We start from the raw sequence: 143,530 nt of genomic DNA on the forward strand, positions 1-143,530 counted from the left end.
GTGGAGAAGGCTGTGGGCCTGCAACATGGGCACCACCCCATTCTCCTCTCCCTGGGGTACCTGGCATTTATGTACTTTTTCTCCCCAGCCCCTGACTATCCCACCTTCCCCTGCAAATTCAGCCAACCAACCAATCAACCAACCAGTCCAACCAACCAACTAACTAAGCATTCTGCTCTAAGGAAATTTAATGGGTTATTTTGGGAGGTCTAGAAGTTATTTTGGAAGGCACTGGTATTCCAGAGCCAAGCCCTGTGCAGTTTGACATTTAGCGACCCCTCCCCGGATCCTGGGATCCTGGTCCTGGGATCCTGAGCTGTTGTTTGCACCAGTGCCATCACCGGAAGTGAGATCTACCAGCTATCGGCCCCTTTCCCAGGCAGCTTCTATTACCTGCTCGAATAAATGAGTGGACAGTCAGGGACTGCCAGACACTTAAACTGGCAATGTGAAGGAGAACATAGGAAAACACTCAGAAAGAAATGCAGAGGAAATGAGCATAGGGGCTGACGTGCCAGCCGTGGAGGTGGGCCACTCCGATCTCCTTCCATGGGAGCCTGCAGCTCATGGGCAGCTCTGGCTGGGTGCCTTCAGGCACCGCCCTGCTTCTGAGTCAAGGTCACATGCTCCGCCAGCAGCCCCCAGCCAAAGATGGAGAACAGCAGTGGTACAAGGGCCACCCCTACCCAGCAGTGTGTGACTTCTCTGAGGATGTGGTTGCACCAGAGCTCCCTGATGGGCTGGCGGAGGCTCTTCCTACCATCACAGTCCTCCTTCCTCTCTCTCCTTACATAGGTGTCACACCTGCATCAACATCTAAAGATGTTGTTCTTGCTTTTGTTTGCAGAGGACCCAAGAATCGGGTTTAGGAGCGGGATTTTCCACTGCCTGGTTGGCAAGGGAGACTCTATCCTAAGTGGTGTAGGGCTATGGATAGTCCCTGGCACAAGATAGTGGCCCAGCAGTAACAATTTTAATGGTGGTGACTTGGACAAATGTCCCACTCAAGAGGGAAAGCCCTGACGAGTGTGATGATTCGATCTTTTGAAACATACAGAGGCAGCAGTGCACATGAGGATAGTGAAAATGGCTGGCTATTACTGCATTGCATTTAATTCTGCATTCACTTCCCAGATATGTAATTGGGGTCAATATATTTGGCCGTGAGTTCAGCACCCATGCTGGATCCTTGGAGTATGGAGTAAGAGCAATTGTGATGAGGAAGACCAAGCAGAGCGCTCTGAAGTTCCACTCCCCACCCACCATGACAGTGAATCACAATTCTACACTCTGGAAGGGAGGAGGATGGATCAGGGTCAGCCTTGAAGATTTTAAGAGTGCAGGATTGGTGGTCAGACCCACCACATCACATAGCTGGGTGTGCCTGGGGCAGTCCATTTTCACATGGAAATGGCACAGCTGGGATGGAGCCTGAACAGGACCAGAGGACACAAATGAGCTATACAAGCAGTGGTCCCAGACGACCACATCCCCTGCCACCCTGGGCCAGTGCCCTCCCCCGGCTAGGACCAACAGCCCTGTGAGTGGGTCTGATAGGCTCTGCCAGAGAAGAAAGAAAAAGTTGAAGCCTGGTTTACAGATGGTTCAGCTCAGAATCTGGAGGCAGGCTGGAAAGGCTCCTTCTCCCTTTGATCTTAATCATCACAGGCTTTTCTGCCAACACATCTCATTCTCTCTCACTCTGTCTTGTCTGCTTTGCAGATGACCCAACTCTCCTTCCCTCCCCCCACACATACACACAACCAGCAAGAACAACAATAAAAAAGAAATCAAACAAATCCTCAAACCCCATCTGACTGAGCAACTTAGATGAATTTTGTAAAAAGATGATTTATGAAGCATGAATAGAGGGCTGTGAGAATAGAACAGTCACCACAAGAAGGTACAGCGAAATTAAAAGTGTGGGAAAAATATTAGCACAAGTGTTGGAAGATAAGTAGGAGAAATCTTCCAGAAAATAGTACATAAAGACCAAGAAATAAAGAATACAGGAGAAAAGCCACAAAGGCTCAAGCCGGAAGCTCTGATGTTTGACTATCCGCAGTTTGAGAGATGACAATGGAGGGGCAGCCGCGCTCTCTCCCTGACGTGGCACTCGCACTTCCCTGCTCCTCTCCCAGATCTCTCTCCAGGAAGGGCCCTGGGACCCTTCTGGTGGGTAAACGTTGAAAGGTTACTGGGCAGGGGCAGCCCCGTCTTTCTTCCTCTTCAGAGGGAACTGCCTCCTACTAGGAGCATTTTCTACTCTGTCCACCTGTCAGGAGGTCTGCTGTTTCCCCAGTGCCACTGAAACTGGGTGGATGGGTCAGTCCAGTTCTGGATCTGTGTGATTTCTGGATCTGTCTCATTTCTGGAACTGTGACATTTCTGGAGCTGTGCAATTTCGGGAGCTGTCTTATTTCTGGAGTTGTGTCATTTCTGGAGCTATCTCTTTTCTGGAGCTGTCTTGTTTCTGAAGCTGCCCAGTTTCTAGAGCTGTGCGGTTTCTGGAGCTGCCCTGTTTCTGGAGCTGTCTCATTTCTGGAGTTGTGCCATTTCTTAAGCTGTCGTGTTTCTGGAGCTGTGTCATTTCTGGAGCTGTCTTGTTTCTGGAGCTGTCTCATTTGGCTTTTGCCATGAGGCACATCCTCCAACTTGTTCTCCCCCAGTAACATAGGTGATGTTTTCTGTCTCCCAGCTGGCACTTCCTTGTTTTTCAATTTGTTCTTAATTTGTCCTCCCATGCCTCAAAAAGACAACAAGCAAGACCAGGGAGAATGGAGGGGAAGACATTCCCAATGACAGAAAGAGAATGTGACAAAGATCACTCATGAAGAAATAAATACTAGGCTTCCCAGAAACTTCACCAGTAGCACTGGATGCTAGAAGCCAATGGAGTGAGTTCTAAAGGAAAAGGACTTTAGTTTATGACACCCTTAAACTATTGCTCAAGTGTGAGGGAATAACAAAGATGTTTTCACGCACGGAAGAGCTAAGCAAGTTTACCTCTCATGCATCTTCCCATGGGAGGTGAATGGAGGACATTCTCCCAAAAGAGAAGAGACTAAATCAAGAAAGAGCCAGACCTGACTTTTAGCAGTTGGTGCATTTAATTGTAAGAGCACCATATTCTCTGCAAGGATGGTGGCAGTGGGGCACAGGCTGGAGGGAAGGGCTGAGAGGAAGTCTCTGGGAAAGGAGGAAAGAGTAAAAGAGATAAGGCAATTGAGATCCTGGAGGGTCTTGAAAAGAGGTAAGGCAATTAGCAGAGTGCAAAAAGGACTCACATCCAGAGACAATTTCTTTTAAGTTGCGTTGTTGGCCTTCCAGAGAAGGAAATGCAACACCAGCACTCTACTCAGCTGTGCGGTGACACACATTTACATTGTGTGTGATATCTCTGTGTAGTGGTGACAGGTTTTTAACATTTAGATTCAATTTTTGAATAATTTACTCCATATGGAAACAGCGTTGAATGTTAATATGACAAAATTTTTAAAAATAATAAAATAAGAGCAATGATTCCACAGAGTAGAGTGGTGGAAGGTGCTGAGTAGGGGCAGAGGGAAGATGAGGGCATCATGTCTTGTTATAACATGCGATTCAAGAGGCATAGCAAGAGTTAGTGGTTGGCTGTTTTAGGCCCTTTCTTTTTCTTTTCTTTTTCTTTTTTTTTTGAGTCAGGCTCTTGCTCTGTCATCCAAGCTGGAGTGCAGTTGTCCAATCAAGGCTTACTGCAGCCTTGACCTCCTGGGCTCAAGAGATCCTCCCACTTTGGCCTCCCAAAGTTCTGGAATTACAGTGTGAGCCACCTTGCCTGGCCACCCTTTCAATCTATTAATGCAAGTCATTCAGTTCTGGGAAGTTTTCTTGTGTTATTTCTTTCATAATTTCTTCTCTCCATTTTGAGGCTTCTGGGATAGATCAGTCCTTTAATGGTCTTATCTTTTCCCCTCCATTGTAAATTCCTTTTATTTTTGTTCCACCTTCTTGGAGATTTTCTCAACATTATTGTCTATTCTTTTTGCATTTTTTTTTTTTTTTTTTGATATGGAGTCTTGCTCTGTTACCCAGACTGGAGTGCAGTGGAGTGATCTGGGCTCACTGCAACCTCTGCCTCCCAGGTTCAAACAATTCTCCCTGCCTCAGCCTCCTAAGTAGCTGGGATTACAGGCTCCCACCACCACACCTGGCTAACTTTTGTATTTTCGAGTCGAGACAGGGTTTTGCCATTTTGGCCAGGCTGGTCTTGAATTCCTGACCTCAGGTGATCCCCCCGCCTTGGCTTCCCAAAGTGCTGGGGTTACAGGTGTGAGCCACCATGCCTGGCCTATTTTTTTGGTTTTGATCCTCGTATTTTTAACTAAAGTGGCAGTTAAATATTCTGCCTTAAAAAAAATTAAAATGACATCTTGCTCTTGTTTTAAGAATGCATTATTTTTTCTTTCTTTGAGGTTATAAAATATAGTGGTTTTTGAGGGTTTATTCTGCTCTCTTTATTGCTCACTTTAACTCCTCCCCCTCCCCATTTGTTGATTGTCTTTGGTCTTTGACTTCTATGGCAGGTACATATGTAAATTTGGGGCCTCAGGATGATGATGGGAGGGTTTCTAAACATGGGTAACTCGGGCTTTACTGCAGGGTGACCTGCAGGCCAGCTGGCTTGTTCATTAGGAACCCCCAGTGGTCAATCTCTGTGGCTGTTTTCTGTGGAGCACTTTGGTTTCTGTAGAAAAGGACTCTCTGACTGCCAGCTGGGTTGGGGCAAGGGCTACTGGTGGTCTGGGTGAGGCGGCAGGACTGGGAATTTCCATGCTCGGCATGCACAATTTCCTTGCCTGCTAGGTTTCAGTCCAGCCACTCTTTTCTCCCAGTGTGCCTGTAAGTTTGGTTCCTTTGGTTCACTTTCCTCAGAGAACAAACCTCCTGTCTCAGCAGGAGTGGGTGGGTGTGGAACCCAGGCCAGAGGGCTCCTTGTACAGATGTTTACACCATGTGCTATTTCCAGCAACCCCCGTTCCTCGCCGCCTGGGTGGAGGATCCACAGGCTACAGTACCTGTTACCTGCAGTTCCCAAGCCTTCCTGGATTTGCTTCTCATTGTTCTCTCTTCCACCGGCCTTAAGTCCCACCCTCTCTGGCCCTGCTGTAAATTTCCCATTCATTTACCTGCTTCCTGCTTTCATGTTGTGAATTGGGGTTATAAATATCGTTTGCATCCCTATTTCCCTGTTCTCCTTGCTAAAACATGCTTTTTGAGAAAAGTTGGGAGTGGGAAAGCTTCTACTCCAGTATCTTAAAACTAGGACTCCCCGGTGTATTTTTTAAATTAGAAATTTAAAAATAAAATGTAACAGGGCGTTCATTCTCTGCACTCATGCCTGCTTTGAAAGGGTTTGTCATGCAGCCTGGCCCCAAAGTTTAAGTACAGCAGCTCCTTTCTTCCTCAAATCCAGGCACGAAGTGGTCTGCGGGGCTGTGGGGCTGTCTCCCCGGGGTGCGGGAACAGTTAGATCTGAGAGGCTTAGCGTGGATGGGGAGGGACCTTGATGGGTGCACATTGTGGATGGGTGGTTGGCAGACACCATCTGGAGCTGGCAGCCTGCAAGTCACTCTGGCGATGACTGATGCCTTAACAAGCTCTCCTGGACGGGCGCAGCATCCACCGGGCTCCCGGGTCCCCAAAAGCTGTTCTGTGGAGTGGCCTTTCTCTGGTCCACTGACCGTGGCTGACTCTGGGGCTGCCCACAGAAATGGCCATGCTCAGGTGCTTAGGTCACCCCCAGCCAGTGCCGCTTCTCTGACCCTCCCCATATCCCAGTTGAGCTCCTGTCCTCACTGGGCAAGGTGCCATGGGACCCCTTCTAAGGGTGACACCGTCTCTTAGTTTCCTGTGGCTGCCGTAACAAATCACCACGAACTTGACTGCTTAGAACAACAGAAATGTATTTTCTCACAGTTTTAAAGTCCAAAAGTGTGAGATCCAGGTGTGGGCAGGGCTGTGCTCCCTCCAGAGGCTCTGGAGGAGAATCCTTCCTGCCTCTTCTGGCTCTGGTGGCTCTGGTGTTCCTTGGCCCCAATTTCTCCATTTTCACAGGGCCTTCCCCTCCTGCTCCCCTTGCAAGTCCTCTCTCTTCCCGCTCTGTGAGGACACTATTTGTGGATTTAGGGCCCACCCAGGCAGTCCAGGATAATCTCATCTCAACTGGTTTTTTTTTTTTTTTGAGATAAAGTCTCACTTTATTGCCTAGGCTGGTGCAGTGGCATGATCTTGGCTCACTGCAACCTCCTCCTCCCAGGTTCAAGTGAATCTCGTGCCTCAGCCTCCCAAGTAGCTGGGATTACAGGCGTGTGCCACCACGCTCGGCTAGTTATTTGTGTTTTTAGTAGAGACGGGGTTTTACCTTGTTGGCCAGGCTGGTCTCAAACTCCTGACCTCAGGTGATCCACCCACCGTGGCCTCCCAAAGTGCTGGTATTACCGGCGTGAGCCACCGCACCTGGCCTTAAAATTCTTAATTACACCTACAAAGACCCATTTTCCAAATATGGCCATATTCTAAGATTCAGGGGTTAGAACATGGATGTACCTTTCTGGGGTCACCATTCAACGCATGGCACCCTCTAAACTCCTGACACATCCTCCTTTCGGCCTAATCCCTGTGGAGGGCGTTTTCTGCAGAGTCTCACTGATGACTGTGAGGGAGACAGTCACCTTGCTGGATCTCCAGGGGCCCATTCTGCTCCTGGGCACTCACAGGTGGGATAGTCAATGGTATGAAGGGGTGGCTTCTTCATTTGCATTCATTTAGCAGATGTTTACCCTCCATGTGGCACAGAGCAGGTACAGAGTGGTGGAGCAGCTTCTCTTCAAGGTGTATTGTTTTTCCCGTAGGATGGTGCTGCTGCCTGAATCCATCTTCGGGCTCATAAACCCTCTGCTGGACCCTACACTGGTCTTGGTCCCTCCTGGGGCTGGTCTTCCTCTGGGGTTGACCAGCTGTGTGGCATGGCCACACTCCCCTCACCCCATGAACGACTCTTTAAATACCCAGTCCCTGGTGACAAAACAAGAATTCAATGCCCCTCCTGGGTGAGCATTTCAACAGGGCAGAGCTGTACTCCAAAGAAGAGGCCAGCATGATAATTTTCAGCGGTGTGTGAAGTGAGACGGGATCATTTTGGAGGGGTGGGGGGTGGGTATGTACTACTGAAGTTGAGGTAATAAAAATACACACGAACCCTTAAAAGGAATAGTAAAAATAAATGAGCAAAGACAGAGCAGAAACTAGATAAAGGAAAGGGGTTGGGGGAGAGTGTACCAGAAACACTGTATTTGTCCTCAAAAGTGCTAACATTTTCTGTTTGGAGCCTGTTGCCTAGTGAAATTCCACAACCGGGGCGTCATTCCTGCTGCGTGCAGGCTTCTCCAGAAGCCTCATGAGACCAAGGGCTTCTACTATTTTAATATATGGGTCAATGGAAAACAGTTGGAAATCTGGTAGTTGGTTAAAATTTCACTGGCCAGGCCCTTGTTTAAATAGACACATTTATAATTCAGTTAATGCTCTAGTAAAATTACACCAAGAGGTAGCTAGAAAATTTAAGGATTTTTTTTTTTTTTTTTTTTTTTTTTTTTAAATTTTGGATGAGAGGAGAAGAGGAGGGGTCAGAAATGTCCAGCTGGGAAGGCACTGAAAGACCCTGTGGCTCACCCCTCCCTTGTTGGTGAGCCAGGGGACAGAACTGAGACCTGTCCTCAGGTCTTCTGGCTCCAGCTCCTGTCCCACTTCCCTGGCAGAGGTCGCGACTCTGCAAATGTGTTTTGCTTCAGAGAAAAAATTTGCTCCGACATTTAAAAATTCAAGTCTCACAAAAAAGGTGGAATTTCTAGCTCCTCTGAAAATGTTGGAAGTTCTACTGGCTGTGACGCTGTCCCTGTAAGAGAGGGCCAGCACAGCCATGTGGAAGCCAGGGGACCACCGCCCGCCTGCCCTGGGGCCCCGTGGGATTCGAGTCCTGTGGTGGCAGAGGAAAGTTGCTCACCCTTAGTTCAGCTGCACCTCACCCAGCAAAGACGGCCCCTATAGGTCCTAAAGGGGTGAGGGATGCAGCCAGGGAAGCTTCTTGCAGACTCTCAGGTCTCTGAAGTCATTGTTGACTCCCAGGGGCCTGACCCCCATGTGCACGCCTTCGTTTATTATCTCCCAGGGTGATGTGGCAGCACACCGGGCATGAGGAAGGAGGGTTCGGGAGTATCCCTGAATATGGCCATTACTGGCATTGTGAGCCCCTCCCACCACTTCCTGCCACCCTACTCGCTTTCTAGCCGCACGGAAATGTTTGTGGTTCTCTGCATCCACTACACAGTTCCAGGGCCCACGTCGTGGCTCTGACAGTCCCCTCGGCTGGGATGTCCTGCCCCCGCATGGCTGCTCCGTTTGAATAACTCCTACACATCCTTCCAGACCCAGATCAAGTGTCTTCTTCTCCAGGAAGTCTTTTATGACCCCAGCTGACCAGACTGAATTAGACCTTCGGGGCGGAGCTGGGGAAAGGGTGGGGGGTGGTGGGGGAGGGGAGCTAGCAGTTTCAATAAGCACCCCCAGGTGGCTCTGACAGGCAGCCAGGCTTGCCAGCACTGCTCTGTTCAAAGCATCCTACAAAGGCCGTGCTTATTTATTTACTTTTGTAAGCTTCATCAGTTCTTCCAATTTTCACCCTGAAAATGATCCTTCAACCTCAGCCTCTGGGTAAGACACCCCGAAATGGACATGCCTAATGTGAAACATAGGTGCTTGATTGAGTTGGGCTATGATCGTCTGCAGAAGGTTGAGTAAAAGGGTGTCCAGTGTCTTATTTGTAGCTCAGAGAGACAACCTGCTGGCTACAGTGGTGAGAACTGATGTCTCCTCCAGGTGCTTTTGATGGGCCAGGTATGTTCCAATTCCTTTAAGTGTTATGCACACGTGCACTCTGCACTGCACCCTTATGTGCAAGTGTGACTATTATCCTTATTTTACAGAGAAAGACAGTGAGACCTGGGGAGGTTGAGTACTTGGCGCCAGGTTACTCATCACACCTGATTTGATCCAGACCCTTTGGCTTACACATGTCTTAGGTCTGGCTCCCTGGAAACAGTGCCTGAGCAAATCCTCAGTGCAAGTGACTGATCAAGGGATGCCCATGCTGTGGGAGAAGATAGTACAGGAGGGAGGGGAGCAGGAGAGGTTGGGGAGAAAGTGGGGCAAGGGGTGTGCAGGGGAAGTGCAGCTGAGCCGGCTCTCATGGAGCTCAGGAGTATTCACTGGGTTTGCCCCATAGTGCTTGGCACCCTTGCCTCTGCCAGTCTTTGGCTTTGGGCCTTCCCTGGAGGGGGACATACTTCTTGGGACCTCTGGGGAGGGGCTGCTGTTGCTCAGGAATGGTTCTCCAGGGAAGGCTACCTGTGCAAGTGCTTAGTAGCACCTGCAGCAGCTGGGAGATGGGCTGTCCCATGGACAAAGAATCCTAGGGGCTGGAGGGGGAGTAACCAATGATATGGCTGTCACAGCCCTCATCCTTAGCTATGATACAGAGTGCAGAGCTGTAAGCCATCCCAGCAGCTCTCAGCCTGGCCCAGACAATTCTTGAAAGGGAATGTTCCTGGGCTTTTTTCCCCCTGTGATCCAGAATCTCCACTATGGTTGCCATCAATAGACACGATTACCAGGCACCTCTCTCTGGCAGTACCTGGATGGGCTTCCTTCCTTGGGAGTCTGAAGGTGGCAAAAGGGTGCAGAGGATATCCTGAGAGTTCAAAGTCCTTTGCCTACATTGAGAGTCACACACAGGCGTCTGTGTTCTGCACCTTTAGCCCGTGGCACAGTCTGGCACATGGTAGCTCTCAGGGACAGCTTAGTGGCATGAATGAATGAGTGAAGCAATGATGCCATCAACCTTATTACCACCAAGTTCCTGGACATGCTGCTCTCCAGAAGGCCTACTGGGCAAACTCAAGGCCTCGTTATCTTTTCCTTCACCATCTCTCTAAGAAACAGGCTTGCAGCCCACTCGCCACCCCTCCCAGAGTTTGGTTGGCAGATTTGATGCAAGTCTTGGGTGTCTGTGCAAGTGATCATGTGTGTTTCCTGGGGATGCAGACTGCCAACGTGCAGGTGAGAAGCCACGGGGTAGTTCTTCAATGCCCAGTGACCCTACTCCGGGCTGGAGAGGTGAGTCAGGGAGACAACGAGGTAGGGATGCTCATGCATGGTTACTGTTACTGTTTATAGCTTCTCAGCCATTCGTGGCTGCAGCCAGTGGAAAAAGGACTTCACTATTGCTTATAAACCATGAATCAGTGGCCGCCTTTGCTAACAGCTTCCTTGGTGAGTATCTCATTCACTTTGCCCCTGAGGGAGGATTGGGGGGTAGCTGGAACAAGGTGCGTCTGTGCCATTTCCTGTGAATGGTTGCCTGGCAGTCGTCTGCTCATCAACCCCAATGCAGCGCTCTGACCCCTCCTGGTCTGTGGCTGAGGTGGGTGGGTGGGAGGTGAGCCTGGCTCCTCTGCTCGCCTGCCTTCCTACTTACTCACTGCCATGTCATCTACCCGGGCCTGTCCCCGCCCACTTGCCGATGGCATCCTGGACCTGGGACAGCCTGGCAGGGAGCCCATGTTTCCGTTCCTCCCTTTCCCTTCCCCAGAACCTTGTTTATCTACCCCAGAGAGCCAGTATTCCCTCCTACAGGGGCTCATCCTCCCGCAGTGCTGTGGTCAGCAGGGGGCTGAACATAGAAAGGGGAAAGCTTATGTCCTGTCTGCGAGAGGCACATGGTCTTATCACAGTGTGCACAAGTGATGACACAGGGGTCGGGCACACTCCTGCTGGCAGCCCTGTTGCAGGAGGGCATCACTCTGTCTGGGGTGTCAAGGACGGCTGCACAGCGGAAGTGACTGTTAAGTGTCTAGGTGGAGAAGAGGGAGAGGATGTTCCAGGCAAAGATAACAGTATGAATGGCTGTGAAGTTCCAAAGCTCTTTATTTGTTACATGTGCTAAAACATTCTGAGGCCTTCAAGTCTCTTCTACTTACTCCTCTCAACCAATCTCCATGATAACCTGGGAGGCCAGAAAGATGAGGACATTATTGTCATTTCACCACTGAGAAATTGGAGGTCAGATGGAGTAGCCAACAATCCACATCCTCTCCTTCAGACCAGTGACAGACCCCAGCCTGCAGTGTGCCCCCAACTTCTCCATTGCTGGGTCAATGCACAAGATGCATGATTTCATTTCATTTTATTCCATTTCACTTCATCTCATCTCACTTTATTCCCCTTGCTTCCTGCTCCCCAGCTCTAGGCAACTACTGACCTTTCTGTCTTTACAGGTTTGCCTATTCAAACATTGCATAGGAATGGAATTATAGAACACATGATATTTTGTGACTGACTTCTTTCACTTGGCATGTTTCTGAGGTTCATCCATGTTGTAGCATGTATCAATACTTCATTCTTTTTAATAGATGATTAATAATCCATTGCATGGATATAACACATTTTGTTCATTCATCACTTGGTGGACATTTGGGTTGTTTCTACTTTTTGCCTATTATGAATAATGCTGCTAAAATAAACATTTTTTTTTTTGTTTTGCTTTTGTGTGGACATTTGTCTTCAATCCTTTTGAGTGTATACCTAGGAGTGGAATTGTTGGGTCATAGGATAGCTCTATGTTGATCCTTTGGAGGAACTGCCAGAATGTTTTTTGAGGTGACTGCACCATTTTACATTCCCACTAGCAGTGTGTGGGAGTTCCACTTTCTCTGTATTCTCATTAATACTTGTAATCTAAGTCATCCTAGTGAATTGGAAGTGGTAGTTCTTTGTGGTTTTGATTTGCCGTTCTCTGATGACTGGTGACATTGGGCATCTTTTCATACACTTTTTGGCCATTTGTATATCTCCTTTGGAGAAATGTCTGTTTAGGCACTTTGCCCATTTTACAAATTGGGTTTTTTTTTTTTTTTGGGTTGTGAGAACTCATGATATATTCTAGATACAAATCTCTCATGAGATATGTGATTTGCAAATATTTTTTCCCATTCTGTAGGGTGTCTTTTCACTTTCTTAAAAGTGTCTTTTGAAACACAATAGTTTTAAAATTTGATGAAATCCAATTTTTCTATTTTTACATTTGTTGCTTTTTTTGTGTGTCATATCTAAAAAAAAAAATCCATTGGCTAATCTAAGGTTGTGAAGATTTACCCCTATATTTATTTCTAGGAGTTTTATAGTTTTAGTTCTTATGGCTAGGTTTTTTTTGTTTTTTGTTGTTTTCTTTGACAGGATCTTGCCTCATGGTCCAGGCTGGAGTGCAGTGGTGTGATCACAGTGCAGCTTCAACCTCCTGGGCTCCAGCTCCTCCCACCTCAGCCTCCTGAGTAGCTGAAACCACAGGTGTGTGCTACCATGCATGGCTAATTTTTTAAAGTCTTTTGTAGAGATGTGGTCTCACTATGTTGCCCAGGCTGGTCTCGAACTTTTGGGCTCAAGTGATCCTCCCACCTTGGCCCCCAAAAGTATTAGGATTGTAGAAATGAGCCACTGCATCAAGCCACATTTAGGTCTTGGATTCATTTTGAGTTAATTTTTGTATATGATGTGAGGTAGGGATCAAAGTTCATTCTTTTGGATGTGGATATCTAGTTTTCCCAAGAATGATTGAAAAAACAACTGTCTCCTTTGGAGTTGTTTTAGTGCCCTTGTTGAACATAAATGTAAAGGTTTACTTATCAATTAAACATAAATGTAAGAGTCTATTGCTGGGACTTGTTGGATTCGTTAATCTATATGTCTATCCTTATGTAAGTCCCATATGCTCTTAATTCCTGTTGGTTTGTAGTAAGTTTTGGAATCAGAAAGAGTGAGTCCTTCAGCTCTATTCTACTTTTACATGATATTCTGGGTACCCTGCAAATTTTAGAATAGGTTTGTCAAGTTCTACAAATAAGTTAGCTCTTTTTTTCCTTGTTATAGGTCCAAATTTCTGACATCCTGATCATCTTAAACCCAAGGAATAAGCTCAGAATGGCAATGGAAGAAGTGTTAAGAATGTCAGATGCCAGGTCAGGTGCAGTGGCTCATGCCTGTAATCCCAGCACTTTGGGTGGCTCAGGGGGGTGGATCACTTGAGCTCAAGAGTTTGAGACCAGTCTGGTCAACATGATGAAACCCCATCTCTACTAAAAATACAAAAAAATTAGCTGGGTGTGGTGACCCATCCCTGTAGTCCCAGCTACTTGAGAGGCTGAGGCAGGGGAATCACTTGAATCCAGGAAGTGTAGGCTGCAGTGAGCCGAGATTGGCCCACTGCACTCCAGCCTGGGTGACAGAGTGAGATTTTGTCTAAAAAAAAAAAAAGTCAGATGCTATAGAGACAGAGGCATGGGAAGCATAGTGAAGAGGTGAGGGAGTGGTGCAAGGTGAGGGACTCCAATGAGCATGGGCCCCGCCTCCTGTTTGGGTGCCTCCTTTCTGGGTCGTAAGTGGATTCAGGGCACCAACAATCCCAAGAGTCCCATAGGGCTGCTCAGCAGGCTTTGCAAAAAATTCTCACCAAGCTAGGGACACGTTTGGGTTCATTTGGGGCTAATAGGATAAAAGAATTTTGCCCTCAACCCTGTCTTTATTCTGCCTGTAACTTTCAAATCTGAAACTTGAGTTTCATATGTATTTAGTATCTTGGAGACTTGTGATCTCAAGCAACTGTATAGAAGCTTCAACTGTTTGCATCTTGGATATGGGCTGAGGGCTGGAAAGCCAACAAGGACAAAAGGGCCAAAGAAGCCTATTTCTTTCCCCATGAACATTGGAGGGATGTGACTCAGTGTCACTTAGGTGATGTGCATGACATGAGGGAAAAACCAAGGCTGATTTACAATATGGAAGAAGCCTCATTATAGTGTGTCTTCTACCAAAGATCAAAATAGTTAAAAAAAAAAAAAAAAAAAAAAAGTAAAAGCATTTCGAGGCTGAAAATAGGCAGAATAGGGAAAAAGTCAAGGTTCTCCTCAGGAAGTTTGTGGTTAAGGGTTAGAAAGTATGCAGCAGCCCACATGGAGAACCACAGAAAGATTAGAAGGTCATCAAGAGAGCCGGGACTGGCAGGGCTGGGAGCTGGAGGCTGAGGCTCTGCAGTGGATCTGCAGCTAGACCTTCCTGTGCCAGTCATGATCTCTTCTTGCCTCAGTTTCCTCATCTGTAAGATGAAGATTTGCACTAGATGCTCTCTAAGGAGGCTTTCAATGATGAAATTTTTGAATTCTGTGGATTGACACATTTTGGTGTGACATGAAGCTCTCCTGTTGCACCAGTGATTCAAAGAGACTCATGGGAAAGAGGAGGCTCAGGACACTCATCAGACAGAAGACTGAGTAGAGAACTCAGCACTTGCTTCCTTTGCCACCTGCCAACATCCAATCGAATTGTGAGGAGAAATGGTTTTTGTTGGCAAAGCATTTGTTCAATGCTAGGAATTGAGGAAGTCTGATTTTCTCCAGCTCCTTTACAGAATAATCCCAGTAAATGCCCTGATATTTTAAGAGGAGGGAGAGGGATGGAGAGTTGAGAAAGAGTTATGAATGGAGGAAGGATGCACAATGACTGTTTGGGGCTGTGGGGCTCTCTGCCCAGGCCCATCTGAATCTCAAGGACCTTTATGACTGAACTCTAGGTCTATTCGAAGTCTATCTTCATCTTCCCTGCTTGGGAGTTTGTGCAGGGCTCAGCTGTCTGGGTTCAAATCTCAGTTTTATCACTTATTAGAACAGTGAGCTTGGTGAGATTTCTTAACTGCTCCAAGCCTCATTTTCCTCATCTGCAGAAGTCAATGGTGAGGTTATGTCTCATGGTGTTTGGTGAGGTTAGAGAAGGCAAAGCACGTGATGTCCCCAGCATTGAGCCTGCACTCAGTGCTAGTCATTGCCACTTGAGGGAGATGGTGGGGGCCCCCACAGAATGCATAGAGCCTATAGCTGATGAGGCTTCCTGACCTTGGGGCCACTTTCTAGAGAGTGGGGCTCCTCCATGATAATGAGTCAGGGAGGCACCTGGTGGCAGAGAAGTAGTTGGCATTGTTGGGTAGTGAAGAACACCAGCACCAAAACCGAACCTCAAACCAGAAACAAGACCCGAAACTCAGCTGTCCTGCCATTAACCAAGCAGATCAGAGGGGACAGAACTGCATCTTTTGAAGAGACTTGCAGCCATGCAGGAACTTTAGGGACTGGGATGGATAGCCACCTTGGAGGAGATGAGGGTAGGACTTCATATCAAAGAGTTGAACCGAAGCCATCCCAGAATGACTGAGGGGCCACTGTGCTGCTCTACACGACCTTTCACAGCCAGAGTAGAGACACTACTGGAACCCAGTGGTAAGGCGTGTGGGAGGGGCTGCTTGGCACAACCTCATAGACATCTGGAAGAACAAGTGAGGGGACTGACATTAACACTAATGAGGCATGAATTGGGGGTTTTCAGCTGCTGAGTCCCAACTCCCTTGGAGCTATGTAATGTCCATATCTGAGAAGTGGGAGTGAACAACAATGATTCCTTGGCCTGCCCACCATTCAGGACTCATAAAGCTCATCCCTAATGTCCATCTTCAGAAGAATGAGGGCCAGTGAGACATGACCTGGCCTCACATCTCTGAAGGGTGGTTCTTGGAGCAAGCATGGCCTTGCCCTCCTCCCCTTCCACAGGGATGGCTGTGACTTTTGTATACTCTGGCTCATTTCTGTTTTGAACTTGTTAAATTTTATCAACAGCTACCTACAGAAGATTTGTTCATTATACCTTTTCTTGGCCACCATATTTTTTTAATGGTAAGTTAAATCAAAAGAAGTCTTAAATGGTATTGTGATATGTAGACTCTTTGGAAAGTTATTATGAAGTAGAGTGTCAGGTGATATGTGAAAAACCTGGTAGAATCATTTCTTTCTTGCCCTCTCTTCCTTCCTTTCCTTCCTCTCTCTCTCTCTTTCTCTTTTTCTTTCTCTCTCTCTTTCTTTCTTCTTTTAGATGGAGTTCCGTTCTTGTTGCCTATGCTGGAGTGCAATGGCACGATCTCTGCTCACTGCAACCTCAGCCTCCCAGGTTCAAGTGATTCTACTGCCTCGGGCTCCCAAGTAGCTGGGATTGCAGGCATGTGCCACTACATCTGGCCAATAATGTTTGTTTTTTAGTAGAGACGGGGTTTCACCAAGTTGGTCAGGCTGGTCTCGAACACCTGACCTCAGGTGATCCACCTGCCTTGGCCTCTCAAAGTGCTGGGATTACAGGGATGAGCCACTGCGCCGGGCCCAAGTAGAATCATTTCTTTTAGAAAATAAGGGCTTTTACTAGACTTTTAGATTTAACTAGAAGTTTCAAAGAGCTCAATCCAGATCTTGGGGTGCAGATTAAAAGTGAAGAGTAGAATTAGACCTTAAGAGGCACAAGACTGAATGTATTTTAGGAAAAGAGAGGATGTGGAAAGAGAAGATCCTTATATTTTAGGAAACTGTCTTCCACCATCTTTGCAGTACACAACTGTTGCCATGGTACTACTAACCTCATCTGTTAGTGAGCTCTGCTGTGATAACAAACAACTCCCAAATCTCAATGACTTTGAACACTGAACATTTCTTTCTTCCTTATGTTACACAAAAAGTGGCTATGGATTCCAGCCAACAGCTGGGCTGGTGCAGCTGGACTCCAGGAATCCAGTATTCTGGAAAAACAGCTCCTATTTTGTATGTGCTCATTTTGTAGCATGTAGAAAGGAGAGTTAGGGAGTCACAGAAATTTGTAATGCGTTTCTCATATATCACATTTTCTCAAGTTCCATTGGGTCAAGCTAGTCACACAGTCAAGGCTAGCAGTGCGATGAAGAATTAAAATCAGGGCTGGGCGTGGTGGCTCATGCCTGTAATCCCAGCACTTTGGGAGGCTGAGGCAGGTTGGAAGGTGGGTCACCTGAGCTCAGGAGTTCGAGACCAGCCTGACCAACATGGAGAAACCCCATCTCAACTGAAAATACAAAATTAGCCGGGCATAGTGGCACATGCCTGTAATCCCAGCTACTTGGGAGGCTAACGCACGAGAATCGCTTGAATCTGGGAGATGGAGGTTGCAATGAGCCAAGATCGCGCCATTGCACTGCAGCTTGGGCAACAAGAGTGAAACTCTGTCTCAAAAAAAAAAAAAAAAAAAAAAAGAGACTTAAAATCTGCATAAAGGTGGGTTTGGTAAATCAATGGTGATTAGAGGGAATGTATAATCTTCTACCAGGCAGGAGCCGCATATTAGAGGAACAATCATACCCTCCACCACACCCAGCAGGTTGTCCTCTCTTTCCTGTAAACAGGGGGGAAAAGCCACAGATACTGGAAATTTCAGATTGGCTTCGCATGGTGAATGGGACGCTCACCAGACTGCATCCCTACAATTAATATAGTGCCTACTCTGTAAAAGGTGTGTTGAAAGAGTTAAAGAATCATGGAACACAGACACAGTGGAGATGATCATGCGTCCTGTTCTTTAGTAGTTGTTTTATTTGTACTGTCTCAGATTTTAAAACACAAAAGCTGCAGTTAATTTCATTCACAAAATATGGTACGTCTGGTGAGCAAGTCTCCAAATTATCTTTTGGATTTCTTTCCTAAGCAGGAAAATTTCCCGGGAACACAGAGTGGCTGTTCATTTAGGATTAATGAAAAGCAGATATTTATAGTTTAGTCTTCAGAACCTTCCCTAACTAAGCCCCGTGTCTTAAAAGAATGATGAAAAACACCTTTGGAAGGCATATTGGCATGGCACAGCTAAAACTTCCAGTACATGTAAGTACCAGGAATGACCTGTGAACAGCATGGGTCTCCTTGGCAGGCAGTTCTAGTCCATAGGCAGTGTCCCAAGCCACTCCACAGTCTCTTCAAATTACCAAGGATGGGATTTGCTTATCAGTTTGTGATGAGGTTGGAGTTGTTTCAGAAAACACAATCTATCTGTTTTACTTATGACTAAGGGACTCAGTAGAATAAGAACAGATGAGAAAAAGGCATTTTAAAAGAAAGTTCTTCTTGCTTTGGCTTCCTATAGGGCAAATCCTTAAAACCGAGACATCAAGACAGAAAAATATGCCTTGGAGACTGCACACAATTTCCTTCTACTGCTGTTTTGAAGGGTATGGTGGATTTCAAGAACGTGCCAATCCTTTGCTTTTTTTTCTTTCTGTATTAAAATGGTAAAAAGGACATGTGTATATAAATTTATGTCAGAAAATTTTAAACTTTAAGCCCAAAATTCTATCTCTCCAAATTGTAAAGTAGTGTTTGGGAACAAATAAACTCGATGCTGTTGCTAGGACCCTTTCCCCCAATTTCCACCCTTTGATCATCTTCAGAAATTTTGAAAATGAATTATTTGACAGGGAGCTACATTGTAAAAAATTTTTGTCTTGATTTTCTCTTTCTTTTCAAAAGGGATTTAAAAAATAAACCACAATCCAGCAACCCTCTGTCTTTCCTGAAGCCACTTTCAATTCTTTTCACTCTTTCTTCTGTCATTTTCCTCCCTGTGAAATGCTTATCCTGCTCATCTCAGCTTCTCCAGTTATAAATATCTCTGACTTCCTTCTATGGGAATGCGCATTTCCTTGTCTTATGTCAGCCATTCCTCTCTCCCTGATAATTGTATCACAAATGTTGTTTAAAGAATTCTTCAGTGTTTACATGATCACGAGCGCTAAAACGACCTCTTCTTTGGTTTGTTTGCTTGTGTGTGTGTGTGTATATATATATATAGAGAGAGAGAGAGACAGAGAGAGTGAAAGGGAGAGAGAGACTTCCAGCCTCCAGAACAGTAAGAAAATAAGTTTCTATTGTTCTAGGTGACCCTGTTTATAGCACGTTGTTAACAGCAGTCCTAGCAAACTAACACAGAGATTGTGTGTGCCCACTGCTGCCCAGGATGCTGGCCAATGGGGCGGGGGCTCGGTGGGAAGTACTTTCCTGAACCCCCTCCACTTCCGGGGAAGCACTTTCCCGAACCCCCTCCACTTCCGGGGAAGCACTTTCCTGAACCCCCCTCCACTTCTGCGCCTGCTGTAGGTCTCCCTAGGCCCTGTTCTGTGCTTGTTGTCCCCGGGTCTGGAGCTTCTCTGGTTTAATTGTTCTTGAAATTAATCCCAGGGTGAGGAGGGAAGAGTGGTCAACGTGGGGTGGGGACCTAGGGACTTAAGTCCTCCCTACTGAAACTCCCAACTCATCCCTGTGTTTTCAGCCTCAGTTCAGTCTTGGATAATAACGGGAGCCTCCAGTTCCTGAGCGATCTGTTATCACTGCAGATCGGATTTCCAGTTTAGGCGTTCTTCAGGGATTCCTTCCAGGTGGAAGTGAGGGCGCCCTCTCCTGGCGTCCCCAGCATCCGCCCGTCCCTTCCCGGCCGGCCCCTTAACCCCGGTTCTCCACAAGTCTGCAATGAGATCCTTGAGGTCCACGCCTGCTTCATCTTGGCATCACCTCCACTTCCTAGGGCAGGGCTTCCCCACACAATAGCCCCTCAGTCACATTTGTTGAATAAGTGAAGGAATGAAGGAGTTGAGATGACTGAAGCTAAAATGAGTAGACATCTGACTTTGTGCCTAAGAGAAAATTCTTCCTAAGGCTAAGATTGTTAAATAAAGGAACTGGTCCACCCATCCTTTACACATGGAAATTTATATTTCAAACTGAAAAAAGCCAAATTGGCACTTTGGTTTCGTCCTATAATTATAAAACCAAACATCTCCTTGCTAAAATTTTTAAATTCCAATCAACTGCAAAAAGTTTCTTGGATCTTCTCACATTTGGGTTTGACATCCTTAAAATTAATCAGCTGAGCATAGTTTATAGCTCACAAAAATCTAGGGAAAATGCTATTTTTTTTTTTTTTTTTTTTTGAGACAGAGTCTTGCTCTGTTGCCCAGGCTGGAGTGCAGTGGTGCAATCTGGGCTCACTGCAACCTCCACCTCCAGGGTTGAAGGGATTCTCCTGCCTCAGCCCTCCTGAATAGCTGGGATTACAGGTGCGTGCCACCACACCTGGCTAATTTTTTTTTGTATTTTTAGTAGAGAGGGGGTTTCACCACATTGGTCAGGATGGTCTCGAATTCCTGATCTCATGATCTGCCTGCCTCGGCCTCCCAAAGTGCTGGGATTACAGACATGAGCCACTGCGCCTGGCTAGGAAAATGCTATATATTTTAACTGGGCAGTTTTACACCGATTTTTCCTAGAGCCACCTAAAAGCGGGCACATTCTCTTTAATGCAATTTTCTCATCCTCCCCAAATGTCTGGGTTCACATGTCCCCCCAAAATTAATCATTCAAGATGAACATAAAATTGTTTGTTAGACTTTTCTTCACAAGAATGTTTATTTTCGTAAAGTGTTTCCCATACACTCAAAGACTCACTTTAGGATCCCCAGTCCTCGCCCATGTCTCCCTGGGTTGACGCTTTAGGAAACATATTTGATATCTACTTTGTATTTCAGGCTTTTGTGCTACTGAGAGGCAAAGACTTCCCTTCCTGCCTGTTTTACTTATTTATTTATTTATTTTTGAGACCGAGTTTTGCTCTTGTTGCCCAGGCTGGAGTGCAATGGCATGATCTCGGCTCACTGTAACCTCCACCTCCTGGGTTCAAGCAATTCTCTTGCCTCAGCCTCCCGAGAAGCTGGGATTACAGGCTCCTGCCCCTACACCCAGCAAATTTTTGTATTTTTAGCAAAGATGGAGTTTCACCATGTTGGCCAGGCTGGTCTTGAACTCCTGACCTCAGGTGATCCACCCATCTTGGTCTCCCAATCCTGCCTGTTTTGATGAGAAAAGTGTTTTTAAGAAAAGTCAAGGAAAATCTAGAATAGCTACACTTTTACCACAGCAGAAGAAATCGTGGAATTACAGTGGGAATAAGTGTAATGGCTTGACTGATCTGCTAGTCCAGGACTTATTTCAGAAATGTGTCTTCTTTGAACAGATTGTATTAGTGCATCAGGCAGGACTTCTTTGGTTGTAAGTGTTGGGAACTTAACTTGAACTAGTATAGAAAGGATGTCTGGAATCAGGAAGCCGATTGCATTCTCTTTCTCTCCTCTCCACTTCTCTCTGCTTTGCTGTCCTTGGCTGGCTTCCTTCAAATGGTAGCAAATATGGCAGCTCCTGGTATTATCAGAAAGGGCTTGAGACTGGCTGGCTCTAAGATGTAAGCAGGCAGACCTGGGGATGAGCTCACCAACTCTGGATCACCCGGTAGAGGAGATGCCAGAAGGTTCTTCTGGAAGATGGTAGCTCTCATTTGAACCCCTGGTCAAAGTAGGGGATGGGCATTCCTGAAATAAGAGAAGTGTTGGTCTAGACACATGGCCCAACAGCTCTCTGTTCATGGCTGGCACTACGTTTTCCTTCATAGCCTGGTATGTTTTAGTAGCATAAAGTGAAGTGCTATTTGGTTTTACTCTCAAAAATTGCGGAAACAGCATCATTTGTGCAGTAGAATAGAGTAGGAAACATTCACACCAACATGTCCATATGAAGTGCTTAGGGAATGGGGAGGGGCAGCTGGTCCATCCTTGTTCCTGAGCCTGAGTCTGGGTGGGGCTGAATCTAGAGGTGGGAGCTTTGAAATGTGCAAATTGGGGCAGGGAAAGAAATTGAGGCTGGAAATGAGGCAGAGATGAATACAGTTGATGCAGCGCAGATCTCTGGGGGGTTATTGCTGGATGATTCTGGACATTATTGAGCACAGCTACCACTCACTCTGCAGAAGAGAAAACTGAGTTGCAGGAACCTTAGTTGATGTGCCCAAAACCTGTGGTGAGTTAGCAGCAAAGAAGGCACTAGGGCCTCATTCCCAGAGATCTGCTCAACTTTCCACTCTTAAAACAGGCACAGGGATGGAATGAAAAACCCCAGTTGCCCTCTGGCTGTGGGGTCATTGGAAGCCTCAAGTCCTCTTCCTTGGTTGGGCTTCTAATCGTTCTTGTCTTGAAACAGGCCTAGTTGCCTCAGTGGAGCATTTTACTTTACGCTGATTTTGGAATCTCACATACCTCCTCTTCAATAAGATGACACTCCAGCCTCACTGCAACAAGCAAATCTATTAACATGATCACAGATCCATCACCGGGAGCTGGTTGGGAGGGTGAGAAGAGTGGACTTGAGCTAGCCCTCCAGGAATAACTCCCAGGACATCCCAGCAAGAACCCTCTGGTCCATTCTGGGAGATGGGGAAACAGGAGCCTGTACTGGAGAGACTGAACTTAGGAATGCACTGCACAGCTGCAATCCAGGGTTTAGAGGATAAAGATGGAGGCACCCTTCAGCAACTGTCTGGATGCTGGGATGCGGCGTGTGGCAGATGCTGCTGCTGTGGCTGCAACTTCCCTTTGAGTCCCAGAGACTGTGATGGAACCTGGATGCTGAGTCCGCTACACTGTCTGCCACTGCCTCTTAACATTCAGGAAACTGGAGTCTTCATATTGGCTTCTCTATGACTGTGTGTATGTTCAAGTTCCTTCAAGCAGAGCCTGAGATGGGGTGCTGTGCAAGTGATTACTGAGGGAGAGCTCCCAGGGGAAACCTAGAAGGAAGGCAGGAAGGAGGATAAGGGCAGGAGAAGAAGCCAGGCAAGGGGTGGGTTCTGAGAAGTCAGGCTGGTCCCATGGGAGAGCTCTGCAGTGGGAATCCTCTTGCCAAGTTTTTCTGGCCCAGAGGCAATGGACTGGAGTGTTGTATCCCACATTAGACATCATTGGCTGTGGGCCACCCCAAGGGAGATGGGCTATAACCCTGTACTAGTTATCAACTGCTGTGTAACAAATTGTCACAAACTTAGCAACTTACAACAACATGCATTTAATATCTTGGGTCAGGAGTTCGGGCCTGGCTTCGCTGGGTCCTCTGCTGGAGTCTCAGAGGCTAAAACCTCAATTTGGGAGAATACATTTCTTTCTGAAACAGGGAATATTTTCAAAGCTCACATACATGTTGGCAGAAGTCAGGCCCTCGTGGTTGTTGAGTTGGGGTTCCTGCTTCCTTGCTTGTTAGGAGCTGCTCTCAGCTCCCAGAGGCCCCCACATTTCCTTGCCATTGGCCCTCACAGGATGGCAGCTCACTTTGTCAAGACCAGTGTCTTAGTCCATTTGGATGGCTGTAACAAAATGTCATAAACTTGGCTTAAACAACAGAAACTGATTTCTCATGTTTGGGAGTTTGAGAAGCCCAAGATCAAAGTGCCCGCAGATTCAGTGTCTGGAGAGGTCCTGCTTCCTGGCTCATGCACAGCACCTTCCCTCTGTGTCCTCACATGGTAGGAGGATGGAGCGGTCTCTGCATGTCCTCTTTTATAAGGCACTGATCCCATTCATCAGTGGAATGATGATCTTCTCCTCTATGACCTAATAACCTCCCAAAGACCCCATCTCCCAATACCATCACTTTGGGTGTTAGAATTTTAACACATGGATTTTTGGGGGCCCTGACATCCAGACCCCAGCAGTCAGCAAGATAATCTCTCCCTGCCATTTCCTAGGACAGAGTCTTCTGTGATCCCTGGATGACTTCCCGTGACCCAACTGTAACCTAATCCAGGGAGGGACACCATTCATCTTTGTCATGTTCAAAGGCTGGAATCAGGGCTCAGCTTCCATTCGCACTCAAGAGGAGGGGATTACACAAGGGCTTGACTCCTGGGGGTCATCTTAGAATTCCACCCACCCTACACACCCCAATGTCTCCAGAAGAGACAATTCCCAGCATCCATGAACAGTCTCCCAGGAAAGGGCATGGGAGTGAACCACTAGTATTTGACTCTCATATGAAGGGGTTCTTGCAGAGGCACTCATGGGACCTTCCACACTATCCTTGCCCACGGGAGAAAGGCCAGCCAAAGTCACAGAAAATCACCATCCCTCAGGCCACCTTCCAGCCTGAGTATCTGGGTGGGGAAGCCTTATCCCCATCAAGGCCATAGCCACAAGGGAGCTTGGGAAATGGAGTTCTGAACTTGCTAACTTGTATAGTTAAGAAAAAGATATGGGAAGAAAATGGGAAGAGGTGCCAAGGGCCAGTTCAAGCCTGCAGTGAAGGGGAAACAGAATTGAGAGATTCCATGACTTAATGAGGTCCCACTGATGGCCTGGCCTAGATCCAGGACTGGGGCCGTTTAGGGCAGCTCCAACTTTTGAGGTTGTTTTCCTCCTGGGATCGGGTGGCAGAGAGGAACTGGAAATGTAAGTGGAAATCCACATACTGGTGACTAAGGAAGAAAGCTGCCATAGAACTCAAATTCTCTCTTGTTAGCACGAGGGAGGATTACCACGAGTTTCTGGAAGTTTCTAGAGCCATGGGCAGTGCTGAATAGGATCTGGATCATCAATGATTAGGTGCAGCTAAATGTTAAAGATTATGGTTTCCTACTGAATGGGAGCTTTTATGTCTTTAAATCTTGTTCTAAATGATTTCTTGCCCTTGCTATTTAAATACAGCCATCCGTTGGTATCCATGGGGGATTGATTCCAGGATCCTCCATGGAGACCCAAATCCACAGAGGCCCAAATCCCTGAAATAAGGTGGTATAGTATTTGCACATAACCTACGCATATCCTCCTGTGTACTTCAAGGCATCTCTAGATTACTTATAATACCTAACACAGTGTAAATGCCATGTAAACAGTTGTTATACTGTGTCATTTAGAGAATGATGACAAGGAAAAACATCTGTACATGTTCAGTACAGATGCAATCATCCACTTTTGAAAACCATTTTTGAACCACAGTTGGTCAACTCCATGGATGCAGAGCCCATGGATACAAGGTCGACTGTAATAAAAACTTTCAATACCAAGGAATGCATGTGCCTAGTGATTTTGTGAAAAAGAGTGTATTTGTACTTGCAAGAAACCATGGAGTGGAAACACCACTAAACGTGCTTGTTCAGTTAGCTTCAGTTTGCTGAGCTGCTTGGAGCACGGGGCTGTAATCAAAGGTTGTCTTCTTTGCAGCAGACAATGTTCTGGGAGAAATAGTTCTCCCTAATGCTGAACTTGCAGACTCTAACCATGGGGGTGGCAACAAGTATCCCAGGTCTCTGTAGGGGCCTGAGTCCATGCCTGCACTGTGCAGAGAGGATGAGGGCAGAGAACTGGATGCCCCTGGAGGGGTGTGTTATCCTTCTACATGGCATGCAGGCAGCGCGGTTCTATACTCAGAGCCTCTGCTCAGAACCCCATAATTCATGTTCCATCCTTGTTCCCTACCCCAGTGCTCTGCAAGTGAGCCCTTTGGTGCAGTGATGGGTTGGGCCCCTTTATGGGAGAGGAAGGGAGCCCTGGAGCTGCAGAGGGGAGCAGGCATTCTCTCTGGGGGACTGTCTTCTTTCTTCCCTAAGTTGGAGGGAGATAATCCATGGGAAGGAGTTAATGATTTCTTCACTCTTCAAACTTGGTCCAGAAGAATCTCAAAGTCAAAAAGACCCTTTGGGATGTCTCTTGATATTTCACATTAATGGACTTTTCATAAGGACCACCTGATGGGAGAGCAGTGAGAAGTTTGGGGATGGCCAAGGCTGGAGTTGTCATTTGAGCTCTCATACTAATCCAGACCGGACAAAGACAATGTCACTTACTCTCTCAGAAATTTCTTTCTTTATTTCTTTTCTTTCTTCTCCCTCCCTCCCTCCCTCCCTCCCCTCCCCTCCCCTCCCTCCCTCCCTCCCTCCCTCCCTCCCTCCCTCCCTCCCTCCCTCCCTCCTTCCTTCCTTCCTTCCTTCCTTCCTTCCTTCCTTCCTTCCTTCCTTCCTTCCTTCCTTCCTTCCTTCCTTCCTTCCTTCCTCTCTCTCTCTTTCTCTTCTCTTTTCTCTTCCTTTCCTTTCCTTTCCTTTCACTTTCTCTCTTTTCTGGAGTCTCACTCTATTGCCCAGGCTGGAGTGCAGTGGTGCCATCTTGGCTCACTGCAATCTCCACCTCCTGGGTTCAAGCAATTGTCCTGCCTCGGCCTCCCAAATAGCTGGGACTACAAACGCCTGCCAGCACGCCTGGCTAATTTTTATATTTTTAGTAGAGATGGAGTTTCACCATGTTGGCCAGGCTGGTCTCCAACTCCTGACCTTGTGATCTGCCTGCCTCGGTCTCCCAAAGTGCTGGGATTACAGGCGTAAGCCACTGTGCCCAGCCTGTTTCTTTCATCTGTAAAATGGGGCCACAATTTCACCTAATAAAAAAAAAGACATCTTTCTATTTAAAAGGGCTCAGGGTGTTGATGTTTGTGATAAAGGAGAGAATGTGTTTTGAAGTGTTTTGAAATGTACAAAGCTTTCTAGAAACAGAAGTTCTTACTCAAGCATTTTCCTGAAGCTTTGGCAAGATAACCATTTTCATTACCCCTGTCTGTGCCTAGAATGGGCCTATAAGCTCCACAATCAGAATCATTAGATATAGAAACTAAAAGAAATGTAGCCTCCTTTTTTTGCCTTTTCATTGGTGAATAGAGCTTTGGTTAACGGAAAACCAAGACGATTTTAATTGCTGGTTTTTCTATTTGAAAGGGGAGGTTATTAGTAGAAGTCTCAATTCAGAAACTTCAAGAAGAAATGGGAGGGTGTGGTGAGGGTAAGGGGGGGACTGCATTTCCTGTTTTCCTTTCAGATGGTGTTGGAAAACATTGCAGGAAAACCATGGATACCCACGAAGAAATTCCAAAATTTATTCTTTTTGACGCCAAGGGCCCAGCCCAAAAGGTGACGAGTAGGAGTGGTCAATTTTTTTTAAGAGTTGGGGCTTGCGGGAGTCCAGCTAAACGCTTGTAGGGTGAAGACAGAATTCAGAGGGTGACATCAGCCCGAGCGGGGGCCAGAAGAAACAGTGGAGGAGTCTGGTTTCATTTACAGTTTGGGTCAGTTCTGCAGTGAGGAGGGGGAGAGGAGGGGTCAGGGACGGAGGAGGAGGAGGAGGAGGAGGAGCTGGAGGAAGCCCTGACTGGTATCCCTGGCCCCAGTCCAGTTTGGAGCTCAGTCTTCCACCAAAGGCTGTTCAGTTCTCCTGGGCTCCAGCCTCCTGCAAGGACTGCAAGAGTTTTCTTCCACAGGTCTGAGTCTCCACTTCTGTGGTGGAGAAAGGCTGCAAAAAGAAAAAGAGACACAGTGACTGGGAAAAATATGCATCCTCTTCAAACCTAATTGAGTCGAGGAGCCCAGGGACACACACGCCTTCAGGTTTGCTCAGGGGTGAGTGTGATTTCTGTTCTGTTTTTCCAGGTTCGGGGCTAGAAGGAAATGCTCTCAACCTGAAGTGACCGTTTCTAGGTAGCTTTAGTGGCTCTTACGTTCACGCTGTTCGCCAGTTTTCTGTACGTGTTTTAGGTCTCTGGAAGATTCTGCTGATTTTTCTTTCTCACCTTGTGGCAGTGGGGTTTCCTTAACTTGGTTAAGGTTGTGCTTGCCGAAGAGCGTGAGCGCTTTTCCACCGCGCGTCTGTGGCTGCTACGCGCGCCCTGTGCATTCCGGGCGGCAGCGTGTTTTGGCCCATGATTTATTTAAGTTACCACTGCCTTCTAAAACCCATTTGGGATCCGCTTTGTTTGCAGAAGCGTCTTTGCCGAGGACTAGCAGAGCTCCCTGGCGAGCGGCTCTGCTGGGAGATGTTTTCTGAGCTCTCGGGGTGGTGACACTAGGTTAGGGTGCAACAACCTGCATGGGTTTTCAGCCCAGGGCCGCCCACGGGAAGGTGCTGGTGGAGCACATCGGCTGCTTTCACGAGATTGGAGTGACTCTGGTGCCCAGGATGGGGGCCAAGTAAAGGGTCCCTCAGTCATTGCCATCAGGCTTTCGTCTTTTCAGGAACCTGATGTCTCTGTTGGAGACTTTGTCCCTTGGGGTTGCTTAAAGGAGTTGCAGGGGTCAGAGAAGAAGAAGGAATTTGGCATTTGGGCAGCATGCTGAGTGTCTAAGGCAAGGCCCCTGGGGCTGCAGGGCCAGCCCATGCTGCACAGAGGTGAGGCCAGTGCCAAGCTGGGAGGCCCCAAGGGCTGTTCCCTGGCCCGGAGGATGCAGGGTGGGGCTCGAGTCCTCTCTTGCTGAGGATGGAACACGTTCACTGACAGTGGCCAGCCTGTTTGGGGAACCTGTTTCAAGGGGCCTACTATGTTTGAAAATGAATGGGGATTGAAGTATGGGTGGAGTCACTGGGAGGGACTAGGGGGTGGTTGAAGAAAAATCTGCTTCCACAGGAAGCCCCAGGAGCCAGTTTCGTGGCTGGTGCAGACCCCAGGAGCAAACCCCTCTGAGCGCAGGGGAGTCTGCTGCACAGGATGGGGAGGCAGGGCTGTGGCCCCGGCTGACCAGCTTCTCTCCCCACACACAGCTCACCCCGATGAGGACCACAGGGTGCTAGAGCTGCAGGGTGCTCAGAGCTCACAGGGATGGTGGATGATTAACCTGGGATCCCCCAGCTCCCCAGGGTCCCATTCTTAACACTGTAAAACACTGAACCGAAATGGCTTTAAAATTGAAGTTACATTGCTCCTAAGCAAAACTATATTGAAAACTGAGTGGGTGGTCGTTGATGACATTACTGGGACTGCTGAGGTTTTTTTTGGGCTAAAGATAATGGAAGAGATTTTTGGTCAGAAGCCACTGATGTAGTCGTTTCCTGGTTTTCAAAATGAGCAACCAGGGGCTCTGAGATGTGGAATTCCTTGCCTAGGCCACGGTGCGAGTGTCTGAGATGGCAGTGAAATCCTTCCCCATTGCAGGAGAGCAGACAAGCCAGCAACGGAGGATCCCAAATAACTCATATCTAGTTGGGAAAACTACTTGGCGCTCACTGAGACTCTACCAATGAACTGAGAAAGAAGTGAGGTGGACTGTGGGAGGGCGCATCGGCTCTGTGACCGGAATCCGGGGCTGGCCGCCCTGCTCAGGCCACCTCCTGGGGGTGGAGGGCCCTGAGGGAGGGGACTTGGATGCTCTTCTTTCTGAAGTGGACTGTAGCTGAGGATGAAAGCCTGGGGTGGGGAGGCGGGGCTGTTACAGAGATCAGGATCTAGGAACGGCTGCCCGTCTGGACTTCTTTGTTTAGGCGAGGGTTTCTTGTAACCCAGAGGTTTACTTCTCTCCTTTCCTCACTCATGGTCGAGAGAAGCCAGGAAGCAGACACCGAGTGGAGAGGAGGGCTTGGGAAGCAATTCCATGTTGGGGTGAAGTGAGGCTGTCCTGTCTTTTCCTATCCAGGCATTGGAGGGTGTGGCCACAGCACCTTTCTGGGAGGTGGCTGGGGAAGCCTCTAGAATGTTAGCCCTTGGCCCCGCTCTTCCCTTGCTTGGCAGGGATCGTGTTCCACCCCACCATGGTTGTGGCCCACAGGTGAGGAGATGTGTGGCAAATGTCCAAACCTGGGGTCTAAGTGATATTTTTGATACGAGGTAGGCATCTTTCTGAAAAATTGTCTTCACTTTGCACTTCATTTTATTTCTAAAGCATTCAGGACTCAGCAAATTGCACTGACTTTATCATAAGTGCCTTTTGTGATTTCCTATCCTAGAACTTAATACGTCCCCGATGAGAAAGTAGGAAGACGCTCCTCTCTTCAGTTGATTGTTGATTTGTGGTTCCAACGAGGCTGCTCATCCTGACCTTAGTTTCAGGGACGGAACCCATAGACGCGGATGCCTAAAGCCGGCTTGAAAGGAGACCGCCTTCTTTGGAAGCTTTGGAAGCTGGCGGTGACTTTTTGCCAGCGAGGCTTCATTTGTTTCCTTGCTCAGAGTGTTTAGACAACTGGATCAAGCGTAGACTTCATCAGCGGTTGATATCACCTCCCACTTTTATGTGAAATTCCATGTTTAGGATTTAAAATTCACCGGCAAGTCATGAATACTATTGCGTGACACTTCCTTGCAGGCACAGTAGCAGCTTTAGCAAAAATTTTTATTTGAAAGTTCAGTTTTGTCACTGCTCTTTTTGGAAGAAGCTGAAAATCTAGTATCTCTCGGGGGAAGAATCGCAGGTGGTTTCCATCTGACGGGGATGTTGTGTACCAGGCAGCTTTTTCGCCCTGACTTAAGGGAGCAAATTTTCACGGCGTCCTGGCTGCAGCAAGTGGGCAGTAAAAGCACACTGCTGCTACATAAATAGCTGACGATTTGAGAAGGGACCTGACATTTAAAGAAAATCCTATTAGCTCTAGCTAAGGAAATGAAAGCCACAAACCATCCAAATTTTAAAGCAGGGGAGCTTTAAAGGTTCCTGCTAATTCAGACAGCTATGAACTAGACAAGAATGGTTATCTTCATTCTCGCATTTCTAGATACAGCTTCTCTGCTTCCACTGTAAAACTTCGGTGGAATTCAGTGTAAAACTTCAGTGCAAAGAAAGGGCAATCCTACTCTTTAAATAAAAGATGTTGCTTGCCCCCTCTAATGTGTGGTTACGAATGTCTTATTTGCAGGGAGTATTCCACAGGTCCTGATTTTGCAGAGATATTCCCTTTAAGAATTCACTTTGTTAATTTTGAAAAATATAATTTTAATACATTCTGGTCTTATAGTCCATTTTGGGAAGGAGATGAAATTTTGAGGGCTGGGCACTGTAGCTCATCTCCGTAATCCCAGTATTTTGGAAGACTGAGGTGGGTGGATCGCTTGAGCCCAGGAGTTTGAGACAAGCCTGGGCAACATACGAAGACTTTGTCTTTACAAAAATAATTTAAAAAATTAACCAGGCATGGTGGCATGCGCCTGTGATCTCAGCTATGAGGTTGAGCCTGGGAGGTTGAGGCTGCAGTGAACCGTGACTACGCCACTGCACTGCACTTCAGAGCCTGGGCGACAGAAAAAGACCCTGACTCAAAAAAAAAAAAAAAAAGAAAAAAAAAAGAAATTTTGAGTTAGCACGTTCATCCTGGTCTAGCTGTTTTTGAAAAGGCAGTTTGGTTTTCTTTCCTCTAGAGGGAGGTGTATCTCTGCAAGCTCCAGAAAAATCTCTGAAGTGGTGCCTGGAGTCTCCCAGGGTGGGGTTTCAGGGTTTGCAGTGACTCAGGGATGACCATCTCAACAGAGCTTGTGGGCAACTTTAGGACTGACATTTCCATACATGATTATCATTATTATATTTATTGTGGCTGTTCATAATAACTGAAGTGGACACACATTAGAGCTTTGTTTTTCTTCTCTGTGCGGATGTAAGTGTATGGAGATGAAATTGTGCCATCAAAGGAGGCAATCTTTGTTCTCAAACAATTGCATTACAAGGGTATTCAGCAACTAAAATATTTTATAGGAAGCATTTTACCCATATCTAATCACAGAGGTTTAAATGAACAGTCGGGTGCTTGGGAACCAAAGTAAGTTTGCATATTCATGCCATTGTGGATCCCTGTAGAATTACTGGATTTTAGAACTGTGAGGGTGTTCATGACATGTCCTTTGATACTTTCCCCTAATGGACAATGGGTTTTAACATACTTTTAAAAATTCACACAAGCTACAATTGTGAATGTCTCATCTTAAATATTTGTTAATACAAATATAAATTACTGATGCTCAGATTTATGTTTGTTAGCTTGAGATAACCAGTGTTAAGACCCTGAGGGAGATAATTCTAGCTCAGAGCAAAAATAATAATAATTATAAAAACAAAACAAAACAAAACAAAAAAAACCTAACCCTTTAGTTAGTCTTTGTGTTCTCATGTTTACTTAAGTTTAACAAGACCTATTGTGCATCACGGCCTTGAGCGCTGAGGTTCAGGGAGGGGATAAAAATGACCAAGACATAGCCCCCTCTCTTCTGGTTGGCAAACATATAATTTCTGTTTGGCTAATTGAAATATCAAAAAAACTATCACCTTGGTGGATGGTTTCTCCACGCCTTTTATACTTCAGATGAAGACAGAGAGCTCAGAAAGGTATGCCCAGCGACAGGGCCACAGAGCTAGTAGCAGAAGTGTCTGATGTTTCCAATATGCAGACATCTTGGACTCTGGACATTTCAAGGGGGACAAGCCTTTAAGATTGTATTTTAGGGTGCCGTGTGGAGAAAAGTACTCTTGCCATTCCCAGTCTTCCTTGGAGTAACCTCTTTTAAGTTGATTCAGCAGAGGAGTAACTGTTGTTTAAAAAAATCTGGAAAGAAAAAGGAGAGAAGAAAAAAACAAATACGAAAAGTTCTGCCAAACCCTCTCCCAAAGGCAAATTGTTAGTCTTGTAGGGGTCTGGCAGCATTTAGCACAGTGTGATCCTACTGCTCTCCTGAAGTTTAAAACTCATGAAATACAGAGAAACGTTTGAGAATTGTGAGTGACCACGGATAAGTACAATGGGAAATGTTTCTGTAAAACCCCCGGTGTGTACTATACATTAGATTTTCAGGAACCCAGAACATCAGGAATTGGCCACTGGAAGGAAGAGCTCATGGCTCGGTTTAATTTCAAAATTAAAAATTGAACAGCAGCTGGAGTTGACTCAGATCTCAAGGGAAACCATTCCAGGAAACTGGTTTTTCACTTCTGGAATCTTCATTAGTTGATTCAGCAGCCCAGGGCTGGTACCCAGAATTAGTGCCAAGTCAGCTAAACCCACAGCTGGCCCGGCGGTGCACCAGGGTGCTCTGTTTCTAATTGGGGCTGCAGAAAACCCATCACTCCTCAGAGCCCAAGGCAACAGATGGAAGAGAGCAGTTGCAGGACTTTGGCCTGTTTGAGCAACAGACAAGGAGCATTCTTTTACACAAAAGGGAGGCTGGGAGAGATTGGCCGACCATTGCTGACAGAGGCAGTAAGGAAGTAGAATTTCCCAGGTTATTGCAATAAATCCAGCATGGATGATATTTTATCAGATGTTCCAACTTGATTTTTGAAAAGGTTTCTATGTTCAATAATAATTTTCTCTTCTCTACTTGATTATGAATTAGACTAGAAAACAAACAAAATATCTAACTTTTCTTTTTACAATGGGAGCACCTTTCAGCCATTTTAATCATTTACGATGGAGCTTCACAGTTTTGGAAAGGTCAGTAGCACCCAAGTTCATTGCCAAGAAGGAAAGAGACAGGAATAAGTGCCAAGCTCCAATTTGGATCCAGCAGCGTCATGTGGCAAGGGGTTGGAATGGAGTGGGCATTTGTGCAATATTTCTTGAAGCATTTTCTAACGCACCCTCTTCTTTAACGTTGAAATGGAACTAGTCTCTGCCTGATGTTTATAATTAGCAGTGTAAGTGCAGACAAAATCTCGTCTGGCTGCCATATATTTCAGAATGTGGAATGTGTTTTACATTTGCCTGGTGGTGTCTAGCTTTTCAAATCACACCAGATATGGAACTTTCTGCTTCATGGTTATTATCTTGAATGCTAGGAATATGTTTTAAAGTAACTTTTTCAAATATCTGGGCAATTAATCTGGAGTTTCTTAATTGCCTTTGTAATGGGAAGGAGGCCCACCCCTGAGGAGCTTGGCCGAAGGCTGGCCGGAGGGCGGCATGTTCTTACAGGTGCTCTCATTCACAGAGTGGGGCATTGCTAGGGGATGTCCAGGCCCTCTCTTTCTGCATTGCTTTGTTATAATCCACGAGTGGCAGGACAGGTGTTGCTTTGTTAGATTTTACCGGGAAGAGCCGAAGATCTCAAATTGGCTACTCCATATCTAACAAGGACACAGTAGGTGACAAAATACCCCAGTAGGTAACAAAGGAGGTCTAGTTACCCTGCCTGATGAGAAGAGTTTTAAAATGTTGCTATCACAGGAGGCACATTCAGTTTGAGTCAAACAAATCACTGTTCTAGAGTATTTTCATAGAATAGAAATTTGAAGGCCAGTGTGGTGGCTCATGCCTGTAATCCCAGCACTTTGGGAGGCTGGGACAGGAGGATCCCTTGAGCCCAAGAGTTTGAGACCCACCTGGGCAATATAGCGAGACCTTGTTTCTACCAAAATTCAAAAAAAATTAGCCAGGCATGGTGGCACACACCTGTAGTCCTAGCTACTTGGGAGGCTGAGGTGGGAGGATTGCTTGATCTCAGGAAGTTGAGGCTGCAGTAAGCTCTGATCGTGCCACTGTATTCCGACCTGGACAACAGACCTATACTCTGTCTCAAAAAATAAATAAATAAATAAATAAATAAATAAATAAATAAATAAATGAAAAAAGTAAAAAAGAAATATGAAATCCAAGTTGTTAAATAAACAGGACAAAACCAAAATTTGATGTATTTCTTGGAGCTGTTCCAAAACACTTACTTTTGAGGATTCTCCTTTGGGTCTTTCAAACAGCAAGAGCATATTAAATTCCACTCTCCTCCTACCCTAACTGCAGGACTTAATAAATCCTTTCTTAGCTTCCTCCCTGAGGTAAAGAATGGGGACTCCTTTCCCAGGATTCAGGCAAAACGAGAAAGAGTGAGAAAAAGAGAAAGAAATGGGCACTCCTTCTCACAGTCTAGGAACGGGTGTGGCAAAGGCAAGGGTGGATGAGTGCCTCGAATTTACTGAAATTTGACTTTTTATTTCACAGTCAGTGTGCACGGCTCTCCCACTGTGGTCTTTGACTATTTCTAGTGCTCCCATTTTAACCAGGACAATTAGGAACTAACAGAAGTCCCAGAACTTGATAGGAGGGACAGACTGATTTTAAAAAGCAGTGCTTGGAGAAAACCAAAAAAATGGCTTCAAAATGGAGCTCTAGATTTATTTGAGTCTTTGTTTTACAATTATTTCCTTGTATGCATGTGTGTGTCTCTTTCTTAAAAAAGATTTCCAGACATGGAAAATGAAAAAGGTTTTGAGTAGGCTGAATGAAAACTAATTTACAAAATTGCAAGATAGCTTGGGAAATCATATTCATTGGAATATGATTGAACATGATTTCAGGCTGAAGGGCCATGTAGGGCAACCTTTGTAATGAAAGGTATCCTTTTAAATTTCAAAGGGATAGAAACTAGATGGGAAAAGGCACCTCAAATCCTTTTTAGAATGAGGCAGAGTAAACAAAAAAATGAATAATCCTAAATAGAAAGATGAGAATGAAAATGTGATGAATGTCTCTTATTGAATCTGTTGCCTTTAGGACACAGAATCTGGGATGAAGGAACAGACCCCTTCCAGCCCAAGGGTCTCAAGTAGCCAATTCTTAGTCTTTTTCATATTTGAAAGAATGATAGCAGACAGCCGAATTCTACTGACATAGAATCTGTGGTGTGTCACCACCAAGGAAGTCTATTTCTTCCCCAAAAGACATGCGGAGTTTCCTTGAGATCTGGGTCAAATCTGGCACAGCCTCTAGGGTTTCCTGGGGTTCTTCCCATGAGCTTTGGAAATGCTAACTTGGGTTAGGTTTCTGGTTCTACCTTGTTTTATCTAGGTAGCTTTGAACAATCACTTTGGCTTGCTGGGGTTTCAATTTCTCAGCTCTAAAATGGAGGGAAATCAGCCATTGGGCAGTGGGGAGGAGGATGTGAAGTTCTACCCACAAGACAGAAGCCCAGGAAGCGTTACCAGCGCTCTCCTCTCTCCTTCCTCGGGGAGGGTGGTGTCGGCCAGTGAGCGGGGATGGCTGCCTCATTCCTCCTCGTTGAAGTGGGCGGGTGGTCATTTGGGGAGATGGTGTTTGACATCTTGTAATAATCTAAATGAAAAAGTTCTCCAAAATTTGCTGCCAGGGAATTTCGTTTTTTATATAAATGGAGACTCCAGGACATGATAAACAATAGAAGAGAGTTAATTGCAAATGAAAATATCAGCAAATATTCAACAACTGGGCTGGGAGCCCACGAGCCACAAGACCTGCTTCCCGCATGATGGCAGGAAAGTGTGTGGGGCCAAAGGCGTTTTTCCCACCTGGGAATTCAGCTCAGCTGAACCACATGAGTTCTGAGTCATCAGTGGAGCCTGGATAACACATTGTCCTACAGGCATCATCTCCCGTCCTTTTCAGAACTGGAAGGGCTCCTTTCCTTCTCTTCCTTCCCCTCCTCTTCCCTCAATATCTGGATATATTCTGGATAAAATAATTCCTGTGCACAGTGTATTTGTTCCATTACTTTGTGTTCCAATGGGAAGTATCTCCATTGAGGGGGTTACTCTTCTAAAGATTCGTATCTTGAAAATAAAAATCTTTACATATGATTTTCAATGAACTAAAGGTTTGTTTTACTCACAGAATTGTTGAAGTAAGTGAGTGACGTCTTAGAAAGACTTCCCAGATTTTATTTTGTAACTGTTTAGATTGTATTGAGCACTCTGGAAGACGAGAAAGGTAGTTTTGGAATTGCTCCAGAGTGAGCCCACTCAATACTTTCTATGTGACAGAAACAGTGGATTCAAAGGTGTTCACTGTGTGAGGGATGGGAATGGTAAAGAAAACTATTAGCAAAACCTGCTCAAGGCATAATTCATTTGTGCTCTTTGTCAATGCTCCCTGCAGAGGAGTCTTCCCATCCCAGACTCAACAGTGAGGGGACAGCTCTCATCTTATCACATGTCCTATTTTCTCCACCTGGATTACAAAGCTGAATGCTTTACAAAGAGCTTCTCTTGTGTTCTTATTCACAAACAAGATTACCGCTTAAAATCATGCCTCTTGAACATGGATTAAACATTTAAAATAATTGAACTGGATCTTCCTGAAGATTTGCATTAAAATTTTTAATTGAAGCAGTGATGCTTAAACTTTGGGGGGTGAGGAGTGGCACAACTGCCTTTTAGAATCACATACAAACATGGACCCTTATCCCCAGAAAAACCCTCATCCACAGATGCAATTTTGCACTCAACTGTGGGAGGATCATAGACTCCTGGAATCTGTTGATCCCATATTAAAACATTGATCTAGACCAATTACAATAATGCAGTTTGTTTTGGAAAGAACAGGCCATTTTCCTGGAAAGAATCTAGCACGAAGTTTATACCTTTGCTAACAAAAATTGACCCTCCAGTTTGATAGAAAGAATCAAGAATAGCACATATGAAATGTACTTTTATATTATTCTAAAGTGTATATCGTTATTTAATTGAGGTCATACAAAAAATTAGATATTGCAATTTTTTTTTTTTTTTTTTTTTTTTTTTTTTTTTTTTAAGAATCAGGAATGGGTCTAACAGACTGTTGGGAAGAAAGGTAGAGCTTGGTGGAAAGGTCTGGAAGGTTCCCAGGGTTGCATGGGGTTGAGGGATTCCTAGAGAGTGAAGGGGCAAAGATGGGGCTGTAGCACAGTGGGGGTAGGGTCATCCTAAGTGGAGGGAGGAGAATGGGCAGTCCAGCTTGTCAGGGGTCCCTGAGCCCTGCTGTGCTGGGACTATGCTAAAACTTGGGAGCATTGTCAAACCACAGCATAAGCACTGGAGACTGCTCTTCTACATTGTGTTAACATATATCCATGTCCAAAAGGCAGTGACCATTGTAAGGCAAAAAAATCAGGCTGAGCTTCTGCAATGCTGCCATTACCACCAATCATTGCTGTCACTTTGCTGCAGAAAGAAATGTGTTCTGTTGATGGCTGGCCTCCTGAGCATCATTAGAACAGTATTCCTTTCTCACTGTTGATATATTTCCAAGAGACCACTGTATTGACAGGTGGTTCTGTTTTAGCTGCTGAGATCACGCCTTCAAGTTCTCAGAATCTGAATCACAGGGTAGATTTGTTTCAACACAGGTGGTACTTTTTGTTGATTTTTTTTTGGAAATCCAAAGCCACATGGGTCCTGGTGTTCATTGCCTTGTTTATGGCTTCATCTGTCTCCATCTCACCAATTTTTGGCAGGTCAGGCTTAAGGCCCACACTGTGTTCCATCTTCCTCATAGCTGGGCCACACGATTTGGACTACAGCTTCTCCCTCTGGGCCTGACCTCAGTCAGGAGGAATTTCATGGCAAATCCATGGGACTGAGCTTCAGGTTTCCTTTGCACCCACTTAGCTCCTGTCCTTGACTGGCAGTCTCAATAACTCTCTGTGGCTCTCCCTCTACTTTTGCTAAGTGGTCCATCTGGACACTAGTCCGCTGCTCCATTCATGGCAAAGTTACATCACTCATCAGCCAGGCAGACTCTCCTCTGCTGTCAATCTTCAGATGGCAAGGCTGAGAACATTAGATCATCCTCATCCCTGATTTCATTAGCTATATGGGGAAAATGGAATTCCTGTGTGACGCAACAGACAACCATAAAGACTTGCAGAGCCCATGGGGGCACCTGTGAACCTGGGAGGCAGAGCTTGCAGTGAGCTGAGATCCGGCCACTGCACTCCAGCCTGGGAGACAGAGCAAGACTCCATCTCAAAAAAAAAAAAAAAAAAAAAAAAAAAAAGAGAAAGGAAGGTTAAGATAGAGATACAAAAGCTCAGGCCTTGGGTGGAGCCGATTCCAAAGCTCAGAGGATAAAGTCAGGGCAGAAGCCATATTTGCACTGGGTCTGAATGTTAATATTAGATTCTTTCCCACTTTCATGAGACTCTGATCTTCTTTGCCAAACCCTAACATTTTGCATGACATATATTCTTTTCTTCTTTTCTTTCCAAATCTTATTTAGAACTAAGGGCAAACATTGTGTTATTTGAATACAGCGGCATATAGACACACTTTAGGATGTTTAGTTGTGTTATTTTCTCCTCTTAACTCTTAAACTCTATCACATCTCAGAAAAGAGGCTGCAATTACATCATTCCTGTTAAATTGATGGCTACATTTTAGGGGTAGTTACCCATACTTTTAAAACCTGGCAAATGATATTTCCTGTCCTCATTTCTATTTTAATTGTGGTAAAAACCATATAACCTGAAACTTACTATTTTGACTATATTTAAGTGTACAGTACAGCAGTGTTAACTATATGCACCTTGTGGTACAACAGATATCTACAACTTTTTGATCTTGCAAAACAGAAGCTCTATACCTATGGAACAGTAACTACAACTGCCCCCCTCCTCACAGCCCCTGGCCAACACCATTCTAAGTTCTTTTTCTAAGACTTTGGCTACTTTAAATTCTTTTACATAAGTGGAATTACACAGTAATGTATTTGTCTTTTAGTGACTGACTTGTTTCACTCAGCGTAATATCCTCAAGATTCATCCATGTTGTAGTAGATAAAAGGATTTCCTTCTTTTATAAGGCTAATATTCCTTGTATGTGCCATGTATAAGACTTAGTATAATACAGTAGGCTATGCACGTGGCTCACGCCTGTAATCCCAGCACTTAGGAAGGCTAAGGTGGAAGGATCTCTTGAGCCCAGGAGTTCAAGACCAGCCTGGGTGACATGGCAATATCCTGTCTCTACTAAAAATACAATCCTGTCTCTACTAACAATACTACAGCTGGGTGTGGTGGTGTGTGCCTGTAATCCCATTTACTCAGGAGGCTGAGAAGGAAGGATTGCTTGGGCCTGGGAGGTTGAGGCTGCAGTGAGCTGTGATCATGCCACTGCTCTCCAGTCTGGGTGACAGAGTGAGACTCTGTCTCAAAAAAAAAAAAAAAAAAAAAAAGAAAAAGAGAAAAAGAAATAAAGAAAATTACAGCATAAGTGGTGTAATAACAGTGCAAAGTCCTAGGAGAACTGTAGGAATAGCAGTTAATGAATTTAACAAATATTTATTACACACCTACAATGATACAGACAGGTATTTTGCCATACTCTATGCTCAGAGTGTGGCTGAGCTTCAGAATCTTGGAATACTCTTTGTTTGTGATAAAGCAGACTTGGGAATCTATAATCAATTTCATAATTGCAAAATTCCATTGTGTGTGTATATATACATACATACATACATATATATATATATACACACACACACACTTAACCAAGGAAGAAAAAAAACCTGTGCACTAAAAACTATAAAATACTGTGGAAATAAATTAATTTCTTTATTCATCTCATCTATTGATGGACATTAAGTTGTTTCCACCTTTTGGATATTACAAATAATGCTGACATGAACATGGGTGTGCAAATATATCTTTGAGATCCTGTTTTCATTTCTTTTGGATATACCCAAAAGTGGGATAGGCAAATTATATGATAATTCTGTTTTTAGTTTTCTGAGGAACATTTATACAATGGAGGCTATCCTTTCCCTATTGTGTGGCTTTATTGAAGCTCAAAGATCATATATATGAGGTTTTATTTCTGGGCTCTCTATTCTGTTCCATTGGTTCATATGTCTGTCTTTAAGTCAGCATCATATTGTTTTCATTACTGTCATTTTGTAATATCTTTTGAAATTGTAAGTGTGAGGTCTCAAGCTCTGCTATTTTCCACCCCCTCATTATTGCTTGGCTATTTAGGGTCCTTTGAGAGTCCATATGAATTTTAGTATTGTTTTTCTTTTTCTGCAAAAGATGCCATTGGGATTTTGAATCTGTAGATTGCCTTGGGTAGTATGAACATTTTAACAATATTAAGTCTTCAAATCCATGAACATGGGATGCTTTTCCATTTGTTTGTGTCTCTATTAATTTTTTTCAACAGTGTTTTATAGTTTTCAGTGCACAGGTTTTTGCTTCCTTGGTTAAGTTTATTTCTGAGTATTTTATTATTTTTCATGGTATTATAAATGTGATTATTTCTTAATCTCCTTTTTGGATAGTTCGTTGTTAGTGAATAGAAGTGCAAATGATTTTTGTTTATTGATTTTATATACTGCAACTGTGCTGAGTTCATTTATTAGTCCTAATAGTTTTTAAAAATATTTGGAGTATTTAGGATTTCATACATTTAAGATCATGTCATCTATGAACACAGTTAATTATACTTCTTCCTTCCAATTTGGATGCATTTTATTTATTTTTCTTGCCTAATTGCTCTGGTAAGGACTTCCAGTACTATGTTAAATAGGAGTAGTAAGAGAGAACATACTTGCCTTTTTCCTGCTCTGAGAGGGACAGCTTTCAGTTTCTCACCATTGAGTATGATGCTAGCTGTGTGTGTTTAATATATGTTCTTTATGGTATTAAAGTAATTTTCTTCTATTCATAGTTTGTTGAGTGTTTTTATTTCAAATCATGAAAGAGTGTTGAATTTTGTCCAAAGCGTTTTCTGCATTAATTGAGATGATAATGTTTTTCCCCTTCATTCTGTTAATGTGGCATATCACATTGATTGGTTTTCATACATTGAAACATCCTTGCATTCTAGAACTAAATTCCACTTGGTTATAGCGTATAATCCTTTTAATGTGCTGTTGATTTGGTCAGCTGGTATTTTGCTGAGAATTCTTGCATCAGTATTCAACAGGGATATTGGTCTGTATTTTTCTTGTCATGTCTTTGATTTTGGTTTCAGGATAATACTGGCCTTATAAAAATGAGTTTGGAAGTGTTCCTTCCTCTTTAATTTTTTTGAGAACAGTTTGAGAAGGGTTAGTGTTAATTCTTCCTTAAGTGTTTGGTAGAATTTTCCAAGAGTGACATCTGGTCCTGGGCTCTTTTTTTTTTTTTTTTTTTTTTTTTTTTTTTTTTTTGTGGAAGATTTTTGATTACTGATTCAACCCTGTACTAGTTTTAAGTCTGTTCAGAAATTTTTTTTATTGCTTCATGATTCAGTCTTGGTGGATTGTATATTTCAAACAAATATCTATTTTTTTTTCTAGTTTATCCAGTTTCTTGGTGTGTTATTGTCCTCACTTCTTACAGATCTCATGGAGTCTCATCAGTCTTTCCAAAGTCTTGTATAAACAGTTTCACGTGCCTGATTTGCTCTCATTTCCCCTTGCTTTCTTCAAGGAATTGTCAAATTATTCCTGATGCACGGGATATAAAACCAATTTAGAAGCATTTGGGGTTTTAGAATTATAAGATGAAAAAAGTCACATTTCAAAATCTGACATATACTTGATAACCAAAAAGATGTTTTTGATTTTCATTCACACTGATGCTGAATGCCTTTACATGCTGTAATCTGTGAAACAGACTTCTTTTTAACCTTCAAACCCTAACAGTGAAATGATGATGATAACTCCATCTCCCTAGATTATATGTATTTCAGTTTCTTAAATCAAATGGAATTTCTAATTTAACTGTAGCCTACACTATATTATTTCCAATATCAAATAGTACTTCCTGAAACTCAGTGTAAGAAAAAATGACAATATTAACTAGTGTCATGAAAGTTCATGCTGATAATGAGATTGAGTCTGGTCCTTCCCCTGGGCTTCTCTGGGGAAATGTCAATTGTCTACCCATTCTAATTCTCTCACTTGGTGACAGGGAGGCAGCGAGCTCCACCATCAAGGGACATGGGTCCCACTTACAGTTAATGGAGTCTGAGAGAACAGATATTTGCAAGCCCAGTGACCTGGGCTCAGTGGAGGCCTGGGCAGGTGGAGATGCCTTTGGTTGCTGCTTCAGAGGAGTAAGAACTTAGCAAAATTAGATGCATGGAGAGGAATAGTTGATGGAATATGTTTGGGGAATTCTGGGTTAAATCAAGTACAGCAGGTTTCTTTATTTTTCAGAACTGCTATACATTAACGTATATTGTCACTGTTCCAGAAGGAAGCTTGGTATTTAGCACTTTCCAAACTGTGTTGTTCATGGAATGCCTGTTTTTCCCCTTAGAACATCTAATGGAATGGGTGTTCCATGGAATGTGCTTTGGAAAATGCTGATGAAACCTAAGTTGTTGGAGAATGGTGGTTAGAGTTCACTTGCCATCCATTCTGCGTCAGGCATTTACTGAACAACCTGCCACATGCTCCTCACAGAAGGCTGGAAGAGAGGCATGGCTATCATTGCTCTTTGTTGTAGAGGAGGAAATGGAGGCTTTGAGCAAGTATACCACCTGCCTCAGGTAGGGTGTGGTGGATCCAGGATCCAGATTTATCTGATTCCAAGCACCTTATCTTTCCCCAACATCACTGGCTCCTTTTCTGATTCCTAAAATGTCCAAGTTCAGGCTGATGAACTTGATTGAAAAGTTGCTATGGAATCATGGGGTTTTCATGGAGGAATAAAAATGTTCTTCTTATCCTCTCATCTTATGAACCTCAGTGTGGCAGGTGCTATTAAGCACCAAGGTGTCTTTGAATAGTTGTGCACCTTGGCCACTTATTCTCTGCACCCCCATTTTTTCCTATAAGCATGAGGATCAGCATCTACCTCTGAGGATAATGTAAAGATAAATAAGACACATTATGAAAAATTATGAAAAACTGCAATTATTACATAGTAGATGCTGAATAACTTTTGATAACATGGCACCCAAAATGGTGGTTTGATAACATCCTAGCCTACTTGTGTTGCCAATGTCCTTGTTCCCCGGTACTCTTACCCAAACCTCTGCAAAGGGAACCCCTGACCAGAGAGCTCCTAGCTGGGGAACCTCTGCAGTCTGGGTAAGAAGAGTCACTGACATGCACATCCTTGCAAAATGGAAAGGAGCTTCTTGTTCAAATGTTTTAAGAATTCCAAGATAGCAACATCAAAGCATCAAACTGAGCATGGGGCCCTTCAGGGCACAGGGTCCTGTGGGCAGCCCTGGCTGTGGTCTAAGAAAAAGTTAAGGGAAACCGGAATCCTGCATCAAGGAGAGGAGAAAAAGCTGCTGTCTCAGCAAGGGGACTTCAGCCTAGACAGAAAGACCTAGGGTAGCTCTCTGGAGGGGTCTTAAGGGAGACCCCAGCCCCCAAGCTGATCTCTTAGATTGGAGACTGGAGAGTGAAGAGGCTGTCGCAAAATCTTGTGGTAGGAAGAGAAGGTGTTGGCAGGGGAAAGGTCTGATAATGCACCTACTGAGCTCATATCAACATAAACTTGGCTGGTCGGGCATCATGTGTGCGGCCCCCAGAGGCCCGTGGGTGTGGGAGACTGTGCAACAGAGCAGTTAGCCTCCAGGTCTGCCTTCACAGTCTTACTAATTAAATCACCCTGGGCTCATTCCATTGTGAGATTGGAGGTTGGCATATGGCAGATTTTCTGCGGAGGAAAAGTGCTAAATATTAATAGAGAATACGGACAGGGCTTGGCATGGTCCCAGCTGTGTGGTTGGGTTGCGTTTGGTGTGATTTGGGCAAAGCCTGTTCTCTCTATAAACTGAAGCTTTCCTCTGAGGTTCTTTTAAACACGACTTACAAACTTAAGCTGGGTGTCAAAACCTGACACCTTTTGTGCCTATGAGTGCCTTTACTCCTGACCCATTTCCATTCTGCTCTTTGCTTAGGAATATGCTATGTCCAAATTGCTGCCCACGTCACTTTGGGTGGAAAAAAAGGTTTAATTGCATAGCTTTTAGCTGTGGCCAAAGTAATAGTCACTGGATTCAAAAATTCTCATTTATATGTTTAATCAAAACTATCTTTCATAATGGATAAAATTTTCATTCATTTGTAATTTGAGAAAGAAAGAGAGTATTTTCAGATTGTGGAGAAACTACTATGGAATGCCTACTTTCTGAAAATGTAATTGTGTTCTTTGAACTATGTTTAAGAATGTCCAGAGAGGACAGTGAGTAGCGTCATTACATGTGATCTATATTCTGCTAACAGGAAGAGATCTGAGGTCACCTTAGACAGACAGCTCTATTCGCTTCTCATTTACCTATTCTTTACCTCCCTCGCACCATCCCTCCTCTCTTTCTTTCTCTTTTCCTTCCTTCCTTCCTTCCTTCCTTCCTTCCTTCCTTCCTTCCTTCCTTCCTTCCTTCCTTCTTCCTTCCTCCCCTCCCTCCCTCTCTTTCTCCTTCTTTTCCTTCACTTCTTCATTTCTTCCCTTCCTTTAACTTTCTTCTCTTCTCCTTTCTCTTTCTTTCCCTTTCCCTTTTCCTTCCTTCCTTCCTTCCTTCCTTCCTTCCTTCCTTCCTTCCTTCCTTCCTCCCTTCCTTCCTTCCTTTTATGTATGCATATATGTGCACATGTGTGTATCTATATCTATTTTTGTCTGTCTATCTATGGATCAATTGATCATCTATCTATTTATCATCCATCCTTTTGCTGCTGGTTCAAAGAATGAATCAGATACAAAGTCCTCTTGGAAGTCTAAAAAAGACGTGGAAAGCATGGGATTTTGATGGGTTTTGCATAATGAGATCCAAAAACTGATCATTCCCTTTGCCCTATTTTCTCTTTTAGGTTCGTATTTGGTGCTTAGACAAATTCAAAATGAGGAAACATCGGCACTTGCCCTTAGTGGCCGTCTTTTGCCTCTTTCTCTCAGGCTTTCCCACAACTCATGCCCAGCAGCAGCAAGCAGGTAAGAGCCAAAAACGTCCCTGATTTTGTAAAAAGAAATAGCATTCTTTGATTTTAGATCTTAGACATCATACACTGACATGGAGCTTAGATATGTTTTTAAGGTAGCTAAGCCATTTGTTATAGGAGAGTCAGATAGGATAGTTATAGGATTTATAGACCTTTTCAGATACTCTTTATCCAGTGAGAGATGACCTATTTTTATTAAAATTTGGGTTTGGTATCTTGGAATTAGCTTGAAAATGATTTGTTTTTACATTGGATGTGAACGGAAAGTTTGTATCTCAAATGTTTTACCACCTGAAGGGACTTTCCACATTTCTGGCATTGGCTGGTCTCTGAGCACATAAACTAGGGAGAAGTCAATGATTGAAAGTAAAAACTATTTTCCCTGAAAAAAAACAAAGATCACCCTCTCTCTCTAACTCCGGATGCAGAAAGGCATTTCCATCTAGGATCATTGGATCTTTAAGATTTCTGTTTCCCGAAACGAATTAAAAACATGGATTCTAATTAACTCCATCAGGAATTTGATTTCAGGGTTTTAGAAAAGTGGGAAATGCTTCATGCATTGCAAGCTGGAAAGGACTGAGGTGGGTCTCCCTCTCCTTGACCCAGAGAGCTGGGCCTCTGAGGGATTCCTCCTGCAGGCCAGGTTGCTCGTAGATGGGGGGAAGTCTAGTGTCACTTCAATGGAGGAAGAACGTGGGTTGGGGCATCAGGTCAGCCCGAGGTAAGTAGAGTCCAGGAGCAAGCCTGGCTCACAGCTGCAGAAGGTCACCTCCTGGGGCAGGCCACTGACAGCCTGATACCCTGAGCTCCTACCCTTGAGGGAGAACTGGGTTCATATGGAAACGAGATAGATCATGTCTGACATCTCTGAAGACTTTTCTGGCTCTGAAAAATATGCAGTAACTAATTAGAGTACCTTTTGTTCATGCTCAAAAATCTGGAAAAAATAAGTCTTTTCCCTTCTCTACATTTACACAGGTCCTCCTCTCTTAAAGAACATGTATTTATTATATTTATTTTTCTTGCAAATTACCCAAAGCTTTGGGGGTTAGTGAATGGAAAAGAGCAATTTTACTTTTTCTTTTTGTCAAGGCCCAGTTTCACATTCCAAACTAAAGAATGAATTTATAAAATGATAAGACTGTGATAAGACTTCCTTCTGGTTTAATCAGGTGGGTCTTGGGGCTCAAACTGCCACAGGGAATCATGCTTAAATCATGAGTTAAAGACAGCCCAGGAAATTGTTTCCTCAATCTGGAGCATGCTACTGGCCCATTCATGGTGGTCTCTGAGTATGGAACTTGGGCTAGTGACTGGGCACCAGCAGCTCTTGAGTGCATGGGCCCAGGTCCCTGGTTCCCAGGTAAGTGAATCTACCTTCCTGTATTACCAGTGAGGTGCGAAGTGTTTAGTTACAGTATAGTGTAAACCAAATTTGTTTAGGAAGGCTTTGCACTGATAGGAAGTAATTGCTTACATAGTAGAAAAATCTAAACCAATGTCTTTTTTTAAAGATGTCAAAAATGGTGCCGCTGCTGATATAATATTTCTAGTGGATTCCTCTTGGACCATTGGAGAGGAACATTTCCAACTTGTTCGAGAGTTTCTATATGATGTTGTAAAATCCTTAGCTGTGGGAGAAAATGATTTCCATTTTGCTCTGGTCCAGTTCAACGGAAACCCACATACCGAGTTCCTGTTAAATACGTATCGTACTAAACAAGAAGTCCTTTCTCATATTTCCAACATGTCTTATATTGGGGGAACCAATCAGACTGGAAAAGGATTAGAATACGTAATGCAAAACCACCTCACCAAGGCTGCTGGAAGCCGGGCCGGTGACGGAGTCCCTCAGGTTATCGTAGTGTTAACTGATGGACACGCGAAGCATGGCCTTGCTCTGCCCTCAGCGGAACTTAAGTCTGCTGATGTTAACGTGTTTGCAATTGGAGTTGAGGATGCAGATGAAGGAGCATTAAAAGAAATAGCAAGTGAACCAGTCAATATGCATGTGTTCAACCTAGAGAATTTTACCTCACTTCATGACATAGTAGGAAACTTAGTGTCCTATGTGCATTCATCTGTGAGTCCAGAGAGGGCTGGGGACACGGAAACCCTTAAAGACATCACAGGTAATGGCAATGCCACCAAGCTACGCCGTGCCCTGCTGTTCTTGGGAGATGAGCTTGGCAACTGCTGGCCTTAAAGCAACAGCTTGGATGGCGCACGGGCCAGGGAAGAGATGAATGTTCACAGGTTTAAAAACAAAGGTTTAATTTGGAATATTCTTCCGTAGCCTTCTCCCTAAGTAGGGCATTCACCTACATACAAGAAGAGTCTTTTTCTAAACAACTAATATTTTCACTCTAAAAAAACCCACATTCTAATATCATGATCCCAGAAAGCACTCTGCCTTCCTTAGAAAAGAAAGCCTCAGAGTGGTGAGATGTGCATCTGATCAAACCCCTCTATCTGGTGTTGGGATCTGTTTCATTTAAGGAAAGCTCCCTGTTGGACAGTGCATGAACTGAGAGGGGAGCGAGGGCATCTGTTTTTGTGTCCGGTGGACTAGCAGAGAGCTCCTCTCTTCTACTCCATGGAGTTAATTTAAGAGTGTTGGTAGAATCGGAATTGCAAGAAACCTCAGCTATGACCCAGTCTAGATCAATTTGGAAGAAATTGAGTCCTGGATGATTAGTGACAGCCAGAGCTGGAGGCTGTGCATTTGGGCTGTGGGTCTGGTCTTTTTACTTGTCCTCCATGTGGTAATCATGGCTGTGCCCACAGTGACTTTTCTAATTCTAATGGCATTGATGAGAGCCACTCTGGAAGTATTGACAGCACGTGGACATTGCATTGATGTGTCATGTGCTGTTGCGTGTACAGAGACAATTGGCTGACAAGTTATTTAACCAGTTAAGTCCATTAGCTCTCCTTCCAGGGCTAAGTGCCTAAATGGCCAGTGGGAAGGAATTTGACAAGTAAAATTTCAAACTGTACCATATCACAGCAACTGTGATGAGTGCTCAGAGTTTACTCACTAGTGATGGACAGAGCAGAGGGCCCTCCCCTTGTTAGAAAATCAGTCCATGCAGCCATTTGATAGCTGGTAGCAGAGAATTCTGGGTGGAATGAGCAGGAAATGAGAGAGGAATCCAAGGGGAGAGTTGAGCTCCAGAAAGGAGACACACATGTTCTCTGAGATGGAGGGAAGGGATGAGAAAAGGGGCTGTGTTTCCAAGATATTCAGGTGGAAAAGAGGCACACTGAGAGAGAGTTCAAGTTGAGTTGACATCCATCATCTCAATAAAGGAGGGGAGCAGTGGGGCTTGGGGTCTTGGAGGGATTGAAGTTATTTTTGATTAGCTGCTATAGGGATGTGAAGAGGGGTCACAAAACGTTCAGGAAGCAACTGCTGATTTGCAGTGGTGTCCAGTTGCTATCAGAGATTATGAGTCAGTGGGCGTCTCCATTAGTGTGGATCCCTGTCTTTCTGCAGATGTCTCAGGCACTCCCAGGATCAAAAGGGTTCCCAGAACTGGAACTTGCAAAGAGGGAACAATAGAGGACAGAAGAAAATTTTCTCAGTAAGGAAATCCAGAGTGGTAGCTAGTAAATTCCTAAAATAGCCTGCCATGGTGTCCTGGCAGCGTGGGGAGCTAATGAGAACTAGAATGGGCCAGGAGACCTCTGAAGAGCCAGAGGATGAGAGGCCAGGGTTTGGAAGGAGAGCCCTGGAGACAGCTGAGTATGCAAGTCAGAGACACTGCTGGTGTGTAGACAGGGAGACCTCCAAGGGTCAATCTCAGGGCTGGAGGAGTTTCCAGTGGTGCTCAGTGTAGTCCTCAGATGTGTAGGAACTGTAGACAGCCAGCCACTGCAGAAACCAGAGAGGCTGGTGCTCACAAGCGTTGTCCATACAGTCCTTAAAGTCTGGAGATGACCACAGAGCCTGCAGTGTGGATGCAGGCTGAACATGATGTAACTAAATCACATAGGAAGGTTAGAGACTCTTCTGTGTATTTAGTAGGTATAAGGAAGTGGATAATTCTTTGAATCAAAAAAGAATGAGTGGGCAACCACATGGCATAGGGGAACTGATCATAGGAAGCAAGATTTATGAACAGACTTTTCTCCTACACTTTAAAAAATGGTTACTACCAAGACAGCCATTGAGACAGGAGGTAGGAGGTCAGGTGACTGATGGAGAGTCAGTCTCTTGTGAATACACAGGGATGGTGGGGCAGGAAAAAGAGAGTTGAGGCTTGGAGGTGCACATCACTCTATAGGACCACATGGGAGAGACAGCAGAAGAACTGCAAGATTGCAATCAGAATAATGGAGCAGTTGTAGAGAAGCAGTACCAGAGGTCAGTTTTTCATAACAAGGATTCAGAAAGCAGGAGCTGAAGAGAGATGACCCGACATCAGCAGAAAGGAACCAGCTGTCTTGGGCAGGCAGAGCTTGGTGAAGAAGAGGGTTTCAGAACTAGCCAGCCCCAGGGTGTTTTAGCAGTTTGTTCATAAAATGGTTTTCCCAGTGGTGACCCCTGATTTCAGCTTTAACGGGGCTGGCAGTGCTGATGCCCTTACCCAGTGGGTCTACTTCTCAATAGGAAGGAGTGAGAGGCAGTTCAAACACTGAAAAGTGTTCCCTGCTTCCAAATGACAGGCCTCCCCCGGCATTACCACACAGGCATCAGTCCTGCCAAATGACGGGAAAAGGTGGGTGTCCCCAAGAGCACCCCAAACCACTCAGGTTACCAGGAAATGACAAGAGGGTATCTACAATGAACTGCACTGCTTGTTACCATAGTATCAATATCATTAATTCCCTGATCCATCACATTTTGGAGTATAAGGATAATAACAAAGACCTATCAAAAAACAGTGAAAGGGGCTCACGCCTATAATCCCAACACTTTGGGAGGCTGAGGCAGGTGGATCATCTGAAGTCAGGAGTTTGACACCAGCCTGGCCAACATGGTGAAACCCCATCTCTATTGAAAATACAAAAATTAGCCAGGTGTGGTGGTGGGCACCTGTAATCTCAGCTACTTGGGAGGCTGAGGCAGGAGAATCGCTTGAATCCGGGAGGTGGAGGTTGCAGTGAGCCAAGATCATGACACTGCACTCCAGCCTGGGTGACAAGAGTGAAACTCTGTCTAAAACAAACAAACAAACAAACAAACAAACAAACAAACAAACAAACAGTGAAAGGGACCAGTAGAGAAATGGAACATCTTTTATTGACGTTTTGTTATACTCACAAAAATAGCTGAGTTCACCTTTATGTTTAACCATTATGTAATGGATAAACAATGAGATTACCATCATGAATGTTAAATGAAACTACCAACATCGTGTGTTTCCACACAGATGATAAAACCTTTGTTTTTATGCCAAGAAAGCATCTCTGTCTTCTAGTGTCCAAGCCACTGGCAGCACCAGGGCAGAAAATTAATCCGTTCATGTCTCTTTTCTAATTAACATCACTCTGCAATTCCTCCTAGTACCACGTCCCACTGCATGTTCCACGGCAAAAACAGAATAATAATCCTAGGAAGAACAGTACATCTCTGCTTATAGTTTTTGGAAAGGCAGTTAGAAGGGCATTATAGAAATTGCAGTTAATTAGGGCTGCTCTTCTTACTACCTGTGGTAACTTCCCCATAGAGCGTTCTTGATTATAAAACACACATATGTGTAAAATTTGAACAATCACCACAGTTGTCAATGAACTCTACTCAAATAATCAATCTCTAATGGTTGTGTTTTAAAAAATCCCTCTATCATTCTTTAAAAAAATGGATATACCTGAGATACAAAACCTTTATTTTTAAACAAAAGCTAAAGGTGACAGGGAGGATTTTGGTATCAGATTTCTTTTCTCTGTGAAGGATGAAGAATTTTTAAATTTGTAAAATATATCTACAATTTTGTGTTTTGCATAGGAAATAAGAATGTGAACTTGCTTTTCTTAATAAAAGGAGGCATCACATGAGCTAAGAAAGGCATTGTGCCCACACCAGTGAGTTCAGGAAAAGAGCTTCCAGAGATGTTGAAGGAAACTGTGAATTTTCCTTGGACACTGTAAAACTTTTCCATAGAAAATACCATAGAGGCTGTGATACACAAAGCCTAGAAGCAGAAAACCAGACAACTTTAAAGCTTTCAAATTGTGCATAGATCTGATTCCTCGTAACATTAACATTGGTCATCGGTCTGCCTTGCTGTACATAAGCACACGTGGCCCCTGTGTGCCCTTGAGGCTTCAGCTCTCCTAAATAACAAAGCATGCCCTTGTATGTCCCATTATTGTGTGTGTAAGAGGATAATGTTGTTATTCAGTGATGACAAATTATCCAACGTGTTTCTATGACTAGTCACTGTAGATGTTCAGTCTTTTAGAAGAGAATGTTCAAGGATTTTCCCTCAGGGTTCATTTATCTTACTTGCACGATTATAAATTTCAACCCAAAAGTAAGTTACAAATGGAGAAGAAATAGTGTTATCCTGCGACTTAGGGATCATTTTAAAAAACTTGACTGTATTCATCATATTTAATCCTTCTTTTAAATGTTTTGATATGCTGAGGAAGTGGCAAACCCTTCTATGTCCTTTGAGGTCATTGGTTTAGGCCTGGGACATGTTGAGGAATTTTGTGGGATTTGTGGAGCCTCTGTATTATACAATGATGTATGCCATTTCTATGGCTTTCTGTGTAATTCACAACCCCGGGCACCATACCCTCTTGAAGATCCTTCAGGAATTGTATATTTTGGCTGAACAGTGGCAAATGCTTTGGGCTCTAATCAAGGGCCCAGTCTTATATAAAACTTTTGTGTGGCAATCACTAAAAACACAAGATCCAATTACTGTAGCACAACAATTATCCTACTCGTTATATCTTATAAGAAGGATTGTGATAGCAGTGTTGCCTGGTTAATGTATTTCCCTGTGCAAAGAATTAATCTGCAAATATATTGTCAGGAACTTTTGTGTATATTAGGAAGGGAAGAGAGCAGTTCCAACCCTGGCAATCTCTGTTTCAGTTCACACAATGAGAAGAGCTCGGATAAGGATATAATTTCACTAGAGCGAAACTCCTCAATTTGGGAACTCCTCACTCCCAAAGAGAGACAAGCTTTGGATCATTTTCTACAGTGAGAACAGAAACAATTTTATTGGCACAAGGAAACATTAATTTTAAATATAAAATGTTCACTGTCATTGAAAATTCAGAGATCAGAGTAATGGTCTTACCTGTAATATTACCGTCATTTAAAAATGATACCCTGAGTGTATCTTTCTGGAATCCCAGAATATAAATAGATAAGCTCACATATAATCTCTTCTTGTCCCTAACACATACTTAAGTTATCAAAAACATCGACTAGAATAATTGTGCTCTTCCTTGAGTTTAAATCAGCCAAATTTAAACATTCGAACTAAGGCTGTGAAATCTCTGGCCCTGGGTTTTAGATTTCTCGATCCCTATTCCTCCCTTAGGGCTGTTGTACATCCCCGTTCTCAGTATCAGGATGGGAATTCTCTGTTCGCCATTATGGGGGAGAAAACAGGTCTTGGTCAGCTATTTTTCTGTCCTTTGTGTAACCCCAGGCTAATTCTGATTGGGGTTTATTCGATGCTCATGGTCCTTCTAGGTAACTAGTTTAGGATGTCATAAAAACAAGGTTGGATAATTATGTCATGACTGGTTTAATATCATTCTGCTTAACATTGTTCTGCATTAGGTGACTGAATATAGAGGCAATGACAAAATAAATGAACAAAACATCCTGCCCGATCCCAGACCTGCATTTGAGTTTTATACAACTAAACATCATTTGAGAAAAAAAAAAACACAAAAATTTCATCAAAGTGTGTTTTACATGAAAACTTTAAATGTAGTTTGAGTTCTGATTCACAAAGTTGCATGTACAAGGTCATTTTGGCTTTTAAAGAAAAGAAGAAACAATAGTTGCTTAAGGCATCGAGCAACATACTGGGCTGAGGAATCACCAAATCGTGACTGTTTTGTAGCGGTGGATTTGTATAAAAAATTTTTCTAATCATTTGAGAAGGCAGGGGAAATGACCAAAATTTAGAAATCATCTCTAAACTTTTCTTAACCTACTCATTGATTTTCCCTGCTAGGTTTGGTAGTGGACAATTCATGCAACTACATTTCCCAACAAATTTAGTGGAAATTTCTAGAATATGCACCCAAGATTCTCCCCTCAGAAAAGTGAATATGATGTTTGGAAATTTAACTATGAGGATGACACAAATGAAAAATTGCTATAAATGTCCCTTTTTTACACCATGATTCCTACGAGGTTGCCTCTTATCCATTCAGAATGCAGAACTGAAAGAGAATTTCACATTCCTTCATCAACATGTGTTTTGTTTGCCCATATTTCGTGTTTCTTATTGGTTTCCAAAGAAACATGTCAGAACACTGAATAATGCATGTGGTCACTTGTTCTAATGCTTTCACGTTTTTTGCATTTCTTTCTTTTAAAGCACAAGACTCTGCTGATATTATTTTCCTTATTGATGGATCAAACAACACCGGAAGTGTCAATTTCGCAGTCATTCTCGACTTCCTTGTAAATCTCCTTGAGAAACTCCCAATTGGAACTCAGCAGATCCGAGTGGGGGTGGTCCAGTTTAGCGATGAACCCAGAACCATGTTCTCCTTGGACACCTACTCCACCAAGGCCCAGGTTCTGGGTGCAGTGAAAGCCCTCGGGTTTGCTGGTGGGGAGTTGGCCAATATCGGCCTCGCCCTTGATTTCGTGGTGGAGAACCACTTCACCCGGGCAGGGGGCAGCCGTGTGGAGGAAGGGGTTCCCCAGGTGCTGGTCCTCATAAGTGCCGGGCCTTCTAGTGACGAGATTCGCTACGGGGTGGTAGCACTGAAGCAGGCTAGCGTGTTCTCATTCGGCCTCGGAGCCCAGGCCGCCTCCAGGGCAGAGCTTCAGCACATAGCTACCGATGACAACTTGGTGTTTACTGTCCCGGAATTCCATAGCTTTGGGGACCTCCAGGAGAAATTACTGCCGTACATTGTTGGCGTGGCCCAAAGGCACATTGTCTTGAAACCGCCAACCATTGTCACACAAGGTATGTATCCTCTTCTCACCATCTGTGTGGGAGTGGGGTGTTGTGTGTGTTGGTTTTCGTAGACGTAAGGTGGGCACCAGCATGATTCGCCACAGGAGAAGCTGTAAGTACCCACAGTCCAGTCCTTCGCTGATGAGCTGGGTCCTGGATGTCATGTTTGTGATTGTTGCAGTGTGCGGAAAAACTAAAGACCAATGAGTGAGTGAAAGCTCTTCCGAGAGTATGAGTTGCTGAGAAAGTGTGCTTTTAAGACTAATTCAACAAACCTGTTGCTTTGAGCTTATTAAACATCACCATATTAACTACTTATAATCCAGTCTTTCTAAAAATGGGCTTGAGGGGCTCATTACAGTTCTGAGAAAGTTACTCCAGGACCACGGCATTGGGCTCTAAAAGTCAGTGTTAGAAGTGTGCTCATAGACAGTGTCTTTCCAAAAGCAATGGAGTGAGGGTGTCTCCTCAAAGTCCTTTTGTGCTAGGGTGCTGAGAGTTACACTTCTGAAGGTAAGAAATAACAGTGCAATCACTTGAAGGAATATTTATGAAGTTTTTTTTTTTTTTTTTTTTTTTTTTTTTTTTTTTTTGCTGTGCTTGTCAAGTGTAGGAGTGATTCTCTTGAGTGGCAATGTTAGGATACAGGCTCAAATGGAGGGCCTTTGGCAAAACAGCCAATTGGAGTGGTTTAAAAAACAAACAAACAAACAAACAAAACAACCAAGTCACATAACAAATATGTACTTAACAACATAGGAGGTGTGGTGGGGCATCAGGATACATAGCCTCCTCCACCTTTTGAACTGTTTTCTGAGACATCAGTCACTTTTCAGACCTATCAATTTCATTACCTAGGTGAGGCCAATAGGATGCCATTTGGTAAATTAGGGACACAGTGGCCCCCAACAGTTTCCAGAAACACCCAACTCACTTCTGGTGTTGCTTATACACTGGGATGCTCTAACAAGATCAGTCCTTGAATATAAGACCTTGTTCTTCATTGTCCTTCGAGAGTATGGGCTCAATGAAAATTGGTGAATGGATACCGAGGCTCCTATAAGACTCTGATTATCATCTGCAACAAATCATCTAAATTTTCTTGGATAAAATAACACACTGTCACAGCTCTTATATGCTAACTTTATAAGTAAAGTCTGGGTCTACAGGATAAATATTGTAATAAGATACTGCTTCACCCATTGTATCAATTACAATTGATAAAGGGAGGTTTTCCTTTGATAAAGGAGTGACAATAATTTAAAAACAACCCTTTTGGAGACTATACTGTTGTATGAAATTAAGAGTAGAACATTTTAAAGTCTTGATGAAAAACATCACTATCTATTTATTTAAGGAACTGACATCTACTTAATAGTGCCTTGCTAATCATTAGCTCTAGTTGCTGCATTCATGTAAAGACAACATCACCACATTTCCTTGCAAGGGTTACAAAATTCACCCTGAGTTATCTCAAACTTGGTTCAGATGAATTTAAACTGTGGCTCTTGTTGTAATAAAAATTGCAGGTAGAAAGCTCAGGCAATGGCATCTCTACTTAATCTGTACATTGGAACTGTGATCTGGTGATGTAGCAAGAAAAGTGTATGTGAGCCTTGCCTTCTGGAGAAGCCTGTGCCTAGCATTTATTTAAGTTTGAAAGGCCAATTCCGTGTGGCTTAGCTTTTGCTGCATACAGTTTTCCAGCTTTTCCTCTCACTTGATGGGACGACAAAATTGGCCCAAATTCTTCAGATGAGCTAATAGGGAGACTAGAATTTTGAGCATAATGTTCTGAGTGCAAATGGAGATTGAGAAGCAATGGAAACACAGTGTGCAGGACTGCCTGCCCGGTGCCTGGAGCTGCTCACGCTCATTCCATTATGGTGCCGTTGTGTGACTCTGGCAGTTAAGAAAACAGTCAAGTGAACATTTACGACCTGCCGAGGTTTCTCTGAGCTTGCATACTTTTGGTTTGCATCCTGAAGTATAGAAGCCCAGAGATTTCCCTATGTTTTGCAAACACCGAGGATGCGACATGGCTGTAGACGGGAAAGCTGGTCTCTGGTCCTGGGTCTTATGTGTACCTGTCGTGTGATCCTGGGCAGGTCAAACTTATATCAAACTTAAATAAACGCAACCTCTCTGGATTTTGATTTCTTGAATTTATGACAAAGGAGGTGCACCAGATGAAGATATGTCTGTACCAGAAGTTTCAACTTTTTAATGAAAATGGGCAGAACATGATCCTTGTTTCAGTTTTTCCCTATAGCTAAGTAGAGTTTCAACCCCTTGATTACGAACATCATGTTTAATATCAGTGATTAACTTGAAATACTCAACAAATATCCTTGACTATCTGTCATGTGTCAGACACTATGCCAAGCACTGGAGATATGGTGCTGTTTAGTGAGACGATGTGGCTGCTCGTCTATTACAGGATAATGGGGAAAGAGATAATAATATAAACAAGTATCCAGGCAAAATATTCTGAGCATGATAAGTTGCAGTGGGGCACTCAACAGGGCTGTGATAGGAAGACTGGGGAAGAGAATTTTAGATCAGGTGGATGGAAGGCCCTGAGAAGGCATGGGACCCAAGGCAGATGAGCATGTGGAGAGCAGGGGAAGACTGCTCCAGGCAGAAGGAAGAGCAGGAGGGGTGACCCTGCAACACAAAGGTACTTGGTCTCTTCCTAGAACTGTCAGAAAGCAGTGTAGCTGGAGCACACTGGACAGGGAGCCTGACAGGGAGCCAGGTTCAGGCTCCCTGGATGCGTGGAAGCTGGAGAAGCAGCTGCTATAGGGGGATGAGAAGCCACAGGGAGCAGGGCCTGTGGGTTGGGAGCCAATGGCAGAGGCAGGTAGGCTGTGGGTTAGGGGTAGGGGCAGGGGCTCTCCTCTGAGGTCTTCTATTTTCTCAGAGACAGATGAGGAGGCCTTGGCACGGTGGAGGCAGTGGCAGAGGGCTGAGCAGAGAGCACAGCCATGAGACAGTCATTCTGGGGGACAGGACAGTCAACTTCCCATGGAGGCATGGGAGGATGGCAGGCAGGCACAGGTCTCCTGTTGGGGGTCTGGAGTTCTGAGTGTGGCATGCAGGTACCTGGTTGCGTGGTCTTCTCCAGAGATGTCCCCTTCTTGGGTGATGCATGAGGAAGACCGTGGGCCTGATGGAGGCTTTGTCAGGAGAGTCTGATGGAGGCGCAGGGACGAGGCATGGAGGACAACAGAGAGAGGCGCGGGAGGAGGGCTGAAGAGGGTTGTGCCGTATTGGTGAGGAGTAGCAGGACCTTCAAGTTTATCTCCCAATAAGACAGTGAAGTCAGGCCCCACAGACCCACATGAAAGAGAAAAGACAGCTGTGTTTGGGTTGATATTTATGTCAGGTGGAAGGAAGTGCAGATGCGTCCCTGACATGGCTCACGGAAGGGTCACCTGTGAGAATCCCAAGGTTTTTATCATTGGGTCGGAGGAGATTCATGGTGCAGCCCCCAGAGAAATGAAATGATTCTGCAAAGGCTAGGTGACTTGTGTCAGAGTCATGAAGCAAATACAGGAATTCAGTTGTTCTTCCAGTTACTCAGTATTTTTCAGTGTTTATTGTATTTGGCTAAGCATGGTTTTAGGTATATCATCTATTATGAGCTCCCACGACTTGAATAAAAATCAAATGTAAATGACCTCTTACCTAGTCAAAGGGGACCCTGCCACAGAGCCTCTGGGAACCAGAGGTGCATTTCAGGGTTCCCAGAGCTGAATCCATGTTGGGTGCAAGGAGACTAGGCCAGTTGTTTCACCAGATCTGGAAGGTAGTCCTTCCCACTGGCTCATCGGGAGAAGTTTTAGTGATGCAGCGGTAGGAGGAGGGAAAACGTGGGGATGGGGAGGGAAAATGTCGGGGGAGAGGGAAAATGTGGGAGGGGAGGGAAAACGTTGTGGGGGAGGGAAAACGTGGGAGGGGAGGGAAAACGTTGGAGGGAGGGAAAACGTGGGGGAGGGAAAACGTGGAAGGGGAGGGAAAACGTGGTGGGGAGGGAAAACGTGGGGGGGGGGAGGGAAGACGTGGAGGGGGGAGGGAAAACCTGGGAGGGGAGGGGATGATATTTATCTTCTCCCACCCCAAGTGTTGTGCCACTGCTGGTACTTATAAAGAATATATAACTATCTGGGCCAGTTGGTATAGGAGCAAGAAGCTTCTCAGGTCATTGTTATGTGAGTATTTGTCTATTTTTCTGTCATGTGTGATATACATAGTAAATACATGAGTGGTAGATTCATGGTATAGCGTATATGGAATTTATATGTGTCTCTATACGTGTGTGTGTATATCTCTATATATATACATATGTATATTCTCTCTAATGGTTCAAAGGTATAAGAAGTCTTCTAGACATCTAAACATTAGTTTTATCTGCAAAGATATTTTAAGTCAAAATCAAAGGGGTAGCCCAGAGAGACAGCATGTTGTAAATTAAATGAAGAAAGGAAAGCCCAGAATCGATGTTCATAACAGTGACCATGAAATATCGAGGAAAGGTTCAATGATATTCTGCACACATTGTTACACCAGTAGGCAACTGGGTTATTGTATTAAGGACGTTGATGCATAACATATTACCCTTCTCTTAGAACATATACCTCGTCTTGATGCTGCAGGTGAGCACCCAGATGAGGCACTATTGTCCTAAAACGATTTCTTAAGGCATGTATCAGCGATTCTCACCCCAGGTATCATGCTCCCAGCCTCTGGTCCAAACAACTAGAAATGAACTGCATTTCAAAAATGTGTTCTAGGCTTGATGTGGTGGCTCACGCTTGTAATCCCAGCACTTTGGGAGGCCAAGGCAGGTGGATCACTCAAGGTCAGGAGTTTGAGACCAGCCTGACCAGCATGGTGAAAGTCCATTTCTACCAAACCAAACCAAACCAAACAAAACAAAAATTAGCCGGGCATGGTGGTGCGTGCCTGTGATCCCAGCTACTCAGGAGGCTGAGATGGGAGAATCGCTTGAACCCAGGAAGTGGAGGTTGCAGTGAGCTGAGATCGTGCCACTGCACTCCAGCCTGGGTGACAGAGTGAGACTCTGTCCTAAAATAAAAATAAAAATAAAAATAAGTTCTAGAAGGTAGCTCTGATTCTTAGAAAGTTCTTCCTTACCTTCATCCCAAACTTTGTTTCCTTTGTCTGCTTTTACAAAATCAATTTGCCATGCAATCTATCTGATGGTATATAGTAGCGGAGGGCTCTTTTGCAAACAGCTTATCTCAGGTTTAATCATTTATGTTCCTCTACTTCTTGGAATCTCTGTCAGATTTCTGGGTTAGGTGTTGTGGTCTAATAGAGTTCATGGTTCTTGCAATATGGGTGGGGTGCCTACACATGGATACAGCAGTTCACAGTCATTGTGAGACAGTGATCTTATTGAGATGTTTTTGTTTTATGGTTTGCCTTTAAGTTATCACTGTCATAATGTATTACTTAGGACCTTTAAAAACAGGTCTTTTTTTTTTTTCTTTTTTTTTTTTGAGACAAAGTCTCGCTCTGTCACCCAGGCTGGAGTGCAGTGGTATAGTCCCGGTTTACTAGAACCTCCTTCTCCTGGGTTCAGGCGATTCTCGTGCCTCATCCTCCCAAGTAGCTGGGATTACAGGTGTCCACCCCCACGCTCAGCTCATTTTTGTATTTTTAGTAGAGATGGGGTTTCCCCTTGTTGGCCAGGCTGGTCTTGGACCCCTGAACTCAGGTGATCCACCTGCCTCGGCCTCCCAAAGTGCTGAGATTACAGGCGTGAGCCACTGTGCCTGCTCAAAACACAGATCTCTTAAGTGAAAAGTGTTTGCAGCACTTGCTGACTTTGATGCTAATTTCCTTTTTATAAGTTTTGTGTTAAGTAATTCTTTTGCCTGTCAAATGAAGACATGAAATAGAGAACTGAGAAGAACAGGGATGTGCTCTTTCAGCTTGTGCACTTGACAATGAGCATTTTGAAATCAAGACTATGAAGCAAAGGGTTCTCTAAGCAGACATCAGTGGTTTCTTTAATTATTCAAGCAATGGCTTCACTCTGGCCAAGTTGTGTATTTGTGGCAGAAAAGAACTTACTGCATTTTCAGTGATAGCATACAAAACAGGTGGCTACTAAAACTAAATTTGTTTTGTGCAACTATTTTGTAAAAAGTACTGACTGGGCAGGGTGGAAGGGGAGCCAGCAGGTGGGGAGGCAACTGTAACTTATGTGTTCGTTAGGACAAATTCCCTTTGGGGCAGCCCTGTGGTCACATTGGCCTCAGTAAATGGGGGTGTCCTTTAAATGGAGTTAAGCTTTGTAGAAAGTCATTGTTGATTGTGCTTGGTAAGGCCATTCTAATTGCCTTATAATGTTGCCACCTACAGTCATTGAAGTCAACAAGAGAGACATAGTCTTCCTGGTGGATGGCTCATCTGCACTGGGACTGGCCAACTTCAATGCCATCCGAGACTTCGTTGCTAAAGTCATCCAGAGGCTGGAAATTGGACAGGATCTTATCCAGGTGGCAGTGGCCCAGTATGCAGACACTGTGAGGCCCGAATTTTATTTCAATACCCATCCCACAAAAAGGGAAGTCATAACCGCTGTACGGAAAATGAAGCCCCTGGACGGCTCGGCCCTGTACACGGGCTCCGCTCTAGACTTTGTTCGGAACAACCTGTTCACGAGTTCAGCCGGCTACCGTGCTGCCGAGGGGATTCCTAAGCTTTTGGTGCTGATTACAGGTGGTAAGTCCCTAGATGAAATCAGCCAGCCCGCCCAGGAGCTGAAGAGAAGCAGCATAATGGCCTTTGCCATCGGGAACAAGGGCGCCGATCAGGCTGAGCTGGAAGAGATTGCTTTCGACTCCTCCCTGGTGTTCATCCCAGCCGAGTTCCGTGCCGCCCCATTGCAAGGCATGCTGCCTGGCTTGCTGGCACCTCTCAGGACCCTCACTGGAACCCCTGAAGGTATGGTGGGGATGGCTTCAGACACACAGTGGGGTGGTCTCCAGGCAGGACCTTTGAGAACAAAACAAAATGAAGTGTGTTTGTGTTTAGCTAAGAGACCACAAGCGATGAAAACAGCAGCAACAAACACGATTTATTTCAAGTTCCCTTTTGCACTGGATTGAGGATTGTATGGTTTGAAATGCCATACAGTAAAATTTCATTTAATAAGAACCGTATGATTTAAACCGTAGGACCATGGGGCCACCTGTCTTTGAAGCTGCTGGCCGAGGAGGTCACATCTCAGTTCTTATTGCTTGTCAGATCCCTGTGTTCTTCTGTTTCTACTGGTGATTTCTGTCCAGCCTCCTCCCCACCACCGGGATGTAGCCTTCCTTTCCTGAGTTGACCATCTACTTCTAAACAGCCTCAGTCTGAGCTGTTTAGGGCACCGTGTCCTCAGTTTTTAATCCCTCTCTTCTCTCTCATTAAGGGATTACCCTCAATGGGAAAGCATATTGAATGGATAAGTGCGGAGTTCAAACCTAGTGGTTCTTCAAATCCCTCATTTAATATGATTGTCAGTGGAGAGTTATTTTTAAAGATATTATACAGATATATGAGCTAATGAGTTGAAGAAATACAATTCACCATCCTTAATGAAGAGAAGATGAGTATCACAGAATGACGCTTTCCCTCCTTGCAGACTCGATGACTAGAGGATTGGCCGATGCATGACCCATGCTGCCTGGATGCATGCTTTCTCTTCACACTCCCTGGTCTTCTAAATCCATCTCTTTCTCTCTCTCTTCTAAAAATGTTCTTAAAACTTTTAATCAACACTTTCATAGCCAAAGTTCAACTTAACCTAGGATACAATTAGTTGTGAGGTCTAAATTACAGTAGGGCATCAGGGAAGAAATAAAAAAATAAAATTTTAAAGGCACATGCTAAATGTGTTGGGTCAAATATGCTATTTTGAGAATTATACTTTTTATTCTTGATGTGTATAACTTTGGCCAAGTCTAGCAAATTGTCTCTTTCTATTTTACTGTGTATTTATGGTCCCATCATCTCACTTTGGGGGAATTCCCTTGTTGGATGATTACCTAGCAAGACTGTGACTTCCTAATAGAAGAGTCCCAGTAGAGAATGACAAACAGGGAAGTCTGAAGAAGACTTCAATATGAGACCAGACTACTTTTGTTTCTTTTTTTTTTAGCCTTAAGGAACTCATGTTCCCGGGTTAGTGAGGGCTAACTGCTTCTGAGCTATGGATGGAAGACCCTCTGTTAGTGGGTAGAGGTGAGCCCCAGAGGACCTAGCCAGGCACACTTAAACCTGTCTGGGATGAGTGATGTGGAATGATGCAGCACCTTCATAGAACTCATTTTTAGGGAAGGAGTGTTTTGTTTCAAGGATTCTGATCATTTTTGTTGTTTGTAAACATTCTAACTTTGATGTTGCAGCTCTCTTCGAGCCAACTTGGTTTTGTAAACTTGGCTACCAATATGTCTCACAAACACCAGCCACCACCAGAGGAAAATATGCAGCCATCTGCCATATTTTACAAGACGGGCATGCTTTGCCACACTGACTCTCTCTGTGTTCTAAATGTTGGCATGTGTGCACGTGTTGTAGGCACACATGATAAAACTCTCCGTGGTTGTCTATGTCTCACTTTGTTTTCTGTGCTTCACTGCAGTTCACGCAAACAAAAGGGATATCATCTTCCTTTTGGATGGATCAACCAACGTTGGAAAAACCAATTTCCCTTATGTGCGCGACTTTGTAATGAACCTAGTTAACAGCCTTGATGTTGGAAATGACAATATTCGTGTTGGTTTAGTGCAATTTAGTGACACTCCTGTAACGGAGTTCTCTTTAAACACATACCAGACCAAGTCAGATATCCTTGGTCACCTGAGGCAGCTGCAGCTCCAGGGAGGTTCTGGTCTGAACACAGGCTCAGCCCTAAGCTATGTCCATGCCAACCATTTCACGGAAGCTGGCGGCAGCAGGATCCGTGAACACGTGCCGCAGCTCCTGCTTCTGCTCACAGCTGGGCAGTCTGAGGACTCCTATTTGCAAGCTGCCAACGCCTTGACACGCGCGGGCATCCTGACCTTTTGTGTGGGAGCTAGCCAGGCGAGTAAGGCAGAGCTTGAGCAGATTGCTTTTAACCCAAGCCTGGTGTATCTCATGGATGATTTCAGCTCCCTGCCAGCTTTGCCTCAGCAGCTGATTCAGCCCCTAACCACATATGTTAGTGGAGGTGTGGAGGAAGTACCACTCGCCCAGCCAGGTAAACCTCCCCTGTTGCCGGGAACTCCCTCTTCTTCCTCAGGCACCACCCTGGTGGGTAGTTGGCCAGTCTGAACTCAAGAGCATTGTGGACTGTAGAAAGACAATTGTCTCCCTTCCATTGAAATAGTTTGAATGGGGACTTGAGACACTGTACCAGCAAGGTTGGACTCTGTCTAAAGGGTGTTCACGAAGGAAAGTCTAGAACATCCAGCTTATATTCTGTCCATTTTGCCTCACCCTTTATTCAGAAGGATTTTTTTCCTCTAATGACTGTGAGGATTCTGGAGTTCGAATTCAGAGTTGGGGGCCATGGGGTAGAGAGAGACAGAGAGAGACATTTTTCTTACATGAGTATGCCTTGGGATTATTTAAACATTGAAATTGTTATTTTTATATGATTTTTAAATGTTCAACATCTGCTGTATCTAGAAAATTATTTGTTATAAAACAAACAAAGGGTGCATCTTCATGCAATGGTAAAATGGTTTCTAGGGGAAGTCTAACTTATTACTATTACTGCAGATTATTATGGTGGTAAGATATGGTTGTATTAGATCTACCAGTCTGCTAACATCACACAGACGAGTGGCAAGACTAAACCCATTGAAACCTAATCAAAACAGTTCTAAGAATTGTTTGAACTGAGAATGATATTTACATTACACGTTGTGGCACCATAGGGCCTGTCATCTGTGTTTCCTATTGTCTCATTACAACAGATTGGGAAGCACTGACAAACAGCCTGACCCACAGAGCAATAATGGGCACTATTGTGGGTCTTGGCTCGTAACCTCAAATTTAATGATCTGATCATTCAATTACAGCAGATCATGGCAACCCAGTTATCTTTGAGTGGTTGACTCATATCAGCCCCCCCCGCTTTTTTCCTAGAGATTGAGATCAATTTTTTAAGCAAAAGTATATTAAGTGGCATGTTTTCAATACTTTTATTTGTAACAGTTTGAAAATGCTATCTGTTTTCCTGGAGTGATTGCCACCTGATGTAAGAATAGAACCCAGTGGGGCTTTTCCCTGGCTTGCTTTCTTGAAGAAGCATGATGCTAGATGGGATAGGCTGATTTAGTCACTAGTTTTGTGCAAATATGCACTGCTTTGAAATAGGACATTTTCAAGACAAGTGGTATGAATTTGGGTTTTCTCTTCTCTTACTGGCACAGTGGTCATCAGATGAGTTATGCTAACTCCCATTGTCAAATGGTGCTGGGCTGAAGTCACTTTGGTGCCTGTTATGCTCTTGTCCCTCATTGTATCCTAACCTACCTTCATTGCAGAGAGCAAGCGAGACATTCTGTTCCTCTTTGATGGCTCAGCCAATCTTGTGGGCCAGTTCCCTGTTGTCCGTGACTTTCTCTACAAGATTATCGATGAGCTTGATGTGAAGCCAGAAGGGACCCGAATTGCGGTGGCTCAGTACAGTGATGATGTCAAGGTGGAGTCCCGTTTCGATGAGCATCAGAGTAAGGCTGAGATCCTGAATCTCGTGAAGAGAATGAAGATCAAGACAGGCAAAGCCCTCAACCTGGGCTACGCTCTGGACTATGCACAGAGGTACATTTTTGTGAAGTCTGCTGGCAGCCGGATCGAGGATGGAGTGCTTCAGTTCCTGGTGCTGCTGGTTGCGGGAAGGTCATCTGACCGTGTGGATGGGCCAGCAAGTAACCTGAAGCAGAGTGGGGTCGTGCCTTTCATCTTCCAAGCCAAGAATGCGGACCCTGCTGAGTTAGAGCAGATTGTGCTGTCTCCAGCGTTTATCCTGGCTGCGGAGTCGCTTCCCAAGATTGGAGATCTTCAACCACAGATCGTGAATCTCTTAAAATCAGTGCACAATGGAGCGCCAGCACCAGGTACGGTAGAGAAATGCTAGTTGCTTCTGCCACTTTGTTCTCTAATGCATGAGTTGAGGGTAGGCTGCTGGCCACTGGTCCTCAGATAGAAGCCCTCCTTGAGTTTACAGGAAAGGTGGAAAATTAATCACCTGCTGGTTTCAGCAGGAACAAAAGAATATGAGAATTCTTTCCTTACTTTGATTCTCTAGCTGCTCTCGCAGGAGAATCAGGGTGAGTATTTTTAAGGGCATTAGATTATTTCATAGTAAGACATGTTACAAAGATTTAGATATCAGTGGTTAAAATCCTTTTTTAGAAACAGTTTTTACTGTACACATAATAAAAGCCATATCATATGGTTATATTGTTATCAGTCCTTCATTACATTCATTAAAAATTAAAGGATTAATTTTTAATGAATTAATATTAATCCTTAAAGAGGAAGAGGCAGATAAATTTCCATCATAAACTCTGCATTAAAATCCCACAACTGCTAATTCACACTGTCATGACTTTTCATTTAACCACTTTCATTCGGTGATAAAAATGCAGTGAAGAGACTAACTTCCCCTATACGCCTTTTGATGAAAACCGGAGACTCCAGAGCCTCTCCTTTGACTACTGGGCCCATTGGCCATTGGCTTGGGATGGTAACTCTAACATGTGGGTTCCATTTCCTCCCATTAACCCACTTGTGACTTAGAGCAACTCACTTGAAACCTCCCATCGATAAAATGCTAGTGGCTGTGCAGGTGCTGCCATCTCATATCTCTCCTCCCATCCCAAGTTTTTTCTTGAATACACCTTTGAAAGCTAACAATACTCTTCAAGCACTGAAAAGTTCAAAAATAAAAGGGGTCCCTATATTGGTGTATTAGTTTTCCATTGCTGTTACAACAAAGTAACACAAATTTAGTGGCTAAAAACAAAACAGGCCGGGCACAGTGCCTCACACCTATAATCCCAGCACTCTGGGAGGCTGAGGAGGGCCCTTACCTGAGGTCAGGGGTTGGAGACCAGCCTGACCAACATGGTGAAACCCCATCTCTACCAAAAATACAAAAATTAGCTGGGCTTGGTGGCGGGTACCTATAATCCCAGCTACTCTGGAGGCTGAGGCAGGAGAATCACTTGAACCCAGAAGGCAGAGGTTGCAGTGAGCTGAGATTGTGCCACTGCACTCCAGCCTTGACGACAAGAGCAAAACTCTGTTCACACATGCCCCCACTCCCCCCCAAAAAACTTATTATCTGACAGTTTTGAAGATTGGAAATTGGAAACCAGTGTTGCTAAGCTAAAAACAAGGTGTCAACAGGCTGTGTTCTTTCTGCAGGTTCTAAGGGATTCTCCATCTGCTCACCTTTTCCAGCCTCCAGGTGCCGCCTGCATTCCTTGCCTCCTGGCCCCGTCCTCCATCCTCAGTGCCAGCAGTTTGGCACCTTCTCTTCTCTCTGACCTCTGTTTCCATCCTTACATCTTCTCTCTGACTCTGAGCCTCTTCCCCTGTCTTATAAGGACACTTGTGATTGATTCCATTGGGCCCACCTGGCTAATTCCAGGGTCATTCCCCCATCCCCAAATCCTTCACTGAAGCACATCTGCAAAGTCCTTTTCTCAAGTTCAGAGATTTGGACTTGGATATCCTTGGGGTGCTGTTGTACAGCCCACCTCGCTGATATGAAGTTGTTACCATCTCACTGATATGAAGACTGTGTGAGTTACCAGGCTGTTCTCCTCCCAGTTTCAGGCGAAAAGGATGTGGTGTTTCTGCTTGATGGCTCTGAGGGCGTCAGGAGCGGCTTCCCTCTGTTGAAAGAGTTCGTCCAGAGAGTGGTGGAGAGCCTGGAAGTGGGCCAGGACCGGGTCCGCGTGGCCGTGGTGCAGTACAGCGACCGGACCAGGCCCGAGTTCTACCTGAATTCATACATGAACCAGCAGGACGTCATCAACGCCGTCCGCCAGCTGACCCTGCTGGGAGGGCCGATCCCCAACACCGGGGCTGCCCTGGAGTTTGTCCTGAGGAACATCCTGGTCAGCTCTGCGGGAAGCAGGATAACAGAAGGCGTGCCCCAGCTGCTGATCGTCCTCACAGCCGAAAGGTCTGGGGATGATGTGCGGAACCCCTCCGTGATCCTGAAGAGGGGCGGGGCTGTGCCCATCGGCATTGGCATCGGGAACGCTGACATCACAGAGATGCAGACCATCTCCTTCATCCCGGACTTTGCCGTGGCCATTCCCACCTTTCGCCAGCTGGGGACCGTCCAACAGGTCATCTCTGACAGGGTGACGCAGCTCACCCGCGAGGAGCTGAGCAGGCTGCAGCCGGTGTTGCAGCCTCTGCCGAGCCCAGGTACGCAGGGAATTCTTTGCGTCCTCACTCCGTGTCGTTGTCTGGGGCTACTTGTCTGGACTGTGGGCCACAAGGTATTTTCAATTTTGCTTTTCCTGCCATATGAAGTGAAAACTAAAATTACAGGAACATTTAGGAACCCATATGCCCTTTTTGGCCTCGATGGGCAGAAATGGCAGAGGTTCAAGGTGGGAGATGCTAAGATTCATGTTTTAGGGCAAATTAAATTCTCCAAAAGGGACATATATGCAGCTTGGAGTTCAGACTCCTTAATTTTGCATGAAGGCTTCTGTCTGGATATCTGAAGGGAGGGGCCATCTAACTGATAATGCCTGTTCCATATCAGTCCTGAGTTCCCCTGGTAGGTTTGGCAGCAGCCTTCTGTGAGGCAGGAGGAGTCTGACCAGAGACACTCTGCAGGCTGGGACATAGACTCTGAAATATTGGTATCTCCAGAGCTAAGGTGTAAGACGATTTTGACTTTGCTTGGTGCTGAGAAGCAAGTGTCTTAACTGGCAGGAAGACTACTTGGCTCTATGACCATAGTTTGTTCTATTTCCTTCTTCCTGTTCCCTCTTTGTAGGCCTGGTACAATAAACTAAAAAATGGTGGGAGCCCTGGTGCTGAGAAGGAAGGAGGGAAGATATATCCACCTCTCAATAAATGCCCTCCAAGGGCCACTCTCCCGGGGTACTCAGGTGGGGGGGAGCTCACAGTGGCGAAGGAGGCAGATGCGGCCTTGCTCCCTTGTACCCACTCACTCACCTGCCCTTCCAAGAGGAGAGAAAAGAAGGAAAGGTGGGAGGAGCGGAGGAAAGAGTAAAAGCAAGTGAAAGGAAATCACCGCAGGATACAGTGGGTGATGAGGGTGGTGAGGATGACTATTTGGGTGCAACTGAGAGGGACTTGGTTTCTCCTCGCTGGCGTCCGGGGCAGAAAGCAGTGTGGCCCACCAGGTTTCTGTGGGATGCTCCTAAGCATTTGTGATCAGATAAATTTGGGCAACAGTGGGATAAACAAAGTGAAAGAGATGTTCTTTCTCCCTAATTAACGTGCTTTGTGTGTCTCCAACATAAGACAGGAAATGCAACATTTCCAAAATGTATCTGCCTGCAGGAGGCCTCTGTTATGCTTAGCCCCAGGTTGCTGAGAATGGACTTTGGGAATATTGTCACAGTGCGGGTGCAGCTTCTGTCGTCAGGAACGTACATTTCCACAACCCTGTGGCTCTTCGCCCACTCACTCTCCTTCGCTCCAGAACGGCTTCCCTCTTTCCCTCTTCTCCTATTTGGAGGCTTCTCTCACACCTCTCCTGACCCAGCTGACTCTCAGCTGGTAATCTCGAGCCCCATTTCTCCAAGAAAATGCAAGTAAACCTGAAGAGAGCTGTCCCCGGCCACGTCGTCCCACGGTTCCGTGGATGGCCTATCTCCGCTTCCTCTGCTCCCTTTCCTCTCACTGCTCAGTGGCACCATCTGCAGTTCCCTTTCTTGCTCTTGTGCCACCCTTTCTCCACTGTACTGGATGGTTACATCCATGATAACATGCACTGCTTCTTTTCTCATAAATACCCTCTCTGATGCTCTACTTCCCCTGTCAGCAGCACTTGTCTCCTTCTAAAGACTTATCTATACTCTAAAGTTCCTTTCCTCTCATCCTCTCTGAGCCCACCCTCCTTTGTCATTCATCCTTGCTCCTCCCCCAAGTGCTCCAGTTGAGGTCACTCTATCTGACAAGGTCCCTGCCTCCGGTGAAGCCCAGTGGCCGACCCTCAGGTCCCTGAGCAGCACCTGCTGCAGTGCAGTTCCCCTCCTTCCAAAGCACCATCCTCACTAGTCCTGATGCAGCTCTTCTGGTTTCTGCCTCCCTCGGGTTTTTCATCCTTTGCTCCCCTTCTCTCTGACATGTAAACACTGAAACACCCAGGACTCCCACTTCTTGGACTTTTAACAGTGGTGGTTGGTGTTAGGATCCCCTGCCTGTGACTTCATGACAAACTGGGTAGTGGTTCATGAACGCTAAGAATTTGGTGACGATGAAGGTGAAGCCATGCTCACATTTGTTTCGCAGGTGTTGGCGGCAAGAGGGACGTGGTCTTTCTCATCGATGGTTCCCAAAGTGCCGGGCCTGAGTTCCAGCACATTCGCACCCTCATAGAGAGGCTGGTTGACTACCTGGATGTGGGCTTTGACACCACCCGGGTGGCCGTCATCCAGTTCAGCGATGACCCCAAGGTGGAGTTCCTGCTGAACGCCCATTCCAGCAAGGACGAAGTGCAGAACGCGGTGCAGCGGCTGAGGCCCAAGGGAGGGCGGCAGATCAACGTGGGCAGTGCCCTGGAGTATGTGTCCAGGAACATCTTCAAGAGGCCCCTGGGGAGCCGCATCGAAGAGGGCGTCCCACAGTTCCTGGTCCTCATCTCGTCTGGAAAGTCTGACGATGAGGTGGATGACCCGGCGGTGGAACTCAAGCAGTTTGGCGTGGCCCCTTTGACGATTGCCAGAAACGCAGACCAGGAGGAGCTGGTGAAGGTCTCACTGAGCCCCGAATATGTGTTCTCGGTGAGCACCTTCAGGGAGCTGCCTAGCTTGGAGCAGAAACTGCTGACACCCATCACGACCCTGACCTCAGAGCAGATCCAGCAGCTCCTAGCCAGCACTCGCTATCCGCCTCCAGGTAAGATGCGGGTGTCGGAAGTTCTCCTTGGAGTATTTTCCATATGAAAAATAACAGGCTCAAAGGCCATGGTACTCAAAATAAATTAAATTAAAATAAAGGTTGTGTGCCTTTACCTTTATGGTTTTTTACTTTGTGACAGGGTCTGGCTTTGTTGCCCAGGCTGGAGTGCAGTGGCATGATCATAACTCATTGCAACCTCTGCCTTCTGGGCTCAGGTCAACCTCACACTTCAGCCTCCTGAGTAGCTAGGACTACAGGTGCATACCACCATGCCCGGCTAAGTTTTGTATTTTTTGTGGAGATGGGGTTTTGCCATGTTGGCCAGGCTGGTCTCGAGCCCCTGAGCTCAAGTGATCCACCTGCTGCAGCCTCCCAAAGTGCTGGGATTACAGGCATGAGCCACCGCGCCCGGCACCGTTATGTTCTTCATGCCCACCAGCCAGCCCCCACCAGGACACACCTGTGATTGAGCAGGTTGGGTCTATTGCTCACGGAATCCAGGGAGAATGCATACCGTGGCGAAGCATGGGACATCTCCATAGGAGGGTGGCGGGAAGCACTGGGGGGACTTGAGCTAGTGGCAGGTCATTTTGTGGAAAGTTTAAAGAAATGGAACTTTGGCCTGGATTGGATGTTGTCAAGATGCGGAGGTGATTGTGTAGCTGTATCTTAAGTCTCATCTAGAAGCAGGATGGCCCTGGTATAGATTGAGAAGAGCAGTCACTCTTATTAACCAGGATAGGGGGTGTTTTTGTCCTTTTTGTGGTTTGCACCATGTTTTTCTTTTTGTCTGTGTTCAGATAGGGTTACAATGTGTTCTCATTTTCATCTTGCCCCGTCATGATCACACAGTGGACTTGTCTATCGTGGGGGTTCTGTGAGATCATGTGTGCTCTACAGGAGAACCCCAAGGCCATGTGTGCTGGACCAGCTCCCTAATGCGGGGCTGATTCTCTCTTTCTTAGAGTAAACATTTCCATCACAGGAGCTGCTCAGCTTCCACTGTGCTGCATTTACACTGTAAATAGCCCAATTGTGTATGAGGCAAAGGGCAGGTTGAAATGTGTGGAGTGGCAACATACAAGTTTAATAAAATGGCATCTGAGGAGTACCTAAAATTCTAACTAACAGGAAAATGTGGCTCATCTTTCTCAGGATCTTTCGATTAATTTATTGTTAAAAATGCACTAGGCTGGGCGTGGTAGCTCATGCCTGTAATCCCAGCACTTTGGGAGGCTGAGGCAGGCTGTTAACGAGGCCAGGAGTTCGAGACCAGCCTGGCCAGTATGGTGAAACCCCATCTCAACTCGAAATACAAAAATTAGCTGGGCATGGTGGCACACATCTCTAGTCCCAGCTACTTGGGAGGCCGAGGCAGAAGAATCCCTTGAACCTGGGAGGTGGAGGTTGCAGTGAGCTGAGATCATACCACTGTACTCCAGCCTGGGCGATAGAGTGAGACTCTATCTCAAAAAAAAAATATTAAAAAAATGCACTAATGTAAAGAAAATTAGTCAGGGTGGGTGGGGGAAGCTGGGCACGGTGGCTCATGCCTATAATTCCAGCACTTTGGGAGGCTGAGGCAGGAGGATCACTTGGGTCCAGGAGTTCAAGACCAGCCTGGGAAACATAGTGAGACCCCCATCTCAAAAAATAATAAAAAATTTTTTTAAATGAAATTTTAAAAATAATGGCATGGGCATGGTGGTGCATGTCTGTAGTTCCAGCTACTTGGAGGATGAGGAGGGAGGATCACCTGAGTCTGGGGGGTCAAGGCTGCAGTGAGCTGTGATTGTGCAACTGCACTCCAGCCTGGGAGATAGAAAGAGGCCTTGTCTCAGGAAAAAAAAAAAAAAAAAAAGAAAGAAAGAAAAGGAAATAGAAGGAATCATAGTGAAAAATAAAAACTTTGTATAAATGCTAGAGATGTGTGAGCAAAAAGGAAATACGAGGACACAAATGCCTGGGGAGCATATATGTGACCCCTTGGATATAGCACTGTGTTATGTGTGTCCTGCTCCCATGGGCTGAGCCTGGGCAGCATGCTGGGCTGGCGTTGGGCTCCTCAGGGATCTCGCTTGCTGAGTGATAGCTTTCGACAAGGCAAGGACCTATGGCTTCAGCTGTTTCTCTTCTTGTGCAACAAAGATGTAGACCCCAGTGTCCTTGGTCTCTTCTGGTAGCAACAGTTCATGATTCTGTAGATTATGGTAGCCTAGGATTGATTTCTAAAATCTGCTTACATTTTAAAAATCAGTAGTAACCCAGACCACAATGCCAAAATTTAAATAGAGTAAATTCAGAAAGACACGTTTTGGATAACTTCAAATATTTCAAGAAGCAGAAATTGCTTTGGTGTAAAAGGTCCAATTTTTAACAGCTAATTTCAAAAAGCCCAAGATACAAACAACACATGCATCTTGGGATATAATTTTAAGGTTGATTAAGATTATGGTGCAAGGTGCACACCAAACCCAGGTGAGGGCTACTTACACACTGAACGTTTCCCTTTTTCTTCTTTGATCTGCAGCAGTTGAGAGTGATGCTGCAGACATCGTCTTTCTGATCGACAGCTCTGAGGGTGTTAGGCCAGACGGCTTTGCACATATTCGAGACTTTGTTAGCAGGATTGTTCGAAGACTCAACATTGGCCCCAGTAAAGTGAGAGTTGGGGTTGTACAGTTCAGCAATGATGTCTTCCCAGAATTCTACCTGAAGACCTACAGATCCCAGGCCCCGGTGCTGGACGCCATACGGCGCCTGAGGCTCAGAGGGGGGTCCCCACTGAACACTGGCAAGGCTCTCGAATTTGTGGCAAGAAACCTCTTTGTTAAGTCTGCGGGGAGTCGCATAGAAGACGGGGTGCCCCAACACTTGGTCCTGGTCCTGGGTGGAAAATCCCAGGATGACGTGTCCAGGTTTGCCCAGGTGATCCGTTCCTCGGGGATTGTGAGTTTAGGAGTAGGAGACCGGAACATCGACAGAGCAGAGCTGCAGACCATCACCAATGACCCCAGACTGGTCTTCACAGTGCGAGAGTTCAGAGAGCTTCCCAACATAGAAGAAAGAATCATGAACTCATTTGGACCCTCTGCGGCCACGCCTGCACCTCCAGGGGTTGACACCCCTTCTCCTTCACGGCCAGGTACATGCTGTGTGACCCATGACTGCAGAATGTGACATCAACATTTTTTTCTTTAAATTAAAAAAATTCAGTAGTCATTTTTAAATAATTTTCTTCTCTCTGGGTTGTTTCTGCAGATAATATTAGAAATTAAATACTGGAAAAGTAGTTCCATTGAAATTGCAGAAGGAAGCATATTATTGATCTTCCATCACTCCTGAGATTAATCATAGCCCCATTGAAAGGTTCTGTAGTGTTGCACTGAGTTAATTACAAACTCATTGGGTCTCAGAATAGAATGGCATCTTTGAAATCAGCCAGTCCATGCCCCACTGAACATGACTTTGAAGTTGGCCCATGCCCAGTGGCCAGATGCCTACCATAGTCTGGGATCCCTCATTCCTTGGCCTGGTGGGACCATCAGGGAATACCTCCCTGGAAGACTTGCAGCCGTCCGCCTCAACTTCTACCCCGTGCTCCTGGTTCTCACCTTTGGGGCTGCAAGAGCAAAGTGGATCTCTCCACCAGCCCATATTTTTCTTTGCCCCTCCTCCAGGCAATTGCCCTGTAGACATCTGAAGCAAACCATTAGGGTTGGTTCTTCAAGGGGGAGCCATATGCCTGTTTCCCTAGCTCACTGCTCCCCATCAGGCTGCCCATGGCACATCTCACATCCCTCATGCTGTCTCTCATACTTCCTCCTCTCTACTCCAGTCTTAATTGCTTGATTATAATCAAGAGATTACCCTTGACCTCACTGATATTCAGCCAGCTCCCAAAAAGCTCTCAGACCATCCTCCAAAGTTTAATGGGATCTCTTCCTATTTTCCAATCTATTTCTCCCAGTCCTTCCTTGCCTTGCCCCTAACACACCTCTCTTCACTTCCAGGCACTGTTTAAGATTCTTGACCACAAAGGGAGCTTCTAGTGGCATTTCCTAAAACACCTGAGATCACAGATGTCAAAGCCAGGTCCCTACTGAATTCTTGTCACAATGATATTTTGCACGGGATAACTGAAGTTCTCTGTCACTGAGTTTTCACAGAGTGTGACATCAAATAATTTTTCTCCTTTCCTTTTTTAGAGGATTTATCATTCATCTTCTTATATTTAGCATGTTTGGGAGCTGCAAATTCAGGAACTACAGACTAAAGAGGCATGGATTTGAGTTAAGGTTTCACTGTGAATAAATTATTAGGAATGTCTTGTTTCAGTTATTTAATTTTACCTTTGGATCTGGAGACCCAATCTCTTCTTATTTTCACTTGAATCACTTCTAGAGAAGAAGAAAGCAGACATTGTATTCCTGTTGGATGGTTCCATCAACTTCAGAAGGGACAGTTTCCAGGAAGTGCTTCGTTTTGTGTCTGAAATCGTGGACACAGTTTATGAAGATGGTGACTCTATCCAAGTGGGGGTGGTCCAGTACAACTCTGACCCCACTGATGAATTCTTCCTGAAGGACTTCTCCACCAAGAGGCAGATTATCGATGCCATCAACAAAGTGGTCTACAAAGGGGGAAGACATGCCAACACCAAGGTGGGCCTTGAGCACCTGCGGGTGAACCATTTCGTGCCTGAGGCAGGCAGCCGCCTGGACCAGCGGGTCCCTCAGATTGCCTTTGTGATCACGGGAGGAAAGTCGGTGGAAGATGCACAGGATGTGAGCCTGGCCCTCACCCAGAGGGGGGTCAAAGTGTTTGCAGTTGGAGTGAGGAATATCGACTCGGAGGAGGTCGGAAAGATAGCATCCAACAGCGCCACGGCATTCCGTGTGGGCAATGTCCAGGAGCTGTCCGAACTGAGCGAGCAAGTTTTAGAAACTTTGCATGATGCGATGCACGAAACCCTGTGCCCTGGTGTGACTGACGTTGCCAAAGGTAACTCCCATTATATGCATATTTTCCATCCTTTCCTATTGATGTTTGTGCATCTTTAGCTGTCTAGTCCCTGGCGCTGACTTCTGGAGTCCTTAGGCATTTGTTTGCTTCATACATTTACTTATACCTAATGGGACTGGTCCTGACACCCACCTCACCACTACCTAGGGTGTTCCTCCAAGATAAGAGAAGTCTATTGTATTTTGCTTTTGTAAGATTTACTTTTCTCCCCTATTCTTTAGTCCCTCAAACAATTCAGATTTATTGATTCCTGTTTCTATTTATAGATCAAGTATTTGAGATCAGAGTATTTGATTTTCAAGTGCTTTTAATCTAAAGCACAACCTTGGGATGCATCTAAACACTGATGGTGTATTGTCACTCCAAAGTTAATTAACAATACCAAAAAACTCAACTTTAAAAAACAGCTTACCATTTGGCACCTAACAGCCACCCTCATTTCTGTCTGTGAGGGGGTGGATCGAATTGCTTCTCAAAGCTCACACACACAGGATCTCATTTTGCACTTGAGTGCGACGCCCTGGTCCTCTGCCTGGGTTGTCCCTGTTGCTGGTATAAGTAGAGTTCATTTCCTCAGCCCCAGCTGAGAACTCATCATCTGCATTTCTCCTTTCCAGCTTGTAATCTGGATGTGATTCTGGGGTTTGACGGTTCTAGAGACCAGAATGTATTTGTGGCCCAGAAGGGCTTAGAGTCCAAGGTGGACGCCATCTTGAACAGAATCAGCCAGATGCACAGGGTCAGCTGCAGCGGCGGCCGCTCGCCCACCGTGCGTGTGTCAGTGGTGGCCAACACGCCCTCGGGCCCGGTGGAGGCCTTCGACTTTGACGAGTACCAGCCAGAGATGCTCGAGAAGTTCCGGAACATGCGTAGCCAGCACCCCTATGTCCTCACAGCAGACACGCTGAAAGTCTATCAGAACAAGTTCAGACAGTCCTCGCCGGACAGTGTGAAGGTCCGTGGGGCCCCTTGGTTTGGGTGCTCCCTGGGCAATTTCCAGATTTTTACTGGAAAGGAGGAAGCCCCTTCCCCCAAGTTAAATCCTCTTCATGTTTAACTGGGTTGTTAGTGCCTATATGGAAAATTCCTTACTTATTAACTGATCCAATGTCATGTACTGTCTTCGTCATTTTGGTAGTCTTACTTAAGCTCTAAAAAGATCCTAGAAATCAGTAGTTTAACTTGAGTGAGTCGAATTTGTGATTGATTTACGTTTAATTAGAGTCCAGTCAGGTATGTTCTCCACTTTCATTTCTCTGTGTGTATGTGTGCATGCATGCGTGTGTATACATATACGAATATATATTGTGTAGACACACACACCATGTGAGTTTGCTAGGGATCATCATGAAGTACTACAGCCTGGCTTGCAACAGACATTTATTTTCTCACAGTCTTGGAGGCTTGACATCCTCGAGATGTTGGCAGGGCTGTTTCTCTTGAGTCCTCTCTGCTTGGCTTGTAGGCAGGGGTCTTCTCCCTGTGTCTCCACATGACCTTCTCTCTGTGCATGTCTGTGTCCTAATCTCCTCTTCTAAAAGGACATCAGTCATACTAGATTAGGGTCCACGCTAATGACCTCATTAACCTTAATTACCTCTTTAAAGACCCTATCTCCAAATACAGTCCCATTCTTATGGTACTGGGGGTTAGGACTTAACATACAAATTTTGAGGGGACACAATTTAGCCCATGACACATGCACACACATGCACACACATGCACCCCCACACATGCACTCCCACACATGCATGCACACACATGCACCCACACAACCACACATGCACACACACGCACACACACATGCACACAAACATGCATGCACACACATGCATATACAATGCACCCACACACAGGCACACATACACACCCACACACAGGCACACATACACACCCACACACATGCACACACACATGCATGCACACATGCACATTACTTGCAGAAACTACGTCTTAGAAATATGAGAATGAGATAAATTGCTTTTATTGTCATTGCTGCTTGTCTTTTTAAAAAATAAATTAAGCACTCAAATATACTTCTCCATTTTAAGTGTAATATCAAAGGCCTGTGAACATGGGTAATCACTCCTCAACTTGGGCCCTCAGTTTCCTTAAGTGTAAAACGAAGGGTTTGAGACAGCTGATCTCTCAGTTTTCTATTAGCAGTCTGCAACAGTCAGCAGTTTTCTATCAGCAGTCCTTTTTCATCTGCATGGGGTTTGACAGCTCTCTTATCTTCAGGTGGTCATTCATTTTACTGATGGAGCAGATGGAGATCTGGCTGATTTACACAGAGCATCTGAGGACCTCCGCCAAGAAGGTAGGTGCCAAGGCTTTTAATCATGAGAAGTAAACCCTTGTGAGGCAAGGTGTGCTGCTCTGCTGGAGAGAACCTCTCTGCTAAGGCAGTGCCCCGAGGGAGCAGCGTGTCTTGGGAGATTCTTCTTCCCAGCATCATGGCCCTTCATCACCTGCTTGGAGCTGTGGGATGGAGCTAACAAAAATTCCTTCTGTACTTAGACAACTTTACTGCTGTGTTGTGGCTGTTCAGGTAGTAGAATGTTCAGAAAGCATGATGTGTTTGCAAATGATCTTGAAATATTAATTCATTTATCTTCATCATATAAACTAGGAATTAATTACTAACAAAAATACATTGCTCTATTTTTGGTTTGCAGTTATCACAGTTCAACATTTAGTAACAATACACCTAAATAATACAAAGAAAATAATGTAAGCAATGATGTACCAAACATAAGGTGACCGGAAAGCAGCCACGCCTGTTATCAGATGTGATATTTGACTGTTCCCTTGCTTTGGTATTTGGTAGCACTGACTATCAGAAAGTGGATGCCATTACAGAGGCGCAGTTTATCCCAAGAACGTTCTATTTTTTAGCTTACTTTTCCCAAGCAGTGGAGATGAGGCTGCTATTATCTGATTTTAGAGGTGTTAGTATTTCAGTTCTTCCCACAGCATACTCGTATTACAGAGAACTCATGCATGAATATACTTCATGGATGCCACTTCCTATAGTTTTGGTAATAGGTTTAGTTCTTGACATACTGGAAACAATTATTCAGCAGAATCCAAAGTTTCAGTATTTCAACTATTCAGAGTAGCCAATTAACTTGATTAAATATATTCAAGTTAAAAGCTAAATTTTACACTGAAGTTTTCTTTAAAAATGTAGTCAGGAAAAAGGACAATGCAGTTCCCACCAGCCTAGGTGAGCCGTATTAAATGTGTCTTTCTTTGCAGGTGTCCGCGCTTTGATCCTGGTGGGCCTTGAACGAGTGGCCAACTTGGAGCGGCTAATGCATCTGGAGTTTGGGCGAGGGTTCATGTATGACAGGCCCCTGAGGCTTAACTTGCTGGACTTGGATTATGAACTAGCGGAGCAACTTGTGAGTTTTTTATGTCTTTATACACAAACCAGTTTAGATACCACACCTTTTGGCATTTCAAGAGAATGAAGTTAATTATTACCAGGCGAATGGGGGAGGGGTGCCTTGGTGGATAACTAAATTTATTTAATTCACTTGGGGACTGCCTTGTTGCCATAACATGTGTGAATCTGGAAATGGAGATAGCAAATCACTGGAAATCCAGCGAGCTGGAAGGGGGTCCTAGGCGCGCTGAGGTTGTAGCCTTAGCATTTTCTCTGCTCCCTTAGCAATGGCCGCTTTGAACACCATTGCTGGGATGCAGACCATCGAGATGGCCATCCTCAAACAGGAAACTGTGTCAAGAACATCTGAAATCTTGCATGATAAACACAAGAACATGCAGGAAAAGAAAGGCTGTTTCTGGGTGGAGAAGTGCTTTAATTGTCCTCTCTAGTTTCCCTCTGTGTCAATGAAGCTCCCTCTGGGGCTTCTAATCCTGCCCAGGGCCAGCCTCGCTCAGCTGGAGGTGTGACCTCCTGGGTTTAGACCGGGGAGATGAGGGACTGAGCTGCGAACTCAGAGGTTCTTTTTTTTTTTTTTTTTTTTGAGATGGAGTCTCGCTCAGTCGCCCAGGCTGGAGTGCAGTGGCGCGATCTCGGCTCACTGCAAGCTCCGCCTCCCGGGTTCATGCCATTCTCCTGCCTCAGCCTCCTGAGTAGCTGGGACTATAGGCGCCCACCAAGACGCCCGGCTAATTTTTTGTATTTTTAGTAGAGACGGGGTTTCACTGTGTTAGCCAGGATGGTCTCAATCTCCTGACCTCGTGATCTGCCCACTTCGGCCTCCCAAAATGCTGGGATTACAGGCGTGAGCCACCACACCCGGCCTAACTCAGAGGTTCTTTGGTGGTAGCAACAGTGGACTGTGGCTATGAGAATGGGATGAATGGACCCTGCTCCTTCCTTTCTTCCCTACTTCTTTGCAGGGCTAGAATCAGGACTTTTTTTACTGGTGGAGGTAGGTTGAGTTAGCTCACAAATCTGGGACATGGGAGAAAGGGAAAGCTCTTGGAACCTCAGTGGAAGAAAGTGCATGTGCCCACCATTAGTTATCGGATGGAAATGTATTTGGGCACGCTCTTTCCCACATTAGGTCAGGGGCCGGTTGGGATGAGAATGTAGAGTGTGTCTGTGTGACCCGGAGTTGAGAAGCTTGTGGCTCTGAGGCCAGGACCACTTGTGCCTGCTCCCACCAGGGCTGCTCTGGAAGCCTCTTTCTGGGCTGGTACCACATCCCGTGACTCTCACCCTGGTTCCAAGGAAGGGTGGTCATGGATTTCTGTTCTGGAACCCCCTTCAGTCTTGGCCATCTGCCATTTGCTTGGCTTTGCACTTTGGAACTGGAACATATGTAAGCTATAGTTAAGATATGACAATGGAAACTTCTAGAAATAAGGTCCAGCCTGAGGTGACATTGTGCATAAGATCTATCTTACTTTGGTTGTTCTTTACTTTCCCATTGGTGACTTCCCACCCACACCCTGACTGCCAGGAGCTGGGCCCTCCTGATTTTGCTGGTCAGCCATCCAACAAATGTCACCTGGAGGGACTTCACCTTGCACTGTGAAACCCCCATGCATCCGATTTTGACCCTTAAAGCATATTTATGATTTTCTGCTGGGCGTTTCTTGAGATCTGAACATTTGGTTTCTCTTCCTTTTGGTAGGACAACATTGCCGAGAAAGCTTGCTGTGGGGTTCCCTGCAAGTGCTCTGGGCAGAGGGGAGACCGCGGGCCCATCGGCAGCATCGGGCCAAAGGTACGGTGGCTTTACCCTTGCCCACCCCTGAGATGAGCTGTCAGAAGTCTGACATTACTTTGGTGGGGTAATTTCTCTAACAGGAGAATGTGGAGATGAAGGAGGAGACGAGAGACCATTTCTTATGTTAGGAGGAGCTCTGAGGGGCAGATCCGTGTGCTGCTCTGCTGGAGCCTGTCCCAGTGAATTTGGTTCAGGCAGAACCCTCCTTTTGCACGGGATAAGGGGATCTGTGCTTTAACATCTTGGTCCTTCATTTCATAAAATAATGTTAAAGTGAGCTGGCATCCCTGACAGCAGCCTGGCTGGGAATGGCAGCCGGAACTTGTAGCATTTGCTCTGAGTCAGTAGGAACTAACAGGCTTTCTTGGCAGAGCAGGAGCCTTAGAGATCCTGACAGAGAGAATCATGACATGGTGTAGTGAGGGGAAAAGCAGTAACAGGGAAAGCCATGCTGAGTTTTAGTGCTGCTCTGCCAAATGAAGGGGGGACCCAGGGATCCTTACTCTAGAACAAAGAAGACCACGGGATTTAACAAAGGACCTGATTTACTTTGTTTCAGGGTATTCCTGGAGAAGACGGCTACCGAGGCTATCCTGGTGATGAGGGCGGACCCGTAAGTAAAAGTTGTTTTCGTCCCTAAAATTTCACCCCCTCCTTGATCCTTACCCATTGGGATTGCATTGTGGATTTCAGCATTTGTTCAGTTGCTGATGGCTTTCCCTTTGGGAGAAAAATTAATTTCTAATTTTCTTAACAACTTTGCCCAGATGTCTAAGTACAATAATTGAAGTATGACAAATGTGGGCATGAAGGGTGGGATTTGTTCTTACTCTATTTCAGAGGGAGGGATTGATTGGTTTCTGAGCCAGAGGGACACCGAATTTGCACACCCAGTATCTACTAGATTAAGACATGCAAGTAGAGATGGGAGTGAGCTGAGGGGTGAGGACATAGTAGGAAACCTCACCAGGGCTGTAGGAGTTACCCTGTTAAGGGCAGTCCCCAGAGGGAATGTTGCTGGATCAGATCATCAGTGTCCGAGGGTCTTGAGGATGGACAGACCCCAGTAGCAGGGTCCATGGGAGCAATGCCCAGGATAGACGCCTGTCTGGGGAGCTTTGGGATACTAGATCAAGGTCCAGCCCTGGGATAGGGGACAGAGGGGCCCACGAGCAACAGTGCAGTCACCAAGGCCCAGCCGGCAGGGCTTGGCTAGAGAACAGGGAATCAAGCATCACTTGGAGAAGCTGTCAGGCCAGTAGGTCTTCCCAGGATTGAGCGCCCACAGAGACACGGTGCTGGGGGCCACCCACTCTCAGCCTGCAGAGCAGTGCTGTCTGCACTGCTACCCTCCCAGATCTCATTTCCGTCAGCGAACTGCAGGTTCCAGGCCAGGCCTCATTCAGGAGCCCAAGAGGCTCCCTGGCTCACGTAGCCTCGATTGACGTTCCCCATGGTGCAATCTGCTTTCTGCTGCATGCTGTTCACAGTACCTTCACTGCTGCAAGCCCGGCGGAGACAGGGTGATGAAGGGCTCCAGCTTGCAAAATGCCTTTGTCTCTCACAATAGGGTGAGCGAGGTCCACCTGGTGTGAACGGCACTCAAGGTTTCCAGGGCTGCCCGGGCCAGAGAGGAATAAAGGTGAGGCGTGGGTGATGGGCCTGTTCGCGTGGGGAGGGGTCAGGTGACTCGCAGTTTCTCCAGATGCTGCCAGAGAGGGAGGCCACCGGCCCAGGTTTCTTGACCTCAGCATTCAGCAGCCCGTGACCTCTCATCGGAAGGCAGTTCTGAGCGGGGTGGGTTCAGGAGTAGGGGCTGCCGCTGGTGGGGAACCTGAGAGTGGAGAAATAGTTTCCTATGGAATCATGAAGGAGCCAGGAAATGCTCACCAGGAAAGAACATGGGCCAGGGTGGAGGGAAGGCTGGTGCCCACGGGCCCGGCCCTGGACTGTGGGAGCGGCCGGGGAAGGGAGTGGACTGAGAGGACAGCACGGGGGTTGAAGGCTGGTGAACTTGCTTCTCTGTTTGCTAAAGTTTGAAGGCAGGTGCTGAAGGGAAGGGCAGCAAAGTTACAAAGTCAGCTCCTTGCCCTGGGTTTTGGGCCCCCGCCCCCCGCCCCCCTACCCAGGGAGCCAAGACCACCCAAGCATTCAGTTCGAGTTTCAGCTTTAAAACACCGCACGTGGTGGTGAGAGAGCAATCCAAAGGGGTGGGACTCTAATATTAAATTTTCAGACACTGCAGCATTCAAATGGGGTGGAGCGGGGGAACAGCCCTCGGCCTCTTCTGCCCAAGGGACCAGCCCTGTAGGAAGAGCTAATGCTTCCCCTGTCCTCTTGCCTTCCAGGGCTCTCGGGGATTCCCAGGAGAGAAGGTATGCAAGCTTGGTTTTGTTTTATAAATGGAAAACTCTCCCAGCATTTTTCTTTTCTTCCTTTGCCAGAATAGCTTTCTCTACTTACCTGTCTGCCTTATTCCCTCTTAGGGCGAAATAGGAGAAATTGGACTGGATGGTCTAGACGGTGAAGATGTAAGTGATTTTACACTAAGTCCAAACTGCTTTTGGTTCTGAAGATTCCAGAAACTAACAACTCAGTCTGCGATAGAAATTGCAGCAGGTGTGACCTTTAATCCTTGTCTTTGGCAGGGAGACAAAGGATTGCCTGGTTCTTCTGGAGAGAAAGGAAATCCTGGAAGAAGGGTAGGTGTATTTCCACAGTGCTGCTGTTATGGAAAGAATATCAACATTTCATTTAGGGAATAGTTATTTCCTTTCCTCATATATGTCAATCCTGCTTCCTCCAGGCAGCCTTCCCTGACTTCCCCTGTGGGTGCACCCGTGACATCCCCTCTCAGCTCTGACACATTACAGTACATTTTCTCATTTGGAGATCACATCCCATAGGGCAGGGACTGAGTTTGTTTTGTTGTAAATAAATCCCCAGTGCCTGGCACAAAGTGGCTCCCCAATAAATATTCATGGATTTACTAAACGAATAAAAAATATGTGGAAGTGAACTTGCCTTCATGGTGAATGAATAAATTGTAAATATTGTTCCAGTAAAGATTTATGAATTGAAGAATGTGAATTTTAGGGTGAGATAAAAATGGAAACATCTAGTTTTTAGCATTCACTTGTGCTTTTCTTTAGGGTGATAAAGGACCTCGAGGAGCGAAAGGAGAAAGAGGAGACGTTGGGATTCGAGGGGACCCGGTAAAGAAGATTCTTCATTGACGATTTCAGACCTGAGCCTGGGGAAGAGGGTTGTTGGGAATGTGGGATGAAAGGAAGAATTCTACTTTTGAAATTGCTTTAAAACATGTTGATAAAATATGTGCTTTGTCTTTTTCTTGCAATTTTGGGGTTTGGGGAGATGTATTGGTTCTGTTGCTAACCAGATAATCATTTGCAAGTCCTGTTATACAAATATCTGAGAAATTTCCAAAAGTGTGGTATCAGGGCACTTTAAATTTGCTTTTGGAAAAGAGAAGAGTTTGCAGCTTTTCTCATTTTGTGGCTCTGTAAAACCGTTAAGCAAATGAGCGGTACATGCTAGCCTCCTCCTCCAGTCCATCCTGCCTCTGTGGTTAAGGAGAAGCAAGAGTGAGCCTGGGGCGTCGTCCTCCCTGGGGAAGAACCATTGCCCCTGTTTGGGGCTAAGAGTTCTTTGCTGATCCCGTGATTGGATTCTGTAAGAGCTGCATGGATGTTGCCTGGATGGGCTGTGGTCGACGGGCTTGTCCCTCGGAGCCTTGCATGCAGGTCTTTGCTAATATTTCCCTGACCAGTCAGCCCAGTGGCAGCTCCTTTCCTTCCATATGTGGCTCATTTCACTTTCCCATGTCGCTTTCAGGGTAACCCAGGACAAGACAGCCAGCAGAGAGGACCCAAAGGAGAAATCGGCGACCTCGGCCCGATGGTAGGGCGCTGCACATTCCTAGACTCTCCCTGTACTGAGGGCTAGAGAAAGGACATGGTCCTCGGCTCATCGGAAGCCACAGAGGCCAAAGACGTGGCCTTTAACACTGCAGAGTAGCCTAAGATTAGGAACAGAGTCCCCATGAAGGAAGTCTGCGTGGGGAACCTGAGTGACCCTTGCTAAGTGGGGCTTCTCAGCAGAATCTGTGCCTCTTAGATATTTACGGAAGGTGCTTGTTAAGCCAAAGGCTTGTAGAGGTGGGAGTGTACTGAAGTTCAATGCATCTGGCAAAGTGTGCAACTGTCCTGCAGACGGGCTCTTCCTCTGTGAATCGACCCCTTTCCCTGCAATGTCTTGCGCAACATTTCAGAGCTAGACATTCTTCTCTGCAGATGAGAATCTCATGCTAATTTTCCCCCCACCAGGGTGTCCCAGGGAGAGACGGAGTACCTGGAGGACCTGGAGAAACTGGGAAGAATGTGAGTGCCATTAGACCTTTGGGGAGCTCTGCAGCAATCCTTAGTGCCCTAAGATCTGCCCAACATTATGTGGTGCATGGTTACTCCGCAGCTCTTTACTGAGTGAATGTGACAGAATTTCTGAAACGGTTGTTACTCTAATCTGTTTTCATTCTTATAATTTCCTTGGTGCCTCATCTCTTCTCTCTCCCCAATTCTTGCTCTCCCCAAAAACATACTGAAAGATGGTTTTAAAAATAATATCTTTGCTACTTTCAAATATCGGGCCAGGTTTGATCCAACTAAATATTTAAGAAACCCAAATGGAAATCCTAATACTGGGGGAGGGAGGGAATAAAGGGCAAGAAGGCTGAGGGGGTTGTAGATCTGTTGTTTTTGTAATTATCTGTGGGTTTTTTAAGTGAAATAACAAAACTAGATTTATTTCTTTTCTGGTGTATTGCATCTTGCAATTTCAAGACATTTCAGAAATATCTGTAGCAGAATAGTTCCTTGTTTGTCTAATCCTCAGTCTTGTTGAAGAAATGCTAAAGTCAAAGTGATGTGAATGATCTTTCTGAAGTCATCCAAAAGCTTCCAGGGTCTTCCTTGTAGCTGGGAGGTAAGACCCCTGCTCAGGGAGGCAGTGCTGTAGAAGTTGGTAAACCCTCAGAAGAAATTCAGGATGCTGGTGGGTGCCTAGGAGAGGTCTCTGCTCAGAAATGAACAGAGCACAAAGGCTGCAAGCTGGGGCTAGGTGTTGGGAATTGGGCCCTCAGCCACGCCCTGAGGGGCAGTGGCATGTTCAACCCCAGCACTTGGGCCAGTAGAGTACGCTGGGGTGAGGGGCTTTCAAAAGGAGAGACTCACCAAAATCAAATGAAGGACTACGGGCATCATTTTGCTTTGAAAATTCAGAAGAAAATAGAAATTTTGAAAATATCATTTAAAAAAGTTTGAGCACTATTTATTTATTTATTTATTTATTTTTAATAAATGGTAAAGACCTGGATCAACTGCTTGGAAGTGAGCATTATTTTTGAATCATGCTACATAATGAAAAAGAAGCTATATAATGGAAAAGAAGAAATACTCATCAAATGTTACAATGGGCTATTACAACTCAGCGTGTGAGCAGAGCCAAACCTTGTTTTCATGAAATGACTTAAAATTGAGTAGTTCATGCAATTAATTTCAATTCTCCACACAAGGTAGAAACTGGATTTGAATTCGGTTTCAGTCACGGGCTCTTGCAGACTCAGTTCTTCTTTTTGTGGCCTAACGACTTGCTATCCCTTCCCTTAGGACTACAGTGCCAGGCTCAGGCCAAGTTGAAATGTGTCCCTCCCGCTGGGCTTTGGCATGCCTACATCTGCTTTTTAGAGTCTCCGCAGGCGGCCTCTGGCCTGAGCAATGTATCATTGAGTACTGGTGGACTCTCATGGAACTCTAGCATGTCTCTTTTGGGAGGGGCCAGTCCGGATTGTTGCTTTGTAGAGGAGAAGAGTGTCCCCTTCTCTGAAATTCTCCATGGAAGGTGGCCAAGATCTTCCACTGAAGCAGGTGGCACTACAGTGAATAATGGCAAACTGGTCACCGCAGTTTGCTGGTCAATTGGAAGCGGAGAGTGAGGTTCCTAGGTTGATGTAGCAGATGGCTGAGCCTCACAACAGAGCTAGTGGGTCACAGCCTCTGCAACACCAACCTTAACTTTGCAAAGACCGCCCAGGACATTCATAGAGTCCCACCCCAAACCTTTCCACTGCCGAGGAAACAATTTTGAGGTGGAAATTAATGGATTACTTGTGAAGTAAGCCCACATGTTTGAACTAAAGGTCACCTCTGGAGCATCCAGGAAGATGTTGCCAAGTCATGAGCCCTACCTAAGTACACGAGACGTTTAGGTGCACATGTGTGCACTTCAGATACTTTACTTAACCGAGTGTGTGTTGTGTTTGGCCAGGATCACCTGGAGAACTTGGGACTCCCTTCCATTATAATTAACGTATTTCATGACTTCTCACTACAGTTGGGAAGATGGAAGAAAAATAGACAGGTTGACATTCCCTTTTCACATTCCTCATTGGAAACTGTCTGGGATCTTGCAGCCAAAAGGAGTCATTATTTCGCTTGGCAGGTCTGCAGTAATTCTCAAAACTTCCATTGAGTGATTAACAGGAGTAGTAAGGAAGCAAAACTTCACCCGGATGAGGGTGGAGGAAGGGTGTCTGTGTGTGCGAGTTTCCCCAGGGCTGATGAGGCGTGATTTCTGCTTCTTGGCACAATGTGGGTGCTTGGGAAGATTCCCCTGAGTAACCGCAGAATAAGAGGGTGAAGTCTGAAAGAGCTCTAGGCCCCATGCCCAGCAGCCCATGCTCCCCTCACGGTTTGTGGGACTTTTTCTTCCACAGGGTGGCTTTGGCCGAAGGGGACCCCCCGGAGCTAAGGTGAGCCTCATGGAGTGCCCTCAGGAGACTCTCTTCAAACAGCCCAGATGCCGCCCAGTCCAGGAGTGAAAAATACTCTCTCCTGTGAACGCAAAGCTTCGGAGACAGATTCCAATCAATTTAGAAAGTTTGTTTTGCCAAAGTTAAGGACATGCCCGTGACACAGTCTCAGGAGGTCCTGATGACACCTGCTCCAAGTGTTTGGGGCACAGCTTGGTTTTATACATTTTAGGGAGACATGAGACATCAATCAGTATGTGGGAGATGTACACTGGTTTGGTCCAGAAAGGTGGGACAACTCGAGGCATGGGAGGGGGCTTCCAGGTCATAGGTAGATAAGAGACAAAAGGTTGCATTCTTTTGAGTCTCTGATTAGCCTTTTGCTGAATGCACAGTTTACAAGAACAGTCACCTATGCCTTAGTTAGGCTTAGTGAAAAATAGGGCTAAGGAAGCAATTGGATATGCCTTTGTCTCCTGTCAGCAGGAGACTTTCAGTTCTGTCTGTCCTTTGTCCACAAGGAATTTTCCTGCAGGCAGAATGTGAGGAAGGCATGCATCTTAAAAAAAAAAAAAGAAAAGAAAAATCTGACTGGGCACGGTGGCTGACGCCTGTAATCCCAGCACTTTGGGAGACTGAGGCAGGCAGATCACCTGAGGTTGGGAGTTCGAGACTAGCCTGACCAACATGGAGAAACCCCATCTCTACTAAAAATACAAAATAGCCAGGCGTGGTGGTGCATGCGTGTAATCCCAGCTACTCAGGAGCCTGAGGCAAGAGAATTGCTTGAACCCGGGAGGCGGACGTTGAAGTGAGCCGAGATCACGCCATTGCACTCCAGACTGGGCAACAAGAGTGAAACTCCGTCTCCAAAAAAAAAAAAAAAAAAAAAAAAAAAAAAAAAAAAAAAAAAAATTCTTTGTAGCTATCTTATTTAGAACAGAATTGGAGGCAGCTCTGTCTGATGCAGTTCCCAGCTTGACTCTTCCCTTTGGCTTAGTGATTTGGGGGTTCTGAGATTTATTTTTCTTTCTCCTTGGGCTGTCATGGCTCCTGAGCCTCTTTCAGCTATCTCCTTAAACTTAGCCTCCTCTGCAGAGTCTAGAGAAAATGGTGCCCAGTGGGAACTTGGGGTCCAAGTGCAGGAAACATGATTGAGGCAGTAGTGTCTCGGGTGGGCACCTCTTCCAGAACGTGCCCACCTTATCTGGCCATCGGCAACATGCAACTTCCCGGTGTCTCGGTCCTCTGCTTTAGGTCTAAACGATCCTTGTTTCACAAAGCTGTCCGAGGAGAGGTGAGGCAAGAGTGAGGAACAATTGCAGAAGCTCAGGGAGACAGCTGACTCCTGTGTTCAGCGTCCCGTCCTGGGGTTACCACTTTCATCATCTGTTACCTCTGGAAGAACTGAATTTTCCCTGGTTGCTTTCCAAGTCCCTGGCCCAGAAATGACTGTAGAGCAAAGAGCTGATGTTGACAGGAACCTTCCTGACTCCTCCCTGCATCTTCTCTTATTTCAAAGGGCAACAAGGGCGGTCCTGGCCAGCCGGGCTTTGAGGGAGAGCAGGGGACCAGAGGTGCACAGGTGAGTGCTTCCTTGTGTGACTGCATGTCCTTTGATATTTTCACAAATACCCTGGTAAGTTATTTGTAAAAATGATGAGGTGGCATTTATATCACGGAAAGTTAACCATTTTAAAGTGAACAATCCAGTGGCATTTAGTACTTCCACGATGCCGTGCAAACATCGCCTCTGTCTAGGTTCAAAACATAGTCTCGAAGGAGACCTGTACCTAATAGCAGTCGCCCCCCCCCCCCCATTGCCCTCCACCCGGAGTCCCTGGCAAACACTAATCTCTCTCTCTTTATGGATTTGCCTGCTCTGGACATTTTGTATAAACGGAATCATTTGCTAGGCAGCTTTGTGTGTGGGGCTTGACGGAGCATCATGTTCTACACTGAGCTTCATCCACGTTGCAGCATGTAGAAGCACTTCATTCCTTTTCATGGTGGAAGGAGACTCCGTTGTGTGGCTGCAGCACACTTTGTTTATCCACTCATTGGTTGATGGACATTTAGGTTGTTTCCACCTTCTGGCAATTGTGAATGATGCTTCTGTGACGATTCTCCTACATGTTTTTTTTTTTTTTTTTTGAATGCTTGTTGCTTGTATACATTTAAGCTCACTTGCCTATTCACGTTCTGGATTGAGGCAGCTGCCACTGCAGCTGAGACAGGAGAATTGTGGGTTTGGGTGGCCTTTTTTGGCTGGCAGAAGTGAGGCTCTGGGTCCTGTGGGACGGGCAGATGCCCATGCAGAGGCTTCTCACGGAAAGTCACCTCAGTAGCACTCACGTTGGCCTTTTCCTTCCTCAGGGCCCAGCTGGTCCTGCTGGTCCTCCAGGGCTGATAGGAGAACAAGGCATTTCTGGACCTCGGGTAAGCCTGTCCCAAAACCAGGCCCCTCTCTAGCTGAACAGAGGGCACGTTGCCAGGCAGGCTGAGAGTGTTTCGGATGATGCTATTGTAGACAGACCTCCCTTTAGCTCTTCTCTTTGGCAGCACAAACCCCAGATTTAACCTCAGGCCTTGCAGTGACTGGATACTTCACCCCAAGAAAGTAAGAGTTTCCTTTTTTGGTGCTCCAGGGGCCTCTAAGTCTCAGTTCTGCTCCCTCCAAGCGTAGACCCCTGGGTGGAAATCAGGGGATGTGCTTGAGATGGAATCATGGAAAATCTAAATCCCCCAACATGCTTAGATTATGCAAGGTATTTCACCTTTGGTCCCTGGCGATAGCCTCTTGTGCTTGTGTATTTTGTATAGTGAATGCCTCAAGTTCACCCTTGAGTTCAGCACAGAAGATGGTCCTTAAACTTACTGTGACTGCGGATGTTATCATGCATTGTAGCTATCAGCCATGATGAGCAGAGACACATTGTCATTGCTGGGCTAGGATCAGGTGTCATGGAACTACATATTCGAGTTTCCCTCATGTCTGAGATGATATTGAGGGAGGTATCCTATCATTTGTTACCAAAAAATGACTAATAAACTGATAACAAGCTCAATATGTTGCTACATAAATGCACAAAAATATTTTACGGTGGAAGAGGGCAGGAACTTGCTTACAAGTCCTTCTCTAGCTTGAAAGCTGATAAATACATATTTTTAGAGGTTTTTTTAAAAAAATTTACTTACCTTGTAGTTCATTAACAATTTAAGATGGTATAGATGCAGAGCTATTCAAATAGTTATCCAATAGCTCCAGAAACATGTATTGATTTGTGCTTTTTCACCACCTATTTTAAGTTATTTCTGGGCTAGGTAGACTGTACCACATTTTAAGAGTCAATTTCTTCGATCAGTTTATTCATTCACCTAACAGGCTTTAACAAACCCGTATGCACCAGGTGCTCATTGTGAGTGTGTGAAAAGGGAGGCAGGATAAAGTCATGTAAAATCTGGGAGCTTGCTGTCCAGTCAGGAACCTAGAATATGTATATTAATAACTGCAACATGCGTTAATTTGTGAAAACTGGCACTGAGAGGTAATACTCATGTTTTAAATTTGTGCATGCCATTTCTGTGCATGTTTATATTTGAGTCTATACCCCTGTGCTCAGAGCTGAGTGCTTGGGATTTGCAGGCGGGACAGGTCCCATGCCCCTGGCGGGCTATGACCTCCATGCAGGGGAGAGTCAGGTTTCAGAGACAACTTTGCTTGGATGGTTGACCACTTGACTGACACATTCGTCCCCTCCTGCTCCAGGGAAGCGGAGGTGCCGCAGGTGCTCCTGGAGAACGAGGCAGAACCGGTCCCCTGGGAAGAAAGGTTTGTCTTGAGAAATGTAGAGCTTTCCTGAGGACAGGGACCAGCCAGGCACACATGCCCCCTCTCCCTCTTTTGTCAGTCTGTCTGTCCCTCCTCTTCAGTACTACTGATTCCCACTCCAGCCTCCCCTGTTGATTGAGGCTTGGCCAGTGGGATTATTGTCCCCCAACAATTCCCACCATAATCCCCGCTACCATCCCTGCCACCAACCATCCCTGCTCAGAGGGCTGGCTTTCTCCTGGCCACAGTCCTCCATCAGTGGCCAGCTTTTCTGCTCCTCTCTTGCTTGGCTTGTGCCGATAGTGCAGCACCCTCTGAGCCATCAGAGCAGCCAGGCAGTGCTTGGCACAGTTTCAGCATAATATGGAATGAGCAGTCTTTAAACATACGCAGTGTACGCACAGCGGCTCAGCTAATCACATTTAGATCATCCAAGAGCCCCGACCCTGACTGTTCTGGATAACAGCAAGTCCGCTATATGAAGGCTACCTGAGAACCTCCTTTCTATGAGCTTTGAGATAAATTACGATTTGTCACGACCAGTCTGAAAGACTACATGTTTTTTGTGAAAGAAATGAGTTCCTGTGAATCCACGATGGTCTCTGCCTGGAGGGTGTTGCTGGGTTTCATGCTGGGCTCAATGTCCACCGCCTTCTGTGCCTTCTTCTCCCAGCTGTTACTCTCTCTTCTCATCAGCCTGTCCCCCCATGCCACACTGGTGAAAAGGACAAACATAAACCCTCCTGGGTTCTTTTCCAGGAGTTTGCACATGAATGTTGCAATTTAGAAAATCATTTCACTGAAATCTCAAAGGTAAAGTCAGCATGTTGCAGCACCCTTACCTAGAGTAAAAGCAGGGCTTGGCATCACAGTGTAAGCCAGCCTTAGGACACAGGGTCTCAGCCGTGTTTCTCATGTCTAGGGTGAGCCCGGAGAGCCAGGACCAAAAGGAGGAATCGGAAACCGGGGCCCTCGTGGGGAGACGGTAAGGTCACAGCACGCTCGGGGCCAGGTTGTCACTGACTCTTTGCTCGAAGGTGCAGGAAGCCAGGAGAGGGTTCCAAATAAAGATTAGCCTTGCTTCTTGTGTTATTGGGGATATGGCTGGAAATAGTGAACCTTGCTGCTTATCCACGGCAAATTAGCAAGTTTTATTTTATTGGTAGGGTTAGAGAGGTGGTGTGGGCAGTGGGTAGAGACATATTTTCCCCCTGTGTTTTTCCTGATACAAGGGAATGTAGAGGCTAATGAAGCTTAAACCACCTTCATCTGAGGTCCCGCAAATGCTTTGCAAGCATAACTAGATGAAGCTTTTCTGCAAAGAAGTAAATGTCATTTGGGTTAAAATGGAATTGGATTTGATTAGATCTCAATCCAGATGGAAACAATTTCTTTTGAACGAGACATCTTAGGAATAGAAATTATTACCCCAGTTACTCATTTTTCAAATGCTATTTAAAAACGCCCCAACAATTCACCAACAATAATTTTGTAATGTACATTTCTACGTTACAAAAGAATACAGAAATCTACGGTCCATTGTGACTTTTTGCAAAAGGAATCATGACACCTAAACACCATATGAAAGGACCAGGTTGCTCTGACTGTTTTAATCCCAAGCTTTAAAATATTTTTCTTTCTTGCATTTTTTTCTTTTCAACTAACTGAAGTTTAAAAACAAATCTGTTTGTATTACTTTTAATCTCAGAAGCACAGGGAAAAAAATCAGACTTTAAAATCTATTCAAACCATTGAAGGAAATCTCTTCCTGATTCTGTTTCTATTAATTTGGGTCAACAGATCTCTAGTTGTTGATATCTGTTGAAAACTGTAAATTAACTAAGTGGCAAGTTCCTACATATATTAGAGATAGTAATGGACAATTCACAGAAGTTCTTCTGATTCTTTTGAAATAATTAATGAAGTCCAGTTCTGAATGCTCCACATGAGAGAGCAACAGGAACAGATCTGAGCATGCTGGGGGGAGGTGTTGGAAAGGAGGGGGTCTAGGAGTGATGACTTGGAAGGAAGGGAAGGGATATGGGGAGGGGGAATATGACCTGGGCCCGAGAGATGGAGTTCAGTGTTCTTGTTTTGAAGTAGAATCAAAGACTCATGGATGCATAGAATCAACGTCACCATCAAGATTCCTGTCAATTCTAAGATTCTCGGGGTTGACGAGTGTTTGATTTTACATCCAAACAGAATCTTTACCCAAAGCTCCCAGCAGTTCTTTCTATGTTAGTCTGCCAGCGCCATTTTGCTACGGGAGTCCTTTGAGCCTATCACCTACAGAAATGGTCTTGTTCACTCTTGGAGGATAGGACAGGAGCAGGAAGTGTGCCTACTCCTGTACCGTAGTCTGGAAACATTTCAGGAGCTCAAGATCCACTTCTCAGAGCAGCAGTAGTGCAGAGACAGTGGCTATGGCGCACCACGCATGGCGACCTGTAGTCACATCTCTTTTTCACTCTTAGGGAGATGACGGGAGAGACGGAGTTGGCAGTGAAGGACGCAGAGGCAAAAAAGTATGTATCTGCTGAGGATTCTCCAAGAGTCCTTGTTGCCAGGAGGCTCCAAGGACAACTTCTGATGTGTTGTGTTTTAAAAGAATTATTTCTTTAAAAGTTGTCTTTGTATTTGAGTGTTTTCTTTTGATGACTCTGCAGACATTTCTTTCTTTCAAAGTCAATTTATTTTAGATGAATTTAAATTAGAACCGAGTATTCAATAATATATTTATCTTTTATAGGGAGAAAGAGGATTCCCTGGCTACCCAGGACCAAAGGTAAATAATCCCCAGTTGGTTTAAATCTGCATCACGATTCAGCTCTGGTATGTCCACAGACTGAGAGTCAGAATATCTTGGCATTAGGTATGGGTCAACCACTCAGTTAACTGGGTTACCCTGAGAAAGACCCTTCCTCCCCTAAAACACTCTCTCATCTGTCAAGTGGAGGTCACAATACATACTTGTCCTGGTGCTTATGAGATTTAAATAATATATACCACAATCTAAGTACTCTGTAAGCTGTGAAATGCTATAACCTATATGATAGTATCATTACTGATTAAATAAATGAAGACTATCTGCAAATACCACAAATATACTAGTAACCCACTGGAAAAGTGAATCAAACCACTTGGTTTGATTCAACCACTTGGTTGCCCTGGAAAAGTGTGACCCACACGTCCCCTGGATGTCTTGCCCCGCGGACCCTCAGTGAGATCTTCTGTTCCAGAGCTTACTGTGCCACTTCTCGGCTTTCTTCCCAGGGTAACCCGGGCGAGCCTGGGCTAAATGGAACACCAGGACCCAAAGGCATCAGAGGCCGAAGGGTAAGTTTGCCTGGGCCTTGGCTGCAGGTGAGGAATGAGAATGGATGTTTCAACGTGATTAACTGCTGAGGCTTTGACAATTATCCTTCACTTGCACCCTGGCCAGGGATAGCACAGAGTGGAAGGAAGGGACTCCTGAGCCCCAGACCAATGTCCTCAGGGCACCGCCATGGCTATGGTCCATGGCTGTCCTCCTGTAGGTGTATTCCTCTTCCACCAATTCACCTCCAGGGTCGCCAGCCCAGCTCACTCCAGGCACAACACCCACCTACAGTCTCAAGTCTCATTATGGGTGACTGGGAAGTTTGTGCAGTCACTTTGGGCCATGCCCACCCAGACGGTCAGGCAATGGGAGTGAATGAGGCATGGAAACTGCTTCTGAAGCCTCTGGGCTCGTAAGCGAGCCAGGCCAAGGCCACGGGCTTTTCAGCCTATTGGTGCTGAGATTCCTCTTCCTTAAGCTACTTTTGGCCCTGATAGCTCTTTTCTTTTTATTCTTTGTGTGTGTGTGTGTGTGTGTGTGTGTGTGTGTGTGTGTGTGAGAGAGAGAGAGAGAGAGAGAGAGACAAGGTCTCCCTCTGTTGCCAAGGTCTTGCTCTGTCATCTGGGCTGGAGTGCAGTGGCACCATCTTGGCTCACTGCAACCTCCATCTCCTGGGATCAAGCAATCCTCCCACCTCAGCCTCCCAAAGTGCTGAGATTACATGCGTGAGACACCACACCTGGACAGATTACTCTTTTCAATGGATGTTTACACACTCTCCTAAAATGGCAGAGTCTTCAATTAGCAAATTGTGGCCTAGATCTGGGTAAATATTGCTAACAGTTATTTTCAGCCCGAAATGTAGTTTAAAAAGAAACATAATTATCCTATTAATTTGATCAGTGAAGACAGTCAAACCAGATCATTTAATACACCAAAGAGCTTTAAAACATTGGATGATTATCTACACTGAACACATTAGCTAATTCATTGTCTGTTACCTATTCTCCTGGGAGTCCTTAGTAATCATATTAATGGTTCTTGGGAAAGCATCTGTCTTACCTTAGCCTGGTAGAGAACATAATCCCTCCATAGTTGGTCGGGGACTCCCATTGGCTTTGTTGAGGTTTCTTGTCCCTAAACTTGAATTTAAGAGACATTTTAGCTCCCTTAAAGTGAGAGATTTCTTGTGGTGATGGAGTCCCTTGGGCTAGATCACTTTTACCATCCCTTCCAACTATAGGAGCCTTAACCTCTCCACTTTCTGACACAATTGAACAATGTTCGTTCTGCTCCCTCTAGGGAAATTCGGGACCTCCAGGGATAGTTGGACAGAAGGGAGACCCTGGCTACCCAGGACCAGCTGTAAGTATTTATCCAGTTCTGACCCAGCCATCTGCGGCTGGGTGCTTTACACATAGTCCCTGAAAACTTCCCACCACTGCTTTGCTCACAAGAAAGTGTGATCTGTGTGTATTTACTTGGTTGTCAGACCAACTCTCTGACATCATGATGCAGCAAAGAGATTTTCAATTTTAGAGTAACAAGAAACTTAAAAAAAAATAGGTTTCATGGGATCCTGTCATCTAGGGAGTTTTGTAGTTTGCCTTTATAGTTTCCTGGCATAGGTGCATTTGAGGTTTGTATAGAGGAGAAACCAAAGAGGGGAAATCTGAATACCTTTTGCTTGCATCTTGCAGAAGCAGTGCAATTATGCCAGGTCTTGGTTTGGCAGTGCTTCCTTTGGTCTATGAAATCCCCAGGGGAGCTCCTGATTTGTGGTTAAAGCCCACTAGTCATGCCACCACCAGAAGCCAGGAAGGCATCCTCCCACAGCCCTTCCAAATCTCTTTATTGCTAATACCTTTGTTTTCTTATTTGCATTTCTCCCTATATTGTCCCTCAATATTGAAATTAATGAGTTTCAAAAAATAATGGAAAAGATAATTCAGGAGTTGGAAAATCATTCCTAGAAGGAAAGGTTCAGAGCTTAGTTTAGATGAATTAGGGAAAAGAAGGCTGGTCAGGTGGGTCTGACTGCTGTCTTTAAGTAGATGAAGTGTTGGGGGCAGCACATTAAGCCAGTTGCTGCAGAAGACCAAGCAGGCAGAAATGGCCCCCTGGAAAGACAACTAATGGCCCATGAGATGCCTGCTGGACTGTCAGCGTGGTGAGGTTTAGTGATAGGACACTGAACGAAGCCTTGAGTCAGTCCCTAGAGCTCCCCGGGGTGGAATTCAGCTGGGATGCATTAGACAGGGAGGGAACCAGGACAGCTCAATGATCTCTCACTGCCCCTTCGGCAGAGGTGTATCAAGCAAGCGTGTGAGAGGGAGCTCTTTTCTCAAGAGAAGGAGAGTCTAGACCCAAGCTCACTAGTGGGCTTTACATGGATTGGTGGTGAGCTTCCTGGTTTCAGGACCTGAGGCTATTTCAAAAGCCAGATGACCTCCCAGGGAAACACATTTGCTCTGAGAATCTTTTCTCTTTTGTTTTGCAAGAGAAAAAATCAGGTTTATAGGGAGAGGCTGTAAACAATCAAGGTTATCCAGGGGCCCCTTTGTTTTGCTCTGTGTATTTTTTGGAGGTGGGGCGGGGGGAAGGGAGAGCAAAGGCTGTTTTTTCAAATTCCCCATCTACTGTGTCTCTCAGCCTTTCCTTCCTTGGTTTTACAGGGTCCCAAGGGCAACAGAGGTGACTCCATCGATGTAAGTTGCATGTATCCAGAATGACTCATTACCTCATGAGCCTTTGATTTGCTCTCCTTACATATTCTTTCATTTTCTTTTAAAGCAATGTGCCCTCATCCAAAGCATCAAAGATAAATGTCGTAAGTACACGATTTTCTGTTGTCTGACAATGCATATTTTTACATTTGAAATTCTCACATGGTAGAGTAGTCTCTCACCCTTTCTTCTCTTTGTTTCTTTTCTAGCTTGCTGCTATGGTAAGTTGATTTTGGTGACTTTTTCCTAAGGAAAGGAAACCTCCCTTTTGTAGTAAGTACGGTTTGTCTTTAACCCTCCACCCTTCGCTTTCCACAGGGCCCCTGGAGTGCCCCGTCTTCCCGACAGAACTAGCCTTTGCTTTAGACACCTCTGAGGGGGTCAACCAGGACACATTCAGCCGGATGCGAGATGTGGTCTTGAGTATTGTGAATGACCTGACCATTGCTGAGAGCAACTGCCCACGGGGGGCCCGGGTGGCCGTGGTCACCTACAACAACGAGGTGACCACAGAGATCCGGTTTGCTGACTCCAAGAGGAAGTCGGTCCTCCTGGACAAGATTAAGAACCTTCAGGTGGCTCTGACATCCAAACAGCAGAGTCTGGAGACCGCCATGTCATTTGTGGCCAGAAACACATTTAAGCGTGTGCGGAATGGATTCCTAATGAGGAAAGTGGCTGTTTTCTTCAGCAACAGGCCCACAAGAGCATCCCCACAGCTCAGAGAGGCTGTGCTCAAGCTCTCAGATGCGGGGATCACCCCCTTGTTCCTTACGAGCCAGGAAGACCGGCAGCTTGTCAACGCTTTGCAGGTCTGTGCTCTGTTGGTGCTATTGCCGTCTCCCTTTCTTCTGGGGCTCTGAAAAGGTTCTCAGACACGCCCATGCTCCTCAGTGGCTTGTCCCATAGCTCCTACAAGGTCCCCAATGAGTCCATCTGCCTGAGAACTTCTCTTGTGAGGTCTCCAGGACAGCCTCGTGGCCCCAGCACTACAGGGACGCCTACCTGCCTGTAGCACTGCCCCCAGGTTCCTCCTCACAGGTTGACAGCTCTTGCCAGTTAGTGATGCTAGTGTTAGTGACACCCTCTATCTACTAACAAGGTGGTGTGGCTTGTTTGCTTTATTCAACACGTGAGGAGGACCTGGATGTTTGGGTCGGTCCTGTCTCCTCCCAAGATGGCCCCATGTGCACACTCTGAGCTGTGTTTTACTGGATGTGTACTGGGCATTTGCTTCCCATAACTGGCTGGTGAGGTTTGTGTCATCCATCTCACCTCATGGATAGGACGATCCTGCTGTTAGTGAGGTGCTCGTGAGAGGCTAGGACCCTAGTCCATTAGACTCTGAAACCCATGTGCTGATAATACCCATTCCACTCTGTCCCAATCAGCTCTGAAGGTGAATATCCAGGCTGGCCCTGGAGGCCTGCGGTCTCTTAGTAAGGTCCCCAAAATTACGCCAACTCAGCAACCCCGATCTACACCACTGTGCAAAGCTTTCTTCAGCTAGGCCCCAAAGGCAGCCCACAGAGAGGCCAAGCGTCCCTTGTAATTCTATTAAATAACTGGTTTAATTGTGTGTGTGGTTTTTTTTTTTTTTTTAGATGGAGTCTTGCTTTGTCACCCAGGCTGGAGTGCAGTGGCGTGATCTTGGCTCACTGCAACCTCCACCTTCCAGGTTCAGGTGATTCTCCTACCTCAGCCTCCTGAGTAGCTGAGATTACAGGCACTCACCACCATGCCTGGCTAATTTTTGTATTTTTCTTTTTTTTTTTTTTTAGTAGAGACGAGGTTTCACCATGTTGGTCAGGTTGGTCTCAAACTCCTGATCTCGTGATCTGCCTGCCTCGGCCTCCCAAAGTGCTGGGGTTACAGGCATGAGCCACCGCACCCGGCTGACTGGTTTAATTGTTATATCAATTAATATTTATTCAGTGCAGTTCTGGTGATACTGTTCAAGACAGATGGGTGATGGATAGGAAGGAGTCCAGCCAGGAGTCAGGAGGCCTTGGCCTGGTTCCACACTCCCCCCACCCATTTAAAGTAATGTGCACGCCACTTAACTTCCCTGCGTCTCAGATTTGTCACCTGTAAGTTGAGGCTGGGGCAAGATGATTGCTAATGTCTTTCCTTCCACATTGGATATTCATTGGGAATCCAGTGTTGAAGTTGGGCTACAAGCCGTGTGCTCTTGTTAGAGGGGTTCATTCACATAAATCTGTCCTTGTGTGGGCTGAGGGACTCAGAGCCACATGAGTTTCTTAGCATGGTTTCAACAAGTTCAAAAAATTATTTGTTCATTCGTTCATAATGATTCACTCATTCATTCAGACTAGCTATTTGTTAAATGAATAATTACTAATCGTGTGCCAGGTACTGCGATAGACAGGACTCTTTGCATCCACTGGGAGTGATTTTGTTACTTGCTTTAACCACACCTGAAGGGTGGGGAAGGGATGGAGCTCCCATATTGGTGCTAAAAATAATGAAAAGATTAAGTTCCTACTATTTGCCAGAGGATACACCAGGTACTAATATTTATTATCTAATTTAACCCTCCAAATGACACCATTAGGAAGGTATTACCCCCCATTTTACGTCTGAAAAAAGCTGAACCCCATTTGAACGGGATATGAACTCCAGCTCACCCTATTAGAATAAAACCTATGTCTTTCTATTATACTCAGAGTCTAGCCCCACCCCCAAATGAGAAGATATTCCCAATACTGCCCTATTGGGAAGTTAATCTATTTTATTGATGTGGCTTTGATTTACTCCTCTGCCATATTTTCAGATATTACTGATCATGTACGCCCCTACTAAAATTGTTCTTTTGTTTAAACCAGATCAATAACACAGCAGTGGGACATGCGCTTGTCCTGCCTGCGGGGAGAGACCTCACAGACTTCCTGGAGAATGTCCGCATGTGTCACGTTTGCTTGGGTAAGCTGTTTATCTAACAGGAAGATCTGCTCAGCTGCAATTGCAAAACATAATATCCATAGGAGAGTGAGAGAATAATGATGATCTGTAAAAAGAGCTTGAGTTCAGTTGATTCACAAAGCCTCCTATTTACCAGTATAAATACTACTGCAGCAGTTTCTGTATTAAAAATGGACCTCCCAAGACAGAGCTTCTCTTTGATGGGGGATAATTCATTTTTTAGTTAACAAAGGAGGAGGTGGGTTCTGCTTAAGTTTTGACATTAGAATCTAGAATGAAAATATTTGGCACTAGTGACATTCTAGAACATATTTCTTCAAAGAGTGGCAAAGAAGTAAGATAATGTTTCTTTTCTTTTAAAAATGCCAGCACGTGGCATACTACAAAGATTTTATGTTACTGATTTGTTTCATCTACTAAGTATTAGGTGATGGAAACTGAAATCTGGCCATAATCAAATCAAGGCAGCAAGATATAAATTGGTTTTGGTTTTGGTCCTTTCTGCTTCTTCCTTTTTTTTTTTTTTTTTTTTTTTAAGACAGAGTCTCACTCTTATCGCCCAGACTGGAGTGTAGTGGCACAATCTTGGCTCACTGTAACCTCTGCTTCCTGGGTTCAAGTGATTCTCCTGCCTCAGTCTCCCAAGTAGCTGGGACTACAGGCACCGGCCACCACACCCAGCTAATTTTTGTATTTTTAGTACTGACAGGGTTTTACCATGTTGTCCAGGATGATCTCGATCTCTTGACCTCGTGATCCGCCTGCCTCAGCCTCCCAAGGTGCTGGGATTACAGGCGTGAGCCACCGCGCCCAGCCCGCTTTTGATCTTATGGGATCATTGTAATCACCCAAGGCTCCTAGCAGATTGATGAGTTGTATATCCTGGTGTGGGTGTCACAGAATAAATAGGCTGCCATGCTTCTTTCTAGACATCTGCAACATTGACCCATCCTGTGGATTTGGCAGTTGGAGGCCTTCCTTCAGGGACAGGAGAGCGGCAGGGAGCGATGTGGACATCGACATGGCTTTCATCTTAGACAGCGCTGAGACCACCACCCTGTTCCAGTTCAATGAGATGAAGAAGTACATAGCATACCTGGTCAGACAACTGGACATGAGCCCAGACCCCAAGGCCTCCCAGCACTTCGCCAGGGTGGCTGTTGTGCAGCATGCGCCCTATGAGTCCATGGGCAATGCCAGCATGTCGCCTGTGAAGGTGGAATTCTCCCTGACTGACTATGGCTCCAAGGAGAAGCTGGTGGACTTCCTCAGCAGGGGAATGACACAGTTGCAGGGAACCAGGGCCTTGGGCAGTGCCATTGAATATACCATAGAGAATGTCTTTGAAAGTGCTCCAAACCCACGGGACCTGAAAATTGTGGTTCTGATGCTGACGGGCGAGGTGCAGGAGCAGCAACTGGAGGAGGCCCAGAGAGTCATCCTGCAGGCCAAATGCAAGGGCTACTTCTTCGTGGTCCTGGGCATTGGCAGGAAGGTGAACATCAAGGAGGTATACACCTTCGCCAGTGAACCAAACGACGTCTTCTTCAAATTAGTGGACAAGTCCACCGAGCTTAATGAGGAGCCTTTGATGCGCTTTGGGAGGCTGTTGCCATCCTTCATCAGCAGTAAGTCCTGCGTGGCACTGCATGTGCCCTGGCCTGGCTTTATGCTTGGGCTGGGAGGAGTGTGGGAATAGTCATGGAAAAGACAACCGATGTGTTGACTGGAACTGGTTCATTCATTTAACAAACATGTATTGACACCTGCCATATGCCACAAATGCTTTTAGGAGCCAGAGTAAGCAGGGAACATGCAGACAGACTCCTTGTTGTTATTGACTCGTTTATCCCACCACATTTGACTGAGCACCTCCTAGCCATAAGGCACTCTTGGTGTCCTTAACAGTTTACAAGAGGGTGGGCCAGTGGATCAAATGCACATTTATTATGCATGACATAATAGGCTGGCATGTCGCAAGGAAAGTGATTTCTGTTGGGGGCACTGGGGAAAGCTTCTAGAAAGAGTTGCTTTGATCTGGGTTTAGCCGCCAGTCCTGTGCTTGGATACCACTGGGCCTTTGCTCATGGGACTCCCCCTCCCTGGAATGCTCTCCACCGCACTTCAGCAGCAAACCCATATTCATCTTCAAAGCTCATTTCCAATGGCTTCTGCTCGCCGTGGAGGCTCCTGCTCCCAAGGCCTGCTCATGGTTAATCTGGACACCCTACTTAGGGCATCTTTACCTGGCCTGTGGATCATTCGTTTGTGGTCTGTGGTCCCCTAGACTCTTTGAGGAGCTGCAGCCCATTGTAGTTTCCAGAGCCTGTGTATAGTGTGCAGCCTAGGGTCAGCACAGGCAAGGCTTGGAACAAATGAGGGGGATTTATAAAGTATAAATAAACATGTATATACTGAATGTTTATTATTTAAGGGAATATTGAGGTCTATGAAAACAGTATTCACATTTGGTACCCAAAAGACTCAGGGAAAAATGTGAAGCAAAGGTAAGCCAGCAGGTTCACCCATGGGTCACTGTTCCTGTCTTCCTAAGATTAAAAACAGAAGCTTTGTTCAACAAAGCATTGAGAAAATATGAAAGCAGTTGGATTATAATCTGATGTTCAAGAGACTAGAACTTGTCAAACTCTCCTCTTGATTTTTCTTCTAGCCCTGTCTTCTCCCTCACATTGAATAAATATGTTTTTAACTTAATCACCCAAATATTGCCAAATAGAACATATTGGCTTACCATGTTTTATGGATCAAATGCCATCATACTTTATGTTTAAAATCACTGGACATAGTTTGTCTGATGTGGTTAATTCAACAATGATTATGGGCTAAATAAATGTTATGTGATTCATTTAACTCGCTAACAGATTAATTTTAATTTTCATATTATTAGCATGCAGCTCAATTGTTTTCTTTTCTTTTTTTTTCCTTAGGTGAAAATGCTTTTTACTTGTCCCCAGATATCAGGAAACAGTGTGATTGGTTCCAAGGGGACCAACCCACAAAGAATCTTGTGAAGTTTGGTCACAAACAAGTGTAAGTGATTATAATTATTGTCTTAAAAATTATAGTGCTGCAGGGATTGCACAGGTCCTCCAACCAACTCCTGAGTCTATGGGATGAGGACCTTGAAATCCAGCAAATGTGACTTCTCAAAGGTAATGTGGGTCATGCTTCTCAAATAATCTGTTTTATCAGTTAGCTTTTGCCGCATAACAAGCTACTCAAAACTTAGTGGCTTAAAACAACAACCACCTATTTATTTACTTAATTAATTAATGTATTTAGAGACAGAGTCTTGCTGTGTTGCCCAGGCTGGAGTACAGTTGTGCAATCTTGGCTCACTGCAAGTTCTGCCTCCTGGGTTCAAGCAATTCTTGTGCCTCAGCCTTCCGAGTAGCTGGGACTACAGGTGCATGCTGCCATGCCTGGCTAATTTTTGTATTTTTTTCAGTAGAGATGGGGTTTCGCCATGTTGTCCAGGCTGATCTAGAACTCCTGAACTCAAATGATCTGCCTGCCTTAGCCTCCAAAAGTGCTGGGATTATAGGCATGAGCCACTGTGCCTGGCCAACAACCACTTATTTAATTTGTAATTCTGTGGATCAGCAATTTTTGTCTGGGTTCAACTGGGTGGTTCTTCTGTTTTCTACTTGGCTCACTTATATTTGTGGTCAGCTGCTTGTCAGCTATAGAGCTGCTGGTCTAGAATGGTCTCAGCTGGGCTGACTCATCTCTGTTCCATGTGGTCTCTCATTCTCAGCAGGCTAGCCTGGGTTTGTTCACAAGGTGACCTGGCAGGGTTCCCTGAGAGAAGACAGAAGTGTGCAAGGCCCCTTGTGACCTAGGTTAGAACTGGCACACTGTTACTTCTGCCACATTCTATTGGCCAAGGCATGTCCAAAGGCTAACCTAGATTTAAGGGTGGAAAACTAGGCTTGATGGAAGGACTTGTCACATTACATTGTAAAGGGCATGGGCAGAGAGAAGGTAGGTAATTGAGACCGTATGTCCAAACAATCTGCCGTATCTGGTGTGAAATGATTACATAAAAGAAGGATTGAATACATCAAAAAATGGACTCTATGTCTTCTTAAAATTGTTAATGCTGTGATAACATGTAATAATGGTACTAATAGGAAGCCATGCGCATGTTCTACTGTGAAGACTGAGGGGAGGAATGGGAGTGGGCAGGACTGTGACACCCATGCTGATGCTGCTGCTTGGCCCATGTGCCATGGTTCATGCCCTGCTCCATCTCGGGTGCCAACTCTAGGAGCAAAGAGGGCAGTGGGGCCATGTGACAAAGGGCTAGCTGGGGCGGTGTGGCCACAGAAACTGAGCTCCTGTAGTGTGTCAGCAACGTGTGCTCCTTAAGAGAATGTCACAGTGGGTCATGCTTTGGAGAGAAGTGCAGATTCTGCAGATTCTGAACTTCATGCACAGATGAGATATGAATGCAAATGATCCTTGGAAAATTGCTATCTGGCTTACTACTGGCTGACTCTCAGGATGGGGAAAGAGAGCCCATCTCTTCCTACTGCAGACCCTTCTCTCTATCACCACTTAAGTCCTTCAGCTCTTTCCTTTGACCCCAGAAGGAGTGGCTTTAAATCTCAGCATAGCAAGAATAAATATCATTGCTAAGGCAACTAGGACCTGTATCGTGGCACTGGATGCTTCATTTAGCTTGGTAGCCTCTCTTTTTCTAGGCTTTAATGGTTCCTATTATTTCTCTGAAACATTCCCTAAAATTGACTTAACCTTTTTACCTTTTGGAAAACAGAAGGAATGAAGTAACCTAGTATTTGAAGTCTTATGATACTAACTTGAAAATATATTATTACTTCCTAGAACGTGTAGCAAGATATGATTCTAAAATAATACATTTTCTTCTAAGATCAAGAAAGCTACGAAGTGTGGGTCCGTGTTGTTGTGTCTGTTTGATTAGGTTGCTATTCTCTCTAGATATTGGTAATGGATCAGGAAATTGTAAAAAAAAAACCAAAAAACAAAAAAACACATTCACAAAAATTAAGACAAGTAAAAAATACATATATACTCCCAATAATAAGCCCTGGAGCAAAATAGTACATGTTAACTTTATAATTTTCCAGCTCAACATAGCATTTGATTGAGTGGATAGCATTTGATTGAGTGGATATTTTCTTATAATGTAAGTAGCTAACTACTGATTTCATTTAATTTTTGGTGTATGTTTTGGTTGGTTAATTGCTATAATGAGAACATTGTTGGATATTATTTATTATTGTCTCTTATTTTCTCCCTGCCTTTATTTTATAAATTGAAAGATGTTTTTGTAGAACAATATAAGCTTCATTTTTAATGATTCTATTTTTCAATATGCTGTTCCATATCTTTTTTTAGGGGGGCACAGATCCTTAAAAGAAAGAATTTAATATATGCACTACTATACATAATCTATAAAAACTATTGCATGCATTTTGCTAAAACAAATTTAATGTAGTTCGTGGGGTTATGTCTTTGTTTATTTTAGATAGCAGGCAAAAGCAGAGGTAATATTTAATTTGTCTTAACAGAAATGTTCCAAATAATGTTACTTCAAGTCCTACATCCAACCCAGTGACGACCACAAAGCCAGTGACTACAGCGAAAGCAGTGACCACCACAACAAAGCCTGTAACTATTGTAAATCAGCCATCTGTGAAGCCAGCTGCTGCAAAGCCGGCCCCTGCGAAACCAGCCCCTGCAAAACCTGTGGCTGCCAAGCCTGTGGCCACAAAGACGGCCACTGTTAGACCCCCAGTGGTGGTGAAGCCAGCAACAGCAGCGAAGCCTGTAGCAGCAAAGCCAGCAGCTGTAAGACCCCCCGCTGCTGCTGCCGCAAAACCAGTGGTGACCAAGCCTGAGGCCCCTAAGCCACAGGCAGCCAAACCAGCTGCCACCAAGCCAGCCACCACTAAGCCCGTGGGTAAGAAAGCCCTTGCTAGGGCTGTCGTCTTGTGACATCCTCATTTACTGCTCCAGGGTATGTTCCTCAAAGCCTGCATGTAACACACTCAGAATACAGTCCTTGATCTGGGCTTGTACATCTGGATGATGTGTTTTAAGAGGTGTTGGTTAGGGGTTCCAGCCTCTGCCGCCTCCCTTCTCCCATGCCCCATCCTGTGCCCTCAATCCTGTCCTGGGGTAGGGATGGGAAGCTCTCATTCTCTCTGGAATGTCAGTGGGGGCACAGCTTACCTCACCTGGAAATTGAGTTGTCTTAAACTAAAGGGAAAATGTTCCAGGTCAAAATAGGGTTTTAGCCCCTATTTAGGGAGTGAGAAAGACAGAAAGAAAAAGCCTGCAGTTGGTTCTTAGGCAGCAAGGCAGCTGTTTCTGGGCTGGTGTTTGGAGCCGGACTCGCCTACCTTAGAATATGACTTGAAAAGGTCTGGGGGAGCCCTTTGCAACTGCAAACTTTGTCCCTGCCTCATACCCACAGAAAAGGGGCCCTAAGCTGTGTGCTGTGGCAATGTTGGGTGTTCAGTCCGGTAGCCTGAAAAGTGAGAGCCTGGACCATCAGTCATTCCCCAGGGCTGAAATCTATGCGCATACCGACCATGAGAAAAATATTGAAAGTAATGGCAAAACCCACAAGTGCTCTGCATGAACTCAATATATTTCAGACTGAATTAGATACAAAAGGTAGATGACTCTCATGAGACCAAGAGTATGTTATTTTATCGTTTTATTAAAGAAGACACTGGAAGACACTACCGAATGTCACAAGCTGTAAAGGGCGGCCCACGGTAAAACGGAAATTGTCTTCATTTTATGAACAGTGTGAAATAGAGAAAGCAGAATTCCTTTAAAAGAATTTCATGTCATACCCTAACATTTTATGATTTAATACATTTTAAATTATGGGGCTCATTTTGTAGCAAACACAACTTATGATTAGTATGCGGGGCTTGTATTTCCAAAGTATCTTCTTAACAGTGGAGATTTTTAATAGAAAAAAAGATAGTTGATGAATGATGAGATTTTTCATTACTGTGAATTGCACATTTCATGTATGCTGATAGATGATAAAAACAATATTTTTTAGGGGCTTGAACAAGAAATTAGTTCCCCACCTCACCTAAATTTCGAGTCAATTTGTCTGTTAACACATCCCTTTCAGATTTCCTCTCTCGCTCATGCACAACAGTCATGGAGGGTTTTATTTTTTATCTTCACACTCTGATCTATCTTCCAGTTAAGGTGTCCCGAGAAGTCCAGGTGTCTGAGATCACAGAGAACAGCGCTAGACTCCACTGGGAGAGGCCTGAGCCCCCCAGTCCTTATTTTTATGACCTCACCATCACCTCAGCCCATGATCAGTCCCTGATTCTGAAGCAGAACCTCACAGTCACGGACCGCGTCATTGGAGGCCTGCTCGCTGGGCAGATGTACCATGTGTCCGTGGTCTGCTACCTGAGGTCTCAGGTCAGAGCCACCTACCATGGAAGTTTCAGTACAAGTAAGTACATGATAGGTACAAGTCAGTACCTGATTTCTATGTAGAGTTATCAAATAGGACACAAAGGAGACACTTACTTATTGAATCTATTCTGAAATAAACACAAATTAGAAAAAAAAAACCAAAACAACTTAGCCTGGGTGCTTTGGTGGCACCCTAACTTTATAAAACACAGAATGGAAAATGGGATTCCATGTGGGATGCAGTCCTGTGGGTCCTGGGCTACTTTATGGAGGAAGCCAGATCCACGTCACCTGAGCACAGCCCTTTCCAACATTGCACCCGGGAAACATGGCTACGTCTCCGGGCGAGGGCTCCTGGTTGCCCACCACCCTGTCCAGGTTTCCATGTTCAGGAAAACACTAGTCAGTCACTGGCCCCTTAGGGAGTAATGGAGGTGTACCTGAAGTCTCACCGCCCCAGGGCTGTCCATAGCTGAGTCTCCCTGCCCTGATCTCACCATAGGTGGGCTCTGCCTTGGCTGGCTCTTGTCCCCAGGGCTCCCCCATTTCACTGAGGCCTGCATTTGAGTGCTGTCCCAGCTTTTCTTAATTATTCATGGTACCCTCTCTCATCTTTCTAAATTCTTCTGGGTTCCCCCCTCCCATTCTTCTTGACCCCCACTGCTCCAGGAACGTGAAGGGGAAGGCTCCTCTTTTCTTCAGGCCAATGCTATTCAGATTGAGGAACCAGCTTGAGGAAAGGGAATTCCCACCAGTGCCCTGGGTTAGACCCATAGAGATATGAGTCCAAAGACCCAGTCAACCCTAGGTCTCTATTTTCCTGGACAGCAGCAGAAAAGGCTGTGTGGGAGGTGAGAGGATTTGTTCGGAAGTTCAGGGATCCCCTCCAGCCGCTTATTAGCACGTGGATCCAACTTGCAGCCCACAGCATAAGTGGTGGATGTAGAGATGTCTTGGATCTCTGTCTTTCAATCACCACTCCCCCACATAAGACATTAATCACAGCAGGCAACCTTGTATCAGTCACTAAGGATTCCCAAGCCCTCCAGTTTCTGATTTACCTACGAGTTGCATGTATTTTTCTTTTATAGAGAAATCTCAGCCCCCACCTCCACAGCCAGCAAGGTCAGCTTCTAGTTCAACCATCAATCTAATGGTGAGCACAGAACCGTTGGCTCTCACTGAAACAGGTGAGTTGTGAAACTATTAGGTCCATTAATGGCACTAAGAAAATACCCAACCAAAAATGTTAAAGCTTTGGAAGACTTGATTCCAATTTACCTTCTTGGGTTCTAAGTTTTAGCCCAGGCATGACTTCTATGGGGAAAAGGTCCATATCAGCTCTGTGCAGCCCAACATCATCTTATTCTGCAAGATCCCAGGTGTAAATGGAGTCTTACTTTACCTGTGACCAGACTCAGTGAAAAATTGATGAGAGGTGCTTTTGGGGCTATCACTAGAATTCACGTATCTGTTAGTCATTTCTCCCGTGCCTCATACTGGGACTCGAGTTGATCTGTGGTCTGTGATGCTGTGAAGATTGACATTTCATTTACTCAGTGATTTAATCTAAGTTTAAAAACCTGCTTAGAAGAACACAAGACAAATCTGGCTGGAATCCATGAAATGCATGGGTTTGAATCTGACCCACGGGGTGTTCTGGTCCTAACATCCTAAGCACACACCCCAGCTTAGTGTGTGAGTCTGTGATACCCTCTCTCATGTGCTTGAGCCCAGAGTGTGTGCATGGTCTACGCTAAGTTAGTGACTGGTTAGTGTAATTCAGGAACTGACAGCTGTTACTTGCTTTTGTTCTTGGGCAGTGAAACTCTGAGAGGCCTGGAATCTCTCATTCAGCAGAATGTGGACTTGGCTTGTTCATCCGTGAGAAACTGATTATTAAAAGAGTTGATAGGCTTTGTTGAAGAGTGTTCAGCAAAGAATGATGGTACTAACAGAAAAAATGGAGATTCCATGGGAATTTAGATATAATACTGTTTTATAGACCTGAAGCGAAAACTTTCTGCTAACGAGGGGACAGTTCATTATTTTCTGGTGTATCATCTACCGTCAGGAGGAGGACAGCATTTCTCTTCACAATGCTCATTTCTGTAATTGATTTTAAAGGCGTTTGTTGAGTGAGCCTGTTAGGCGACCCCAACATGGTGCTTGAGCTCAAAGACAAGCCACAAAGAACAAAGTAGATTTCCCCCAGAGGTGCGGGTCAGGACAGATTCAACTCTAACCTCAAAGTTGCTGAAATCTGCGTCTGTCATTTCTCACTCAGTGGTTAACTTCACCCTGAATACGGTGTGGGAAATATAAAATGTTTAGCCAGTTTAGTGCTTCATTGAGAGAAAATGACTTGGAGTAAACTAGAGATCAGAGATCAATACTGAGTAAACTAGACAGCAAGATTTGGGGATGTTTTTGATTCTCTTATGTGTGGTCCAGAAGGGACAAGATTGTATAAACAGTGCCTAGTTAATATAAACAACAAAATCTTTAAGCAAGGGTCTGGCTGGGCTGTTTTCTTTTTCTTTTTTTTTTTTAATGTTGAGTTGTGATCGAGTCGCTTTTGATCCAGACCTTTAACACTGAGATCGTCTGTCTACCTGTGATAAAGAGAAAAGAGTTTTTGAAATTGGGGCTTGTGTTTCTTTCAAGGCTACAAGTAGTTGATACAGATGAATCTAAATAAAACCTTTCTCCTTCATACTAATTGGGGCATAACCCTCAGACCCAGGATGTGAAAGTCCTCTCACCATTTCACATGTGTGTGTCTGTGTGTGTATGTGTGTACCCCTCAGACCCAGGATGTGAATGTCCTCTCACCGTTTCCCGTGTGTGTGTGTGTGTGTGTGTGTGTGTATGTGTGTACACGTGCATATGTGTGTTTTCCTGCCCAGAGTGAAGACATAAATTACTTTTTTTTAAAAAAAAGAACAAGGCCCTGCATAATTGATCTCTGATCTCTTAAACTTAATTACTTCATAGTAACAAAACAAGCACTGAACATACCTCGGCCTGATGCGTGTATCAGGTGTACACACAGGCATGCCATTTTTGAGAGCTCTTTTTGAATTATTAGGTTGGTGCGAAAGTAAATCCGGTTTTGCCACTGAAAGTAATGGTGACAACCGGAGTTACTTTTGCACTGACCTAATAAATGGGACATTTACTTAAAAATGTCTAAAATTCAAAATGGATAACCAGAATTAGGAGAGGAATGCTTATCCCCCCACCCCCTACCGACTTCTCTCCCTCCCCTCCTCACAGTCTCCTATAATTGTCGTTTTAACCATTTCCCCTGGGGTGGGGGGAGAATCTTTTAATGGTTTATGTATTTTTGGATATAGAAAAAGGAGTGATAATGAGTCACTCTTTATTAAATAACCTTAAAAAAAATAGTCACTGCATGCTCACTCAGGAGTTACATGTGTATTTTGCATCCATATTCCAATGACCACAATATGCATTATTTCTCCAAATAAACATTTTCTAGACCATTCAGGCAAAACAAAATTTTACAAATATATTTTTTATATTTACATGTGTGCATTTTAATTTCTCTCACTTTCTGCAGCATCTATTAATTAGAAACACTGACAGAGATGGGTCCCTTTCTTAGTATTAAACAGTAGGTGCTATCGTTTGCTGTTTTACTTCTGTGAATAAAAGATGCTGTCTTAAGAACCTGTATTTTTCATAGTTTATCACGTTGGATTCTGGGAACCTGGTGACCTGTGTTTGAATCTGTGAAGGAATTTGTGGGCAGAAACACCCTGAAATGAAAAGGTTCCTGGTCCTGGGCACCTAAGGCAGGGGAAGAGGAGAGGACCAGTGTTACCATCGGTTTTCATTTGCATATGTTAATGTTGGCCCATTTTGACAATAACATTGAATAGACGCTTGTTTATCAGGAATTTGAGTCAGGCATGTAATGCGAGGGCAGTCTGGTTAGGGGATTTTTTGTCCCCCACAAGGTCTGGCCCTGTTTGGTGTGTGGCAGGGAGACTCTCGCCTTTGACATGAAGGTTGATTCTGTTAATAGACCTTGATTCCGTTAATATACCTAGGGCATCATATACTGAGGGCAACCACTCAGGATCCCAGCTTTGCAATATTACATGATTTGATTTTAAATGCTTAATATTTGTATTTTTAAAAAATAAAACCAAATGAACCCCCACCAAAATATCTCACTCTGCTTTTTGCTTTGCTCAGCATCTAAAAGAATTATACTCCAGACACTTTTCTGCCACACATCTGCTGCCTGTAAATGGCACTGAGCAGCAATGGATCTTTCATTCATTACCCTGGCCTCCTGAAAGCATGGGTGTGTTGGGCCTTTCTACCACCTGCTTTGTCGCTGCTGATTTTGACAGTGCTATGTAGTTACTAATTTTGGTTTTAGGCTTTTGTTACTGCCTCCCTCTTCTCTCTTCTCATTTTTAACTAAGGAAGCTTTGGATAGATATTTTCTATGCATATTACTACTAAAGCTAAGACTCTCTGAAGTTTCTAAGCAACAACAACAAAAATCTAAGTTAAAGTTACTTTTTGCAATATTACAAAATGAATCCCAAATTATTGGCTTAATCACATGTGTTAAAGAAGTTTCAATGCAGAAACTAGACAAAATAACTAACAAAATCATCATGTCCTTTATTATTTATTCTTGAAATTAGTAATCTGTAGAACTGATCACATTTTGTCCAAGTAGACATGACTGGGCCAATTGTATACCCCTGAAGGAACCATTATTTTGTGTTTACTAACATTTTACTTATTGATTCTAAGATGCACATTTTTTTTCCATTGGGACACTTCTGAAACTGAAATGTGATTTAGAATTGACAACAACATATCATGGTTTATTGGTAGTATTTTGTGTTACTTAGTGGAATATAAAATAATAGTGCACCATAAAATTAAGATATCTTATATTGGATGAAATACAGTATTTGGTTAGCCATGTTCCATGTGAATATATATCATTGATTAGCATAAAATGGTATATTTGGGGAAAATATCTGACTTTATGTTAATAATAATTTAAAGAACAAACTAATCCCATGGCTGAAGTAAGTTAAATAGCTACAGGGATTTGGGAAATGGTCCTCTCCAGGCTGTCTGTTGTTCATTGCTGTGTAAGGATGTTTTCTGGTTAGTTGCCGGGTGGGGGTTACAATGAGACCAAAGAGATGTTTTTTATCCTGAAGTCTTAAAAAATAGAAGTCTGTTGGTCAAGATCTGAAAGAGTAAAGGGTCCAAAATTTAACCACAGCTACATTCTGTAGCTGTTAAAAATTGACCGGGTGTGATGGCTCACACCTATAATCCCTGCACGTTGTGGGGCCGAGGCAGGAGGATCACTTGAGGTCAGGATTTCGAGACCAGCCTGGCCAACATGGTGAAACCCCGTCTCTACTAAAAACGCAAAAATTAGCTGAGCGTGATGGCTCATGCCTGTAATCCTAGCTACTCTGGAGACTGAGGCAGGAGAATCACTTGAACCTGGGAGGCGGAGGTTGCAGTGAGCTGAGATCATGCCACTGCACTCTAGCCTGGGCAACAGAGTGAGACTCTGTCTCTAAATAAATAAATACATTAAGTAAGTTAAAAATTTAGTAAGTTTCCTTGGTACCCTTTGAACTGACCAATGCTCAAAATGTAGACGGCAGAAAGTGTTTTGGTTCAGGCAAATCATACCTGCATCCAAGGTTTGGAAGCACTTTATACCGTAACAACAATGCCGAGTGAGAAGGTGATTGAATTTTCTTGTTTTAGGCACCATTAAACTGATGAGGAACATGTTGATGATTGCAGTGTAAACACTGCTCAGTCTGCCTTCCTTCAGTTTGCTCAAGGAAGTACTTACATAGTGATTTGGAAATGTCAAAGCTGATGCCTTTAAAAATGCATTGAAACACTATGGGAATCTCAAACTATGAAAAAGACAAGATTTGCCAATCAATATGTTTTCCACTTTGAAGGATACATATTTTTTTGCTGATTATAAAGTTAACAGATATGCATTGTCAAGCATTCAGGACGTATAGAGAGATATGTTACACGATTCTCATTGTGACAGCATTGCTGGCTTTTGATGAAAACCAATAGTGACCCAGTGCACAGCCTTCCTATTTTTTTTTCTATGAATATTATTGCTTGTGGGAAGGTGCCTGCATTGCACAGGTGCATCCACTCCCACAAATATTTATTACAAAAACGGACTGTGGTGCTTAAGGTGCCTCGCACCCCACTGTTTTTGAATGGTTGTTGTTAGGATGTTCTAGGTAGGCACCTGTGGCTTCTGGGAACAGGTGGGATTCCCAGAACAGGGTCTTAACCTAACACTGTGCTTGCCTCCATTTCCTCTCTTCTATTTGGATGCTTTCCTGAAGCCCAATGACCAATAGTAAGGAAGTTTCAGCAGACAGTGGTCTGAGTCAAGCAGCCTTTTACCTCTCTGTTTTCCAAGCAAACTTATGTACATTGTTATTCTAGGTTAGGAAACTGGGGAAGGTTGTGGATACTTTTCAGTCCCTATTGTCTTTTAGGCTCCCATTAGGTTCTCAATAGTAAGGAAGAGCAAATTAAGGAAGACTCAGCCAACCACTCCTCTCAGATAAAGAGAAGGCTCTAGCTTCCTACAGGTTATGCCTGGGGGGCAAACTTATTTCAGAGGGAAAAGATGAACAACCATTGCATCCAAAGACAGGTGGTTTGAGGGAAAAGTCCAGGTTAAGTTCAACGAGGGCAAGCCATCTCCCTTTGTACTCCAGGACATGTAAATTATTCTTCTTCTTCTTCTTCTTCTTCTTCTTCTTCTTCTTCTTCTTCTTCTTCTTCTTCTTCTTCTTCTTCTTCTTCTTCTTCTTCTTCTTCTTCTTCTTCTTCTTCTTTCTTCTTCTTCTTCTTCTTCTTTCTTCTTCTTTCTTCTTCTTTTTTTTTTTTTTTGCTTAAAACAGTTGCTTTAACATATACATTCATAGCTGAGGAGAGTCCAGTCAAAACGATGGGTCTCAGAAGTCAAGATGATGTGGAGTTTGCATTAGAAGGCTTCTTAAGAACATAAAATCCCCCATTTTCATACTTCAGAAGTGGAGAAGTCCAGGTTTTTGTCTCTGAATAGTGTTGGGTTCTCACTTCACTAATATATTTCTCTCGGTTTTCCAAATATCTGCTTGTCCACAGTAACAGTGTCCTTATTTTCCACTAGTAAATCTTAGAGTCTCAGCAGTGACTCTCACTGAAATAAGGGCAGAAAACGCCAGTGCCATGGTGTGGAACTAGAGGGTTAGGGTGGAGATCCAAGGAAGCTGGAGAAGCCCATCAGACAGGGAGTGGAGCACGCTGCTGCGAGGCCGTCTGCGGGCTGGGTGTCCGAGGGTCTGGGCAGACCTCTCGTGACTGGTTCAGCAGAGCCCAGGGGACTGGGAACTGAACAGCTAAACACAGATGGTCAGGACTGAAGTGCACCTGAAACAAATAAAATAGAGCAAATAGGGTCCATCGACCAACACTCTGGGAAGGAAGGAAGAATAGAGAGATCATCTGACACGGGCCTCACTCTATCAGGGAACCCACCGGTAAATGAGGAACAAGTTTTGATGGTTAAATAACCTTTGGCTTGTCAGTTCCCTCCAGGGCCTTCCTTGAAAGCCAGGCATTTTCCTTCAGTTACTGGCATATTTGAGAGAAAGAAGGCTGTTTTTGTAAATTGTCTTCATTTTATTCTGACTTCCTGGAGTCCTCAAAGGCTCTCTGGGGAACTGTTGGCTTTCTGGGCCCGGAGAGGGTCTGCGACTAGGAGGTGTTGTAACTGTGGAACCACCAGCCACCAGCCTGGCATTGGGTGACAGCAGCAACCAGGAAATGTTTTAGACCAATTCTGAGCCTCAGTCCTATGCACCTTTGAGTCTGGTCCATCCTGAGTGATCCAAGCTATGATTATCCACTGAAGACTTAGGTTTTCTTTGTCCTTTTCGGTATCTATCTGAAGCACAGCTGCTCACCACCTCCGCAGCTGTGAGCAGCCTGCCTCGCTGGGGACAAAGGAGGTGGAGAAGTAGCCCTTTGTGGGGAGAGCTGGATAATTCCTGCCTGTTAGCTCCTCACAGGAACATGCAGAATTATTGGCTCCAGGGAGTTTCGGAGAAAGAAGGTTTACGTTTTCAAACTTAGAGATAACAGTTGACATCAATGCTTCTCTTTCCCAGAACAATCTGGAGTTTGCCAGAAAACTCTGTAAACAGGAGTCGTGCTGTGTGTGAACTGTAAACTTTTCTCTCCAGGCGTCGAGGGGACCTTCGCTTTACTTTGCAGCTGGGCTACATCAGACGTGTGCATTTGAAACGTAAACTTCCTTAACTGGAAAAAGAATGCTTCTCTTCTTCAAAATAGCTCTGCTCTGTGACATTTTTGCCGTCATGAATTTTACATCGGTGCTAGCTCTTCGTTTTACGCGTTTCATTTGGCAGGTCACAAAGGCCCTTGGCTACCACACATGCATGCGCACACACGCACACACACTCACAAAGGATTTTCTTTTGTGCTTTACCTTTAATTTTCAGTCTACTTGGCTTGTAATGAAAGGTAGAACCTTATTTTTGATCTATATTCCAACAGAATCAAATTTCCTTTTTGCCAAGAAATATAAAACCCTGAGGTTTTAAAATTCGGTTTCTTTTCTGGGGATTTAACATGGAAGGATTTGGAGGGCAAATGGCCCAGTGATTGGAAAGGAGAAAAACAATTCATTTCATTTAAAATTATTCAATAACCATTGCCAACATTTGGGATTCTGAGTGCTGTTTATGAAGCCCTTTCATTGATACAATTTCATCTATCTCTCACAATGCTGTAAGTGATTCCTATGTCCATATGGCAGCGAGGAAATGGAAATTTGAGCAGGTTTAGGGAGTTTTCACCTGGAAGGAAGCTCTTCCTTTTTCTCCTTCTACCCACAGTAGGTTCATCAAACTATCAACCCCGGCACTGGGAGCAGAGTAACACACATGTTCTCATTAATGTCCTTTTCTCATGTTGTTATTAAAGATATATGCAAGTTGCCAAAAGACGAAGGAACTTGCAGGGATTTCATATTAAAATGGTACTATGATCCAAACACCAAAAGCTGTGCAAGATTCTGGTATGGAGGTTGTGGCGGAAACGAAAACAAATTTGGATCACAGACAGAATGTGAAAAGGTTTGCGCTCCTGGTGAGTGATTCTTCCTTGTGTTTACGGCTTTTGCAAATAAGAGAAGAGATTCAGGGCAATAAGTCACCTTGAAAAATAGTAGAAGTGCAATTATAATACATATGAAAAAGAAGATAAATTGTATCCTCAGATAAGTAAGAGGTTCAAATACAACCCATGGCATTTCTTTTTGAATTCCTATGTTGGGTTTCTAAAAACATACTTGTCCCTCGTCATTCTTCAGAAATGTTATTAAGTTGCTGTTATTTGTAAAATATTGCACCAAAAATGATTCCTGCGAAAATAATATGATGAACAACTACAGATAACACCAAAGATCAATAACCCCCACAAATTTATCTTTAAATAACTTTGCTTCCCATAAATAACAATGTTGTCACTGGGGCCATCCAGTATCTCCATTGTATTGCACAGTTCAACTGGTAATAAAATAAACACTTTGAACAGACCCTGGGGTCAGTGCCAGAATGGGGAGAGTTCCGTTCGTATAAAGGCCTGGTACATGGTGCAGGGCAAAAGAATGGAATCAGATTTCACAGACATCCCCAGCCCCAGGCCAAGAAGGTCACAGAGGACCACTGATGGTACTGAGTAGAAAAGTGAGACAGGTGATGGAAACCAGAGGCTGCGGGACTGTGTCATGATAATGACAGTGCCCTTTTGGGTCAGTAATGTGGCTTTTCCTCTCCTCTCTTGACTCCTCACCTCACCCCACCCCACCCACCCCCTCTCTCGACGCTCAGTGCTTGCCAAACCTGGAGTCATCAATGCGATGGGAACCTAAGCGTGGCTGGCCAACATCATATACCTCTTGAAGAAGAAGGAGTCAGCCGTCGCCAACTCGTCTCTGCAGAAGCTCCGGGTGTAGATTCCCTTGCACTGTATCATTTCATGCTTTGATTTACACTCGAACCGAGGAGGGAACATCCTGCTGCATGACCTATCAGTATGGTGCTAATGTGTCTGTGGACCCTCGCTCTCCGTCTCCAGGCAGTTCTCTCGAATACTTTGAATGTTGTGTAACAGTTAGCCACTGCTGGTGTTTATGTGAACATTCCTATCAATTCAAATTCCCTCTGGAGTTTCATGTTATGCCTGTTGCAGGCAAATGTAAAGTCTAGAAAATAACGCAGATGTCACGGCTACTCTATATACTTTTGCTTGGTTCATTTTTTTCCCTTTTAGTTAAGCATGACTTTAGATGGGAAGCCTGTGTATCGTGGAGAAACAAGAGACCAACTTTTTCATTCCCTGCCCCCAGTTTCCTGGATTAGATTTCAAGCTAATTTTCTTTTTCTAAAGCCTCTAACAAATGATCTAGTTCAGAAGGAAGCAAAATCCCTTAATCTACATGCACCGTTGGGACCAATGCCTCAATTAAAGAATTAAAAAAAGTTGTAATAGAGAATATTTTTGGCATTCCTCTAATGTTGTGTGTGTGTGTGTGTTTTTTTTTTTTTGTGCAGGGGGGAGGGGATTTAATTTTAATTTTAAAATTTTTAGGAAATTTATACAAAGAAACTTTTTAATAAAGTATATTGAAAGTCTCCTGAGTGTGGCGTTCTTGGCTGTCTTGTTTCCATAGCAACGATGATCAGAATCACCCCTAGGCTCGGGACGCTGAGCTCGGTTCTGGTCCCATGGACCTGGGCAACATCCTTTTGTTTCCAGTGGAGGAGGCAAAAGAGCTTTATCAGCCAGTGTGCAAAGAGACCGGGTGGAGACAAGCATCCCCCGCTTTGTGGATTCAGCCCCACACGCTCCAGTGCTCCATGGCCAAGTGGAAGGTGTTCCTGCTGCTGGGTCCTGGCAGTGTTTCTGGTTTTCAGAGCCAGGCTGGCTTCCATCTTTTCCTCTAACTCTTGGTTGCCCCCAGAGCCTCAGCCTCCTCCCTTGTTCCTCTCCACAGTGATCCTTTCCCAGGGGGTTGATTTGCTCCCTCTCACAATGGCTGAGAGATTCAGTGTTTCCCCACAACCCCCTACCCCTTTCCTGGAGTCTCAAAGACAAAGCACAAGATCTTTCATTTTTTTGTTTTTCTTAAAGACTTTTTTTTTCTGTCTTCAGAAATAATACAAGAAACCAACACATGCATGCTCAGGTGGCACTTGAGTTCCACTTACGAAGGAAACAACTTATTGGATAAAATACATATGTCCTGACAAGTGCTGAGGGTGGAATTACAGGAAACTTGGGTGTCAGCAAAACTGTTTTATGTGGAATCAGGGGATGAATTTGCCAGTTGGTCTATTGGGAAAGGAGAGAGGAGTGTGGCCCTTTTCAGAAGCGCTACTTAGTCCTCACAAGGCCGCCATGACCTTCTCCCCAGTCCTCTTCTATGTCAACAGCTACCATGGTGTGCTGAGGTCAGTGTGCTCTGAGTGGTGGCCCTTAGTGACCAACCCTGGGAAAGTGGAATCCGCCAGGCACCCAACACCAGCCTCTTACAGGAACTTGAGCAGCAGAGGGCTCTGGGCCCAGCTCCCATAGCGATGGACCGAGTGCTGCGCTTCCCAAGGGATCCCCCCCGTATTGACTTGATCTGCTATGGACCTAAAATGAGCATCGCAATCTGGTTTTCCTTTTTGGGTTCCTCTGGAAGCAGCTCCTGGGACTAAGGATATGGGTGTGAGTGGTTTATTTGGGAGGTGAAGGAAGTCACAGAGTGGCTGAGAAATGGAGAGTGAGACAAGGAAGGGGAGAGCACTGTTAAGAGGTGTATAGTCAGCATCCACTGTGGGTGCCCAGAGCCTAATCCCTCGGGGAAACCCTGGGAGCACCTGTGGCACTGCGCCTCGTAGCCCAGCAGAGGGGTGAAGGAGCTGGGGTGAAGTTTCCACGGGTCACTGAGACATTCATGCTCTGGTCCTCTTGGCTTGCAGGCACGCTGACAAAGGGGCCTTCTGTGGTGTAAGAAAATGTTCTTGGCAAAGACCTGCAGATACTCATGTGTAGAACTCAGGGGAGTAGTCAGGCCCAAGGTACAGGAGTAGGACACAATATTTGTAACATACCTAGATGGTCTGCTCAAGGCATGTTACAATAGACTGGAGCAGGGCCCATCATTGGGAGACTCACTTCCAAGGGCTCCAGAGGTGGAACCCTCTCTCCCTTTCCACCTCCTATTGCCAGCACGCCCATCCCTGCCATTCTTGGTTCACTCTATCCATGCATAGCTTCTCTGTACATGTCCCTGGGCTGCTCAAGGTCGCTGGGACAATCACACCCACTGTCTCACCTGAGTCAGGAGAAGCAGGAAGTGACGGAAGTCCAGGTGAGTGGCTGGTTAAGCTGTGTGTGCTGCTAACCAGGGGGTAACGCAAGGTGCTCAGGCGGTGGATGAGCGGTTTTTCCATTTATTCCCACAGAACAAATACAACAAAATCCTTCGTTGCATCATCTGTTCTAACTTAGGGTTCCGCAAAACATGATCTGAGCTGCAGGATTCCTGACCCCTTGACAGCTCGTGGATTTCTCTTCCCCAGACGCGTCTTCTGCCAGACTATGCCAAGGACTGTGTCCTTCCTTGAACCCTGACACGTCCCTGATCCTAACATCCGCTCAGCTCTCTCTGGGGAAGCCTCCAGCCTGGCCTGTGGAAGGTGACCTGCCAGTAAAGAACACCTGTTTTGGATTTTGTGACTAAGAAATAAACTTCTATTGAGGTAAGAGACTGAGGTCTTGGGCTGCTCTAGCAGCTGGTGTGACCTTAACGAACACAGCACACCTTTATCCAGAAGCCTTTGTGGGTCAGGTGCTGTTCTCGGTGTTTCACCCACATCTTAGGTGGTGCCGTTCAGTAGTGGTCATTGTTCTGGTTTTAGAGATGATGAAACAGAGGGTCAGAGTGGTCCAGTTCACCCAGCTATGTTCTAATGGAGGATTCTGGTGACCCAGAAGCCCTCGAGAGCTCCAAGGTTGGCTCCTGTGGCACCCTCGCTGCCATTCTCTAGACATTTCTGGCTGTTTCTCTGGAAGTCAGATCTGAGCCATGTGTCTTTTCCGAGAACAAAGCATGCCCTTTGCATGACCCTCCCCAAGACCTTCCATCACTCTCAGACAGCGAGTCTCTATCCTTCTCCTTCCTTTCATTGTAGTCTTTTCCATCTCTTCTCATTGTCCTGAGCTGCTCTGGCTTAGGGAAGAACTTGGAGAAGCTGGGGACTCTGGCACATGTTGAGGGCTTGTGCAGAAGGTGGCCTGGGCTGAGTACGGCCTGCCTGGGCTCCAAGGCCGAGTCACGAGGATGTCTTTGTGCTCAACTGTGAGCACATCTCAATCCTTTCAGCAGCAGCTTTGCTGGGTTTTTAAATACAAGTGCTTTCTACTTTTATTCCCTCTTAACAATTTTCTGCATGATTAAAAAGAAATCACAGCACTTATGAATGGGTGCCAGCCTTTTTGTAGAAAGCCAGTGTTTTGAACCCTCAAGAACCATTTTAAATTTCTTCCCCCCATGGCGATTCATTTTTAGGAGACGGTTCGTATTTTCCCACCAAATTTCCCTGGTGGTCAGATTTCCAGTGGGACCTAGCTGCTCTGCTTGAGCCAGGCTCTCAGGGTTCCACCTATCTGGGTGTGGCTTCCAGAGAAGCTGGGGACTGCCGACACTGCCAGGCCAGGGGGTCCGGTCCAGAGGCTGCCCTCTGCCATATCCCTCTTCGGTTTAGTTTGGGTCTGAGCTTTGCTGCTGCCCGTGCCTCCCCTTCCCTGGGAGCTGAATACTGATGGTAAGCCGCTGTAAGATCCATGGAATTCCTGGGGTCTTCTTGTTTTCTTGGAATCATGCTCTCCAGCATTGGGCCACCCCTCAGCATTCCCGAGACCCCATGCAGAGCCAGTTCAGAAATCCTTTTCCATGGTATTCCCGATTATTCGACCCAAATTTATGGTGGGCATAAAGTTGCTAAAGACCAAAACACCAAATAAGTAGTATTTTGGAATCTAGTTGTCAAAGCTTGAAGGCATTTGGTCACAAGTGATGGGAAAAGGCCAGCGATTCAAGGGCCTCTGTGCACGATGGGGACACCACCCAAGTATCGCTCAACCTGGAAAGCTGATATTGTTTTCCTGCCTATGTCAGATGTCTCTGTGAAAATCATGCTGCTGTTGCCAAAAGGTCATCTGAGAGAAGGTATTTGGGCATCTGCAAAGGGAGCTGGCTATGCATGTTTGATTTCAAGAGAATAGTAAATTCCCAGCATTTACATGAATTTTATAAGAGATGTTAGAAACAGAAATAGCAAAATAAAAAGAAATTGGTGGAACTTGTATATCTAGGAAAGAATATTTGTTTTGAAAGACTCCATTTAAAACAGTCACATTTGATAGGAGCTGTTGTTGAAGGGTTGACTCGTCATTTGTAAACCAGCCTTATTTTGAGTTCCCCAAAAGCAGATCCTGACCAAGTTTTGGCTGCAGTTATTTGTTTGGGAAGGTGTGTGGGAAGGACAAATGAGGCCACTGAGAAGCAAGACAAAGAAGTGGGCAAGTCAAGGGATGGTGCATTAACAAAAAGCATGTTATCCTTGAGAGCAACTGGGGCTCAGTCCCCCTGGAAACCCACTGAGAAATTGGGGAGAATGCTATGAGGAACAGAAAGCTGGGCGTTTATGGACTGACCCTCATCTCTTTTTGGGTGGAGGTTGTAGTAGTCACCATTCTCTAGAGGTATAGGACTAATAGGATAGATGTATATATGAAAGGGAGTTTGTTAAGGAGTATTGACTCACACGATCGCAAGGTCCCACAACAGGCCGTCTGCAAGCTGAGGAGCAGGGAAGCCAGTATGAGTCCCAAAACCTCAAAAGTGGGGAAGCTGACAGTGCAGCCTTCAGTGTGTGACCAAAGGCCCGAGAACCCCTGGCAAACCATTGGTGTAAGTCCAAGAGTCCAAAAGCTGACGAACTCAGAGTCTGATGTGTCAGGGCGGGAAGCATCTGGCACGGGAGAATGATGAAGGCGGGAAGACTCAGCCAGTCTCGTCCTTGCACGTTCTTCTGCCTGCTTTATTCTGGCTGCACTGGCATCTGATTAGATGGTGCCCAAACAGACTGAGGTGGGTCCGCCTCTCCCAGGCCACTGACTCAAATGTTAATCTCCTTTGGCAACACCCTCACAGACACACCCAGGATCAATACTTTGCATCCTTCAATCCAGTCAAGTTGACACTCACAGGGGTTGACCTGGGGACATTACACACCAGCATTTTGAGGCTACCCTGCACACACTGTTGCTAGAAAAGTCCTCGGCAGAGAAGCAGAGCGATGTGGGCCACTGAGGTGGAGTGCTGTCAGCACACCTGGAACCAGCCAGCACAGCTGCAGGGGGGCTCAGAGGTGGGCCGAGGAGCAAGGCATGAACAGCATCATCAATCAGCCAGTTTGAACATGAACCTATAGAAGTGGAAGTGTCTTTAACATGAAGTTGATTAGAGAGGGTTGTCTAGATGAGGATGGTAATAGAGACACATTGTCCACTCCTGATTACTCTGATGGAAAGAAATGAGGTGATTCGTGCATTAAGCACAGCTTTTGAGCTCTTAAACCATAGGCCGCGGTATGCCCAGCATTCTACCAGATGGGGGTCAGAAAATGTCTGGTAAAGGACCCTGCCAGTGGCCAGTGGTTTTGGGGCTCCAGCAAGAGCCACAGAGCCTGTGCTGTGTCTGTGAATTTCAGCCGTGGCTAGGGCTGCCCAGCTCCCTTGTTCCTTTCCATTTGTGGAACTGAACCTGATTTGCTAGCCTTCCCATTCTTGCTATAAACTGCTCAATATTTTTCCAATAATTCAATTTTCTTCATATGTTAACCAGATTAAGTTTGTCACTTGCAGCCTAGAGCCTGGACTGGAATGCAGTCTTTCATTCAATCGCTTATTCAACAAACATTTTCTGAGCACCTAACATGTGCCAGGTATTAGACAAGGCACTGGGGACACAGGGGTGAACAGCACACACTTCTTCCTCTTGTGTTCCTTACATGGCAAGAGAAGTAGGTGGCAAACACACAAAACCCTCAGTAAATAAGGACATATGAGCTGCAGTGGAGGCTGTCTGATGAGCTACTGCGTGTTTAAGGCAAGCCTTTTGAAGAGTTGATTTATGAGCTAAAATTTTAAAACTAAAATTAAAATTAAGAAAGAGAAGCCAGCACAGTGGTTTCTGTCTGTAATCCTAGCACTATGGGAGGCCGAGGCAGGTGGATCACCTGAGGTCAGGAGTTCAGGACCAGCCTAGCCAACATGGTGAAAACTCTCTATAAAAATACAGAAAATAAATATAAAAATAAAAATAAGTTAACTGGGCATGGTGGCACATGCTTGTAATCCCAGCTCCTAGGGAGACTGAGGCAGGGGAATCACTTGAACCCGGGAGGCAGAGGTTGCAGTGAGCCGAGATTGCACCACTGCACTCCAGCCTGGCAATAGAGCGAGACTCCATCTCAAGAAACAAAAAACAAACAACAAAAAATCCCAAGACAGCCACCTTTGAGAAGACCTGAAGGACGATTCCAAATCCAGAGAGGGGCTGGATCTGAGGTCCTGGGTAGAGAAATGACTGTGACATGTTTGAGCAACAGCAAGATGGCCAGTGTGACTGGAGCCAAGCAAATAAGTGGATAAATTTTTGGAGTTGAAGTCTGAGAGAGAACGGCCAAGTCATACCCCACAGCTGCTTCATAACTAAGGAGCCTGTGGATTTTACTTTAATGTGATAGAAAGCCACTGGGAGCTTTGAGCCAGGCAGTCTTGGGTGTGACATGTGATTCTTTCGGGGGCGGGGTAGTCAATCAAAACTTCTGTCATGCGTATTAGAACTTGGGATGTTTATTGAACTTTCAAGTGGTGATACGAGGAAGGCAGTTGAAGTTCAGAGGAGAGGGTGGGGCTAGGGATATACATTCAGCAGTTTGGAAATATACAATATTCGAAGCCTAGATTTATGGTGAGATTTCCTTGTTTGAGAGTGTAGATGAAGAGGGACAGGGAGTCAGGAAAGGCCTCTCTGCGCCCTGGCAGAGAAGACAGGCTTGGTGAAAGAGGCTGAGGAGGAGTGTTTGCAGAAATAAGAAGAGAATCAGTAGAGACAGGTGTCATGCATGGACAGTGTTGGGAGAAGTTGTGTCAGAAAGAACAGAACAATCACCTGTGCTGAATGCTGCTCATGGTTTAGAAAACAGAGAGCAGGAAGGAGGGAGTATTCTTGGGGCTGTGGTGTGTAGTGTGTTAGGATGCTCTCAGCAGCCAGGAACTGAAACCCCATCTCGTGTTGGCTTAGACCATGAAGTCACTGGGTGTCCCCGTTTCACAGAAATCCAGAGCGCAGGCTGTGGGACGAGTCAAAGACACCATCAAGGACCCAGGTGTTCCCATCTCTCTGGGCTATTTTCAGCTTGGGCTCCACTCTCAGGCTGGTAACAAGACAGTCTCATGTGGACACAATGATACTTAAAGGAAGAAGCAAGACCATCCTTTCTGTGGCTTTTCTCCAGAAAGCTCCCCTGCAGATGTCCCCTGGCATTCCATTAGTTGGAAATGGGTCGCATGCCTCTAAGCCAGTGTTGGGAATAAGAATAGAATCCGTGGATCACCTGGGGTCAGGAGTTTGAGACCTAGGGCCTGGCCAACATGGTGAAACCCCGTCTCTACTAAAAACACAAAAATTAGCCGGGCATGCATGGTGGTGTGCACCTGTAATCCCAGCTATTTGGGAGGCTGAGGCAGGAGAATCACTTGAACCCAGGAGGTGGAGATTGCAGTAAGCCCAGATCATGCCACTACACTCCAGCCTGGGTGACAGAGCGAGACTAAAAAAAAAAAAAAAACAGAATCCCTCTTAGATTAAATAAACCCACTCCTGTGGAGAGGCACAGGAACCTGAGGGCCTCGGGCTCTGGTGGGGAGGATGTGGGAGGACTGCGTTCATCACTGCGCCTGTATAAGTTCATGTGTATGCAGCCATGACACACAGTCATCAGTGACATTTAAGAGCCTGTAGTTCACCGTGTGGTATAGGCATCACCTTCCCAACCAACCTCCTTGATAGTTTCCAAAAGAGGCAAAACAGCAGAAACAAAGCTTTCTAGTTTTTGTTTAAGGGAAGCACTTAAAGTAATGAGACTTAATGACACCTAAAGTCTGTTGTGGTTTCCTCACTGTGGGACAGGAAAACTGGGTCCTTATGTGACTGTCAACCCGTCTGCCTCAACTGGACAATGACTTTGCTGACTCTCTAGGTTTGAAGGCTGGGAGTCTGTGCCCATCATCCTAGCCACACTTTTCTCCCACCTTCTTCATTTGCTGGTGTCCTTCATTAATTCCTGGGCCAGGTCTAATGGTCTAATGCTTGTGACCTAGGACAGTGCTTTGAAAAACAGTACGAAGTTTGAGTACATGTTTAGGGCTGTGCAGAAGGACCTCAAAAATGTCTCTATCTTTGTTTTTCCGTGAGGCAAAAGAGGACTTTGGCAATAGATTGCCTGGCCCTTATCTATACACAATGAGTCGTTTGTTGAATTTCCCACCTCATGAGGGGGAATCAGCTACTCAGAGTAAGACACAACTTCAGGGTAAGAAAGATAAATATTAACCATTTCCAGAAACAACTTATGCGTGTTTACTGATATTCAGAATCAAGGTCTCAAATTAGAATATATTCGAATTCTGTTTTATTCTATTCTGTTCTAGTCTGTTTAAGAATATATTCAGAAAACTGTTTCTGTCCACGAGGTTGCCCTGGGAAAAGCTTGAGCTGAGGCCTGGGTCTGCTTAGCATCAAGTTGTAACCGGCTGGCCAAACCACTTTGATTTGTGAAGTAAATGTTGGAGGGGAATTTATATGAGTGGCTCTAGAGTCTCTGCCACAAATAAATCACACAGGGATCGCTTTTCCTGAGACGACCGGAATGCAATGGAACAATCGGCTCAAACCCCTGTCCTTATTTGAATTTCAAGATAAAAATCCATTTTCACCTACGGCAAGTTCATAAGCAGACTTCTGTTAGTTCGCTCGCTCCTAAAGAGCTCTCTAGGATGGAAATCCGTTCCCGTCCCAGGATCCATGCTCCTGGCCCTGTGGCCGTGTGATCCGAATTTCTCTTGCCTTTTAAGGAAACAGGCTCTGCTGCTGGCCTTGGTTCAGCCGCTGCATTCCAGCCTGCACACATGGAACGCATTGCCTGCCGCTGAGCAGGACAGCCTCGCCAGCGTGGCAGAGAGCAGCACTAAAAATAGCGGGGTGCAGCTCCGCAGGCTCTGCTGCGCAGCCTGGCTGTCTTCTGTGGAAGCGGAGGCACTGTGTGCGGAGCCTCATCAGGACTCGGCTGATTCCCTTGTTTGGCTGAAGTTGTTACTTAAACCCCAACCCAAATTAATTGTTGATTTACAGAGAAAGGGCACCATCCTGAAGCCCCTCAGGGTCACTCGCTTTGTGACCTCCCTGAGTGCGAGACATAGGCCTCCTTAGGCTCCAGGAGCAGGAGTGGGATTCTCACTAGACAATTTCAAAGTGGGCAAAACATATAATAACAGGGGATGTACTGGCAGCCAGAGCAGCCACTGTGACGATGGCTCAGAGACCACCCTCAGCCTCAGTCCCTTGGGGTCCTTTTGGAGCTCGTGGTCTAGGTGGAGTCACAGTCTTGTGTCTTCAAGGACTGGGTGGGTCTCTTGGGCAGAGGAGGAGCAAGGTACTACGGACTGCTGGGGCTTGAGGCAAATAAAGAAGATGTGTCCATCCTAAAGGCATTCAGGTTTGAAGACTTGAATACACTCCTGCCAAATAAATGTCTTCTGGGCAAATCTAGCCCTTGAGCCACCAGTTTGCAATCTCTGGTTTAGAGGCACTGGGTTAAATGCACCGCTAAGTACATGTTTCTGTGTCTGGTCTTCTGTAGAGTGCTGTGCAAAGCTTCATCTGGCCTGGGAATGAACACCCTTGCCCTTGACCAAAAGATCATTGAGCGTGACCCCAACCGAAAGACTGTACAGATGACAGACCTAGGTTTTATAGTGAATGCACAGGTGTTTAGGCGTGAGAGTGGACGGAGTTGTCTGAAGGTCCTGTTGTGTTAAGTAGGCTGTTTCTATGAAGAATAAGCAGAGTTCTTGACACAATGCAGGTGTGTGTTGTGGATGTGCTGCTGAACCCGTGCCACAAGGAAAGAGGAGACCAAGCTTTATTAGGCACCAGATGCCGAGGAAGCTTCCATAAATGGAGAGCCTGAAGAAAGCAGCTTCTAGAAGGAAAGCTTCAGGCCAGGTCCTCCAGCTCAAACTAGCCTTGGAGATTTGGCCTATACTGGTCATCACCCTATCTGGTAATTAAAAAATCCAAGCAGATCCAAGAATGATCATGCTAGCACAGGTGTATGTGTAAGTTCTAACGTCTGGTAACCATTTTGGTGTGTAGTTAGCAAGCAGTGGTCTGTGCTATGGAATGTGCATCCACAAGGATGAATGCATTAGAGTTTCTGTCTATCCGGCCTAGCAGGGGAAACAGATGTATAAACAATGACTGCTGTGCAAAATGACAGGAGCTTTGATGAAGGCATGCATGCCATTGAGAGGCCCTCTGTGAACCACGCACTGTGAAAAGCAGTGGGGATAAGAAAATGAAAAATCTTGGTCCTTGCTCTTAAATAGCATTTAGAGAAAGATGCACAGGCAAGTAAAGACAAGATAATATTTGTTCCAGTTGAGGTGAGGGTGAAGACTGGGAGTTGAGGAGAAACACATTCAAGTCTACTCAACAGCACCTGGGGAGACTGAGTAGTGGTGCTGGCATTTCAGCAGGGGTGAAAGGATGAGATGTCTCTGCATGGTGAGTGCTTGGGCACGTGCAAATGCTTGACATCTCTAGAGAGAGGGGGTTATTTAGGGGCATGACCTTTGTCATTGGGGACCTTCCTGGGATCATGGAGATGTGGCAGGACTGACAGCTGACAAATAGGTCTTGAAGGGCCCTGTCTGTCATACAAAGGAGTTTATGTTTAAGACAGCACAGAGGGAGGAACATTGACTACAGGTTTAGGGAAGCAGAGGACACGATTGCATTTCAGTATCCAGGACACTCTACTCTCCATTTTCCCTTATAATGAACTATTAGGTTTATGTCAAGTGGAGCAGGGAGGCCGTGAGCAGTCTGTAGAGAGAGATGTGAAGGCTTTCCTCAGGGCTGTAGCCCTGGGCATGGGAAGGGGTGGGGGATTGAAGAGATGAGAAGGAGACAATGAGGGGATCCAGGCTGGTGGCTGACTAGATGTGTCTGGTGAGGAGAGGGCTGAGCGACAAAGGTGCCCAGCTGTCTGGGTGGATGGTGGAACCGTTCTTGAGACAGGGGACACGTGATGAGCTATGCAATGGTCAAGAAAATAATGCATCCTGCTTTTGAGTCCTTATGGGGTGTAACCTAATTAGCCAGCAGTTAGATCCAGTCATCCAAACAGAGGGAGGAAGTCGGCTGGATGCTAGAGATTCGGGAGGAATCCCTACAACACCAAAGACTTGGATTCAAATGCTGTCACCCAGAGAGAATGTGTAGTGAGCAAAGAGAGGCCAGGGCCGTTGGGGAGTGTCTGCCTTTCGGGATGGACACAGGGATGGGGCCTTCAGCAGGTTTCAAGCGGAATGGAAGAGAGGAAGTGGGAGGCGGGAGGGTGGATTCTGGAAACCAAGAGTGGGGGTAGGAGAGAACATCAAGGAGAAGAATGTGGCCAGCAGTGTCCAGTATTCGGCAGTCCTTCCTAATGAGATCATGGTTGTGTTTCTCGTGACTGATTTTGATTCTGCAGCCTGGTTTTCATAAACTCCTGATCTTTCTTAGGTGTGTGTGTACCACAGTCACATCGTCTCATTTTCTTGGACACCTGTGTCGTTTCTACTTTTTCACTACACAGCGATGGCACACTTTTATCACAACATAGTGAAGAGTAACATTTGCATAGGTATTTACCCAGTTCTCTTTTTGTTACTTCAGGACAAATGATAAGAAATGAAATATGTTCATCCAAGATGGCTCTTGGTTTTAAGTCTTTTGGGATGCACCATCAAACTGCCAGCTAGAGAAGCCACACCAATTTATACTCCCACTAATGGTCTTTTATTTTATTTTATTTTATTTTTGAGACGGAGTCTCGCTCTGTCGCCCAGGCTGGAGTGCAGTGGCCGGATCTCAGCTCACTGCAAGCTCCGCCTCCCGGGTTTACGCCATTCTCCTGCCTCAGCCTCCCGAGTAGCTGGGACTACAGGCGCCGGCCACCTTGCCCGGCTAGTTTTCTGTATTTTTTAGTAGAGACGGGGTTTCACCGTGTTAGCCAGGATGGTCTCGATCTCCTGACCTCGTGATCCACCCGTCTCGGCCTCCCAAAGTGCTGGGATTACAGGCTTGAGCCACCGCGCCCGGCCGGTCTTTTATTTTTTATATAATTTTTTGTTTTTGTTTTTGAGACAGAGTCTTGCTCTGTCATCCAGGCTAGAGTGCAGTGGTGTGATCTCAACTTACTGCAACCTCTGTCTCCCAGGTTCAAGTGATTCTCGTGCCTCAGATTCCTGAGTAGCTGAGATTACAGATGCCCACCAGCACGCCCGGCTGAAATTTTGTATTTTTAGTAGAGACAGGGTTTCGCCATATTTGCCAGGCTGGACTCAAGTGATCCGCCCGCCTTGGCTTCCCAAAGTGCTGGGATTACAGGTGTGAGCCAATGCACCCGACCCATTAATGCATCTCTCATGTAAAAATATGTTCATTTTACTAAATCTTTGCTGTTAATTTGATTTGTGAAATTGATGTTGCATTATTTTGATTGGTTAAAATTACTAGTGAAGTTAAAATTTTAAACAATTTGTTCTAAACAAAAACAACAACAGCAAAAACAAACAAACAAAACCAACAGCAACAGAAACAATAGCTCTATAGCTCTTCTGGGATGGAGGGGATTGAGGGATTGAGCTCCATGCCTGGCTCACAGTGTCACATTTAATTCTTCCCGCACTGATGGGAGCTTTGCATTTTGTAGATGGGCAACAGAGGCTCTGAGAGGTTTTGTAATTGCCCTTAGTCACACAGCTGCTTTTGAATTCAACCCAGTCTGAAAGTCAGACAAAGAGCTTGGGCCCTTCCCTCCCCTCCCCTCCCCTCCCCTTTCTTTTCTTTTCTTTCAGATGGAGTCTCTGTCACCCAGGCTGGAATGCAGTGGTACAATCTCGGCTCACTACAACCCCTCCTCCTGGGTTCAAGCAATTCTCCTACCTCAGCTTCCCAAGTAGCTGGGATTACAGTCACCTGCCACCATGCCTAGCTAATTTTTGTATTTTTAGTAGAGATGAGGTTTTATCATGCTGGCCAGGCTGGTCTCAAACTCCTGACCTCAGGTGATCCACCAGACTCGGCCTCCCAAAGTGCCGGGATTACAGGTGTGAGCCACCGTGCCCAGACTGTTTTTCTTTTGGCCTATTTATTGTTCTGTTTTAAAGATTTCTTTACTGATTGAGTTACTTTCACAAATATTACTAATTTTAAAGTACTTATCATTTTCCTTTTATTTACATGGCTTTAAATTTTTCTGAACTCATATCTTTTAATTTTTTTTCCCTGACAAAGTTCATCTCTGCTGCTGTGCTTATAAATGCCATCTTGAATTCCAGGTTAAAAAACACTAGAGTGGATGCAGTTCAGTTGTCTGCTCAGCCCCTATGCCTCTTCTCTGATAATGGCCCCCTGACATCCCCACCCCACTCCCCTAATAATGTGGGCTCCAGGAGCCGGGTTTTGCTCAATGAACCACAGCAAAGGACAAAATCCGAGGGTGAACTGGTAATTTCCAGGAGCAAACTGAATCTCAATAGTCATATTAGGCAGTCGGGCTTAGGAGTGGCTGACGCTCAGAGATGTCAGGCTGTGACTCATACATGGATACCACAACCTGAAATTGAGAGGCAACTCACCAGGGTTCCGCTGCCAGGGAAACCTCAAGTGGGTGAACTGAGGACCCAGGGCTCTCAGCACTCAGGTCATCCTTGGGTTCAAAAACCAATGGGTCAACCGCAGCTCTCAGTGGCCTGCCAAGGAGAAAAAGAGAGGTTGACAAATATCCCAAACATCAGGGCACAGCACCACCATGGTGTAACAGCGCCCCTCGCGACCGAATGCCCAGACATGAGCGTTTCCTCCTCTTGTGAGGAGCATGGGAGAAATGGCCATTGGTGTCCACCCAAGAGTTTAGGCTTCTTTTTGTTAGGGTCTGGAAGAGTGCCTTATTTGGTTGAAACACGCAGGGACTAGAAGATCTAATAAGGCTGCTTGTGAGTTATACAAGCAGCCCAGAAGCTGTGCAGCAAAAGTCCTGGACTTACTATGAGGTTGATGAGAAGAGGAGGGGAGGTGAGAGCAAAGCCATCTTCATTTCCCAAAGCACTCCAGGTCTGATTCAGTCCCATGAGGGCCTTTCACAGAAAGAGCAATGAGAATATCATAAATTATAATGAACTCACTTTCTATATCATTTAGCTTGAAATCTTTTCTGTTACTTATAACCACATGGAAAATCATAAGAAATCACCCGTATTTTCTCCTAGTATTTTTAAATTTAAATTTTATTTAATTTTAAATTTAAATATTTGAGATGTGGACTGTTTTTGGTGGGAGGTCTAAGGTAGGAATATTATTTTTTTTCCAAATTATCAATCAATTGTCCCAGCACCATCTGTTGGTATACTATCATATCATTTTGCTATAAATGGTATTTTGATATTAATTTCCAACATTTGTAGCTCCTATTTTTCTTACTAAGCATTTCTATCTTCACTGAGAGTCTCATCCATTGTTTTTTGATATTAGATTCTTAATTTAGATGTTAAGCAGTCATGTTATATACTATGTTATACGTATTTATGTTATTTTTCTCTTTTAATTTATTGAGGTTTTTACAATTAGTAATAAATGTTGAAATTTAGCAAAAGTATTTTTTTTAGATTAGAAGTTCAGGAATTTTCTTCTTTATTTCTTTGAAAATTTATTCTAACCTGTTCCTAACTTCTCCTCAAGGCAGAACAATCCTGCTGAACAATTATTGTTTTGGAATATCTAGTAGGTCAGGCTAAGGCTACACTTCACACGAGACCATGATGTTGCTTGATAAGTATGAAACATCCTCTCATTTGACTTTCTGGCAAGTTCGTGAAGACAGTCACACTTGTCAAAATGCTCCAGGGATTTCATCATCTTTCCCTTAGATGTTTAAGATGTCTTGTTGCGAGTCACTGATAATGTCACCGATTTTGTTAACTTTTCCCTTTTCAGTGATAACTGTTCTACCAGACTCTGTGACTCCAGAAGTCCTCTAATATGACTGTCACCTACTACACGAAATCTTACGTCCTTTGAAGAAGTTTGCAGTTAATTTGCATTGTATTTCTGTTGTGTTAATAGCCTCCTCCAATCAGGAAGAGAATGGTTGTGCCTGACACGGCTTGACTGAGTTACGGCAGCTGCAGTGTTAAGCAGGGAGAGGGGATGGCATGGGGGCTAATTTGGTAACTGGTCAGCTCTTCAGTGAATATTTTCTGGTTGAGAACAATTTTTGCCTCCCCCTGCAACCTGGTTGCTGAGAACACTCTGATACTTACGGTTCACTCAGAAATGAGGAGGGTATTGTGTGTGTGTGTGTGTTTTTTTTGGTAGCAATTGGTATAAATATTTATACAGGGAGAGACCAGGAGAAACTCCACTATGTTAAGAAGGACCCTGAGTATTAATAGATGAATGGATAAACAAAATGTGGTCTATCCATACAGTCAAGTAGTATTCAGCCTTAAAAAAGTAGGGGATTCTAACCCATGCTACCTACAACCTGGCTGAACCTTGAAGAGAAGAAAGGTAAATAAGCCAGTCAGAAAGGGACAAATACCGCACAATTCCTCTTATGGGAGCAACCTGAAATAGTCAAATTCATAGGGATAGGAAGTAGAACGGTGGTTTCCAAGGGCTGAAAATATAGGGGTAATGGGGAGTTCGTGTTTAATGGTCATGAAGTTTCAGTTTGGGGAGATGAGCAAACTTCTGGGAATGGATGAAGGTGGTGGTTACGCAGCAATGTGAATGTATAAATGTACTTAATGCCACTGAACTGGGCACTTACGGTTAAGATCTTCCCCCCTGCAACCCCCGCCAACATACACACAAGTGTGACCCGGCTGTGCTCTGCAAGTACAGAGAGAAAGCCATGAAAGACCAGGGAGGCTGGGCGGGGTGGGTGCTGTCGTGCACTGTCCAGACCCTCCTTCAGGATAGGACACTCATTTTTTCACTGCCAGGAGTGGTGACTGGTGGTGGCTTCCAGCTGACTCCCTCTCTGAGCATTACCCTTGGTCCCAGGTATTACCCAAGATTATGCCCCTTCCTTGGAGGCAGCCTGTGTCCAGTGACTGGTCATTAGTGGGTTCCAAGTCATGGCCCCCTCAACTGAGTCAACTCTGAAGCCCTTCCATTCTCAGGACTTCGTCTGAGATCAGCTGAGGCTCCATGCAACCGCACCATAGCCCATCTGTTCTCTGGCCTAGCCCACTTCTTTCTCCTCATCAGTGGCATTGATGCCATGAGTGCATCTCAAGGGTTCCATGCCAATCTCCACACTGGCTCAGTGAGCCCAACTGCAGCAGTAAGAAGCACTTAGTGGTGGGTGCCAGGCAACTCTGTAGTGAATGGGTGGCGGTGGGGACTTCTCCAGTGATGTGTAGCATATGTAAGGCATTGCCTCCTGTGCGCCCATACACTTTGAGTAAAAGTACAAGAAGTGGGCACAGTGTGAGATCGATGAGTTCAAAGTTGACTGCGACCAAAACAACAACATCTCATGCAAATGGCAGATCAAGGCTGGAGGCTAGTGGGGTGGAGAAAGTAGACATTTGGGTTTCAGCTGTTTTTGCACATAGCTGTTATTCCTTTTTTTTTTTTTTTTTTTTTTTTTTTGAGACAGAGTCTCGCTCTGCCCCCCCGGCTGGAGTGCAGTGGCCGGATCTCAGCTCACTGCAAGCTCCGCCTGCCGGCCGGGCGCGGTGACTCAAGCCTGTAATCCCAGCACTTTGGGAGGCCGAGACTGGCAGATCACGAGGTCAGGAGTTCGAGACCATCCTGGCTAACACAGTGAAACCCCGTCTCTACTAAAAAAATACAAAAAGCTAGCCGGGCGAGGTGGCGGGCGCCTGTAGTCCCAGCTACTCGGGAGGCTGAGGGAGGAGAATGGCGTGAACCCGGGAGGCGGAGCTTGCAGTGAGCTGAGATCCGGCCACTGCACTCCAGCCTGGGGGACAGAGCGAGACTCTGTCTCAAAAAAAAAAAAAAAAAAAAGGAAGCTCCGCCTCCCGGGTTCACGCCATTCTCCTGCCTCAGCCTCCCGAGTAGCTGGGACTACAGGCGCCCGCCACCTCGCCTGGCTAGCTTTTTGTATTTTTTTAGTAGAGACGGGGTTTCACTGTGTTAGCCAGGATGGTCTCGAACTCCTGACCTCGTGATCCGCCAGTCTCGGCCTCCCAAAGTGCTGGGATTACAGGCTTGAGCCACCGCGCCCGGCCCAGCTGTTATTCCTTATTATTCCTTGATGTCTTTGAGAGCAGGGTTTGGGTTAGCTGGCACGTGCGGCCCTCACAGACCCAGAGAGCCTCTTGCCGAGCACACGTGCACAGTTTGGGGAGAGAAGGGGCAGCTGCTGCTGCCTGCTGGACAGTGCAGGGCATTAGGGTGTATCTAGGGACAGTTGCAGTTCTGAGCCAAAGTCCGGCAGAGGGCAAGCTTGCCTCTGCTGTAAAGACCACCGCTTCCATGTCCTAGCTTGAGCAAGGCTGGAAGCCACGTGTGTGATTTGATGCCAACTTGACCTTGCCTGGTCTCCTACTACAATAGGACATCACGGGGTCCATCGCAACCATTCAGAGGGTCCTTTTAGGTCTTTGTCAAGTAGGAACTGGAATCCAAGTTGTCGTCTTATTGTACCCCTGTCTTTCAGTTCTTTTCAGCTTTATTCCATGATCATGAGCCTTGACGCTATTTTTGCTTTATTTCTCTTGAATCCTTGAGAAGTTTCATTTTTATAACCTTTGAATCCTTTTTTAATAGCTTCTTCTTGTCCATACCCTCAGTTCATGCTGCTGCATTTCACTTTCTAAAAGCTTTGTAGGTTGCTTAATTGTTGTTTGCATTTCCTTAAAAATTAACTTCGTAAACTTCAGGCTTTGTATTCTTTTTTAAATTTGTTACTGCTATTCCCTTGTTTTCTTTAAAGATTTTGTAGTTTATTATAAGACACACACATGAAATTAGCACATGGGGACCTGCTGTGGGTCCCATACATGTCTCTGAGATCCAGCCCACCGAACCCTTCTCAAATTCTTCACGGATGTGAGGAAATTGGACGTAACCTATGGCAAATCATGACTGGTGGGGTCAAGGCAGAGTTCTTCAGGATTTTGGAGCTAATCCACATTTCCTTGAGCATGCAGGACTGTCCTTTCGGAAACAGCTCCTGACATGCATGAGAGGCCACACCATCTAGGTTACCAGTCATAAGCCAGATGTGACCCAGCCCACCTAGTCACAAGTCAGGTGTGCCAGCATCGCTCCACCATTCAGTGGAGTGAAGGCAAGACTTGCCAACACCATGTGACAGCTGACTGATACCATGGTAAGCCCTTGCTTGGGATATCCTGAAGGATAGCAGAGAAGGAAAGGAGCTCCCAAAGGCAGAACATTGAGCAAGCATCTATCCACTTGTATGCAATAATCCTAATGGGGAGGAAAATAACAACTAAGGGTCACATGCTAGGTACCCCGCCCTTCTCACATTTACTGCTTTTGTGGTAACCAGGGGTCAACAAATGGCAGCAGATGAGGATCTATGCAGATTTATGGGCTATGACACAGGAGCCAGGGACTCAAAAAGGGTAGGACAGGGGGATTAGAGAGGAGATTTGGGGAAAATGACCAGTCCTTTTGAAATGAGCCAACAGCTGAGGATATCTGTACTCCATCTGAAAGTTGCAGGGGTTTCTTTCAATAAACAGTGGGTTGGGATGACTCAGCCTGGGATCTTTGTCAGTTTCTTTTCTCCAGTGATCATGGGCTCAAAAAACCATGTGACCCTGCAGCTTAGGATGATGCCTATGAGTGGGACCTGTGATACGGACTCTGCTTCATCACAGCTGGCCTCACCTTTGCTGCTGCTGTATGGGCGATTTGCAAGCAACCATGACCACCCTGACCTCCTGACCTGGCACCTTGGGGACTGACCAATGACCCCATGGAAGTTGATAGCACTGAGCTCAGGCCACTACAAGGGAGCAATGATTTGTCTTACTTGGAGTGGACACTTAATCTAAATGTGGGTTTGCCTCTACTGATTACCATGCTGTCTGGACCTCTATCCATGGACTTACTGAATGCCTTATCCACTGTCCTGGGATGCCACACAGTATTGCTTCTAATTGAGGGAATCACTTTCCAGTAAATGAAGTCCTGTTGATCTTATCCTGTACCCATGACCTAGGAGCAACTGACCTTGTAGAAGAAATAGTGAATCAGTTACAATGGGTTGGGTTATTGTGAAGTAATAAGCAACTCCAAACACAACAAAGGCTTATTTCTCACTCACCCTTCAGGTCCAACCCAGCCTGCACTCAGGCTGATGGAGGCTTTGCTTGACAAATGCTTCCACAGTTACTAAGAAAAGGGAAAAAAGATACGGCAGTTCCTACCCTGGTGTGAGTTAACACATACCCTTATATGTAATTGGCCAAGTCATCACAAGGATGAAATTAGCTTCCAGCGTGTGACGAAGGAGAACAAAATATATATGTGACCTCCTAATGACTAACATAAATGGCTTACTAAAAACTCAGGTCTGCATCAGCTGGGGAACAGCACCGTGTCATTTTGTAGCATTGTCCTGTAGGCCACACCTATATTCTCTTAGCCAAAGACCAATATACTGGTGCTGGTTCTTCCATAACTCATAACTATGGGTCTAAACACAAAGAGATGGAAGGAGACATGGAATTTCCTAGAGGGTTATTCCTGATAATCCAGTTACAATTTTGTTTTTCTTCTTGTTCCCAAGACACTGGAATCTTAGAGATATTAGTATCTCTAAGATGCTAAAGGGAGGACTGCTTCTACTAGTTCTTACAATAATGGTTCCATTCATTGATTAGGAAGTGATGCTGCTACTTGGCTATTCAGGGTTCATTCTGCTACTAAACCAATCAGCAAAGAAGTGGGTTATGGGGCTTGCATGATTGATTGATCCTGACCCTCAAGGGCAAATAACCAATTTGCTTCAAATTGGGTAGAGAGTAGAATGGCTGGAGCCCACAGGATTTCCTGCTATGCCTCCCTGAACCGCTAAGCACAGTGATTAAGGCTAATTGAAGACTATTACAATTCCACAGAGGCAGAACCACCAATGACTCATACCCCTTGGCCATGAAGGTTAAGGCTCCTCCCTGGCTGGGAACCACCAACTTAGGTGCCAAGTCAGGGAAGTGGGACTCCAGAACAGACAGCAGATGAAGAAAGTCCTGGCCATTAGCTGTCGCCTCATGATCAGAGATGAGGACTGAAGCATTTTCCAGTATCTTTTTTTTTCTGTGCCATGCATTTATCTGTGTGTTATAGTTAATTTTTATTTCATATCTTTGTATTTTCTTCCAATATTTTATATGAAGCGTATTAGTCTGTTTTCACCCTGCTTATAAGGACATACTGAAGATTGGGCAATTAGCTAAATAAAGAGATTTAATTGGACTTAGAGTTCCACATGACTGGGGAGGCCTCAGAATCATGATGGGAGGCAAAAGGCACTTCTTACATGGTGGTGGCAAGAGAAAATGAGGAAGAAGCAAAAGCGGAAACCCCTGATAAACCCATCAGATCTCATGAGAACTATTCATCATCATAAGAATAACACAGGAAAGACTAGCTCCCGTGATTCAATTACCACCCACTGGGTCCCTCCCACAACATGTGAGAATTCTGGGAGATACAATTCAAGTTGACATTTGGGTAGGGACACAGCCAAACCATATCATTCTGCCCCTGGCCCCTCCTAAATCTCCTGTCCTCACATTTCAAAACCAATTATGGCTTCCTAACAGTCCCCCAAAGTCTCAACTCATTTCAACACTAACCCAAAAGTCCAAGTCCAAAGTTCCATCTGAGACAAGGCAAGTCCCTTCTATCTATAAGCCTGTAAAATCAGAAGCAAGTTAGTTACTTCCTAGATACAATGGGGGTACAGGCATTGGGTAAATACAAGCATTCCAAATTGGAGAAATTGGCCAAATCACAGGGGCTACAGGCCCCATGCAAGTCCGAAATCTAGCAGGGCAGTTAAATCTTAAAGTTCCAAAATGATCTTTGACTCCATGTCTCACATCCACATGGTCTTGGGCAGCTCCATTCCTGTGGCTTTGCAGGGTACAGCCTCCCTCCCAGCTCCTTTCACGGGTTGGCATTGAGTGTCTTTGGCTTTTCCAAGTGCATAGTGAAAGCTATCAGTGAATCTACCATTTTGGGTTCTGGGAGATGGTGGCCCTCTTCTCAGAGCTCTGCTAGGCAGCACCTCAGTAGGGACTCTGTGTGGAGGCTCAACCCCACATTTCCCTTCTGTACTGCCCTAGCAGAGGTTCTCCATGAGCACCTGGCCCTTGCAACAAACTTCTGCCTGGGAATCCAGGTATTTCCATACATCTTCTGAAATCTAGGAGGATGTTCCCAAACTTCAGTTCTTGACTTCTATGCACCCACAGGCTCAACACCACATAGAAGCTGCCAAGGCTTGAGGCCGGCACCCTCTGAAGCCATGACCTAAGCTCTATGTTGGTTACTTTCAGCCATGGCTGGAGCAGCTGGGACACAGGGCACCAAGTCCCTAGGCTGCACACAGCACAGGGACCCTGGGCCCCCTAGGTCAGGAAACCATTTTTTCCTCCTGGGCCTCTAGACCTGTGATGGGAGAGGTTGCCATGAAGGTCTCTGACATGGCCTGGAAACATTTTCCCCATGGTCTTGGGGATTAACATTAGGTTCCTTGCTACTTACGCAAATTTCTGCAGCTGGCTTGAATTTCTCCCCAGAAAATTGGTTTTTCTTTTCTATCACATAGTCACGTTGCAAATTTCCCAACTTTTATGCTCTGCTTCCCTTATAAAATGGAATGCCTTTAACAGCATCCAAGTCACCTCTTGAATGTTTTGCTGCTTAGAAATTTCTTCTGCCAAATACCTTAAATCATCTCTCTCAAGTTCAGAGTTCCACAAATTTCTAGGGCAGGGGCAAAATGCCACCAGTCTCTTTGCTAAAATATAGCAAGAGTCACATTTACTCCAGTTCCCAACAAGTTCTTCATCTCCATCTGAGACCACCTTAGCCTGGACTTTATTGTCCATATCATTATCAGCATTTTGGGCAAAGCCATTTGACAAGTCTCTAGGGAGTTCCAAACTTTCCCACATTTTTCTGTCTTCTGCTGAGCCCTCCAAACTGTTCCAACCTCTGCCTGTTATCCGGTTCCAAAGTTGCTTCCACATTTTCAAGTATCTTTTCAGTGATGCCCCACTCTACTAGTACCAATTTACTGTATTAGTCGGTTTTCATGCTGCTGTTAAAGACATACCTGAGACTCGGGAATTTACAAAAGAAAGAGGTGTAATTGGACTTAGAGTTCCACATGGCTGGGGAGGCCTCAGAATCATGGTAGGAGGCAAAAGATACTTCTTACATGGTGGTGACAAGAGAAAATGAGGAAGAAGCAAAAGTGAAAACCCCTGATAACCCATTAGATCTTGTGAGACTTATTCACTATCACAAGAATAGCACAGGAAAGACCAAACCCCATGATTCAATTACCTCCCACTGGGTCCCTCCCACAACACATGGGAATTCTGGGAGATACAATTCAAATTGAGATTTGAGTGGGGACATAGCCAACTCATATCATGAAGTGTGTTGATGGAGACTAAACTACCTTTAGTGCATAATTTGCATAATATTGAGGTGGAGTTATACTAATAGAACCATAGAAACACTTGGCACACAGCTATCCTAGACCTGCAGCTGGGTTTAGTACCCAATGAGATTTGGACCTGTCCTTTTTGGAGGAAGTGAATGCATTTACAGTTGCAAGGGATTTGTTACATTGAGTTAGGCTGCCCATTTTTGGGCCTAAAGGCATCTCTCACTTAAGTGAATGATTCATTCCTGAAAATCAGATATTCTGAATGAAAATGATAACAACGGGGCCTATTTATCATCATTTAAGTAGAAAAAAAATATGATGCATTACATGTCAACACAAACCCCCCAAACGATTTCCTGAAATACACTAAAAACATGGTAAAACACCCACATATAACTAACAGACTACCACCTGCTTGAAGACTATATTGGGAAGAGCTCCCTTGTGGCCATGCAGTGAGAGCAAGAAGTGTAGTTAGCTGTAGTAAGTTTTCAGGGTTAGAAGCATCAACTGCTGCTCAACCCAACCAGCAAAATACAAAACCGAGAACACTTTTGAGTGATAAAGGTTGATTGAAATGTGACCGTGAATCAAGGACCAAGGATAGCGCCATCATCCTCATTGTACATTCACATACATGCAAATATATGTGTATTAAAAGCAGGAAACAACTTATCACAGTAGTGCCCCCCACCCCCTGCCTTATAGAAAAGTAGGTGATATTTTCTTCTTTCCTGTATCTTTTTGTTGCCAGATCCTGTTTTATTTGAATATTTTCAGATTTTGTTGTATTTATCTTGATTTTTAAAATATTGCATTAAAATATTACTCATCTTGATTGTTACTTTTTTTGTGCCCCCTTACATTTTATGCCCAAGGTGAGTAATTCACTTACCTTACCCTAGTCCCACCGTCCCTCTACCCATCACTGATATGCTCTCATAGCCTGTACACCTTTGTGATGGCATCAGTTCTTCACTCACTGTCATATAAGCCACCTAGCATGGCCCCTGGCAACTTGCAGGAACTCAACATTCAATTATTTAATAGTAATGATAACGAGCACAGGGGACGTGTCAGTGTCCTTGCTCATCGGCTTGTGGACCCCGACTTGTACTTCTGCCAGATGTCCAATTCCTGCTTCACCAACATCCAGAGTGACAGAGCTCCTTCTGCCTGGTGCTGCCATTCAACCTCAGACTCCAGCTCAGCCTGATCCCCAGTCTCCTGGCTGAGCCCTGATCCCTGCCTGACTCCTGCTCCCACTGGGAGTGCTGGGTCTGGTTCTTCTGCTGCTCTAGTCCCTGTCTGCAGATCTCCTGAGCCACATCGTCTGAGAACATCAGCTCCTCCCATCCTGAGTGTGAGCTGATCCACTTCCAAGCTGACGCGATGGCTCTTCCTCGAGAGCCTCATTTGTCTGGACCTGCCTGAATGTGCTTTCCCCATTTGGACACTTGACATGGGTCTTCCTGGCTTCTTCCAGTCTTGTCTGATTTCTCGCTGTAGCCTGTGTGGTTTAGATCCTAGCCATGCTAGCCTAGCGTGCCTTGTGCCCAAGTCCTCTTGATAGTAACCAAAAAGGGAAACAGCAGTGGTGTGGGCCCAGGGAGGCATTTTCAGTAACAGGGAAGAAAATGGCAAGAGGTGAGTTTAGAAATTGGCAGCAGCTTGGTGTGGTGTGCTGCACAGAGTCTGAATTTAGTGGGAAAAGGCAGGGGATTTTGAGTCAGACAGATTGCATTTGAATCTTGACTTGGGCATTGAAAATCTGTGTAGTGCCGAGGAAACTGTTTAGCCTCTCTAAGTTTCAGTTTTCTCATTTGAAAAGGGGTTCATTGAGCCAATGTAAGAGAAATGTTCTTCATAAACTATATAGTTCAATATAATTTTAAATTTTAAATCTCTACTGAATATTTGCTTTTATCCTTGAAGAACACTATATTTCCTCATTATCAAAAGATATTATATATATTAACATTAAAGCTAGAAGCTACTGTGGTTTTGTTATTTATAACTTTAGTTAAGTGTGAGTATTCTCACTGCACTCTGCTTTTAAATGACTTCCTATCTTAGGTTTGGGAATTTTGCTACTGCAAATCCAGACAGGGTCAGTTCATTTTCATGGATATATATTATGTAAGTGCATATACATCATAGAGAGTTTTATTTTAAGAAGTGGGTCTACTAGAGATTTAATGACTGGGATCTCTGATACCATGACAAACGTTAAGCTCAAGATCAAAGGCAGTTCCATCCATCCGCCAAAGCTGGTCTTGCATGAATTAGCCATGATTCATCTCAAGAACAACATCTGCTGCTGTTTTAGGAAAAATCCTGTGGTGTATCCTGGCTTTCGTGTTGGCAATTTCATATGCATTATTTCACTTGACTTTCTGAGCAGACCTATGAAGAAAGTACAGTGGTGAAGAGGGCACAATGGTGAATT

General features: G+C 45.2%; 1 protein-coding gene and 1 long non-coding RNA gene across 7 annotated transcripts; both read left to right on the forward strand.

Annotated features, from left to right (window-relative positions):
• The first annotated feature begins 8,590 nt into the window (after nucleotides 1-8,590).
• LOC115893289 lies at nucleotides 8,591-11,461 on the forward strand. The gene is made up of 4 exons (XR_004053283.1): nucleotides 8,591-8,934; nucleotides 10,033-10,155; nucleotides 10,273-10,368; nucleotides 11,373-11,461. It is a non-coding gene; the product is annotated as an uncharacterized LOC115893289 (long non-coding RNA).
• A 15,419-nt stretch (nucleotides 11,462-26,880) lies between these two features.
• COL6A3 (collagen type VI alpha 3 chain) lies at nucleotides 26,881-118,625 on the forward strand. Of its 6 annotated transcripts, XM_030916462.1 has the most exons (45): nucleotides 26,881-26,951; nucleotides 27,144-27,282; nucleotides 45,101-45,221; nucleotides 46,747-47,364; nucleotides 53,761-54,363; nucleotides 60,751-61,335; nucleotides 63,020-63,619; nucleotides 64,914-65,486; nucleotides 67,210-67,818; nucleotides 69,889-70,494; nucleotides 73,028-73,642; nucleotides 74,902-75,501; nucleotides 76,140-76,477; nucleotides 77,764-77,842; nucleotides 78,784-78,929; nucleotides 80,637-80,729; nucleotides 81,292-81,345; nucleotides 82,303-82,374; nucleotides 83,081-83,107; nucleotides 83,219-83,263; nucleotides 83,381-83,434; nucleotides 83,885-83,947; nucleotides 84,588-84,653; nucleotides 85,079-85,132; nucleotides 87,523-87,558; nucleotides 89,081-89,143; nucleotides 89,935-89,997; nucleotides 91,328-91,390; nucleotides 92,313-92,375; nucleotides 93,868-93,918; nucleotides 94,143-94,178; nucleotides 94,667-94,729; nucleotides 96,015-96,077; nucleotides 97,388-97,420; nucleotides 97,506-97,542; nucleotides 97,648-97,659; nucleotides 97,757-98,250; nucleotides 100,285-100,381; nucleotides 101,311-102,009; nucleotides 103,330-103,432; nucleotides 105,958-106,349; nucleotides 107,622-107,885; nucleotides 108,940-109,038; nucleotides 116,915-117,079; nucleotides 117,823-118,625. In XM_030916462.1, exons 3-45 carry the CDS (start codon nucleotides 45,131-45,133, stop codon nucleotides 117,861-117,863), a joined length of 9,528 nt encoding a protein of 3,175 aa, XP_030772322.1. In that variant the 5' UTR covers nucleotides 26,881-26,951; nucleotides 27,144-27,282; nucleotides 45,101-45,130; the 3' UTR covers nucleotides 117,864-118,625. The 6 variants fall into 6 exon arrangements, with proteins under 6 accessions (XP_030772322.1, XP_010356232.2, XP_030772324.1 ...); XM_010357930.2 differs by lacking the exon at nucleotides 26,881-26,951 and having other exon boundaries at nucleotides 27,026-27,282; XM_030916464.1 differs by lacking the exons at nucleotides 26,881-26,951; nucleotides 46,747-47,364 and having other exon boundaries at nucleotides 27,026-27,282.
• The last annotated feature ends 24,905 nt before the right edge of the window (nucleotides 118,626-143,530 follow it).

This window comes from Rhinopithecus roxellana, chromosome 14 (genome assembly GCF_007565055.1).
Source record: "Rhinopithecus roxellana isolate Shanxi Qingling chromosome 14, ASM756505v1, whole genome shotgun sequence".
NCBI lineage: Eukaryota > Metazoa > Chordata > Mammalia > Primates > Cercopithecidae > Rhinopithecus > Rhinopithecus roxellana.

Coding starts and splice junctions, on each gene's coding strand:
- COL6A3 (XM_030916462.1), top strand. CDS start 45,131: ATGAGGAAACATCGGCACTTGCCCTTAGTGGCCGTCTTTTGCCTCTTT. Junction 75,502..76,139: donor TGTGACTGACGTTGCCAAAG/GTAACTCCCATT, acceptor TCTCCTTTCCAG/CTTGTAATCTGGATGTGATT. Junction 92,376..93,867: donor GGGGCCCTCGTGGGGAGACG/GTAAGGTCACAG, acceptor TTTCACTCTTAG/GGAGATGACGGGAGAGACGG.